The 112,136-nt window shown below is 34.6% G+C and overlaps 18 protein-coding genes across 34 annotated transcripts; 11 read left to right on the plus strand and 7 right to left on the minus strand.

The window, feature by feature from the left end:
• The first annotated feature begins 6,694 nt into the window (after positions 1-6,694).
• On the plus strand, positions 6,695-10,507 carry LOC111015636 (low affinity inorganic phosphate transporter 1). 2 transcript variants are annotated; one of them, XM_022290723.2, is made up of 2 exons: positions 6,695-6,826; positions 8,789-10,507. In XM_022290723.2, the coding sequence occupies exon 2, from the start codon at positions 8,822-8,824 to the stop codon at positions 10,382-10,384; it is 1,563 nt and encodes a 520-aa protein (XP_022146415.1). In that variant the 5' UTR covers positions 6,695-6,826; positions 8,789-8,821; the 3' UTR covers positions 10,385-10,507. The 2 variants fall into 2 exon arrangements, with proteins under 2 accessions (XP_022146415.1, XP_087980737.1); XM_088124611.1 differs by lacking the exon at positions 6,695-6,826 and adding an exon at positions 7,155-7,262.
• A 1,977-nt stretch (positions 10,508-12,484) lies between these two features.
• On the minus strand, positions 12,485-14,344 carry LOC111015644 (phosphoenolpyruvate carboxylase kinase 1). 2 transcript variants are annotated; one of them, XM_088123648.1, is made up of 3 exons: positions 13,230-14,344; positions 12,857-12,937; positions 12,485-12,758 (listed from the first exon to the last, which is right to left on the minus strand). In XM_088123648.1, the coding sequence occupies exons 1-2, from the start codon at positions 14,014-14,016 to the stop codon at positions 12,882-12,884; spliced, it is 843 nt and encodes a 280-aa protein (XP_087979774.1). In that variant the 5' UTR covers positions 14,017-14,344; the 3' UTR covers positions 12,485-12,758; positions 12,857-12,881. The 2 variants fall into 2 exon arrangements, with proteins under 2 accessions (XP_087979774.1, XP_022146428.1); XM_022290736.2 differs by having other exon boundaries at positions 12,539-12,937; positions 13,230-14,341.
• Positions 14,345-15,149: 805 nt separating this feature from the next.
• Positions 15,150-19,764, minus strand: LOC111015653 (actin-depolymerizing factor). Its single transcript, XM_088123893.1, is given in 5 exon segments — positions 15,150-15,550; positions 17,013-17,975; positions 17,977-18,091; positions 19,027-19,277; positions 19,720-19,764. Coding segments are annotated over 4 exon segments (447 nt in total). The 3' UTR covers positions 15,150-15,550; positions 17,013-17,939.
• Positions 19,765-29,266: 9,502 nt separating this feature from the next.
• Positions 29,267-30,908, plus strand: LOC111019490 (transcription factor MYB30-like). Its single transcript, XM_022295899.2, has 3 exons — positions 29,267-29,775; positions 29,905-30,034; positions 30,125-30,908. The coding sequence occupies exons 1-3, from the start codon at positions 29,643-29,645 to the stop codon at positions 30,651-30,653; spliced, it is 792 nt and encodes a 263-aa protein (XP_022151591.1). The 5' UTR covers positions 29,267-29,642; the 3' UTR covers positions 30,654-30,908.
• Positions 30,909-32,153: 1,245 nt separating this feature from the next.
• Positions 32,154-34,555, minus strand: LOC111019043 (cotton fiber protein). Of its 3 annotated transcripts, none has more exons than XR_015790714.1 (2): positions 33,744-34,555; positions 32,154-32,801 (listed from the first exon to the last, which is right to left on the minus strand). XR_015790714.1 is itself a non-coding variant. In XM_088123689.1 (1 exon), the coding sequence occupies exon 1, from the start codon at positions 34,382-34,384 to the stop codon at positions 33,800-33,802; it is 585 nt and encodes a 194-aa protein (XP_087979815.1). In that variant the 5' UTR covers positions 34,385-34,553; the 3' UTR covers positions 33,358-33,799. The 3 variants fall into 3 exon arrangements, 1 of the variants encoding a protein (XP_087979815.1); XR_015790713.1 differs by lacking the exon at positions 32,154-32,801 and adding an exon at positions 32,849-33,251 and having other exon boundaries at positions 33,744-34,554; XM_088123689.1 differs by lacking the exon at positions 32,154-32,801 and having other exon boundaries at positions 33,358-34,553.
• Positions 34,556-37,695: 3,140 nt separating this feature from the next.
• On the plus strand, positions 37,696-42,865 carry LOC111018163 (putative E3 ubiquitin-protein ligase XBAT35). Of its 3 annotated transcripts, none has more exons than XM_022294142.2 (10): positions 37,696-37,841; positions 38,090-38,337; positions 38,421-38,535; positions 38,762-38,842; positions 38,977-39,065; positions 39,175-39,266; positions 39,502-39,583; positions 40,838-40,940; positions 41,509-41,594; positions 42,065-42,865. In XM_022294142.2, the coding sequence occupies exons 2-10, from the start codon at positions 38,236-38,238 to the stop codon at positions 42,707-42,709; spliced, it is 1,395 nt and encodes a 464-aa protein (XP_022149834.1). In that variant the 5' UTR covers positions 37,696-37,841; positions 38,090-38,235; the 3' UTR covers positions 42,710-42,865. The 3 variants fall into 3 exon arrangements, with proteins under 3 accessions (XP_022149834.1, XP_022149842.1, XP_022149826.1); XM_022294150.2 differs by having other exon boundaries at positions 37,713-37,845; XM_022294134.2 differs by having other exon boundaries at positions 37,739-37,947.
• Positions 42,866-45,848: 2,983 nt separating this feature from the next.
• Positions 45,849-48,255, plus strand: LOC111014320 (Splicing factor 3B subunit 5/RDS3 complex subunit 10). 3 transcript variants are annotated; one of them, XM_022289007.2, is made up of 4 exons: positions 45,849-46,007; positions 46,539-46,624; positions 46,713-46,836; positions 47,926-48,255. In XM_022289007.2, exons 1-4 carry the CDS (start codon positions 46,002-46,004, stop codon positions 47,971-47,973), a joined length of 264 nt encoding a protein of 87 aa, XP_022144699.1. In that variant the 5' UTR covers positions 45,849-46,001; the 3' UTR covers positions 47,974-48,255. The 3 variants fall into 3 exon arrangements, with proteins under 3 accessions (XP_022144699.1, XP_022144707.2, XP_087980608.1); XM_022289015.2 differs by having other exon boundaries at positions 45,899-46,022; XM_088124482.1 differs by lacking the exon at positions 45,849-46,007 and adding an exon at positions 46,398-46,424.
• Positions 48,256-48,448: 193 nt separating this feature from the next.
• Positions 48,449-58,244, plus strand: LOC111020713 (casein kinase 1-like protein 10). Of its 6 annotated transcripts, none has more exons than XM_088124480.1 (15): positions 48,449-48,729; positions 52,340-52,689; positions 52,782-52,822; positions 53,420-53,489; positions 53,600-53,748; positions 53,828-53,923; positions 54,893-54,963; positions 55,469-55,530; positions 55,613-55,676; positions 55,766-55,850; positions 56,045-56,171; positions 56,303-56,376; positions 56,474-56,534; positions 57,291-57,424; positions 57,584-58,244. In XM_088124480.1, exons 2-15 carry the CDS (start codon positions 52,614-52,616, stop codon positions 57,863-57,865), a joined length of 1,392 nt encoding a protein of 463 aa, XP_087980606.1. In that variant the 5' UTR covers positions 48,449-48,729; positions 52,340-52,613; the 3' UTR covers positions 57,866-58,244. The 6 variants fall into 6 exon arrangements, with proteins under 6 accessions (XP_087980606.1, XP_022153155.1, XP_022153162.1 ...); XM_022297463.2 differs by lacking the exon at positions 48,449-48,729 and adding an exon at positions 51,864-52,242; XM_022297470.2 differs by lacking the exon at positions 48,449-48,729 and adding an exon at positions 51,864-52,033.
• Positions 58,245-62,182: 3,938 nt separating this feature from the next.
• On the plus strand, positions 62,183-63,804 carry LOC111020734 (ENTH/VHS family protein). Its single transcript, XM_022297491.2, has 4 exons — positions 62,183-62,465; positions 62,763-62,885; positions 63,004-63,165; positions 63,264-63,804. Exons 1-4 carry the CDS (start codon positions 62,368-62,370, stop codon positions 63,802-63,804), a joined length of 924 nt encoding a protein of 307 aa, XP_022153183.1. The 5' UTR covers positions 62,183-62,367.
• A 317-nt stretch (positions 63,805-64,121) lies between these two features.
• On the minus strand, positions 64,122-65,947 carry LOC111020745 (large ribosomal subunit protein eL14y). The gene is made up of 5 exons (XM_022297499.2): positions 65,802-65,947; positions 65,619-65,720; positions 64,831-64,960; positions 64,621-64,733; positions 64,122-64,400 (listed from the first exon to the last, which is right to left on the minus strand). The coding sequence occupies exons 1-5, from the start codon at positions 65,802-65,804 to the stop codon at positions 64,347-64,349; spliced, it is 402 nt and encodes a 133-aa protein (XP_022153191.1). The 5' UTR covers positions 65,805-65,947; the 3' UTR covers positions 64,122-64,346.
• Positions 65,948-67,322: 1,375 nt separating this feature from the next.
• Positions 67,323-69,363, minus strand: LOC111013430 (large ribosomal subunit protein eL14y). Its single transcript, XM_022287871.2, has 5 exons — positions 69,206-69,363; positions 68,975-69,076; positions 68,035-68,164; positions 67,805-67,917; positions 67,323-67,630 (listed from the first exon to the last, which is right to left on the minus strand). The coding sequence occupies exons 1-5, from the start codon at positions 69,206-69,208 to the stop codon at positions 67,577-67,579; spliced, it is 402 nt and encodes a 133-aa protein (XP_022143563.1). The 5' UTR covers positions 69,209-69,363; the 3' UTR covers positions 67,323-67,576.
• Positions 69,364-72,679: 3,316 nt separating this feature from the next.
• On the plus strand, positions 72,680-73,498 carry LOC111019587 (uncharacterized). The gene is made up of 2 exons (XM_022295983.2): positions 72,680-72,910; positions 73,060-73,498. The coding sequence occupies exons 1-2, from the start codon at positions 72,791-72,793 to the stop codon at positions 73,276-73,278; spliced, it is 339 nt and encodes a 112-aa protein (XP_022151675.1). The 5' UTR covers positions 72,680-72,790; the 3' UTR covers positions 73,279-73,498.
• Positions 73,499-76,843: 3,345 nt separating this feature from the next.
• On the plus strand, positions 76,844-80,705 carry GLTP1 (glycolipid transfer protein 1). Of its 2 annotated transcripts, none has more exons than XM_022291182.2 (7): positions 76,844-77,046; positions 77,469-77,598; positions 77,932-77,987; positions 78,487-78,617; positions 79,196-79,331; positions 79,836-79,967; positions 80,395-80,705. In XM_022291182.2, the coding sequence occupies exons 2-7, from the start codon at positions 77,481-77,483 to the stop codon at positions 80,428-80,430; spliced, it is 609 nt and encodes a 202-aa protein (XP_022146874.2). In that variant the 5' UTR covers positions 76,844-77,046; positions 77,469-77,480; the 3' UTR covers positions 80,431-80,705. The 2 variants fall into 2 exon arrangements, with proteins under 2 accessions (XP_022146874.2, XP_022146866.2); XM_022291174.2 differs by having other exon boundaries at positions 76,845-77,046; positions 77,472-77,598.
• A 661-nt stretch (positions 80,706-81,366) lies between these two features.
• On the plus strand, positions 81,367-83,429 carry LOC111015951 (uncharacterized). The gene is made up of 5 exons (XM_022291163.2): positions 81,367-81,771; positions 81,871-82,038; positions 82,127-82,236; positions 82,346-82,445; positions 82,824-83,429. The coding sequence occupies exons 2-5, from the start codon at positions 81,981-81,983 to the stop codon at positions 83,198-83,200; spliced, it is 645 nt and encodes a 214-aa protein (XP_022146855.1). The 5' UTR covers positions 81,367-81,771; positions 81,871-81,980; the 3' UTR covers positions 83,201-83,429.
• A 277-nt stretch (positions 83,430-83,706) lies between these two features.
• FIB4 (Plastid-lipid associated protein PAP / fibrillin family protein) lies at positions 83,707-85,819 on the minus strand. The gene is made up of 4 exons (XM_022291150.2): positions 85,338-85,819; positions 84,675-84,911; positions 84,386-84,512; positions 83,707-84,271 (listed from the first exon to the last, which is right to left on the minus strand). Exons 1-4 carry the CDS (start codon positions 85,632-85,634, stop codon positions 84,057-84,059), a joined length of 876 nt encoding a protein of 291 aa, XP_022146842.1. The 5' UTR covers positions 85,635-85,819; the 3' UTR covers positions 83,707-84,056.
• A 1,520-nt stretch (positions 85,820-87,339) lies between these two features.
• Positions 87,340-91,378, plus strand: LOC111018848 (Transducin/WD40 repeat-like superfamily protein). Of its 2 annotated transcripts, XM_088123558.1 has the most exons (4): positions 87,340-89,248; positions 89,481-90,094; positions 90,363-90,900; positions 91,078-91,378. In XM_088123558.1, exons 1-3 carry the CDS (start codon positions 87,509-87,511, stop codon positions 90,898-90,900), a joined length of 2,892 nt encoding a protein of 963 aa, XP_087979684.1. In that variant the 5' UTR covers positions 87,340-87,508; the 3' UTR covers positions 91,078-91,378. The 2 variants fall into 2 exon arrangements, with proteins under 2 accessions (XP_087979684.1, XP_022150788.1); XM_022295096.2 differs by lacking the exon at positions 91,078-91,378 and having other exon boundaries at positions 90,363-91,061.
• Positions 91,379-94,761: 3,383 nt separating this feature from the next.
• On the plus strand, positions 94,762-99,880 carry FAO3 (fatty alcohol oxidase 3). 2 transcript variants are annotated; one of them, XM_022292937.2, is made up of 3 exons: positions 94,762-95,018; positions 95,152-95,424; positions 98,041-99,880. In XM_022292937.2, the coding sequence occupies exons 1-3, from the start codon at positions 94,791-94,793 to the stop codon at positions 99,763-99,765; spliced, it is 2,226 nt and encodes a 741-aa protein (XP_022148629.1). In that variant the 5' UTR covers positions 94,762-94,790; the 3' UTR covers positions 99,766-99,880. The 2 variants fall into 2 exon arrangements, with proteins under 2 accessions (XP_022148629.1, XP_087980107.1); XM_088123981.1 differs by having other exon boundaries at positions 94,881-95,018; positions 95,122-95,424.
• Positions 99,881-100,204: 324 nt separating this feature from the next.
• Positions 100,205-106,624, minus strand: PHO1 (phosphate 1). Its single transcript, XM_022288217.2, has 14 exons — positions 106,223-106,624; positions 105,443-105,517; positions 105,123-105,345; positions 103,318-103,694; positions 102,976-103,047; positions 102,587-102,716; positions 102,249-102,369; positions 101,899-102,148; positions 101,699-101,803; positions 101,559-101,603; positions 101,316-101,468; positions 100,933-101,211; positions 100,675-100,820; positions 100,205-100,545 (listed from the first exon to the last, which is right to left on the minus strand). Exons 1-14 carry the CDS (start codon positions 106,427-106,429, stop codon positions 100,455-100,457), a joined length of 2,274 nt encoding a protein of 757 aa, XP_022143909.2. The 5' UTR covers positions 106,430-106,624; the 3' UTR covers positions 100,205-100,454.
• Between the last annotated feature and the right edge of the window lie 5,512 nt (positions 106,625-112,136).

Raw genomic sequence — 112,136 nt, forward strand, 5'->3', positions numbered from 1 at the left:
CCCTATTTAGTTAAAATAAATGAGCTCTGTTGACCAATACCTTGATTATTTAACTTTTTAAAGTTGTAAGTTCGAATATTAACCCCTTTTTTGGACTAAAAAAGAAAAGGTTAAAACAAATATTGAAAGATATGATCAATAATTCAAACAAAATGTTCTAAAATATTAGATTTTAAAACAAAGTAAATAAATTTATGCTTTGAGAATTGGGTTTGGGAGTTGAGATGGGATGGCCTATGAGCCGATCCATTTTACGTTTACTGGGCCAGGCCCACAAACGAATTTATAGGAAAATTTACAAATAACCTTTTTTTTTTCCTATGGATACCAAATAACCCTTTTACTTTACGTGATCTCACTCTCAAATTTACAAAATTAAATTAAATATTGCAAAATATAAATCAATATGTTTCTGATTGATCTTGAATAGACAAAGATTGGGTAGAAAAACTAGTATTCTTAATTCACATATATATTTTTAGTTCAAACAACATGTTGGGGTGAAGATTGAAACCGCTAACCTTTTGACCATATCATAACTCATAACTCGAATTATGTTTAAAATAATCTAATTCATATCGTATGTCAATTTCATATACGATCACGGCAGAGATCAAACTAAAAAAAATAAAAAACAAAGATTGATATCGATTCTTATACTTTCAAGTATACCTCAAGCCATCCCTTCACACTGTTTTTATTCGTTGGTAGTTAATAAGTCGTCATCTGCAACAATGTTTTTGTTTTTGTTTTTGTTTTTTAATAATTGACCTTATTTATTGGTCAATAAAGTGGTTGGTTTTCAAATAAAAAATGAGAAGACGTGGGGAAGGAGAGTAGACTTTTGATGGATTAGGATTGCATTGGATGGACGGGAACTCTTCGATACAGCTGGTTCTTCCTCCGATTTCAACTCATTGACCATTTACACCCTCTCCCCTTTTCCAATACCTTTCCTATTTATTGTTATTGTTGGATTGTTTTTCGTATTTATAGTGAATCTCTATCACCAGAGTTCCTTCTCGTTCTCTAGGTTAAGCAATATTATGATGAACCTAAGGCTCAAATTTCACAAACTCAAATTCAAAGTAGGTTGTACACCAAAGTTTTCGTATTTACCCCTTAATTTTATAACCCCTAAACATTTTTTTTATTAACAATTAATGATGTGACACAAAAAAAAGTAGGACAATCGGACAAAATATAGGTGAGTGAGCCAAAAAAAAATAAAATTAGACCTAACAAAAACTAGTATACCTATATGGTTTATATCACTTTTTAAGTTACTCTTATTTTATCTTGTTGTCTACTCTCTTGTACCACTTGTTACGAGACTATCACTTTTCATGCTACCAATATATCACATCAACATTTAAATATCTAAATAATTAAAATTTAATGTTGAGTGATATAATTAAAAAAAAATTAGTTTAATGATTAAATATGGTTTATGGACTAACTTTCTAATTTAACTTTATATATTTCACTAATATATATTGTAATTTCTATGAGTTGGTTTATACTCATAAATTTTATCCTATGTTTCGTTTCCTGATCTATACTTAAGCCTTAATAAGTCAATAGAAAATGATATATTCTTGCAATTTTACCTACTGTTGGTATAATTTTGAATACTTCGAAGAAAACATGTTTTAAATTGATAATAAACACAAACGTATATTCATTATTGATATCTCACCAACCAAAATTTGATTTATTTATGGAATATTTTGTTATGAACTTTTAGTTGGAAAGTTTGAAATTCTATTATCTATGTTTTAATTATGCAAGATGAATCAGATTCAATTCGTTGTTGCCAAATTCTGATCACTCGAATTAAAAAGGGAGTTAATACAAGTGAGACATACAACAGAGAGGTAAATACTCTGACATTCAAGTTAGTTTCAATCCGATCTATTTGTTTGAAGATGAGCAATCAGATTCACATACCTGAATATAAAGTTTACCTCTGTATTTATAGATGTAAGCTTCTGAGTCATACTAATCGATTAATTTACATGACATGTGAGGTGAATGAGTCATATTCTACCTTTATAAGAAGATATAGGCCGGATTAATTGTCGCGAGATACGATACCTCCACTATCAAAAACTCCTTCTCCTCTTGCCACGTGATAGGTTATTTTACACCCTCAACAAAATTAAAAAATATATATATAAATCTAATTTTGTAGTTGTAAGGTTTGAAAGGTAGGTGTTAGAAGCATGCCTTTGTAGGATTAGTAAATTTGTAGTATGAGATGGTTAATTCTATATATCATTTGTATATTTATTTCACATCTTTAACCTATATTGATTTTAACAAAGAGCCAAATGCCTCGTCAAATTTGTAATAATTAAAATTCGAATCTTCCATTTCTAAAAACAATGTAAGACATGGAACACATGTCTTGTTTTATATATGATTTCAAACTCATTTTTATAGTCAATGCCCATTTGATTCAATTATTTGAAAAACATGCACTTTTCTATTGTGGTATCTAATTACATGGGGACTATTTGCAATTGTATCAAATTATAAGGATATATTTTGCAAAAGAAAAGGTAGCATGTGACCTTTCACTTTCTTATGGGTGGTGAGGGAAAAAAATGAGAGATATTTTGTAAGAAATTTTTATTGTTAAGGCCCCATTTGATTACTCCATTTTTAGTTTCTTGTCTCTAAAAATTATGATTGATTTTTTACCATTTTTTTATATGTTTTTCAACCCCTTTAAAGCATGCCTTTGATTTCTTAGTCAAATTTTAAATAATAAAAATAAGATTTTTTTTTTTAAATTACTTCTGTAGTTTTTAAAAATTGGCTTAAATTTTAAAAACTGTTTTTAAAAAGTAGATATTAAACAAAGAAATGCATGAGTGTATTTTTAAGCTTAATTCTTAAAAATAAAAAATAAAAAATAAAAAGTTATTAAAGGGTGTCTAAGCTAATAACTATATCTATTTATTTTAATTATTATATAAATTTCGATTCAAGTAAGATATCTACCTAACATAACTCAAGTTATCTATTTCCAACTAAAAGGTCATAAATTCAAAATTTCATCTATTGGTTGTACTAAAGAAATTTAATATCGTGGATTTGCCTAAAAAGTGAGTGCATTAACATCTTGATGTGACGTTATGTCCCAATTTTCTTTCGAGGAAAACAAGTTGAAAATTGTAAACGTTATTGCTAACATGAGCACAACTCAGTAATTGACACCTATTGATTTTTTTTAGAGGGTCGGGATTCAAACTTTTGTAACCCAATTTGTGTTAGTTTTCTTAAAATTTAGTAGTTATGGAAGGAAAAATTTTGGTTTCCGTAATTTCCAACTCATGTTCAATTGAATTTATTTGAAAATCCGAGAGCCATCTCCGAAAGGACAGATTTTAATCACTAGTCAACATTATCCGTGTTCGGTCTCCCCTTCATTTTTTTCTAGTCTCCCTTTGTTTTTTTCTCCACAACCTCTTAATAAATGTGGGGACAGAATGCTTCCCCATTAACTCTTTTCTTATAACTCAACTTGCCTAACTATTTTTGTTTTCTCCTACAAAAAATAATATATCACTTCATATTATTTTGAGGTGTGAGAATATTATTTCAAAGTTTGAAGTCACATGTAAATTACCGGGTCCCTACAAGCTAGGTTTTATTTTTAATCATTGAGAGCTAATGAACGAAATAACAATGTACAAGTAACGTCAAAGCTAAGCAATCTACCAAGAGTTTGACTCATCATACTGCTCTCTCTCGTCTGCTCGATGTAGGAGGATGGGTGTACATTTGAACCGACATCTGATCACGACGAGGTGTGGGTGGTAATGACAATTAGCTCCGTGTAGGATCTTTTGTGGGTTTGAACGCTTGATAGTTCCCCAACTCTCTACTAATTCGCTTATCTTACAGCACTTCCGCATTGTTGATCCCACCCTCCCGAAGGGTCTCGCTTGGACCTCGGCACCGTAGAGCGGACACGACAGGGTGGTGGGCAGAATTGTTGGACTGTTAGCTATAATTTTAAAACAACTTCTAAATAGTCTTTCTATAACACAGAAAACAAATTAAAACTAAATTGTTGTCAAATATGTGCTAAAATTTGGAAACTTGTACAACATTCCATTCTTCTGGTTGTTGTTTGTAGTTTGTTATTTGTTTGCTTATGTTATATATTATAGTTGATAAGTATATTTGAATTACAATATTATATTTTTATTAAATAAAAAATAAATTACATTAAAAATAAGTGGAGGGAAAGTGGAGTTCTTTTTCACTCGTGTGAAATCAAGGTTTTATTCTTCTTCAAAATTCAATGGACTTAGAAACTCGAATCATTAGGTCCACATTTGATTGAGATTGCGTTGTAAACTTGTTTTGGATTATGTTTGAAGTTTGAGATAATATTTTTAAAAATTCATTTGAATTAAATGAATCAATTGGTAATTAAATTTTATTTATTCTCTAATCATGAAAAGAAAAATTTTTTACTTATTATAATTCAAAATTTTATATCATATAATATTTTCATAGTTTTTATTCATATACCTATCTACCCGCATAAAATTTTAACACTTTGTAAGTTTGTTTAATCTATATATTGGTAATTTTATAAATTTCTTTCTGTTATTTTCATTATTCCATGCAAAAACATACTAAAATGTCAGGGGTGAAATGTGTGATTTTAGTACTTTTTTGAATAATACTTACCTAATCACTACCCTTAAAATTTTGGTAATTATTTGTTTTTTTTTTTAACAAAATCAGATAATTTCTCTTTTCCTGAGATATTCTTTTCGTCTCTTTCCCTCCGATTTATAACTCTTCACGCGCAGCAATGTATTGACTTTTTGACTGTTGACTTATTTTCCTATCTTGTGGGCCCAAGCGGTCGACTTTTACTGCACTGGGCCCACATTGAGGCATGTCACCGGTACGAAGTTCTTCTTTAATCTGCCGTCCAGATTTTCCCAACGTTATTTTAATCCAAAATAATCATATCTTCGTATCTAACTTAATTCAATAATAATTATCATATACTTTCAAGTTTCAATTAAGAGATCGTGAGCTCGATCTCCACATTAACATATTGTAAAAAAAAAATTCTTATCTCCATATCTATTCTATTGTACATAAATTACCTCCACAACTATAGTTGAATTATTTAATCTCTAACACTCACTTTTTGTTGTACTGCAGAAAGAAAATATTTTAATTAATGAGACTTTAGTACCTATTTTTAATGATGTCATTTACTTTTCCATATCTATAAATGTAATGTTTTGAAAAGGAGTCACAATATTAAAAAAATAAATTATTCATTTCCCTAACAGGATAATGTCCATTACTTTCTTGTTGAGCAGTTTGGGTCAAGTTTTTTCTATTTTAGATTAAAAAGTCAAAACATCTTATAATACAGTTTAATTGTGGATTACGCTTATTTGAGAATTTTTATGCACAATGTTTATAATTTAGAAAATGGCAGTAAGTGGGGTTTTTTTTTTCTCTCTCTCATTTTTTCTTTATTTTAGTAAAGTCATGCCATCTCTTACATCAAACAAAAATGAGATTCAATAATTTATTTATGAAAAGATACTGTTGTCATAATCTGATGGATTAACCAGCGGTCTTTTTTTTTTTTTTCATAAGTCAAAGAAGCTACGTGTGGTGGTCAATTTTTGTAGTAATAATTGTTTATTTATTATTATTTCAATTAAAATTTTGACACTTGCTCCGCGTTAAAATTTTAAAATATATTCAACCACATATTTACTTTTATTTATATTATTTATGATATAAGACTTGTTTCTGGTCGATACCATAGATAACAAATTTCTTATTTGCGTTCTTGAAGAAATTATCTAAATTTATTGAAAAATAAAAGCTCATATATATATAAAATAAAAGCCTTAGTAAATTACGTGGGGTGAGATTCGAACTGTCAACCTCTAGATATATATGTCTTAACCCGCGGAGCTATATTTTGGTTAGTCATTTATATATATTTTTAGTGCTTTATAGGTTACATATATTTTAATCGGTGAAAATTAAAAACAAAACACGAACTTCCATTCTAATTATATGATAAATAACCACTAAATTAATTCTCAAACAAAAAAAACCACTAAACCAAATAATTTAAATTTGTGGGTGATGACATATAATAAAAACAAAATCTTTTTTTTCATATATGCTTGTATAGAATTTTAAAACTGGATGGAATTCAATTAATTTTTCAATTTGAGCATAGTTCGAACTGGTTCATCGTTTTATTTTATTTTTTTTATACACATATAGGTACATTCTCTTTAAAACTTATGAGGTTTGGAAAAAAGACAAAATTAATAGTGGGGTGAAAAATGTAATTGAAAAAGAAGGTAAAATTAAGCAAATAAAGTAAGTTATTAATAAATCTTTTACTGCTTTATAAGTTATAACCAAAGTAGGTGCGTGAAAACAAAGCAGTAGTGGCTGTTGCAAAGTTGACATGGTCATGGGTAAAATTAAAATGAAAGGGTAAGAAAATGGTGTGTAAAAGAACAAATTCCTCACTCCACTGTTGAAACCAAAAGAAAAAAAAAAACGGTAAGCGGCAAGCGAGGCGGGAAAAAGTGGGAGATGGATGGAATATTCGGAGCTAAACCCCACAAGATTCCTCGCACGTGACACGGATCGTGTGGCCGCTTCTTAAATACCCCTCCCCCCATTTTCTCCATCGCCACTGCTTCTCTTTGATCTCTTCTTCTCCTTCAATTTAATTCCCATTCTTAATTCTTAATTTCTCCGGCGATTCCGATTGCTTCCTCATTCCGTCGACGGCGAGGTAGCCTTCTCCTTTTTCCTGCTCTGTTATTCTAATAGCTGCCATTGCTCCAATTGCTCTACTGTGCTTTATTCTTTGATTTTGCCGCTCTTGTTTCCAATTTAACCTAATCAATTCAAACAGAGATGAATTTTGTTTTTCTTCCATGGACGATTCAGTTACTACTTTTCTTGCGCTTTTTTTCCTTTTCTTTCTCTATGGAAAATTTTGGAAAAGTAATATAATATAAATCCTGAATTGAATTGATCTTTTAATCGTTAATTCTAATTTCGGCCTAAATTATCTTCTCCAAGTTTGAGTGGCTCTGCCAACTTTCCAACTTCTCTTTCATGTCGGCTCCAGGGCGTACAAATCTTTAGAAACTAAAATTTTTTCTGGAAGTGGGTCCCTTCCCCTCAGTGGTGGCGAACGGATTTCCCCCGTACTCATGGAAAAGGTTTAATTCATAACTTTTTCAGATTTCGCTTTATTGAATTGAAAGTATTAATTAATAAAGAATTAAAACCCAACTATTTACTGAATTAACTGTTAAACTAATCAAATTGATATGATATGAATAATGAACCTTTTCTTTTTTTTTTTTTTTGTTCCCTGTTCCTATCCGTCTTCTAGGGCTGTACAGAATTATTGTTGAAAAAATATATATATCTAGTCTTAAGTTTCAATTTGTAGCCATTGGATTTCTTCTAAAAATTAATAGCCGTCTTGAATTTTGAAGGCTTAATCAATTTTGAGACGAATTCCTAATCTCTTCTCTTTCTATTTGTCAAGAGTTTGAATAAAATATTACAACTCTTTTGTCCATTTTCTCGCTGATTTTGTAGTGGGAAATTGATTTAATAATGGCTTTGGTCGATTCCTTTATTGACTGACTATGCATGGGGTTTGATTTCTTTTAATTGGATCTATCTTCTGCTGTCGTCATTTATTTATTTCTAAGATTAGGTCCACAGTTTTAGAAGTCCAGAGTTCAGATTTCACACGAAACCCCCAACCACTGAAGGAAATTTCGCGCCTCCTTCTATCGTCTTCTTCTCAGTTTTAATTTCTATGTTCACAAATAAAATCAACAAAAGATTTGACGGGAAAACAACTTGAAAATCGTGTCTTAAAGATCAATTTGGTTACTCTAGTTTGATCGAAGTAACGATAATTTAGTTCTAAACTTAATAGTTAATAATTTAGTTTTTGTAGTTTAAAATTTGTCACGATTCAGTACATGTAAAAATAGACACTTAATTTTGATTAAATTTATACCCTCAATATAAGTTTATCATACCATACCGTTGCAAACAATTATAGTCGAGTTGAATTTTTTATTTCCATATTTGGGTTAATGAATTAAATATATCATCATTCTTTTCGTTAAAATTAGGAAAACACAGCTTAATTTTTTACTATGTCGAATCCTGAATTAAGTTGTTGTTGTTGTGTTTAGGAAGTTCATATTAATTCATTAGATATATAGATTGTTAGTAAAATTTATATATTTTTCTTAAAGAACAAAAACTTTGGAAGAAAATTCTTTGCTCGGCATTAATAATGATTTTGACGTGTTTATTTTTATTTCTTTTTTTGCATCTTTCTTATCTGTCAAAATCTAAGAAATTTCTGAAAGGTTTTATCTTTTTCAAAATTCGTAACTAGATGTGATGTCAGCAATTTTATGGATAGTTATTGGCAGATACTATTACGTGATTGTGGTTGGGCATTGTTTGTCAGATTTTGGTTTTTTTTTTTTTAATACTCATTACTATACCTCTCTATTCCAGCCTTTTAGATATAGTAGTGTTGTCCATTTTAATGTAATATTGAACATTTTCACAAGAAGTTTAACACTATTTTTCTGAAATTGATTTAAGTTTTAAGATAAGTGGAGTTTTGTCTTAAAATGACCCAATAACTTTCACTACATGATATCAAATCCATATAGTGATGTGTGTACTATTTGTTTGGATTCAGGGGAAATATTTGTGTAAAAAGAGTAAGATCAGAATGGCAGGCGAGACACTGCAAGTGCTGAATGCACTTGATGTTGCGAAAACCCAATGGTACCATTTCACAGCAATAGTAATTGCTGGAATGGGCTTTTTCACCGACGCCTACGATCTCTTCTGCGTCTCTCTTGTCACCAAACTATTGGGCCGGATTTACTACCACCAACAAGGCTCCAACAAGCCCGGCGAATTGCCTTCAAACGTCGCCGCCGCCGTCAACGGCGTCGCTTTCTGCGGAACCCTCTCCGGCCAGCTCTTCTTCGGCTGGCTCGGCGACAAGATGGGCCGCAAGCGCGTCTACGGCATGACCCTCATGCTCATGGTCATTTGCTCTGTAGCTTCCGGCCTTTCTTTCAGCAGCACCCCGACTTCTGTCATCGCCACTCTCTGTTTCTTCCGATTCTGGCTCGGATTCGGCATCGGCGGCGACTACCCACTCTCCGCCACCATCATGTCGGAATATGCTAACAAGAAAACACGCGGCGCATTCATCGCCGCCGTGTTCGCGATGCAGGGGTTTGGGATTCTGGCCGGTGGGGTGGTGGCTATAATCGTCTCCGCCGCTTTCAACGCCAAATTCCCTGCTCCGGCGTACGAGGAAAACGCCGCCGCGTCCACCGTCCCGCAGGCGGATTACGTCTGGCGAATAATTGTGATCTTCGGCGCCTTCCCTGCTCTGCTCACTTACTACTGGCGGATGAAAATGCCCGAAACCGCTCGCTACACCGCCTTGGTCGCCAAGAACGCGAAACAGGCGGCGGCCGACATGTCGAAAGTGCTGCAGGTTGATTTGGAAGCGGATCGGGAAAGAATCGAGGAGGGGAAATCGAAGACCGAATTTGGATTGTTCTCGATGGGATTCCTCCGTCGCCACGGGCTCCACTTGCTCGGGACGACCTCCACTTGGTTCTTGCTGGACATTGCGTTTTACAGTCAGAATCTGTTTCAGAAGGACATTTTCACGGCCATCGGGTGGCTCCCTCCGGCGAAAACCATGAACGCCATTGACGAGGTTTTCAGAATCGCCAGAGCTCAGACTCTGATTGCGCTGTGCAGCACGGTTCCTGGGTATTGGTTCACGGTGGCGTTGATCGACGTAATGGGGCGATTCGCGATCCAATTGATGGGGTTTTTCTTCATGACGGTGTTTATGTTCGCGTTGGCCATTCCCTACAAGCACTGGACTCTGGAAGCCAACAGAATCGGATTTGTGGTGATGTATTCGCTGACATTCTTCTTCGCGAATTTCGGGCCCAACGCCACGACGTTTGTGGTTCCGGCGGAGATATTCCCGGCGCGGCTGAGGTCGACCTGCCATGGAATTTCGGCGGCCTCTGGAAAAGCTGGCGCCATCATTGGGGCTTTTGGATTTCAGTATACAGAAAAAGCAATTGGGGTTAAAAAGACGCTTATAATTCTGGGAGTAGTGAATGGTTTGGGAATGTTGTTCACTCTATTGGTTCCTGAATCGAAGGGAAAGTCTTTGGAAGAAATGTCGGGTGAAGCTGGAGAAGAGCCCGAAACCAGGCATGAATCTGATCACAGAACTATCCCTGTTTGAATTCCTTTTCCTTTTCCTTTTCTTTTGGGTAATATTTTGCCAAAAAAAATAAACACACTTCTGATATTTGCATTGCATATTTGGCAAATAAAGAGACGGCCCTCCTCTCGTGATTAGTGATCATTCTCTTGGGTTTATATAGGCCCATATACGGGCTATTGGGCCAGCAAGCTAACACAGCCCATTACAAAGGAAAATAAAAGAATTCAAATTTGGAAATGGGGGATGGAAGAATTCTTGGACGCTTTATTTTACAAGTCTTTAGGATGGAATTTACACGTTTAATTCACCTTACTCTTTATTCCACTGTTCAACCAAAGTAACGACTGAATTCCAAACTCTCATTTTCCATTTTTAAGGTACAAATACATTAATAGTTGCTAACTATTATAGTTTAATGCGCTTGTTCCTTTAAATGTGTTCAAATCTTTGTCCCTATTTTTTTCGTTTGGTTGTACTAAAAATAGTGCCTTAACAATTTAGTTATATTTTGATTAACTATTTTTATTTTCAATTAATAAAATATTATTTACTCGATAAAAGTTTCTTTCTAGACTTTCTACCATAAACAGAGTTGTCAATTTTTATTTTATTTTTTTTTTAACAACCAAAGTTGTCAATTTAAGAGAGAGGAACACCTTCTTGACGTAGACCCTCTCACAGTCTCACCAAATAAATTCAGTTTCTTAAATCGAGGGAAAAAAACAATTAAACTGCGTATTTTTCTAATTACATTTACTTTTTTTTTTGGACAATATTTGTAATTACATTTTTTTATATAAACATTTGTAATTACATTTACAGTTAGAGTCTGCAGACAAATTAATTCTAATATCACAATAGAATAATACCTTTTTAATTCTATAATTTTATGTTATTATAGTCTCTTCAATACGATATTGTTGTTTATTCTTTGTTTACGTTTTTGTTATTATTTTCGTGATGCTTCCTCACCTAGTTTTATAAACATTCGCAAAAGTTATAAAGTTTATTCAATAGAGTATTTAGCTTCATTTATCTCGTTCTTTTAATATTTTCACCAATTCATTTGAAGTTTAACAATAAAATTGAACAATTTCTATCCGTTTGTTTTAAAATTAAAAAATAATTAAACCGTTAAAACTAAATATAGGAAAATTGATGGAAATTACGGAATAGTACGGAATACGGCACCGTTCTTATCAATAAGAAGAAAGAACGGCGGGACTCGCTGCTGAAATCCCGTTATTGTGATTGCCGTCTGCGGGCTGCTTTTCTATATCACATTTTCCTCAATTATTGGGTTAACACTTTTTATTTTTTAAACACTATATCTTGCTTTACTTTTGTGATTTCTTTTTCTTTTCTTTTTGGACACAGCTTTACTTTAGTGATTAAACTTTGGATATTAAACAAAGAAGTAAATCCAACTTCGAACAATTTTAATTATGTTGTTAGATTTTGGATTGTATTTTTTATTTTATTATTTTTTTTTAGACAAGAAATAAGATACCAACCATTCATGTTTACTACAACTAAAATGACAATTCCAACCCTCTTAAATTTCAAGTTTTCAAATTCTCACTCTAAGTTTAATTATAAATTTAGTTATGAAATTTTAAAAGTTGCGCACAATATATCCGACCAAAAGGTCGATAGTTCGAATCCCAACCTCATATGTATATACATATTAATGAATCTTAATAAATGGACCATTGAAAATTCATGAATTTATAAAACCCTTAAATTTCAAATATCTATTAGATTTTTTTTTGTAAACGATCTATTGAATAGAATAACACTATAGTAGATTAAATTTCAACGTTAATGACTCCTATACCAAATTCAACTAATAAATGCATTAATTTCATGACATCAAAACTTAAACCAATTTTGACTGAGTTGAATAGAGATAAAAATCTTAATATTTCACAAAAAAAAAAAAAATTGCAGATATATTTTTCCGTCATTTGGATGGATTATAATTATAATTTTCCATCCCGAGTCCCACCATATTTATTGTTCTAAAGAAATAAATATAAACCCGTAAATCAAGTATGAATTAAATTTTGTAGTTTATCAAAAAGTAAAATAACCAGCCAAAAAAAAAAGAAAGATAAATAAGATAAAATTTGTTGATGCGTAATTTGATAGCATATGATTTTTGAATATCAATTATGGGATGCCAAAGATTTTCTTTCTATTATTGAAAGAAGAATTTAAAGCGTCGAGATCAGTAGCAGAAAATAGATGGTTCAAAGAACTGTGGCGTGGCCAGCCATTGCACAGAAATTTACAGAAAGGTTTAAAGAGATTATACGAACTCTTTCAGTAACTGGTTTATATGCTCTGCTCTGGCTTCATTTGGTTCCGCCATCTCTATGATACGCAAACCCTTTGTACAAAAACAAAAACAAAACAAAAGAACGAAGAACAAGATCAGTGCCATCTATCTATACGACTCTGCTTTCTACTTTTTTTTTTTTTTTTTACTTTTAATTTGTGCAAAAGTTCAGGTTCAGGCTAGCTCCGTCGCCGGCCTGGCTCCTCCGCAGCTCGTTATCCACGGGTGTCCTGCTTCCGCCAAATCAAACAAAAATTACAAAAAGGAAGAAGACGAATACTGTAAAATAAGTTTAATTAAGCCATGGATTTGTCGGTATTGTGTTCGAATCAATTGATAAGATCTTAAAGATTCAGGAAATTGTACGAAATTAATTTAAGTTTTAGGGCATAATAAGGCGTAAGAAAATTAAATTGTCGAAACGAATCATAACAACGTTCGCCAAAAGATTGATTAGAGAGTAGAGACCGACGGGAAAGAAAAATTAAGAGCAAATTTCAGGTATGTATGGAAGGAACTTACTGAGGACTTGTTCAGCGGAGAATCTTCTGAAAACGTCTTTACAGAGCATTTTTCGGAGCAAGTCTTTCGCGGCGGGAGATACGGAGTGGAACACTCTGGAGGGAAATCTCAAATTTGCTCTCAACACCGCGTGGAAGATCTCAGCCACCGATTCACCGTGGAACGGCGGAAAACCGGCCAACATAACGTACAACACAACGCCGGCACTCCACACATCAACCTTCTCGCCGTAATCCTTCCCTGCCAGCACTTCCGGCGCCACGTAGTACGGCGTTCCGACGACGCCGTTCATGGACTCTTCGCCCTGCCTGAACATCTCCGCCGATCCGAAATCCGCAAGTTTCACCGAGTCCCATTCGTCGAAGAGAATGTTGTCCGGCTTGATATCGCGGTGTGCGACTCCGAGACGGTGACAATGAGCCAGGGCCTGCATAAGCTGCGACATAATCGAAGCAGCCTGAGCCTCGGAGAACACCTGGAGAGTGATTCGAGTGTGGAGATCGGAAGAAGAACAGAGATCGAGGACCATATGGAGGTGAAATTCGTCCTCGTAGAGATCGTGGAGCGCGAGAATGTGAGGGTGAGAGTAGAGAAGATGCAGGATCTTGGTCTCGTTAACGAGGCATTCGGCATCAAGTGAATCACCGGCGGAGATTCGCCGCCTGTCGATGGTTTTGACGGCGTAGAATTCACCGGAGGCTCTGGAAGTGCATCGGAAAACAGTACCGAATCGTCCCCGGCCGATCTCTTCGATTACCTGATAGTCTCTCTTCAATGCGTCGCTCATTACTGTGTTCTCTCTCTCTCTCTCTTTCTTTTTTGTTTCACTGTAAAACGTACGGAATCTATCTAATTGGAGAGCGTTCGGTTCGCTTTTTATTGAACGAAGTAAAAACGTTGAGTGAAAGGAAATTCAATTGTTCTCGGAATGTTAGGAGGAATATTCGGTGTGGTCAGCGGCCAATGAGAGATCGCCACGTTGGTCAACCACAAAACCGTACTCATACATAGCCGTTCGATAGGAAACAGACTTCTAGAATCTCCAAATTACAAGATTGCCCTCTCTCTCTCTCTCCGTTCTCCGTTGGCGTTACCGTATCCTCCAAGGAAGCTTAATACGTACGGTCGTTTTAAATTGACATTTGTAATTCCAAAAAAAATAATAAAATTTCTATTTTACTTCCGAACTCTTTTTCTTTTTTTGGTAATAGATATTTTCATTCCGAACCTTTATACTAATTTTGCTTTATAGATTTCAAACAATTATGCGAATTTACATAAAAATCTAACGTGAACATAATTTAATGGTCAGTATCTTACCTCTTTTAACATTTATTGTACTAAAAAATAATTGACATAATTTTTTTTAATAATTTAATAATAATCTACCCAATGTCCAATTTGATAATTATTTTATTTGGTTCTATTTTTTAAAATTAAATTTATAACACTATTTTAATTATATATATCTTTTGTTTTATAATTTGCTTTTAAAAATATTTTCAAAATTTATGCGATTTTTAAGAACTAAAAAGTAGTTTTCAAATTTTTATTTTTATTTTTTAAATTTGATTAAGAAATTAAATACATTTTTAAGATGGAAATGCATAAAAGAAATTAGAAAGAAACAAGCTCAGTTTTTAAAAAATAAAAATAAAAAGTAAAAAAACAAAATCATTATCTAATTTAATCAATTATATTTAACTTCAAGTAGTTATTTGTGTATATATATATTCGATTTCTATTAAAAGTTCAATGACAATAAAATATATATATATATATATATATATATATATATATATATAAAAAAAGGTGTATAGAATAAGACAAAAAATTTGTTAAAATAAATTATTTAATATATATTTTTATTTGTTTTGTAAAAGTATGTTTTCATTTGTTGTTACCAAATATTTACTCAAATAGCATAACATAAATATATATTTTCAAATATAGCAAGTGAGTTTGAGTTCTATTTGAATCGTACAATTTTTAAAAATAAAGATTTATTTTTACACTTATGCTCCTATAAAATAGGCTAAAAGAAATTACATTTATATTATATTTTTTTAAATTGAAACTTGTGATATTTTTCGAAACATATATTAAATTTATGGCATGCAGGAAGTGGCGTGATTGGGTTGAAATGAAAAAATGGTCCATTGATTCGAGACGACGCGTAGTTTCCAACTTCCTGTACAGAACGTTGTCGTTTAGGAAGCACGGAGATTGCTAGCAAAACCTGAACGCGTGTTGCTCATGCCGGTCGACCCAGCGTTCCATCATCAACGTGTTCCGCTCTTTCTGGAAGCCCGTTACAGTTCCTGAGAATTCAAATTTTTGAAAAATAGAGAGCTAAAGTGTAAATATACAGAGTTCTTTACCAAAGAGAAGACACATTTATTTATGAATAGACAGCTCCTTTATTGAAGTTGTCGAATACAAAATCTGATCTGACAACGATGACAACAAATGGAAGCAAATTTTTCCTTTCTTTAATCAACAAAAATATGATTGAGAGGCATAAATTAAGGAATAAAGTGGAGAAATATTAAATTAAGTTATAACTTTTGAACCAACCACCTAAATTAAATTATTATTATTATGACCCCCTGTCGTTTTGGTCAGATAATAAGCCAAGACTTCCCCACCCAGAGTCTGGTCAACCAGTAGAATATTCAAATAATTTCACGAACCATCACTTTACCCTATTATATTTAGTTGTCAAAATATCTAGTAGGATATTAAATTTTAGGTAAATGAATGTCATAGATTGAACTCATCCTCTGAGCATTTTAATACTTATATGGTCCTTATTTAGCTTACATTTTCAAGAAATTTTAATACTTTTTACTTTTTTCCTATCAGTATACAATATACCTTTCTTTTTCTTTCGCTCTCACTCCATTTATTTTTCTCTTTCTCTCAAATTTTGTCATTCTGGTGTTGACCTGCAGGAGATATTATAGTTGGCCGTAATCCATTTAGGCAGAAGGTACCCACGGGTACGTATTCGCTTTATATTTATTGCACATGCACGCCAACTGATCAAAGTGTTTGATAAATTAGCCTGACTGCATTTCAGCCGCAGATCCAAGATTTTTCCTCCCCCATCGGCCGGAAAATGGAAGCCCACAACAAACAGCTTCTGGGTCCACCAGATTTTCGGAAACGAGAGGCTGGAGTTTTTGAAGCTTTTCTTTTTCACTAGTATTGGCTTTTGGAGAAACCAAAGGGCTAACCCAAATTATAAGGTAATTCCTTACTAGATAAACGGATACTAGTGGGACAAGGTGAGATACATGACAGCCATTAACTCAAAACTGATCTATGCAAATTGTCAGTTATTTGTTTGTTCGTTCGTTTGTTTTTTCTTTTTTTCTTTTTTTTTTTTTGGGGGGGGGGGGGGGGGGGGGGGTCTTTCTTTCTTTTCTTCATGGGACCATTTGACAGTTTTTTGCTTTTTATTGCTTCACGGAGAGGTATCAGAAAACTTCTGATGTTGCTATCAGAAGGTGTATCTGATAACCATTTGTTCGTTTATGGTGGCCCTGATCGATAAGTGGTTGTTCTCCTTTGCTCTAAAAGCCCTTCTATTATCATTAGTTTCTTATCCGACCTTCGCCTTCCATGTTATCATTAGTTTCTTATCCGTCCTTCACCTTCCCTATTATCAATTTAATGTATTTTCTCATTCTAATTTTTATTTTTAAAGAATTGACGTGACATTAATCTCTAGATCTTTAAAACATAGACATCAAATGAGTAAGGAGAAGAGAGAATTACTTGAATGGAAGAATTGAGAATCGAACAGCAATGAAGTCACATCCAGGATCATCTCCCAACCAATGGAGCAAGTTTATTGACCTCCGCTCATCATAATTGAAAAAGATGCACCTTGTAGCAATAACCGCCTTCTTTTAATCAAATAAAATAGCTAGTTTATTGGCCATAAAAGTTCTGTGCAAATGTCAAGGAGAAAGTGCAGTAAAAGATTCTGAGTTCTTTACAGTTTGCACCAAACTGTTATGTCTAGAAGTTAAGCTGGAGACTTTTTAATGTTAGAAAGCAATTGAATAAAAAGAAAGGAGCAAGAAATATAAAGAGAAGACCTGACTGGTGGTCATGTTTTAGATTGAGAAAGTACTTCAAGACAAGTTTACAACATCACCTTAGAAGCATCGTGGCAGTAAGGAAGAAGCTCCAGTTATCCTGCTGGCGGCAGTGGCTATCAAAATCACAAGCCCCTAATCAGCCTTCACAGGTGGCCATTAACGACTCAGATATATATAGGAACATTTTTAGTTTTAGGAATTAATAAGGCACAGTCATGATGTCGTATAATAGATCTCTAAGTATTCCTTAATGGGGATTCGTTTAAATTCGAGTGTAGTGCTGATGGACCTCCCATCACAAAGGTATATGTGAGGAGGAAGGGGAGGGTGAGAGAGTAAGTGCAAACCGTTCTCTTGTTGGCCCAGGGAGGAAAATGTTATACGTGGCAGAGGGGTCTAAAGTTAGTTAGAGGAGAGAATTTCTGGATTATTCCTTGAGGTTAGTATATGTACTTTTCTGCTTCTTGAGGGGATTATCTTTTTGCACTTGAGTCCATAGAAGGATAGGAAGGAGAGGTACGGGAGCTCTCTAAATCTCCCTTGATATTGTAATCTGTCTCTCATATATAAATAATAGAAGCAGAGTTCTATCAAGTGCTTAGTTTGCACGGTCTCTAAGGACTTCAATATCCATCTTCAGTTGGGTCAGTTGCCTGAATCTCGTAATGGATTCCCTCCAATTCCCTTCTAAACCTGTCCTTTGATGTTGCATAAAGCATCTTGGAACGGATCCTTGATACAGATGGAGACCTGCAAAGATAGTAATCGTCAAAAAATCACAAGAGCTGGAGTAGATCATCTTGAGCAAGAGTGCATCAAACAGTCACTCAGTCAGCATAACCACCGCACCACTTTATTTCTACGCCGGCACAACTATAATAACAGTATCAAAACATTGAATATGTCTGCTAGTGTACAGAAAATGTAAGAAATCAGGTATGGAACTACAGACTGGATGCGTCCCCCTAGAGGAAAGAGTGTCAAAGATTGGCAGGTAATTGCCAATGCCTTGTAGAACCAGACTGCAGGTCAAAAATATTACAATAAGAATAGTTATGAATGAACGGTTTCTTGGTACAACAGCAAAGCAATAGCAAGAGGGCGGGAACTAAAACAACTGATTATGTTATTACAACAACAGGGCAAACTCATGGAGCAATTTAACAACCAAGTGGAATTACTAATCTCAGATAATATAAGTAGAAAACCACCCTCGTATATAAATTTCCTAAATCCCTGTTGTTAAAGGCAGAGTGACATATATAACGCTTAACTATACAACAAGACAATAATTTCATGAAACAATATCGGAAAGAAAGTTGATCAAATACGTTAGGTATTTGACGGCTCCCCAAAATTTTCACCGTTCATCCATACCACAAGGCATTTGTGTTTTTAATTCATGCCAGCTAAGCTAGAAATATCACCTGATCTTTAGGTTTAACACAAAGAAAAATACTTGATATAATGAGATGGTTAAAGAACATGAAAGTAAGCAGAATCTTGCAGATACAGTAATGAAAGTTCCAAGAAGTAAATGCAATACTCCTTTAATACTAGAGGTACCAATAGTTGGAGGTTGAACCTGATAACAAACATAAAAGGAACAAGAAGAAAACTAAACAATAAGTCAAATTACTGAACTAACCCGGGAAATACTTTTAAAATGAATTAAAATAACTAACCATGAAATGAAAAAGATTTTGCTCTTTTGGTAGTTCTCAGAAGTCACAAAATCAAAGTCAAAAACTGCATATCTATAGTCATTCTCAGGCAACGAAGCAGTGAAATCATCAAAGCTCTCAGCTGGGCTCCCAGTCTTTTCCACCACCACCTCTTTTTTCTTTTCATCAATCATAAAAATCACATACCGGTGAACCTTCTTTCGCTGAAGTTCCAGGTATGTGCTTTTGCTATGCTCAGTGTCACAACCATACTAGTAGAGAGTAGGTTGTGACGCCCACGTAGTGTGCAAGTGTCAGCGACAAGCATATGTCGCCCATCGGGCCATGTCAAGGGCCGAGAGTGAAGTGCCGTGATGCGACCAAGGAGGATGGTGCATCACCTATCACACCATATGGATGTGCTCAAGAATGCCTAGAGAAGGCATATGCAGAATGCAAAGCGAAGGCGACGTCAGTGGTGTCGGTGACAAGCTCAACGGGGGCCAGTTGGGGCCCCGGGCCACGACCCTAGAAGTTGGGGTTCTGTCAAGAGTTTGGACGAGCGGCTTTAACGTTAGATGCATATTAGTGAGATATGTAAGCACGCCAAGTTTCGTGTCAATCGGAGTTCAAACGTGCACTCTACGTTGGCGAGTGACTCCTCGCCACTTTCGACGTTCATGCCTGCCAAGTCAAGTTTGCCTTAGAATGTACCTTAGGGGGAGGCATGGTGTTGGCTCTCCACCACCCCTGGGCCATGTCAGGGCCTAAGTGAGCCACCCCATGGCACATGCGTGTGTCATGGCGAGGGCGAGCGTCTACAAGACGAGTGTCTTGGGCGACTTTCGTCGAGGATAGAAAACTCGAGGACAGTGTCGGGCGGCACGGGTGTGCCGGCATTGCGCCTCGGTCCATGTGTCGGAGGTTGCACCACGAGGGTCCCTATGCAGTACGGTATGCTCAAACGACACGGCACGAGCGCAAGAGTCGTCGTGCCACGATAGTGTCCGGATGGCTGGATGTCCGGAAGGTCCCGATCATTAAGACAAGCACATGGGTCGGTTCTCGGTATGCGTGCCCAAGTGAGCAGTGAAGCCCGATGACATCCCGACGCTCGGGGTGACATCCTAAAGTACCAGTGGGCACCCGGTAAGTGAGAAAAAGCTAGTCTTGGCCCGGTAAGCGGCAAGACTCATCCCGGTTGCCAAGTTTAGTCATTCCTTGTCCGGAAGTCGGCAGGAATCATCCCAGCAGTACCCGGTAAGGCCGTTTAGCCCGTTATTGACTAGTTTCTCGGCAGGAATGGTCTTAGAGGCGTCTGATGGGCCCGATAAGCTAGTTCTGACATAGTTAAGCGGCGGATGTCCCGGTTGTACCCGGTTGGCGTTTTAAGCTCGTTCTGGCCTCGTTATAGGTCAGAACTCATCCCGGTAAGGTCCTGGCTCATCGTAGGAGCAGGACGATCGAGTGACCGAGAACCAAGATGGTTGAAAACAAGTTGCGACGTCGCGTTCAGAAGACCTTGGCCTAGAGTAGAGGCAAGGTAGAGCCGTGGGACTTGGCCTAGTGTAGAGGCAAGCCGGCTAGAGTCGCGTTAGAGTTTAAATGCACGTACGGGCGACGTGCATTGCCGAGTCAAGGGAGAATTCCGCTGTAAGTGAAGCTCGGTCGAGGAAGAAAGAACCTCGCCTAAGGTCCGACGAAGCCACGAAGGGGCGTGAAAAGTGGATTGGAGCTAGAGTTCCTCGTAAGGCTGGCCATGGTCTAGCTTAGATCATGGCGCCGCACGGTTGAAAAATGTACGACCGTGACATTTGGTATCAGAGCCAAAAGTTGGCTCCGTGAGTAAAGACAAGGCCCAAGTCGACTTAGTTCAGACCCATCCTTTGTGCGTTTAGTCGGATAGTTTGACAAAGCCAAGTTCAGATTGAAGACTCCGCAAGTGTGTCAAGAGTGCCAGTTTGGCAGGACAGTTGCGTCAGTCAGTATCAGAGGCAGAAAGTAAGAGTTGAAGCCGGACTTCTTGAGACTCAAACAATGTCGTCAATAGGCATTCGATTGGGGGAAGTCCATCCCATTAGAAAGCAAGACCCAAGTCCCTTGCCTAAGGCTTGGCGGTTCCGTTGTGAGCGGAAGCGATCAAGAAGGCAGCGTTTAATGATGCTCCCATAAGTCGTGGAGCTATCTTGAAGCCAAGTGCGGAGTAAGCCGCAAGAAGAAAGAAACGCATGTCAGTGGTCATAAAGTAGGCCAAGACTGAGTGCGCAAGAGCAAGCATGAAAGAAACTGAAGACGAACCAGGTAGGGTGTCTTCGAAAGAGCCATTACCATCAGAGGGATAGTGTCAATGGCTGCAAGCAAACAAGCCGAGGGTCAGTGCGACATGCGCCGGTCAAGTACAAGAGAAGCATCAAGTAAGTTCACAGTTGGTGGACAATGTGGCTAAAGCAAAGAGCCAGTTCAAGAAAGGGAAGTGGCCCGAGACAATGGGTCGCTTGCCCCAAGTTGTGCTTAAGAAGTGAGCACGCGTGTCCCTTAAGTTGAAACACTCTTTAGTACGGGCTTGCAGGTGCGCCCAAGAGAATGGGCCAAGTTGCATGACGAGTTTAGAGTGAACGACTTCGCAGAAAAGTTCAAGAGGCCAGTAGTTGCTCAAGAAGGAGCGTTAGTCTGGTGCGATTATGTTCGTAGGAAGCTGCAGGCAGCGAAGAGTCGTGCAGCGTATTTGCCACACGAAGGTGGCATAAAGGCAGCCGTCGGTGTTGTCCGTTTGTCGCAAGAGGCGGCATGAGAACGTTACCCTGGAGGGTGGCGTAATAGAAGCCTTGTGCAGTTTGCTTACTTACCACAGCAAGTGGTCTGAGAAAAAGGCTTGTTGCAGTTGTGCGTGCCACGACAGGTGTCCTGTTGAAGACGTTGGCGAAGGGTAGGGCCAACTTGAAGTGAGCCTCAGAGTAAAGTGTTAGCTGCCTCAGTAAAGTGTCAGTGGTTCAGAGAACTTGAGAGTTGAAGTCAAGTGGGCTTGAAGCAAGGGCCAAAGTGTGCCCAAGTTTAGTACTCTGTTTCTGAATCATGTCTTGGGCCAAGTCCGAAAGCAGGGCGCGAGAAGGTCCGCGAAAGGAGACTTTTTCATGAGCATTGTACCAAGTTGATGTTCTGCTGCAACGCTGAGAAAGAGCCGAGTCAGTTAGCCAGTCTGAAGAAGACGTCATCGAGAGCGATGATGAGTTTAAGTGGGGGAGAGTGTTACAATCCTAACTCTTATCTTTGGATTGTACCCCACGAGTAGGTCATCGAGGACGATGACAGTTTAAGTGGGGGAGAATGTCACAACCATACTAGTAGAGAGTAGGTTGTGACGCCCACGTAGTGTGCAAGTGTCAGCGACAAGCATATGTCGCCCATCGAGCCATGTCAAGGGCCGAGAGTGAAGTGTCGTGATGCGACCAAGGAGGATGGTGCATCACCTATCACACCATATGGATGTGCTCAAGAATGCCTAGAGAAGGCATATGCAGAATGCAAAGCGAAGGCGACGTCAGTGGTGTCGGTGACAAGCTCAACGGGGGCCAGTTGGGGCCCCGGGCCACGACCCTAGAAGTTGGGGTTCTGTCAAGAGTTTGGACGAGCGGCTTTAAAGTTAGATGCATATTAGTGAGATATGTAAGCACGCCAAGTTTCGTGTCAATCGGAGTTCAAACGTGCACTCTACGTTGGCGAGTGACTCCTCGCCACTTTCGACGTTCATGCCTGCCAAGTCAAGTTTGCCTTAGAATGTACCTTAGGGGGAGGCATGGTGTTGGCTCTCCACCACCCCTGGGCCATGTCAGGGCCTAAGTGAGCCACCCCATGGCACATGCGTGTGTCATGGCGAGGGCGAGCGTCTACAAGACGAGTGTCACGGTCGTACATTTTTCAACCGTGCGGCGCCATGATCTAAGCTAGACCATGGCCAGCCTTACGAGGAACTCTAGCTCCAATCCACTTTTCACGCCCAAGACACTCGTCTTGTAGACGCTCGCCCTCGCCATGACACACGCATGTGCCATGGGGTGGCTCACTTAGGCCCTGACATGGCCCAGGGGTGGTGGAGAGCCAACACCATGCCTCCCCCTAAGGTACATTCTAAGGCAAACTTGACTTGGCAGGCATGAACGTCGAAAGTGGCGAGGAGTCACTCGCCAACGTAGAGTGCACGTTTGAACTCCGATTGACACGAAACTTGGCGTGCTTACATATCTCACTAATATGCATTTAACTTTAAAGCCGCTCGTCCAAACTCTTGACAGAACCCCAACTTCTAGGGTCGTGGCCCGGGGCCCCAACTGGCCCCCGTTGAGCTTGTCACCGACACCACTGACGTCGCCTTCGCTTTGCATTCTGCATATGCCTTCTCTAGGCATTCTTGAGCACATCCATATGGTGTGATAGGTGATGCACCATCCTCCTTGGTCGCATCACGGCACTTCACTCTCGGCCCTTGACATGGCCCGATGGGCGACATATGCTTGTCGCTGACACTTGCACACTACGTGGGCGTCACAACCTACTCTCTACTAGTATGGTTGTGACATTCTCCCCCACTTAAACTGTCATCGTCCTCGATGACCTACTCGTGGGGTACAATCCAAAGATAAGAGTTAGGATTGTAACACTCAGCAACACCCATTCCAGACGAAGCATTAGTCTGAATTTCAGACAACTTACTCAAAGCATTAGTTTTCCTCTAACAGCAGCCGTGATTCTGTGAACTACTTACTAATTAACAGATTACAATTTCATGTAGTCTCTATTAAAATATTGATAAAAGATTAAATCTACTATATCCATCGGTTGAAGTGCTTTTTGGTTCAATAGTAGTTTAATATTCCACATCTCAAATCACTGTCCATAAAGAACAAACTCCAAATATTTTAAATATAAGGCTAATGCAACATTACGAGCACCGGACTTGTTTTTAACCAATAATCCATTCCTAGAGTTTAATTATTTCATTGTATCTTATACACCCCAAATTAATATCGTCTACGGTGTTTTCATGATTAATAAATTATACTCTCACTTTTTTCCTTTTATCATTTTCCTTTTCTGGTTGAATTTGCATCGAGCAACAGCATGATAAACATCAAGACCAAAATGCTTATTCATAGAGCAGCTTCAATATTGCATGCGCTAAAAATGGGGCTGCAATCCAGTATCCAACAAAATCAAATAAGAGAACATTTGCAATTATGATCCAGCTATTGGAAAATATATTCCGAAAGAAATCACAGTAAGCTATTCTTCAAGCAGCATTATAAATAACCAAATGAAATCCAAGAGATTCAAACCTAAAAAGTTAACCGAAGGTTCGGTTCACTATTAGAGCCGAAAATCGGATGATGATCAAAAGCCTAGTCTCCGAGTAGCTCCGATCAAGAGAATTCGTAATGAAAAGAAAAATGTCAGCAACATGGAGATTAAAAAAAAAATTACAATTATACTCGAACATATGGCATGACCACAGAAATGACTCCAAATAAATAATCAAGCTACATAATCTAAACAAAGTAAGAGATCTAGGAGAAATGAATTAGTTATCGATCTAAGCGTGTGGAATCTTACCCCTCTGGAAGCCATTGCTGCGGAAAATGCTCAAAGCTGGAGATACTGGTAGTGAACGACTTGGAGGAACAGAGACATAGGAAGAAGGAATCTACGGATGAAGAAAAAATAGCTTGAAAAGGCCACTGAGGAATAAGAAGCTTCGAATTTGCCTCTCTTTCGAAGCTCCAAGTTCTGTGGTCCGTCGAGAGTGAAGAACTGGAGGGCCAAAAGCAAAGCAAGAAAGCGATGACTCACACTCACCAATATCTTCCGAATACATTTCTGTTTTTTGTCAAAATTGTTTTTTATTTAGTTACGATTTTATAATTTATAAAATCCATAGTTTTTTTTTTTTCCAACAAGACATAGATCCCATTCATAACCTCTTAGAGATAAATATATGTTAATTATTATGTCCGTTTTAACCTCAGTTGATTAAAGATGAGATATTAAGAGCATATTTAGTATGCAATTAGATTGTGTTTATTATTTTCATATTCATTTTAAATCACTAAGTTCTGTGGATATCTGTGAGCAGTTTTTTTGGATTAATTTAAATAGTGAAAATCTTGGATACATCTTTTCCTTTTTTTTTTCTTAATTGAAACTTTAAAATATAAAAGTATATTGAAAATGATAAAAATTTTGATATATATATTATTCCATGTTATAAAAATTCTTCATTTTTGTTAAAATTAATTAATAATATTTTAAATTGAATTAAATATTGAGTTGGTAATCATCACTAGTTTACAAATGTATTATTAAATATCTTAAACAATTATTTTAATTGATATTCAATTTTCCTAAGCTACCAAATACATATTAAAAATTCTAAAACCATAGAATACAATTCTATTTTTTTAATCAAATTTCTTGTTTTCAGATTTTATATTTAGAGACGACTAATCAAACGAAGCATAAATTTTCAATATACATATTTTTTCATGACAATTAATATGTTCGTATATTAACGTGGGCCAAAAAAAAATGAAAGTGATATAAAAGATATTTGACTAGGGAATATGTTATTTATATTCTATTGTACACAATATTATTAATATGAATATAATATTAACCATACGAATTTAAAACTTAAAATGAGCAAAACAGTTTAGTCAATTTTTATGGTATTTTTGACTCTTTTTAGATATCAATTAACATAGTTATTTGGTTGATATTTTTACAAAATTGGGAGTTAAAAAAAATTAAACAAATTATATGTATTAACATTTGAAACCTTACCCAAACATCATTTCAAATTATTTGAGAAAAAAAAAGGATAATATTTTATTTATCTAACTCTATTAATTATTCTTCACTCCCTACTTCTAATCGAATTAACCATTTCAAACACGAAAATTCTCTTATTCTTCTTTTTCTTTTTAACAACGATGCAAGTTCAATAAAAATATATATATATTTTTTATAGAATATATAAGAGTAGGGATCGAACACACAACCTCATAGTTAGAGATATATGTCAATCATCGTTGAACTATGCTTGTATTGACATATATTTATAATATTTAGTGGTTCAAGGATAACATTAATGCATTTTTTTCGCATTTGTGTGAAGGTTCATGACATCATGTAACTATGTAAGTGACTTTTATCTTTATTAATAGAATATATACAAATATTTGTTTTTCTTTTTTGTTAACTATTCAACTATCACTAACTGATTATTGCATGAAAATTAATTTCAAATTATTAATTTATTCTTCGGCTAACAAACGCATTAGACCTTTTAAATTTTGACATGTCAACTGTTTATGATCGTCGTAGGAAAATTGATCATTTTGACTTTATTAAAGTAGCATTAATCATTAATCGCTAATTGGGCAATTTATTTAAGGGTTAATTACAAGAGATCCCGAATTTTAGACTTAATCCACATAATTAAAGATATATAAATTGAAATTGCTAATCATATAATTTTACATAGTAGTAGATGGCTTTCTTTGTTAAGATAAGTAAAAATTTTTGTTGTCTGGTCAATAGAAGAGTATTATTATTATTTTTTTATAATCCAAGGAGTCGGCGACCCTTTGGTCTTTATGTTCCTATATTTGGAGGTATGTGCACCGTCTCCATACTCGTTATATATCGCTTGACCCTCATGATAATCTTAAAAACTTTTGTTGCCTAGTCAATAGAAGAGTATTATTAATCATATAAAATAGCTTCGACGAAATGAAAACCATCATAGATAGGTTCATTGACCGCTTGACCCTGTTACATTTTCTTTTCTTGTCTTTGATCTACAACATTTGATTACCCAGAAAAATACATACAAAAATTAATTACCTTGCTACACAATTAGTACCATGGTCGAATATTAATGCAGGAGTAGACATTAAAAGAATACTAATTTTTTAAAGATTTTTTTTCCCTAAAAATCAATAGTTTTCTAAACTGATTATTAATCAATAGTTAACTAATTTAAGATTATAGTCACACAACTATTTGACTTGACTAATTAAATATTTTTAACGCGAGTTAAAGACTATTTTTTTTAGACGCGACCCACGTTTTTATTATCATTCAATACATGTGCAATAATTTACCTTTGATGTTCATTGTTTTAAATATAGTTGATGTTTTTAGAATATAAAATGAAATAAGACGATATACATCGTGTTATAAAGATATCAAGTGGTACTAAGAATGGTTTTTCTAAATCTTGGTGAGTGTGAACATATAGCATGTAAGCCGCTAAGTTTTGACCTTTAATAAATTAATTTGAACCATTTTCATAAAGTCGTAGCCTTATTCATGAGTTTTATTTACCTAATTAATTTATAATTTTTTACATCCTATTGTGGACTTAATAAAGCGTGTATATTGAATTGACCATCACCATCTTCATGAGAACAAACAAAATAACTACTCTTAAAGTTAACATTTTTTTTTCAAAATTTAGAATATACAATAAAATTTGTTAAATTGATATATATCGATTTTTTTAAGTACATATAGTATGTATTAGTTAAGGCGTGTTGATCTCATCACCAAAATAATCAATTGCAAATGTTATGTCATGTGGTATTTTAAGATTAAAACAAAAAAACTAAAAAAAAAAGGTCAAATTAATTGAAAATCATATGATTAGGTTCAACGAGCACATTCTTAATAAAGTAGCTTTAGTTACTCTTGCTTATTTATTCAATATACTAATTTGCAAAATAATTGGCCTCGATATATTCTACAAGATATATTAGTTTTTTTAGATAATATATTAGTTATTATTTTACTATTTTTTTAATAGCAAGTAATTGTATTAGAAAAAGGAGATGTCCTTTATTTGAGAAAATATTCATCTCAATTAGGCCCAAAAAGTAGGAGAGCAGTGATTCTAAATTGCTTTGTGATGATTAGAAGAGGAACTAGAAGAGATTTACTGACGGCTGATTCAATAATTATAGACTTCATCTTCCCAGAAAACTTAGCCGAATGAGTTTTTATAAGAAATTTAACTCGAAAACTCGTCTCTCGACATAAGCCTTCTGCGTCACACTCCACATCTTCAAAAGTTCCCATAGCATTTTCAAGTCATATCGTCGTTATTTAATGAATAGAGAGATAGCTGTAGATAGTTTTGAAATTACTTGCATTCAATTATAATTTATATAATTATGTTGATATTAGTATTGTTACTATAATCAATTGGCATTAGACTTGTTTGGGCTCGAAACTGCCAAGTCCGGATAAGTACTAGATCGGCCGCTGTTCCACACCTTCCCAGACTACTCACGAAACCTGCATAACAAAGTTAGCACTTCGACGAACAAGTTAGTTCTAGTCCGAACTAACTCGCCGAGTTTATCTAGGATTGGGTACCTTGCATTTAAAGCAAGAGTTTCTATTTATAGAAACTGGGCCCGACAGGAATTCTGACACACCCTAAAAACGCGGCGTGTTGTCGGGTTCGGAAGAGACCACGTTACAGACTTTGTCATAGGTCGGTTCGGTGTCCTAGCTCATACTCCGCCAGCCGACCTAAGTGTTTTGGAGTCAATTTTCATATTTTGTGTGCGCGTTGGTTCTATTCGCCTTTTCGAATATGACAAGACTGGTAAAAAATGGTGGGAGTCACTAGGCACGAACTTTAGATCTTCATCAATGGCTCGAGTCGAAAGGGTTGGTGGTAGAGAAAATGGATCTAAAGTAGGAGATGAAGATATTGTATTTCCTTTTCATTTTCTGTCTGACACCGACACCGAACCAAATTAGTAATGCTAGTAATCTGATTACAAAAAAATTCTTTTTGAAATCATTTGGTCTTACGATCGCCCCATTTAAACAATTTTTCACATACTATACTAATTATCAAATTTTTGTCTAAACGAACGTACCTCAGCGATGATTAGCATATATATCCAATTAAGAGATTATGAATTCCACCCTCGGTTAACTTACAAAATCCATTATTGTCATTAAAAAATAAACTTCACTTTTGTTTTTAGATCTTATAAAAAGAACATATTAAAATATAAAACACACACAACCATCATCAATTAAAATTGACTTACAACTTTGGTCACAAATTATATATAATTTAATCATACCTCTTTTTATTATTTATTTAACCACCTCGTGAGCTTTTACTAGTCATACATTTACTATTTCCCTTTTCACTTTGAATTTAATTACAAATTATTTGTTATTATTAATTCAATTGTGGTCTAGTCTAAAGGGAGGGGTTAATTTTGTTTATTTTTTTCTCATATACTTGCTCTTTCTTGCTTCCTTTTTCCTTGTAATTTCCAAAAGTTTGATCAAATACAATTTTAATATGGACAAGGGAGCTTGTTTTGTTCTTTTAGTTGGACTATTCAAGCTCGCAAGACTTTTTCCTTTTGAAAAGATTAAAAAAAAAACTTGAACTTTGTCATCTTCATCCTGAAGTATATATATACATATCCATGCTTGTAAGCTAAGTTCCACAAGAAAAGGGTCTTGTGTCTTGTGGAAGAGGGAAAGAAGAAGAAGAAGAACCCACAGAGAAGCAGCAAGAGTGACGCTTTTGAGATAACAAAAAAAAAAAAATGGTGAGAGCTCCTTGCTGTGAGAAAATGGGACTGAAGAAGGGGCCATGGACAGCTGAAGAAGATCAGATTTTGATCTCTTATATCAATGAACATGGCCATAGCAACTGGCGTGCCCTTCCCAAGCTTGCTGGTGAGTTCCTGCAAGATTTTGATTCGGGTTGGAACCAAGTTAAACTAAAAAACTTGGTTCATTAACTAAATGCATACTTAAAAATGGAAACCTTTTGATATAATCTCTTTCTGCATTTTCTTTCTTTAGGCCTTCTGCGATGCGGGAAGAGTTGCAGACTCCGTTGGATAAACTACCTGAGGCCTGATATCAAGAGAGGAAACTTCACCCAAGAGGAACAGGAAATGGTTCTTCAGCTCCATGAAAAGCTTGGCAATAGGTACCAAGTAGTGAAAATGTCATTAAAATTAAGACCAAAAAAGTGATGGTTTTGTTTACAGAAGTGATTAATGGCGGTTGATACCTGCAGGTGGTCAGCCATTGCCGCGAATCTGCCTGGTCGAACGGATAACGAAATTAAAAACTTCTGGCACACCCATTTGAAGAAACGGCTCGTAAATAAACAGAGCCATGTTTCTGAAAGAAAGAAGTCTGATTCCGCCGTTATTACAGGCAAACCCAAACCCCAGAAGCTGGATTGCTCTACCTATACCTACCATGAATTACCATCTTCTTCCCTCGATCTTTCATCGCTGACAGATTCCCCAACCGCCGCATGGGACGGCTACAATGAAATCGGGAACAAACAGTACATCGAAGTCTCTGAGGCATTTCATCAAACAGGTGGTGGGCTTTGGCCAGAGGAGCCATTCGACGGGCCAATATTCAATTCGTCGGCGGCTAATGATGAAAAACAACTCCAATCACCGTTCAGAGACGTGGATTCAATGGAATTTGGGTGCTATTACAACAATGACACTAAAATGGACGATAGTATGGAGTTTTGGTACAGGGTGTTCGTTAAAGCCGGTGGGTCGCCAAATGACCCTGCATTCTAATTTTACAACAGCGACATGGTCTACAAATATTTGTCTTCCCTTACCGTTGAAATCGGTGAGGCAGGGAACGGATACGGAAGGATGTTGGTGTAATTTGCAAATTAGACAGGGATTGAAGGGTATAATAGCAAATGAAAAAAGGAAAAAAATAGAGAGGAATCCTATTGTCTACGGTCAATGGCCAATGATATTTAAATGGGAAAGAAACGGATATCAATTGGATAATTTGGGTGTTAATTATTTAAAAATGCCCGACAATTATTTATCACTATATCGTCATGCTTCGAGCACTAATTTCGGTCATAAATCATAATACGATTATATTTTATTGATTAAATTATAAATTAATATTTTTTTTAAATATAATTATAAAATTAATAGTTAAATTTTGATGTTCTTTTCTTTTTATTTAGTTCCTCAATTCTAAAATGGTTTCGCGTGAATTTAGTTGGTGACAAAAATAAAATTTTGAAAATAAGAGGATAAATAAATAACAAAGTTGTATTTTAGATATATATTCAATTCAAAAAGTTATTAAATAATTTATTAATATTTATGTTATAGAATTGGTAGAATTATTATTTTACAATATTATATAATCATAATATATTATAAACATGAAATAATTTATTTATAAAAAAATTATATATATTTTTTTAATGTAATTATGCATTTTGAAGTCAAGATCTCAAAACCATTAAATTTTTTCTTCTCTAGCATTCTTATTATTTAGATCACATAATGTAGAAATAATTTTAAAAAAATAAAAATGTCAAACACATATTAATTAATTCAAATCTAAAAACAACAAAAACAAAAAAAAAAACATAATCTTGAACATACCAAACCAACATTAAGTATATTATAGATTAAAACAACATGTAGGAGTGAAGATTCAACTGCTCCCTATGTGTATATCATAACCATCTACGCCAAATATTTTGATATAACGTCAACTATAAAGTTTGAAATTCCTGTTTTTCAAATAGATGGTCATCAACTCGTTATCGAAGGTGGTATTTTGCAGATTTTTCCTTTTAATTATTATTGCTTCTTTATTAACATTTGCAATGATTTGAATCAGCCTTAGGATCGAAAATTTTACAAATCTCAAATTATTGAATTTGTAAGGTGAATACAAACAAAGTCTCGCATTGGCTTGAGAAAGAGGTGATCATGAGTATATTAGGATAATTATCTCCATTGTTATGAGGTCTTTTGCGTGAAATAAAAAACAAAGTTGTGAGGGTTATGCACAGAACGGACAATATCAATATCATTAACAAGTGATATCAGAGCCATAGTCTAAAACTTAGCTTTTTCGGTGAATCCTCGAGTGCAATACAGAAGTGGTGAATCTCAGAAGAAGTAGTCATTGTAAATATCAATAAAACGTTGACGTGGGTAGATATTTTTGAAGTAAAAATTATAAAATTAAAAAATCATAATGAATGTTAAAAATGACAAATAAATATTCTACTATTTTTAAATGGTTAATATTTATTAATATTAATATTATGTCTAAATTAGTTAACATAAGTTGAAATCTCAATTTCTTATATTTGTAGCAAAATACCAACAACACTTTCACTTCAGATGAGAAGAGTCTTGCGGCCATTACCTGTTCGGCGATTTGGGGTGATCGAAACTCACTGCTCCATGGCTCCATGATTTCCTCTCCTAAAGTTAAGAGCGATTGGATTAGCACATTTTAAAATACGGATGCGGCTTGTCGAAACATGTCCACGAGCTTGGGTATGGCTATTCGGGATTCAAGAGGTTTTTTGGTGGTGGCAAAAGCTTCAAATCTTCCGCAACCTCTCCCCCCTCTTCACGCTGAAATTTGCTCGCTTGTTGAACTGCCAGCGGCTCGAGTTTGAATCAGATTTGTTGTTGGCCATCCATTTCATCCAAGGAGATTTGCAAACGAGGGGAGACGAGTTCGAGTTGGATTTTGGAAATCAGATCTCTGTTTCTTTCCCCTTTGCCCCCGTGTTTGTAATCACTGTGCCCACTCTTTGGCAAAATGGGGATCTCCGATCAACCCATGTGTGTTTGGCTTCCACTTTCTCAAATTGGCTTATGGATCTTGTTTAGGCTGACTACCCTTCAATTATTGTCCATGTCGCTTCTTCATGGAATTTTTCACTTAAGAAAAAAAAAAATTGAACGCATAAATGATAAAACACGCATAAAATTCGAATGCATAATTATATTACCCACTAAATATTTACTTAATCACTTTAATCTAAAATAATACCAATTAATTTATTAACAAATATATTATTCATTTTGTAGAATTATTGTTTTTGTAATTATTTATAATATATTATAAATTTTCATTTTTATTAACAAAAATAAAATGAATTTATAACATAAATTCATCATATATTTATCAAAATTTTTATCTTTTGCCTTCACGGATTAGAGTTCGCAATAACTCCACTGTTGCTCTCGAAAATCCCGTTGAAGATGGCCACCACTCTTTTTCGCTGTTTTTCTTTCGTATTCTTCCTTCTTTTTCTTGATTTGTGCACTATTGAACCAAAGGCAATTTTGATTCTCCTCGATATTGTGGAATGTAAGTTGATTTCAAATCTAGGAAGGATCATCGCAAGCAAAGGAAAATATTTAGATACTTGACAATCTTATTCTTATCAGCACCATTAAATGTTTGACAATCAAGATAAGAATATAAAAAATATATACGGAAGACAATATTTGATTCTCACCGATTAAAATATTTTATTCGGGTGAAATTGAAGTTCAAGGTGAAAATGGTTTTTTCCTAAAATATTTTATCAAAACATTTCTGATGTTACATCAAACTTTCGTAAATTTAAAATCGGAAAATACATCACAATATCTCCATCCAAATTAGGAGAATATTAAAAAAAAAAACAAACAGGAAACCAAAATCATTACACAGTAGAAGAAAATTAGCAGCCCCTTCAACATAATATATACACTATACACAATCAGACCACATTGTCCCCAAAGCCGAAACCACACTGTAAACACAACAAATTCCAAAAAAAAAATCGTTCAAAAATTTCCAATCACACCGTTTTTTCAATCTCATCTTTTTACCTGTAAAAAGAAAACGAAGATCCATGTATATATATAGTGGGAGGAATTGGTAAGGATCAGGCACTGCGGGCCAACATCTCTTGAAATTCGAGAAGTGATTTCTCTTTCTCAAGGATGATATCTCGCCGGAATTTCCTTATGAACTCTTCGGCTCGTTCATCCACCGGCCGGAGATGCGGCGACGAAGCCACCACTATTTTCCAAGCATCTTCAATGCTATAAATAATCGTCTCCTTTTCACTCTCCTCCTCGATTACTTCTTTTCCTCTGCTGGTCTCTGTACTCGCACCATCGCGGCTCTTCGCAATCGGCGCCGCCCGATCTGCGAAGAGCTCGTCTATGTGGATCGCCGCGAAGTTGGTTGGATCACAGTGAAACTGAAGGTGTTGATTTTGCTGGTGACGGTAATTATATGAAGAAGTGGAAGGGGAAGATTTAGAACTGAGAAGGCGAGGGCGAAATTTTGAAGGGATTAGGAGGCGGAGCGATCGGTGAACGGCGGAGGTGAGGCGGCGCGTGGCTGTCTTGACAGATTTGGAGATGTTGAGCGCGTGGAATTTTGATTGTAATGTGTTGGTTAACCTCTTCCATGCCTTCTTCGCGACGCGAAGCTTCTTCTCCAGTACTCTGCTTCGAGACATCAGAGAGAGAGAGAGAGAGAGAGAGAGAGAGAAGGAAAGAGACGGCAGTCGGCAGAGATCGCAGAATAATGGTTGGGCAATGATTTATGGATGGTTTTAATTTATACAGAGCTAAGAAATAAATTCTATTTTTCTTATGAGAAAACGTTGGTTAATTTCAAAGCACTTAATCTGGACTTGTACTTGTTTGGTAACATTTTTGGTATTTTTTTTTTGTTTCTAATATTTTATAACTAGAGCATATGTGTGTTAGATATTCATGCTTCTTGTTTAAATACAAACAAAAATTGTGTTGGATGACTATCTCCTGTTTGTTGTTTTGAATTTATGCCAACAGATCGAAGACCGATTTTGATCAATAAAGCATAATATATATATGTATATTGCATCCAAATTTTTAAAACGTCTCTCAAAATTTAGAAACAAGAAAATTACCAAACATATATCGCAAAAAATAGGAAACAAAAATGCTATCAAACATACCTGAATTATCAATTTTGTTTCTAAATTTCGATAGTTTTATCTATTGATTCTTTGATTTTTAAAAGTTTTTGTTTAAATTTTATATTTGTTTCAACTTTTCATTTATTAACCTCTACAACATAATTATTTTCGTTTTTATCTTGGGATGAGTATGTCCATTTACATGCCATGGGCACATACAAAAAAGCCACATGGGTTAGTTGAGGTAAGAAATAAAGAGCGGATTTTAAATTAACAAAAATTGAATGACCAAAATGATTATTTACATTTTAAGTATGTTTAGACCAAAATGGTTACAACTGTGGACTTTCAATCTTGTTTATATTCAAACTCATTTATATTGTTAATGTCACTATTTAAGTGTTGAAATAAAAGTGATGATTTAGGATGTCGTAGCATAAAGGTGGGTGAGCTAAAAAAAAAAATCAATAGCTTTGTAAGGTAGAATTCTTCGGACCAATATAGTTTATTCAATTAGCCTACCATCTCCAGTCACTCTATCAAGTCATTGTCCATTCATATCCAACATGTTCAATATTAAAATAATGGCGTCGATTTAAATTTTTTGTAATCAAAATAAAAAAATTAACATAATTAAAACTTTTTACTTAAAAAAATAAACATGTACCAAAATCATAATTAAATAACTAAATTTATAATCTAACCACGACACACAATTTTTTTTCAAGTACAACATGGGAAAGGGGAGATCGAACTCACAAATTTAAACCTATATACAACTAAAAAAACATGTCATTTGCAATAATAGTAGTAATAATAATAATGAGAAGAAGGAAGGAAAAAAATCAATGGCAAAATGGAAATTGTTTAGAAATATGAGGTGTATTTTCAGTGGAAATCTCACTTTCGGCTTCCACAAACTCGCAGCAAACTTGGGTCCTAAGTTTTTAGCAATGAAGAAAGTTGACGAATACCTTTACACCACGAAAAAAAAAAAAAAGAGTTGACTAGAGCTAATTCGTATTTCTCATGTGGTTTTACAAATACACTCATATACCCATATAGAAACAATTAATAACTCAATTATATGAGAGTAATTTCAATTTTCCTAGCTATGAAAATAAACGTATATGTAATTTTAAAACTGAATTACCAAAGTTACATATTCTATAAATTAAATAGATGCTTATAGTGCACATAAATTGCTTCAATTTTGTAAATACAATATTTAAAAAAAAAAAGTACGTCCTCAGAGATATTGATTTCAAATTAACCATACAAGATTTCTTCGGCATGAAAAATAGATATGGTGTTTTTATAAAAGAATAAAAATAAAAAATAATAAGGGCAAACAAATTATTGATTAGAATTAAAATGTTTCTACTTTAATTATGTCGTTTCTTTTAATGTAGAATATTGTGGTTTTTTTTTTTTTTTTTGAGAAATATGTAGAATATTATTGTTATACATTATATGTATGGATTGTATGGTGTGGCGGCAGGACAGTTCATTAAAAAGCCAAGAAAAATACCACTTTTAATAGCATAAAAGGAATGGCAATTCTCATCCTCTTTTTCTAGCTTTACAGATCATTCGGCAAAGCAAAATAACCCTTTTTATTTTATTTGGTTTTTTCTTTCCTTCCTTCTCTCTTCTCCTTTCTAGCTGGCCATTGTTCGAGTCATGAACATTGACTTTGTTCATAAAGTGCTAAAACACTACTTTCACAGTAATTGATCCCTCTTTCTTTTTAGTTTATGAGATAAACATTTGGGCTTTATATAAAATTAGAAACCCATCTTAAAAGTGAGACGCTAATCTGAATTGATTAGAGCAAGCAATTGTAATAACAGAAGATTAGTGATTAATCTTAACAACAGTTACTCTAATCAATATTGAATTTAAAACTGAGTTTAAAATGTTAAAGATCCCACACATTGATAAGGATCCTTACATAGGTTTATAATAGATATGTGTTATTCCTTACATTGTCAATTGATTTTGACATGAAATCCCATATGCATATAACTTGAACAAAACAATTAACTTAACAACGGTAATAACTCTGGTTGTAAGTTAAAAAGATTGAAATCTTTTTGCATATAACATGTGACCTATTGGTTGGAAAGATTTGAATTTCTACCTTCTACTTATAAATGTCTTAATCTATAAGCTAGATTCAAATTGACGTGTTAAGTCATGAATTGACATAAAAAAATTTCATATAAATTGTTCGGTCCAACTCAAAAGGGGGAAGGAAGAAGAGAACAAGTAAGTAGATATAAATATAAATAAATAAATATATATATGTACACTATGATGACAGATGCATTAATTGTGATGTTATCATCTAATATATCTACAATTTTTCATTAAGGTTATAGATAGTAGGATAATTCAGACCATTTAAAACTATTTCTTTAAAATTTAAAGACTAAATTAATTGATTTTCAGACTTCATAAATAATAATGTAAATAGAAACTAAATTAAAAGCTGAGGACCCATTTTTTTAAAGTAGATGTGAGGATCCATTTTTTTAAGTCCACTGAACTACATTTTAGCAAAAGTCGAGGACCGATTAATAATAATCTAAACAGAATCTAAATTCCAAGCAGAGGACGAAATTTTTAGTGGCCTAAGTTTAGTACAGAAGAAATTCAACAAAATGCAGAAATTGTGGTACATCCGTGGGCCTTCTTAGGCTTTCGCTGGCCCAACTTGATGTTCCCATTCACAATACTATCAGTTGGAACCAATCGACTTGTCGTATTGATTGATTCAGTCAACGGGATTTCGAAATGGCCAATGAAAGGGAGAAGATTAATTCCGTATGACGACATGTCGTTTACATGACTGATAATCCACTCTAGTACTGCGATATTTTCGTGTCCCTACAATCGGTCTCCGTCGCAGAAGCTTCTTTGGTTTTTGGAAAGATTCGTCAGAAATCCAGGAACGACACATCGCACGAAATTCGACGGAAATTAATTTCGCCGCTATTCTCAGGACAGGGTAGGTAAGGGGTATCATCGAGGGAGGGCCTGTAGGTCTGAATTATTTGATTTTCGCGTTTCTCCTTTGTTCAGAAATCTTATCGGTTAAGAAATTGGAAGCAATCGTAAGCATCGTTTTCTTTATTCTTTTTCATTTTTGGGCAAAAACTACGATTGGTTTTTATTAATTCTTCTTGGCCCGACGTCCTGGGATCGATTTTATCTGAAATGTTCAATTGACTTGGTTCCGACGTTCTGCTCTCTCAGGCCTGGGAGTTTTGAGTTGCTCCCATTGATGCAAAGGGTTCTGAATTGAAGTTTCCAGGGAGATTTTAGGCGAATTCCTGGTTTTTCTTTCAGACCCGGTTATCTTTAGGAAGCTCATTCGATTATCTTTTCTGGGTTCGACTGGAATGGGGCAACAGCAATCGAAAGATGAACTGCTCTACCAGCAAGTAAGCTATGGCAACATAGAAGGGATTAAATCCCTTTGCCGAGAGGGTGCAGGCCTTGAGGTAATTATTGAATTTTACTTTTCTGCTAAAAGTAATGATTATTTGCATTTGTTATGCTGTTCTTACTTTTTTGATCTGTATAGTGGATTGATAAGGAGGCGAAGACCCCTTTGATTGTGGCCTGCATGAGTCCCGAGCTTCACAACGTCGCAAGAACTCTGATAGAACTTGGTGCTAATGTTAACGCGTATCGACCTGGTAGTTTTCTTTCTAATTTTGTTCTTTATGTTGCATTGGTAGTATATTGTACTGGTTTTATGCGTTGGTTTAATATTATACATTTTGATTATCTGGGTGTCTCGGCAACAGAACTTCAAATATGCTCTTTTTTCATTGAATTTTTGGTATTGCTTTCAGTGTTGAATTATTCTTCCCCCAACTTACCCATTCACTTGATTAGGCTAACCCTTTTAATGCATTCTAGGCCGTCATGCTGGCACTCCTTTACATCATGCAGCTAAAAGAGGTCTTGAAAATAATGTCAAGTTACTTCTTTCTCATGGAGGTTTGTCGTACTTACTTCATACCAACACGATGTTTCTTTCAATATTTGTTGAAAAATATTTTGAAAAAGTCACTTTTTAAAAAATTATCCACTGTTTTCATGATATTAATTGGCAATTCTGTCATAATTTCCAGCAAATCCATTGATCATGAATGATGATTGTCAGAGTGCTCTTGATGTTGCTAGAGCAAAAGGTCACAGCAGTGTCGTTCGTACAATCGAGGTTCATTTAACTTGTAATTCTGTTTAAATTATAACAAACCATTTTTTTTCGGTTGAATTTGTTGTTTCAAGACGATTATTAAAGCTTATGTTTCATCTTTTGTTTGTAGAGTCATATTTGTTTGTTCTCGGGTTGGTTGCGGGAGTTCTATGGACCAGGATTTTTGGAAGTATTGGCTCCTCAATTGGTCTCAAGGAAAGCGTAAGTACTCTGTTTCCGTAATCTCGAATTGAAGTTTGTTCTTTCTTTAGTTCTATGCCCATATATGCATTTTCAAATACCATGCAATAAGTTGTGTAAGCAACATGATTTGTTTGACTTGATTTTTTTGAGATAAAATTTTCATGGTTGACTATAACTTCCTTTTTTATTCGAACTTTGAGTATATTTTTCTCGTTTAATTATATACTTGTGATTGATGTAATTCCAATTGCAGTTGGGCTGTTATTTTACCATGTGGGGCGCGGAATCTTACAAAGCCTTTCAAGTTGGAGCTTGCTATATACACAAGTCTACAGGTATGTGCTGCATATTAGGATTTTATATAATATTTAAAAGCTTTTAGTATACTACTTTTTCCCCTATATATGTCCATTGCAATGCGTTTTTAGTCATCTAGTTTTGCATGAAAATGCTAGGGATGAAAAAAAATATCATCGCGTCAATTGTATATATATATATATTTTTTTTGGCTACTGCTGGATTTTAGATGATGTTGGGACAATATTCTTTTCTTGTCACTTCCGTGGCTTTCATATTGCACCACAATTTATTGTGCCCCCTTCGAGTTGGGACCACCATAACTTCTGATGCAACTTATTTGGAAAATCTTAGTTTTCTTTTGTATTGGTCATTTATGGTTATCTGAAAGTGTTGCTACTCATCCTCTCTGAATTCCCTGGTTCTTCATAGCATTTATTATATAGTAGGTTCTCACCAGGCATAAATGGATGTGATTCAAATAGTACTTTAACTGATATACGTATTTATATTTTCTGTTGTCTCTTGTTCTTGGCAACCTATCGTTTCGTCTATTTTTACAATAATGTGTTTTTTTTTAAAAGAAAGAAACAATTTTATTGATGTTGTGAAATTACAAAGAGAGGGAATCCTACAGTAAGGGAATTTCAAAAGACAATTTTCAATTGGAATTTAGAGAAGCAAAACTATAGTGATGGAACAAAGGTGATATTTGTACAATAAAGCCTCAAGTCTTACGCCTTCTTTGGACTATAAGAGGCTTACGCCTCGCATAGAAGAGGCTTACTCCTCTTTGAAAACGCACTGAGGCTTAAAGTATACGCCTCGTGTAATGATTACAAGAATACTATTAATTTTTCCAATTCTTAAAAAATATCAAGGTTTTTTTTTATGGAATCCTAAGCAGGAGTTGTAACAACTCAATCTATTACTACTTTTACTACCTAGACTTTAAAAATATTGAAGACAACAATTTATAGAATAAGTAAGTTTTATTGGTGATAATAGTAGTGATGTTATGATGTTTTTTTAGAATTTTTTTTGAGTGACAAGTAACAGGTGGATATTTTGATAATTTTATATAACTATTATGTTTGGTAATACTTGACCACACAAATTTAGGATTTGTTTAATTCTTTTAATTAAAATTGAGGCTTACGCCTCGCCTTTTCAAGAGAAAAAGCCTCGAGGCCGCCTTTAGCCTTTTAAAACATTGGTTGGATCAAATAATATTGGTCTAGGGTATCTTAGGTTATGATTTTGTTGTTGTAATCCTTGTTTGTAAACGATAGGATGCTCAACCGCGTATTGTTGTTCCATTGTGGAGGGCCAATTTGGAGGAGACAAAGCTACAGCATTCTGATCCATCAATTATGATTGTGGATAACACTGCAAGTAAGTTATGACTATCTTTGCCATCTTGGCACTGAAAGATGCATTCATTCACTTCATAGTTCTGTAATGAGCAAATTTTCTATACTATGGTGATATGGGTACTACTCCCATTCATTTTCAGCCGTATCAGCATCATTGGGATCCAACAACATTAAAGAATTATTTACAAAAGAAAATTCATTGGGATCCAACAACATTAAAGAATTATTTACAAAAGAAAATTCATAGGGTGAATGCAGGGGTAGGTACTACATAAGTAGTAGAAACATTATACTTGTTACTTGTATAATGATTGAATCTATTTATTTCTCCCAATGATCTATTCCATGGTAAATGCTATTAAGAGACTTTTGGATATCAGAGTCTCCTTCAAATTCAAAGATCCATTTGTTGGTTTGGATGACTCTGATCTCGTACCATGTCTGTTGCCTTGGCCTTCAATAATACTCACCTACATCCGAGGAACAACTAATTTCATTTTTTCTATAACCAAGGAGCTCCATCCTGGACTTAATGTTTATTTCTTGTTTTGAACTCTGTTATAATTTTTATTTGTTTGTTTTTGCAGAAACTCGCTTGAAACTTGCATCTGGGAATGAAAATGACAAAGAACAACTTCACTGGTTTTGCAATGCATGCAAAGGAATTCCTTCGGTAATATGTTCATTCTCTTCTGATCTTGGCCCGTGGTCAAGATAGACAATAGATTTATATAGGTTTTTTTTTTTTTTTTTTTTCATGTTTAGTGGATAGTTCTGCCTTTTAGTCTGAACTACTTCAGAAAATTGAATTTTGTAAACTAGTGTTTGCTTTCCCTGGCTTATAGTTGATACTAATATTAGAATTAGAATTTTTTTAAACGACTGTTGCTCTCCATGGCTTATGGTTGATCTTAAAATCGGAATTTGGAATCAGAAATCATTAATTTCATTTTTTTTTTAATTTCCTGCCCAAGCGAGCTTGAATTTAGACTAAGCAAGCTCTTGAAATATTTTTTTTCCCAATATTTCCATAACAAAGAAGGGAAATGGGTCGGTTTACGGGTTAGTTTCCCTGATACTAGGTAGCCTACATTACATTGTAGTAGGAATTTCGATAACCTTGACGTTTTTGTAATATTTCAGATGATGCACCCTGCATTTATGCATGGTAACCAGGGTTCGGGTGCTTCGGCAACTGCACCACCAGCCACAGAAGATGTTGAACTAGCCATGGCGATTAATGCTTCCATCCAGTCAGCTAACCAAGGGAGACCACCCTTTCCTGATCTCAATCCAAGTTCTGGAGGAAGTACCTCCAATGCAATAACGAGCAGCCATATCGGTACAGTTGCACCAACAACACATTCTATAAAATTAGGCACAAATGTGTCGGAAGTGCATGAAGCTGGCCAGAGCAGCAATTCAAACGAACATCCTGAAATCCAGGCGAACAGCATCCCTCCAGATGCAGTACCTTCAGCTCCATCGGCAGCTGCAGATGAGATTCTGGATGATGGTGCAATTCACTATCCTTCGATTGATTCAAGCCCAATCGACTTGTCATCTACAGCTGCTCAGAACGTTCAGTCCGGAGCGGGTGAAGGAAAAGAGGAAGCGAGTTCTTCATCATGTGTTATATGTTTGGATGCTCCCGTTGAAGGAGCCTGCATTCCCTGTGGACATATGGCCGGGTGCATGAACTGTTTGACCGAGATCAAATCCAAGAAATGGGGCTGCCCAGTTTGTCGTGCTAAAATCGACCAGGTTGTCAGATTGTATGCTGTATGAGTCCACGGAACGGCGAGTTAATACTGTGAGTAAACTCTTTAAATGTACAGTTCCTGTTTATATATTTTGCAACATATATAGACCAATGTTTTCTATCTGATTGTGTGGACAGTAGAGGTAATTTATTTTTAATACAATTTATCACATTATCCATTAGTTTTTTCATCAGACAATCATGCTCATACCTGGAATGGAAGTTTGGTTCTGAGAGGCAATGTTCTTTTATTACATATTATTACTAACCATTAGCTTATCATAGATATTCTTGAGGCCCCAGTCGGCAAATTTTGGCAAGTTAGAGGCTCTAAATCTAAAAACTGTTTCATCAAGGATTTAACTGAAAAAAGAGAGACAGTATCCTATTTTTTACTTTGACCTGATTAGGAATTAAAGAGAAATAGAGAGAATAATGATTTTTACATATTATTCTAGTTTAATTCTAACGAAAAGTAGAACTCTTTATTTTAGAGAGTACCCCAAATAGCTCTTACTTTTTTAGATTTTAAAATTTGAAGTAAAAAGGCAATTATTGTCAACAACTTTGTCTCTTCTTTTTTTGCTTCATTTTCAGGTTTTACGTTACATACTATGTTGGGTAAACTTTAAAAAACAATTATGAAATAAAATTGTAAATTTGATTGCTTTAGAAAATAAAGATTCCTAGGAAACATGTTATACGTTTGAATAAGCGATTCATTAAAAAAGAAAAAGATAGCTAAATGCACACTTCCCTTTTCTTGCCTAAACAAATATAAAAAAAGTATTAAATAAGAAATAGAGAATGAAAATCTTTGAAGGGTTATCAAACAGAAACAGGAAAAAGAAAAAAGAAAAAAAAATCGACTTGGTAACCATGAGTTACCAAGATTTTGACAGAATCAATGGGGCACGTTCAATGAGTATTTAAAAAAAAATATATTGAAGGATAGAAATTAGTATATAAAATAATTAAAATTAAAAAATAAATAAAAATACAAAATGAAGAAACAAATGTTGGTTTTTCTATTTTTCTCTTTTGTAATAAATTAAAATAGAACTGTAATGGGGTGACTGTTTCTTATTTTTTGTTTTTTAATTTTTTAATAAAACATAAATCGAAGCATATTTCGTGATTATTTATTGTTTTTCGTTTTAAAAATTTTTAAATTAAAAAGTTGAAGTTTTATTTGAAATTTAATTATTATAGTTTTATATTATATTTATTTTATAATATTTATTATATATTTAAATCAGCAATAATAAAATAATGTTTTGATTTATATTTTGGAACAAATTGAAAACATAAATAAAAACAACAAATTTGATTTTATTATTTACAATATCCTTATGCAATTTCAAAACCGTTTCTTAAATATAAAAACGAGAAATTGGAACAATTGTTTCTAAAAATTTAGAAACAAAAAAAAGGAGAATTCCACGCGCTTCAGTCACATGCTAGATTTTAGCTAGCATGCACCATATTTCAAGTTGGGTCCCACAGTCTCTGTCGCGTGGACCTTGCACAGTGCAGCCCCATCATTCAGGTCGATCATGCAGGTATTGTCGGGATCATTTTTTATATTACGTGAGTACCCTACTCCATTTAATTTACTGTTTGTCACATCAACAATGTATTAAAAATGATTTGGGATCAATTTTTTCTATTTATTATGTAAATGGAATAGAGTATGGTACTCCAATAGTTTAGTTACTCGGCTCTTGTGCATGTTATGACGTCCTCATATATTTCCACGTGGCAGATCCTTGACCGTCCAAGTCACATCATCCCTCGATTTAGACGTTACAAAAACAAAACCCTTGTCGTGTCGGAGAGCTTTTTCAGTTACCGTTTTTGGACTTTTTTCCCCCACCGTCTCTCTCTGGCTTTCGGTTTCTTTGGGCCCATAACAGGACCGGAATGTTGTCACATCTCAAAACGATGTTTTGGTATTGGGTCCATCTTAAGGCCCAATATTCCAATGGGTAAGATTAGAGTTTTAGCAAAGGTATGTTTAAAATTTCCGAAGGTTTTTTTTTTTTTTTTTTAATTTAGTTCTTGTTATTTAAAAGAATGTAATTTTGTTAATTCTAAAAGAGTAAAGAAAATAGAGAAAATAACAAATATAATTTCATTGAACTGAATTATTTCGAATGGAAATCTAATAATCTATTTATACTAATATAATCTTTTTAGTACAACAAATAGGGGTCTCGATGTTTTAAAAAATAAAATAAGATTGGGAGTATGAGGTTTGAATGTTTAAAATGAGAATATGTTAATTACCGTTGAGCTATGTTCATGTTGACTATTTATATTAATATAATTCATTGTCATAATTCAAATAGAAAATCTAATTCTAAAGTATATCCTAATCAAAATCTAATAATAATTCAAATAACATTATCTAATAATATAATTTTACAAATTTAATTCAATACGTTTTAACATTTTTCATTTTAACCTCTCAACATTGATAAATATTAAAATCGATTAATGATAAACTTTCGTGGTATAATAGTCTGTGAATTTGTAAAAACTTAGATTCGGAATTACTACTCATTTTTTAAAAATTTAATTTCTTAGCCGAATTTTTTCCTCCTCTAAAATTATGTCAATTCACTTATGTCATATAAATTTATCATCAACCAATTTTAACGTTTATCACTAAAGCTTCATAAATAATATAGGCTAAATCAAAAAAATACCAAAAGACAAAGAGTAAACACAAAGATGTTAGCTTAAGTTTTTTACTAAAAGTATTAATATTAATTTATAGATTTGATAAAACGTATTATTTGCTTCGAAATAGTAATCATTAGTTAAAAGTTTAAAAAGTATACCATTTTGTAAATATTAAAACCAATTGACATTCCCTAAATGATAGTATGATTTCGACAATTCGAAGGAAAAATTGTTAAAATCAAAAGGTAAATAGTCGTAACCATTCCTAATAGTACAACTAAGAGTGGCTTTTTTTTAATCTTTTTTTTTCCCTAAAGAAAAATCCATAAAAATAAAAATTCACCCCGGAAGTTTTCCTAACAGTTCACACATGATTAAATTTTCTAGGGCCAGGACCAAAAAATGAAAAAAAGTAAAAATAATAAAAATAAATAAATAAATAAATAAAACAAAAAAGAAAGAGGGAAAAAAAAAGGCGAAAGCCGAAGTCAGGGACGACTTGTCGTTTTATTGGACGGCATCAATGAGTATAAGTTTCCTCATTACGATTTGACCGCGCCAGAGGCCAGACCTTGAGCTCGCGCCATTTCTCTTGTTCGTCGCTTCTGTTACGTCTGTCCCAAATCGAACATGCAGGTTAGCACTGCAACCGTAAATCTCTTATTTGCTCTCTCCTCTACTTTTGTACTGTTATATTTTATTGTTTTTCATTCATCACAGCACTAATTCCAAAACCCTAGAACTGATTGCAAGATGAAAATATAAGTTTGTTTGTACTTAATACTCGACCGTTCCATTTAGTTGATCGGAGGTTTCTTGATCGCGTTTCTTCCTGGAATTAAATCAGCCATTTAGCACATGAAGAAATGAAAAGAGATGTATCTTATTGGGTTTAAATTTATTTATTTAGTTGCCATGGTGAATCGGAGTTATTTTACTTTGATGCAAATTACCTCTGCTTGAATTGAACGACCAAGGATGGGAATGATAATATATTGAGTAGACAATCTGAGTTCTTAGTTTATTTAACCCTGCCACTCGATGGTTTTTAATGTGTGGACTCGAAACCTCTCTTCAGTCATCCAGTTTTTAAAATATTTGGCTTCTTGGCTTTGCTTGAGGTTGCTTTAGATGGGCGCTAATTTTGGTTTCTGATGTTCAATGCAGGCTAGTGATAGATTTAACATCAATTCTCAGCTTGAGCACCTTCAGGCTAAATATGTGGGAACTGGGCATGCTGATTTAAGTAGATTGTTAGTTTTCTTATTCCTCTGGATTTTTGATCTTATATTGCTTTGCATAGTAGTTTTCAAATCTCAGTTCACATCTCAATGCGTACAGTGAATGGGCCGTGAACATTCAGCGTGATAGCTATGCATCTTATGTTGGACATTACCCCATTCTAGCATACTTCGCCATAGCAGAAAATGAATCTATTGGAAGGGAACGCTACAATTTTATGCAGGTCGGTGTATTGTCTTTCTCTTTTCCCTGCCAAGCTTCCCCTTCTTAGTTTTTTCCCCCAAAATATTTATTTTGGTTTGAAGAACCATTCCAGGTGTACAGCGAATATTTATTTTTTCTTTTATTGTTTTAAATCGCCAATGTCCATGCTTGTCATGTTCGGGTTAAGTAATTCTTCTACGTTTGTCTTTACTTTCCTGTTTACAGGCTTATGGGTGACCCTTCCTCCCAACCCCAAACAAACGAAAATAGAAATAAAGCGAGAGAGAAAGAGAGAAAGAGAGAAAGAGAGAGAGAGAAAATATAGGTTCCAATAAATTTTGTTGGCAATAGCCAGTTTTTCTTTTTCTTTTTCTGAGCCAACCATTTCTGAGGTTTCTGCCTACATTCATTATACTTCGAGTTTTTCCATTATTACCTTCACTTGCCGTCCAACAATATAATGTGCTTTTTGAGGTTCAAGTCCTAGTAATTTGACTATTGGGTGAATTATTCCTTCCGATTTTTTAATTTTTAGTTTTCCAGTACCACTTATGAATTTTGGTTAAATCATAAGTTTGGTCCTTGACAGTTTAAGGGTTATGTCTAATAGGTCGTCAAACTATTAATTAATGTTGTGTCTAATAGATCATTGAATTTATAGGTTTCTAAAATTTCAATTTTGTGTATAATAGTTCTCCGACTTATGAGACATTTTTTAAGTTCAAGAATCCGTTGACACAAAATTGGAAGTACAAGGGTTTATTAGACAATTATTAAAGTTTAGGGATGTATTACACACCCCTCTTAAATTTCGATATCAATTTTGTAATTTACACAACTCTCAAATTGAGGGATCAAAATTGTAACTTAACCATGGATTTTTAACTTCGCTTGAGCAGTATTCCAAGTAATTTCATTCTTCATGCTGTGAGTTGTCATGAATAATGGGTCATTCTGCATTCGAAATGTGGGGTTGTGCCCCATCATGTAACTAAATTTCTTTCTTAACGAGGGATGGCAAATTTCATCATAGTTCCTCCTTGATTCCGTTTCAACTTAATAAGATGCAGAATGTTAAGATTTTTTTGTTTTGTTTTTGTTTTTGCAGAAAATGCTGTTACCTTGCGGCCTTCCTCCAGAAAGGGAAGATGATTGAGATTCTTATTGGGTTGTTATTAGAAATTGTAAAACTCTGGACCTATGTTGGGTTGACGAATCTCCTTTTGTAATCGAACTCTATGTTTTGCTAAGGAGAGATGAACGGGAAGTATGAATTATTTTCTCATGTAATGCTCCAGCCTGAGTAAGAATTAGTTTCTGTATCTACAACTAAAGACTCTGTGCTCTGTCGTAACCATGAATTGATTTTATTTGACAAGACCATGAATTTAATTTGAGAGCTATAGATGCTGGATTTGGCCCAGTCAGTTTATAATCATGATCAGTCGATTTAACTATTTCAGGAATTAATGTGTACCTACTGAGATTACTTGACCGCAACGAAATTATGTGACAGGTGTTGTGTGCTAATTAATACAAGTGGGCTCCATTGTCCATTTGATTCTTGATGATGAAAATTTTCCATGTGCAGCATGGCATTGATGAACAAAGGCGTAGAGCCATCAAGCAACTTGCTAATGGAACTGCCTCCAACTTAAACTTGATGAAGATATTGGGTGTCTCTCCTAATCTCAGGCTCTTGCCCATCTGTTCTCTGGTGTGACTCTACAAAAAGGAAGCAGTGTCCAGCCAAAGGAAGGGTCAATGAGAGGACATGTGGGTCCAGCATTGAGTCCGTGACAATTTGATCATCATCAAATGTCCCATTGGTTTCATAGTTTCCCCTTCACCAACAAAAGCTACGGTTCATGCTCTGGAAAATGCAAGTACACATGCTCCCAGTCAGAAAAAGGTACGCTTCAGATTTCTTTGAGGCTCTTCGTATTTAATTTATCATGTCAGGAAATTGCAATAACTCGAGGATATTGGATAATAGAAGTATAGAATCTTGTAGGCTCCTAGAAATTAACTTATTGTTTGATTCTCTTAAAGTTGGAGAGGATCTGATTCTATCCTTAATTTGAGACTTCACGAGAGGTTTTTGATCAATTAAAGTGAGCTAAATACCCTTGTCCATCCTAGTTTTCATCACTATCAAACTGGCTGAGAATATACCCCAAACCATCCTTAGGAATAATATAATAAAATGAAAATTTGTTACTGCAACAGATATTTCCATGCTTACTATGCAAGTTGTTAGAATGTTTTGGACTGTTAATGCACTACTAAACCGAAAAGTACTAACCACATATATGAGCAAATTTTGTCGGCATGGCTATCCACACCACAGTTGGACCAAAATTTTGGCCGATATCACTCGCATGTTCCTTTCAACTCAAACATATCTATCATAGATTCATAGACAACCTTTTAGGCTAAAGCCACAGATGTATACTCGACATATGCCACTCAATAGACTTTCCTCAACTCATAATTTTATCATTATGAATCTATCTTATTTCGAACTTTTCTATTAGAATTTCATTTCAATCGTGATTCTTGTATCAAATTGACTCTTAGGACTCTCAACTTGATAAGAAATCTTACTTACAAGTTCATTTAGCAATAATTGAACACTTATTCGACTCATCGTTGTTATCAACATCTAATTGAGTGTTGGAGACACCTCAATGAACACTATATCGATGTTAGTTATAACTCTTGAGTGTTTCTTTTTTCCTCTTGTTGCATAGGTTATTGGATGACTAACCATTAATTTCGAAATCCATACTATAGTCTATAGGTTACGGTGACAAATGTTCAACACTCATTTTCATGTAAATAAAATTTTGAGATCAATAGCGATTTATCTAGAGCAGGTTCAACGTAAGTTACATAAAGGCAGTTTGCCTTCTTCTCCCTCTATGATTGATATCAAAATTTCCTCTGTGTTTTGTTTTTTTTGTTTTTTTTTTTTTGGTTCTTACATTCATATTTCTGTTGTGAAAATTGAGAATGCTTTTTTTGTCTGTCATAAGGTTTTGATAGGGGTGTAGTGTATTATAGCATTTCTTAGGATTCTGCTGCGAGGGAGGGACCAACACTCTCCGGCCCCTTAACTTTCACATGCTGCCTTTGACTCCTGCATCATCACTGCATATGCAACTTTCTTGGTTTTTAGTTTCAAACCATTCATAATATCTACCATAAGTCCAAGTTTAGGTATTCTGGCTCTATGGATTCCATTTTTCAAATTCTAAACTTCAGGCTCCGTTTGGTAACATTCTCGTTTCTTCTTGATCTCAACACTCTTAGATTCAAAAATGATAAAACAAAATTTTTACTCATGTTAGAACAACTTGGAAACAAGAAAAAGAAACAAGAAATTTGTTTTTGTTGTTTCTAAATGTATACTGACTTGTTTAAATTTTTTTCCTTTTTTTTCTTCCCTTGCTTTTTAGTTCAATCATCCCTTAACCTCCGTTTTTATATTAAAATATGGTTTGATGGAGAAACACTGTTCATTTTCCTTTAAAAGATATCAATTTTAATTTGAATGACAATTATTTACTATGGCATGATATAGTTTTGTCTTACCGTAAAAGGATACTAATTTTCAATCTCTCCATTGTCGAAAATAATCAAAATCAGATATATATAAACAAAATAAAATGGAGTGTTTTTTCATTTTTTTTGTATCGATGTCTTAATCATTCAATCAAATCACTTTTTTTATCTTCTTTTTAATAAAATAATCATAAAGTCAAAGATAAATTAAAAAAAAAAAATCTGATCATCTGGCAATTATTTAAATTGAATTATCCGCGCCAGTAATGATCTCTTATCTAATAATTATTTATAGGCTTCTATCTAACATGAGTCCAAGTAAATTGGTTAAGATGGTGGATTGACTCTTTCATACATTCCTTTAAAATAGGAAAAGCATATGCTTTCCTTTCAACCACTGTCCTTTTAATTCAATTTTTCTCTCATTTCCTTTTTATATCATTAAGCTTATGCAATATTAATCATTTCATTTTTCAAATCATTACAATTTATTTATTGATGCTCTAACAACATAGTACACAACCTCTGACCACTCCCTATTATTTACACTTAAAAGGCAGCAAATATTAATTTCCAATTTAAATTTCAACGCAGGTTAATATGTTCATGTTTTTATTTCTTTACAATTATAATTTACTTTCTTTTATTTCAAATTGAAACTTCAGTCTATGAACTTTGAAAGGTGATATTAATAACTTAACTATTAAGTTGTAGTTGTGATAAGGTTACACAATTTGAAATTTTAAATTAGAGAGACATCAACCTTTTATTAGTTGTAAATAAAAAAATAAAATTTTTATTACTACCTTTTAAAATTTTTTAACATAATTTTATTTTTCAGTAAATCAAAATAAAAACACACATTACTACACAGACATGATTGTCGAAGATAAAAAAAAAACTGTAATCAAAATAAATAATTTATGACAAATTTGAATTGCTATGCTTGTATATCCGTATTTTTAAGATTGAGATCAATTATTTTTTTTCAGTCAAATTATTACCGTCCAAGTAAAATAGCTTATTTTTCTATTAAAAAAAATAAAAGGAAAGTAAAAGTACTTTATTTTAATTTTTCTGATCCATTCTCTATGAACTAGGCTACCGTTGTGTTCTTTGAAAAGAAAGAAAAAAAAAAAAACAGGCTACCGTTGAAAATAGTATTTTATAGTTTCTTTCTAGGCAATTAATGGAAAAGAAAAAAAGAAGTAATTAATAAAAATTTACACGCGTATAAATCGACCTTACAACTTTTTTTTTGTTTAACGGAGAATTACATTTCAACTAATTACAAAAAATTATAAATTTTAAAATTTGATTTAGCGGTCGTGGTCAGTAGAGTGGACACGTGGCTTCTCCTGGAGCGATTATGGGGGAGTGTAGGGTACAACAATACATGCAGCCACACCGGATCGGCACTTAAATTATAATAAAACATAAATAGTGTTTAAAATGAATTAGCGAAAATTAATTAAAACAATATCACCTCGCGTTCCCTTCCTCAATCATCCAACTTTCTCATCCATTTTCCTTCATTTTCTCGCTTCCTTTTCCTCACTACGTCAAATCCACCAAATCTTCTCCCCCCCCTCTAATTTCCGAAGAAACTTGATCCCTGTCCCAAACTCAGATCCGAAGATCTCATCCCAGTATATATTCTGAACCTTGTTTACTTTTCATCTTCTTCTTCCCTTTCTTTTTGTTGTTGTCTTCGTTCACATTGACGTGAACATCTTTGGCATTAGATTATTTTGCGACTGCAAGTTCCATTCCGTTCCATTCTTGTTTTCATCTACGAATTCTCAAGGACGATGTCCTTTTCCTCCTCCCTTTTGATCTCCAATTCGTTTTTCCAGATGTAATTGCATTTTTTCCCCTACCTTATTACATGCGCTTTAATCGGTTTTTGATGTGCGGAGATTCGTAAACTTTCATTTGTATGTATATTTGAGTAGGGAATGTATATTGTAAGCTTTTTGGCTACGGAAGATGTTCGTATTTGCGCGTGATTTGTAGCTTGAATGGAATTTTCGATCATTACCATCGGGCTGGAAGCTGTGGATCAGAGGCTCTATTTGAAGATTTGATTCCTGAGAAGAATTGAAGCGGCGCCTGGATTAGGAAAGGAATTATCCGACGGGGAAGCACTTGTGTCATTTTGTATGGTGGACTAAATTTTGAGCTGATACATATATAAAGGGCGAGCTTGGTGGATTAGTAAATTAGGTCATGGAGCATATTATAGGTGGGAAGTTTAAGCTCGGAAGGAAGATCGGCAGCGGATCATTTGGCGAACTTTATTTGGGTATGCGGCTCATGTGCCTTTTATTCGTTTGGTTTTGCAATTCACGTGCTTGTATGAGCGGACATTGATGGTGTTTCGATTGGTTTATACAGGTACAAATGTACAAACTGGAGAGGAAGTGGCTGTAAAGCTGGTAAGTGGGTCATTCAATTGCTTCCATTTCTATTTACTAGGAAATTAGGAGACTTTGTTTTTATCCTTTGCGCTGATATCGCGATCTAACCAATTCTGAAATCTCGAGCCCAAGACTAGAAATGATTTTGTTTTTTTTACTTTAGAAAAGATCGTCCTCTAATATCTTGAGTTTTGATTTTGATTTTGGGCTTTTATAAAATTTTGTTGTGAACACTACGAATTATTAACAGTTGGGCAATATGGCCGGAAACTTTAGTAACTAAATTAGCATCTCGACTGTTGTTGTCTCCAGAAGTTAAGGGCAGGATGAAAGCCATTATTTTTGGTTGCCTATCGAATTTCTTCTCTTTAGGACAATGCTATTTACACGTTTTAGATATTTCCATCTTACTGTTCACTGCCTAGAGTGGGGGAGAGGGAAGAGAAGACATTAAGATCTTGCTGTCTTTCTGAATTCCGATGCTTTGTGTTTACTATGGGTTGGTACTTAAGTCATTCATCGTGGCATAATAACTTTATACACCATTGATATATATTCTACATTGATAAAATTTTAGATTTTGGCGATTCATTTATGAGCTTCTTGTTTCCTCAGGAATCCGGAAAGACCAAGCACCCTCAGCTTCACTATGAGTCAAAATTGTACATGCTTCTTCAAGGAGGAAGTAGGATTTCTTTATAGTTCATTTATGCTGAGTGATGTTAATGAAACTCTTTGAGAACTACATCCAGTTTATGTTAGTTTTTCTCTAATATACTTTGTTTATATATGAAGCGGGGATCCCCCATCTCAAATGGTTTGGAGCTGAGGGTGATTACAATATAATGGTTATTGATCTCCTTGGGCCAAGCCTGGAAGACTTGTTCAACTACTGCAATCGGAAACTGTCTTTGAAGACAGTTTTGATGCTTGCAGATCAGTTGGTAAATTTGCCAATCCTTTTTCAAGTAGTATCTTACTGAATAATTTTGCTCTGCTCATTCTTTTATGTCTCTCCTGTAGATAAACAGAGTTGAGTATATGCATTCACGGGGGTTCCTCCATCGTGACATAAAGCCAGACAACTTTCTAATGGGCTTGGGGCGAAAGGCTAATCAGGTATAATGCATTAAACAGAATTTCTTATTTTTTAAATATGTCCTTTGAGTTTTTTCCTTTTTCGTCCCTATTACATTGAAGATTTCCATTTCCAAGTTGGAAAAAACTGTGGTCCACTCAACAAAAATATATTGAATAGGTCAGCCACCAATTTATTTATCAAAAGAGTACAAGCCATGGGGTTACCGTGGCCCTTCATGTATGATGTAACTAACAAAATACTTTTCTTTTTTATTTATTTATTTAATTTTATGAAAAACTAAGCTTTCATTAAGATAAATAAAAGTAAGACAGGAGGGCATATAACAAACAACCCAACAAAAAGAGAAACTAAAACAACGGGCACTAATCAAGCAAGATCTGACCTAAGGAGTAATTAAAAAAACTTTGGGCATGAAAGCCCAAAGAGATACATGATATCTGACCAGATCCCAAACCACCTCCCAGAAACTCTCAACCCTTCTAAAAGTCCTGTTATTCCTTGCATGCTTATGCACATACACTTTGGTAATTTGGGTCTACGATATATGCAAGGACTTGAGAGAGTTGGTGTAAATTTTGATATTTGAGAATGTCAATGATGTCATCTAAAATGTCATTTCTTATTAGTTCTTTCTTCATTTGTTGGTACTTATGTTTAGTCCATGAGGGTGGCCGATATTATCTGGATCCCATTCCCACCTAAAGTTAGTGATTTCTGCTGTCTAAAGGTCATAATGTAAAGGCAATAAAGAAAATGACTTCAATTTAAGTTCTTGCACGTTGGATATTTTTCTAGTTGTCATGAAAAACTTCGTACGTTTCTGAACTTGTGTTTATCAAGTTAAAGTAAATAACGCGTCTGTATGTGTTTTATAGGGACATGGGGGTTGCTGATTGGAAGTTAGTTACTTTTCTTATAAAAATTAAGAAAGTTAGTTACTTTAGCTTATACCTTAATAAATCAAACTACCCTGTTTTTGTGGACAGGTGTACATCATTGACTATGGTCTTGCTAAAAAGTATAGGGATCTTCAGACACACAAGCATATACCATACAGGTATCATCTATTACCTTTTTGTGACTCTGGCATGTCTTTTATCCGCATTTCCCCTTGACCAATCTTGACACTCCTAGCTGTTGTATTGGGTCCTGAAGTTTCAGTTTTCAGTCCACTAAACGTGCCTAGCTAAGAACAACCATGGCAGAGTAGGTGGATGTATGTCAGCAAATGATTTATCATTTCAGATGCCTTATAAAACCTTATTGTATCCTTCAGAGAACTAAGATTCTCCATGACGTCTCATTGTTATAAAAAACAATGATGAATCTAGTGATAAAGTGACTAGATCATTCTAACAAATGTTTCATGAGTTTGGAATCCGTGTTCTTTTGGATTTTTCTTAGCACAATCTTGAATAGGATCTGAACGCTCCTCTTTTGATCTAATTTTGCATCTATGAGATAATTTTCCCCTCTTATATTATGGTGAAGTTTTGAACTGATCTTCATGCTTAGTTTGCTTTATTAACCTTGGTGGGTTCTCTCACTTGCTTTTGTGACAGAGAAAATAAAAATCTCACTGGAACAGCTCGCTATGCAAGTGTCAATACTCATCTTGGAGTTGGTGAGAAAATATTTTGTCATTTGATGTCTTTTTTACTGTTAACTTGATTCATTTAATACAAAACTACTTGGTTTGTCTGCAGAGCAAAGCAGGAGGGACGATTTAGAATCGCTGGGCTATGTACTAATGTACTTTCTTAGAGGAAGGTTGCACATAATACTTAATGCTTGCTTTTCATACTCATATCTCTTTGACACATCAGATTTTGACCTGTATTCATAAATCTTTATGTCAGCCTTCCTTGGCAAGGACTGAAGGCAGGAACTAAAAAGCAAAAATATGATAAGATCAGTGAGAAGAAGATGCTTACTCCAGTAGAGGTATTATTACTCGCTCCCTGTGGCACATTAACCGATTAACTTTTACAAGAATATAAATGTGACAGTCACAAGCGATGAGTACAAGTGATTGTATCAACCAGTGTGCTTGCCATATGCCAGTTTGTTCCTCAAATTATAAATAAATTTGTTTTAAGGTTTTCTGTGGACGTATTTGACATGGTAAAATTTTCTAGGTCCTCTGCAAGTCATATCCATCAGAATTTACGTCCTATTTTCACTATTGTCGATCACTGAGGTTTGAAGATAAACCTGACTATTCATATCTGAAGAGATTATTCCGAGACCTTTTCATCCGTGAAGGTTTGTACAAAATTATTCTCCTTGTACTATTAAATTCCATACACACAAGGTGCATGTCTGTGCATGTCAAAATCCTTCTAGTACTCTATCTGGGGGTTTAACTAACGGCATCACTCTGGTCATTGTTGCAGGATATCAATTTGACTATGTATTTGACTGGACTATATTGAAATACCCACAGATTGGCTCCAGTTCAAAACCACGAGTCTGTATTTAAATTTTTTGGATGCTTATGTTGACCAAAGATGGGAAATAAAATTGTATTGCTTCTAATATGCTTCTTCATTGTTGCTTCTTAACAGCCCAGTGGAAAACCAGGTCTCACCCCAGGACCATCTGCTGAAAGAGTGGAAAAGCATCCAGGTCCGTTCCTTTTCCCAGGAAGGATAGGATAAACTATAAATTGCTGAAATTGGCTGTATATTACCTCCTATAGCTAATCTATGCTTTGGAGAGATCGTTTCTTACGTCAAACTTCATTTCCCCCAGCTCAGTTAGAACATGTTTTTATATTAATGATCTGCATGCATACAAGGGATGTAGCTTTGGTTGTGCACAATAGGAAGGGGGGAGAGAGAGAGAGAGAGAGTTCTGCGTTGTTTCGGTTATCCTCGATTGGAGAGCCTTTTTGTATTAGTTCTTTCAGGTGGGGTGATCTCTACCCCCGACCTTTAGGCTGTTTCCTTCCCTTTTCTTTTTTATGAAATTGATTCTTATCTGACAACAACAAAGTTCAACAGGAAAAATGTAAAACAAAAAATGGTAAACAGCATTAATTATGTAGCATCAATACCCCCACAACTAGAACCAAACCAGAAAAGTACCTGGTCAAGAGACAGGAACAGCAAGACAGCCCAACAGACTAACAAGGAAACCAAACCTGGCAATAGAGATGCTAATTGGTGTAGTTCATTGCTGTTTACTGCAAACATTATTTTGAGAAACAATTTTGTTCTTTGAACTGCTATGAGATATATATACTTTTTCTGTTGGAAGAAATATGTTTGGAGCATTGGGGTTTGAGAGCTCTCGCTTCATGTTATCAATTTATGCTTCAAATTGAGTTGAAGAAACGGTAGACTTTTAACAAATCAAATATACCATTTGCTTGTCATCTAGTAGGCCAAGATATTCGAGATAGATTCTCTGGTGCAGCTGAGGCATTTGGAAGAAGGAACGCAGGTGGGCATGGTTTGCATGGCGATCATTCCAGACACAGATCATCCGATGATGTACCATCTTCCAAGGACGTGGTACTGCTGCATGCGATAATCTTCAATTTTCGTTTCTCTTAGTAAACTTGGATTTTGCTTACTTCTCTAAGAATTTGGTTCCTATTACTCTGCTGCTCCGTTTTCTTTATTCTTCTTTTACTAAGATGACATGTTTTCTTACCCCTTCGCCCTCTACAGCAACCTGATTCAGAAAGGGGTCGAAGTAGTTACAGGAATGGAAGCATTTCGAAGAGGCCTGTCTTATCAAGCAGTCGACCAAGCTCCTCTGGGGAGCCTAGTGAAATCCGATCAAGCCGGCTGGTGTCAGCAAGTAGTCGACTGTCTGCAGGCCAGCGGGTTCAACCTGGTTTCGAGTCCAAAACGACAACTTTTACCCGTTCTGCAACCACAAAAGGCGCTCGTGATGAGACACTCCGGAGCTTTGAGCTGTTGTCTATTGGAACTGGCAAGAGGAAATGAAAAAGGAAGGAAAAAGAAAAAAAAAAGAGAGAAAAAACAGATCAATCTGGGTAACTAGTGACTTTTATGGTCAACACTCCACTCCCTATGTATCTTCTGTAAAATTCCCCAGCTCTACGGTATTTTATATCAATTGAACATGTATATCTGTATCGATCATTAGTCGGCGCGGTTCATCCACACTAAAAAATTTAATGAAATTTCTTCTGAAAACATTGTTCGAAACAAAACCTCCATAGACTTTCTTGATTACAATGGTGCCTGTTTCATTCTAGGAAGTTGTTAATACATTTGAGACAGTTGTAATTGTATCTTCCAGGTGAGGAGCCCTGATGAAACTCTAAGATGGCTTTTCCTGTCTATTCATTTGTTTTGACCATTCCTTTTTTATGTTTATACAGTAAACCAAATCTAATATTACCTTTCAGGCTGAGAACAGTTCTGTTGCTTGTTGAAATTGTTACAAATATCAAAGATTGCTTGAGAAGAATGCTTTTTCTGAGGATATTAGGAAATTCACTTCACTGGTTGGTTTGGTAGTAATCCAGCCATATGTATATGCTGTTCTAATCTTAAATTTTGTTTTTTTCATTGTTTTATAGGGAAGAAAAAAAATATTTTGTATTTTATCATATACTATTATAAGTTAAAGTGATGCACTTTTGAACGTGAAATTGATCAAGCTCGGAATCTGTGAAGCCCGACTGAAGTGTTACGAAATTCGAAGTATCTATAAGACAAGATTAGCACTCCAACGGTTATGTCAGTACTAAGACTGATCTATTACTCACAAAGAAGAATAGTTTTGCCTACCTTACGTGGAAGGTGGGGATCTCTATTTATAGAGATGAACTCCGATAGAACTTCTGATAACACTCTAACGACTCTCCAACATCTTGAGAAATGTGGCGTGTTGTCGGAAAACATCCTCGTTGCCTTCGTGCATGTGAACTTCTGATAACACTCTAACGACTCTCCAACATCCTGAGAAATGTGGCGCGTTGTCGGAAAACATCCTCGTTGCCTTCGCGCCTGTGGATGTTCTTTTAGGTCGGCTTGTACCAAGAGTAGGTTGGCCGATAAACAACTTATAGACCAGCTTGGCAACATTTGCATCGATCCAAAAGATGCTATTGAGTTTTTTTATTATTCTTGTAGAAGATTATCAACGATGTCGACATGTGGTAGGTGATGGCGGCGATAAATAGTCTCCAACAACCCGTAAATGAATATAGTGAGCTTATAAAGTTTGCAAGAACTATTATAAGCTAGTTTTTTAGTGTAGTTGTGAGGCAAACTTATTTTAAGGTGTCGATGCAAGAGAGACGATCATAGAGCCATGAATATCAAGGGATTGACTTCGACTACGTTGGAGCATTAACTTTTAAGTGACATGAAATAAGCGAGCCCAATTTATCAGGTTACTCTCCTCCAATTATGCAATTAATTGAAACTAGGCTTCCCCCATTCCCCGATGCCTCTATAAATTGCAATCCTCAGTTCTCACAATCTCAAAAACCTGCCATAAAATCATCTCCATTGCCATATTCTGCCATGGCCCTTCTGCTTCAACCTTCTCTCTCTGCTCTGTTTTTTCTCATCATGGCCTTCTCTCCTGCTCTGTCTTTCCCTTGGAATTCCTCCCATTTTGACAAATCCGGCTGGAACCCATCATACGAGGAGCTGTTGCCGACCTCCGGCGAGACTTCCGGCCGGCGGTATCGCCGGAAGAACACAATTTTCGGAGCCCCTTGTGGGCTCTGCGGCCAAGTGATTTTTGGCTCGGAGGCTCTAACTCACCATTATAATTACCATTTCTTGCAGAATCAACTTGCTTCTTCTGGTAGATCTCCGTCTCAGCCCTCAACTTCTCGGCTCCGGCCGCCGCCGTGGACCAGTTATTTCCATGGCCAATCCTCTGCTTCTCGGCAACCCCAAATGACCCTTAACGATTATTTGGCGCAGACGCGACAGCCGCCGTCTCTGAGAAGATATTCCGGCGCCGCAGTTGACATGGCCCACGCCCACCAACTGCCGCTTCACCCATTGTTGGCCCAACAGCCGCCGCGGACCGCCTCCGCCAACGGTATTAACGGTCAACAGAATCAGTTTGCGGCGGGGCAGTTGGGACAGCGGATGGGGACCCCAACGGCGGAGCAGCAGCCACCGCAGGATGTGATTGATGTTAATAGCGAGGAGCATGAGTGTAATTCTGATGGCTCAGAGGACTTGGATTTGACATTGAGTCTCTAACAACTAAGAAGGCTTTCAGTTTTTTTTTTTTCTTTTCTTTTCTTTTCTTTTTCTTCTGCCTTATGGAAGAAATAGAAATGATAAGGATTATCAACTATCATGTTTGTCTTCCATTAAATAAAAGTTTTTTTTTTTCCATAAACCATTCTTAATTGAAAGAAATTTACTTTGGAGTTAAAAGTTGTTCAAATAAAATACTAATAAGATGGGTTTTTTAGTCTCAATATGAATCTCTTAAGAAGTAAGATGTTTAATTGTTAAGTTATGTTAATGTTATCCTAGTCAAGATCGACTTATTTAATTAATTACTATACAAACAAATAGTATAAATAGAATAAAACTAGCATAAAAGTAAGTAAAAGTTTTTCCCCTGTCAATGTGTTCAGTTGTGTTTTATTAATTTTCAATATATATGCATGCAGGTTTAAAATATTATTAAATGAATTTTTTGAATTAAAAGTACAACTAACTGCTCAATCTATTTGTCTTATAGAAAAATAATGAATAGGTAAATAATTCTACATATGGATAGTATTTATAACCTCATGAAATTAGTTCAGTGGTAATTTACAATAGTCCGAGTTTTATTCGTTTTGTAAGATACTCGTTAGTCCTTTCTTTTGTATTTTTTTATTATATTACACATTCAAAATATAAATTTTCGATATAGTTTTGTTATCTCCTTTCTTTGTAATAAGACACGGAAAAATATACAAACCAACTAAAAGAAATTTTACATTTTTCATGCTCATTTAATAGTTATTTTATGTAATTTTTTGTTACTTAATTTCCTTCGATGGCCACTTTTGGAAAGGATGAAGAATTGAACGTTCAACTCCTAGAGAAGGAGTAAGGGACCTTGATATCACACATCTTCTAGTCGAATTTGGGTCCAATATTGATAAAATAAACATAAATTTGCATAAATGACATGCATATAGTTTAGTAATAGCAAAATTTTTTTAATTAAACTACACATGTACTATGAAACTATTCAGTAGCTCGTTTTAAAGTTGTGCACGAAATTAACAAGTAACATGCACAACTCATATTCAAGTGAGATTCTCATTCTGAACCTAATGTTTAATAACATGCCAAAATAATAAAACAATGATATTAAAGAAAATATTGTTTCTAAATTTCATATCGACCAAAATTTCACTTCCCTGAATTATATTTTTTATTGTAGATTTACATTTCCTTATAAGGATAATAGAATTTAAAAAACGTAAAGTTGCATGTACGAGAAATAGTAAAATAATACATAAAATTTGGTGCATGTCATAAATATACATTTCTTCAAATTTATTAATTGTAAATTCTTTAAAACTATGAATAGTTTTTTCAGTGCAAAGGAACTTTTGCAGTAGAGATCTCTTGTGATAAACTAGTCATTCATTAATTTTGAAACTTTGACCCGTTAAATTAAGCATATTTCATGGTTAAGACACCTATCTCCCATTCCACCATTTATTATTTTGGAAAAAAAAATAAAAATATATGTATGAAAATATCATTTGATAAATATAAACCAATGAATCCGAGCATAGCTCAACATTTAAGTTACTATATAATTAACTTCTTTAGAGTCGGAAAAATTCAATCCCTTACATTTTCCATTTGTTATATTTAAAAAAGTCCTATAATCCTGGACTAAAGAGATTATAAATATCATTTCCGCTGAATCAATAATCTTTAAAGTCACCTATTAATGTAATGTGAGTTTCAATAAATCTTCTTGCTTAATTTTTGCTTAATTTTTTGAAGTGTCAGAGGGTACCTCCAACCTCAAGAATGGTAACAAGATCTTTAACCACTGCTCGAATTGATTCGACTTTGGAATCTATAAAATAACATCTATGCCATTGTGTATTCTAATTAGTAGATTTATTAAAAAAATGAAAGGTAAAGTTATGGCTAAAATACTTGGGAGGCTCTTACGATATGTTTAGATATTTTTACCAATAAGAACTAAATTGTAGAAGTTCACTTCAATTTGGATGGTCTCTCTTTTTCACCTAAATATAGATAGAGAGAGAGAGAGAGAGAGATTGGGGACTAAAACAAGTCAAAATTCTATTATTAGATAATCTTTGGATCAATTTTATGACCTACAGTCAAGGGTGCCCATAGAATAATAACTCTTATATATAATCCACACATTGACATGTTTTCTTTTGCAACAACTGAGAAAGGTTTTGAAATAATAGTTTGAAGATTGGTTTCTAATTTTGGAGTTTGATTGAAGAATGTCCCTAGACCAGTTCAAGAAGCAAGCATCTTCTTTCCTGCATGAGAGATTCAAAGTTGCAAGGCTGGTCTTCACTGATGTTACCCAGGCAGAACTGTAAGCCCTTTTCTCATTCTTGTCGATACATATTTTTGACATACAAAGAAATTTATCCTCCAAAACTTTACATAAATGTTCGTTTGATTGCGTAATACCGTAACATCAAAAAAAAATCGTACATTGACTTGATCATCGACGGGACAAAAACTATCATTAATTCAAACCATAGTGACTACCACCCACCCATGAATATTTCAACATCGATGCAAAATGCATCAGGGTGATTCAAAAACCCGTAGTTGTAAAAATAATATATAATTTGAAATTAGTCCTTTTTTTGCCTCTGTTCTCAAGGTTGGCAGAGGAAGCAACAAACAAAGATCCAGGCAGCCCTGATGCTAAAACAATGACAACAATAGCTGAGGCGTCCTTTGAGGTTGATGATTATTGGAGAATTGTTGATGTCCTTCACAATAGGTAAGTTAAGTTGACACAATTAACATCAAGAGAATCATGACTTCAAGTAATACAAATTACAGAGGCTGATTAGTTAACTGTATCTTAAGATCTCACCTTTGTTGGCTGCAAACTTCAGGCTGCATAGCATTGAGTGGAAGGAATGGAAACAATCCTACAAATCAATGGTTCTTCTCGAGTTCTTGTTAACCCATGGACCAGAAGAGTTTGCAGATGAATTCAAGAGTGATTCATATATCATCCAAGAACTTGGAACTTTTAAACATATAGATGAAAGGGGGTAAAATACTTTTATTCAAATCAAAGATGCACATACTACGTCATCAGTACAAAGTACAATTTTCTTGAGCAATAATTTATTTTCTAATGATATGATAGGTTAAACTGGGGTGAAATCATGCAGAAAAAGTCACAAAAGATATTACAACTTCTGAAAGGAGGGCAGACTTTAAAAGAATCACGATTGAGGGCTCTGAAAATAACAAGAGAAATTCAAGGGTTTGGAAGTAGTTCATCACCTTCATCGTCATCATCAACGTTATCACCCAACTATTCGCCCAACTTTTCACCCAACTTTTCATTTGGAACATCAAGAACTTCATCATTCGGTTCATACTCTACCATGAGTCCCACATGGAGTGATTTACAAGAGGAAAACAAATTCGAAAAATCACCATTACCAAATGACAGCCATAAGTGGGAAGGAGTGGGGAATGAGATCAACTCTCCTGTAGACAAAAAGTCCCACCTTTGGGACCGCCCCACAATTGAAGAGGATGATTGTCTACTTGAACCTGTGGATGATGAAGAGAAACCAGCAAGTTTTCTAAGTGGAGTTTGCTCAAAGCTCGTGGCTTTGAGCCCTACCCGTCCAGAGAGAGCAGGATTTAGAAAAGCTTCTGATAAAAGTGAGGAATGACCGAATGAAGATAAAAAGTGTTTGTTACTGCATTAAGATTTGGTTGGCAACCATATATTCTAAAACAAGGAATCCTTTGTAGGGGATACTTCTGTTAGAAAAGGTTAAAGCAAATGAAGCTGGCTAAGCCACAACGCCATGCTTGAATCATTACTTAGGAGTACCAATGATAAACAATATTGTATTCTGTAGCACAGCAACTGTTTCTAATACTTCATCAATGCATTGGCACTCGAGGGATGCCAGACTTAAAATTCAGAAAAACAAATAGGAAACAAAAACCATATCCAGTGGCACAGAAATCTAAGTTTGACAGATGAGCAGAGAAACATCAGCACTCGGCAGATTCAGATAAATACTTAATTTGAGTAATGTGGGCAGATCGTGAAAATTCAAGTAAAAACTCACTACAATCCACGTCCAGAATTCCATACACTTCAAAACATTCCCAAACTCCAAATGGCTTGGGAAATAAAGGGATAACGATCCAAAACTGATTACTTAAATTGATAACAAAATTAGAGGCTAAAGAAATGCACTTCCTAAGATTCACTCTTTTTAAGCTTCGCAAGCTCTTGCCTCACCAATCCAGCTTTCTGCCAAAATTTTAAAAAAATATAAATAAATAAAAACTCGGTCCATAAGCAGTTAGTTGTTAAGTATCAAGCATGCAAAAGAAACAATAGAACGTTTCTTATAAATTGTAAAGTAAAATGAACCTTCTTTGGGAACTCTTAAGTCTTATCCGCATGGATGCATAAGAAAAAGGTCAAAAACATATGAGTAACGAGAGAAAGTACATATTGTATCACTGACCTTTATCTTAGCCAACATTAGCTTGAACCTATCAAAATCATTAAGTGCTGCCCTTCTTTTCTTAACGAGTAGTTTTCTCCCCCAAGAGCTATCCTCCCACTTTTTCTGAACATCTGACGGTAAAACAACAGGTTCAAGCAAAAAATAGAACAGCAGAGGGTGGGAGCGGGGATAGGTATTTGAAAGTGAAAATTAAGTTAAAAAGCGTACCAGCAGCCTTCATAGCTTCAATGAGTTCCTTCTTCCTGGGGACCCTCTTAATGTCAATTTTAAAGTCAGTAAGAGAAAGTCTCTTAAAGTTCATTTGAGATCTGACCATATCAGGAGCATCCACCAAAGCCTGTATATGGTAGCATTAAAAAAATAAAATGAGCAACTAATCAGGTCCCAAAGAAACTAAAACTAAGACGCTAGCATATGAAAACAAATATATATATATATATATATATATATATATATACACACACAAAATTAACAACAAACTCTGAACACAGAAAAAAAAAAAAAGGATATTGTAGAATCGCATTCGATTGGGTAAAAAAGAAAAGCATAGTTCCATGAGACTGCAAGAATCAACGTCTCACAAATATCCGGTGTGACATTTATATATATATCAGCATTTGGAAATTCATGGAAAGTACTAGATACAGTTAAAATCATGTGATCTCACAAGACCACAACCACAAATCTGAACTATCCCCCGAACATTCCTTTTGGCCGGGGAGGATCAGTCAAAGAAAAATAGTTGAAGCTAACAATTTATCAAGTACAACTTGCATCCTCCATGAACGAGCATGAGCTACTCCATGAACGCGAAGCTTTATATCATGACTCAAACATCAAATTCAGTATAAACGAGTCCCTGAAAACTAGGATTGAGGAAGCAGAGAGCTCCATTTTCCGTGGCTTTCAGATGACCAAGAGGATTGGAACGACGTAAAACTGAAAACTAGTCGTCGTCGTCGTTAAAAATAACAAGATGGATCAAAAAAACATACTCTGTTCTGGTCAATAACATCCACAATGACGACAAGCTTTCCGTAGTCTTCGCCATAGTTGACGAGAGCGACCCTGCCGATCTCAACGTACCTTTTGAACGGCTACAGAACAAATAAAAGAACACATAATTTCAGAAACAACCATAATCTGCAGATATGTGGTGAGGAAGAGAGAATGCTCACCATCTTCAGAGGGGCGAGACGAAGAAAGAAGATTATACAGTGCGAATGTGTATACTATTACTAGGGTTTTTCTTTTTATTCTCTTGTAGATCCAAATAATCCTTTAGATGACAAAACCCAACTGTTTATAACTTCTAAAATTACGATTTTAGGCCCCGGCCCCCGTCCGCACTCTCCACTTTAGTTTCGAGTTTGACTACTGATTCATCCCTTTTATTTTACAATTTAAAAACCTCTTAATTATTCTTATATATAATTCTGTTAAATAAAATTTTGTTCTTTAGTTCATTTCTTGAATAATTTAAGTTCAAGTTTATATTTCAAAAAATAATTTAAGTTCATATTTTCGTTGCAATTTTTTTATTTAAAAATTCATACAAATTTTTTATATTTGTTATTAATTAAATATATTTTATGTTTAACAGACCATATAATACTAGTATACTATTTATTTATATAGATTACAATGTAAAAAAATCAAATAAAACCTTCTAAAATAATGGTTAAGTTACAAGATTTTTTTAGTACAAATGGGAGGGATTTGAACTCGTGACGATTTTTTGTGCCTTTATTTAAATTTTAAAGAATGTCTAATAGGTCATTTCCATATTTTATGTCTAATAAGTCCTAGAATTTTAAAAGTAACTAATAAATCATAAATTTTCAATTTTGTATTAAGGACCTATTCAATATTTTTAAAATTAAGGGATGTATTTAGACATAAATTTATTTATTTATTTATTATAACCCTAAACTTTCAATTTTGTGTCATAGTTCTGTGAATTTAAAAAATATCAAATATCTATCGAGCACTTATCTCAAATTGAAACTTAGTTCACCCATTGGCACTTATCTCAAATTGAAAGTTAAAATCCACTACCTTACACAATGCTATATATATAAAAGTAATTGTCTATCAATTTCATCTCTTTCATTTTCATTTGTATGCCTGCAAATAATTTATTTTGATTTCTAAACATTGTAAGAATTTGTTTCAACTCTTTTTGTCATTGTATCTATAGGGAATTAAAGAGAAATCTTACATCATACGAATTAGATTTGCATTTTCAATAACATGTACAAGTAAATATAAGATTCCTGTTGAATAAATTATAAAAGTTTAACCATAAAGAAGAAATCATTATCCACAAATGAAGGAATAGTAAGGAGAACGACATTTCTGCAAGCAATGTTAAACATCAAATGAGGACTGCCCCCCAGTTGAACATGATGATTGCCATCTTGATCCTGAGGCTAAAGAAGATAAACCAGCAAATTTTCTAACTGGAGTTCGCTCAAAGCTCGTGGCTTTGAGTCCTACCCGTCAACAGAGAGCAAGATTTAGAAGGGAAGAAAAGCTTCAAATAGAAGTGAGGAATGAAGATTGTAAGTGTTTGATATTGCACCAAGATCTGGTAAGCAATCATATATTTCCGAACAAGGTATCAATTGTAGAGGGTATTTTACTTAGCAAATAATAGTTAAGTAAACGAAGCAGACATTCCGAAAAGCATATCCAGAGGCACAAAAATCTGATTTAACATTTAAGCGGAGAAACATCAGCAGATTCAGGTATATACTTTAATTCCACTAATGTTGATGCATTGTGAAAAAGTCAGACACGGTAAAAACTCGCTACACTTGATGTCCAAAATTCCATGCACTCCAGAAAAAATCCCCAACTCCCAAGGGCTCGAGAAGCTGAAGGGATAACAATCCACAGCAGATAAATAAAATTCTGTAACAAAATTTGAAGCTAAAGAAATGGGCTTCTCCTAAGATTCACTCTTTTTCAGTTTCGCAAGCTCTTGCCTCACCAATCCAGCTCTCTGCAAAAAGATAATGCCATGAGTTGCCATGAATCAAGCACGCGAGAGAAACAATAGAATATTTCTGTCAAATGATAAAGTAAAATGAAATTTGAATTGGACATTCATAAGGGTTTGGAACTCTATCAAGTGATAGCTCAAGAGAAAGACAGACTGCAGCACATCATCACTGACCTTTATCTTGGCCAACATTAGCTTGAACCTATCAAAATCATTAAGTGATGCTCTTCTTTTCTTCACGAGCAGTTTTCTCCCCCAAGAGCTATCCTCCCACTTTTTCTGGACATCTGACACGATCAAAACAATGGTTAAGCTTGAAGAAAACAGAAACAATACCGAGGAGGGGAAAGTAGAAAGGAATTGGGTGTTTGAAAGTGGAAATTGGAATGAGCTAAAAAGTCTACCAGCAGCGCTCATAGCTTCAATGAGTTCCTTCTTCCTAGGGACCCTCTTAATGTCAATTTTAATGTCAGTAAGAGAAAGTCTCTTAAAGTTCATTTGTGATCTGACCATATCAGGAGCATCCACCAAAGCCTGCACAGCGCAATACGGTAACATTGATGAAAAAGATTAAGTGACCAACGAATCAAGTATTGAAGAAACCAAAGTCACTGGGAAATGACAATAACAAAAAAATATAAGATTAAAAACAAACTTATGCACGCAGAATAATTCCATTCAGATCCCCTTCTCAGTTTTAGAATCGCATTCAGTTGGGAAGAAAAATAGAATACTTCCCATGAGACAAGCATCAACACCTCGCAAACATCCAACGGGACATATATCCACATTGTAGATTCATGGTAATTGGGAAGTACAAAAAAACAATTAATATCATGTGAGCTCCTTTTTTTGATAAAGATATCATGTGAGCTCCAAACAACCATAAACTTGAACTATCCACGGAACGTCCCTTTTGGTAGGTTGAGGATTAGTCAAAGAAAAATAGTTCAAGCAGACCATCTATAGGCTATAATTTGCATCCTCAACCCCACAAACGATCAATTACAGCTAATCAATAACCTACTCAATGAACGTGAAATTAAATAAGATATGCCGTAGATTACCTCAACAATATCACTTGAAACTTTAAGCTAAGAAGTAATTTTCATAGATGACAAATAGCGAAAATTTATGAGATGTATATGTTTAGACCATGAAGCAAATATCAAATTAATAAGAAATTGATCTATAGTGATGGCGGCATGCATGAAACGAGGAGTAGGGAGATAGAAAAAGCTTCTGCTTTCCGTGGCTCGCTAATATCCAAGAGGATTGAAACAACTTCAAACTAAAATTTAATACTCATCGATAAGAATCACAAGTAATAGCGAGGAGGCATACTCTGTTATGGTCAATGACATCGACAATGACGACGAGCTTTCCGTAGTCTTCGCCGTAGTTGACGAGAGCGACCCTCCCGATCTCAACGTACCTCTTGAACGGCTACAAAACCAATTAAAAAAACACAGAAATCAGGAACAATTCGAAGAACAGAGACTAGAGAAGAAAATTGTACAACCCGCTGTAGATTCGTGGTTGTTAGAAGAAAAAACGAAGGACGGGAATGCTCACCATCTTCAGGCTGTAGGGTTTCTCAGAGAGGGGCGACGAGCCTAGGGTTTTCTCTTCTTCTTTGTAGCGGGTCCAAATAATCCTTCGCTTCCTTCTAAATATTGTTACTTTCTGAAATTACGATTTTAGTCCCTCAATAGTTTTGCTTTTATTCCAGTATTATTTTGTTGATATTTGTACTTGTAATTTAAAACGTTATGGTTTGTGGCCTTCGATTTCCTTTTTTTTTCTTAATTCAATATTACATTATAAATAAAAGAGAAAACAAAGCCAAATTAGTTATACGAATGATATTTCAAATCATACGAGGTATATTATGATTTGGAGTTTTATTTTCATTAATACTGTATTGGACTTTTATTTTCTTTTACTTGGATTGAGCCTCTAAATTTTGTTATTTTTACAAAATTGAAAAGTAGATTTTATATAATATTTTCATGTTGATTGAACTTTTAGTACTTTTACAAATTCTCGTAAAAAAAGGTTTTGCTATTTCTGCAAGTGCCCCTTCATAAGAGAATATATATCATACGCTATTTATTATAATAGAAATGAACGACGACTTCAATGCATAATTCATGGTAGCACATTTTTCACGGTATCTAGATGGGGTTTATGACTTTATGTAGTGAATTATTTATATTTCATTATGGCATAAAGAATAAATTCTCTAATCTAAGATTCTCTCCAGAAAAAAAAATTCTCTATTTTATGTTTGTGAAATGAATTCGGATAGAATCAACATATAACTCTAGCTATTGAGAAGAAAATTTGAATACTATCTTGCTCAAATATGCTGGATAGTAGCCAATTTAGACCATGACACTTAAATATTAAATAGCAAAGCATCACATACTCCGGTATTAGCCCTCTCTTTGTTCCTCTTTATATCTTTGTTCATAAAGGTCCAACATTTTTAAAGTAGGTCGATTTTAAGAACTTTCCCAAAAGAATCAATGATAATATTTAATAACAAAAGAATTATCTAAAACAATCACAACAGTGATTCTAGAGGCTAAATGAAAGGAAAAAACAGTACATAAAATAATGTAATATTCTCCACTCAATTAAGCAATATTATCTGAGTTGAAACTTTAAATATAATTTGTAGGCAAATGCCCTACTTTACCTTTGTTATTGAAATTGGAAAATATTTTTAGAAAGAGGTTCGATACCCATTTAGGACTTTAAAGGAGAAATCCTATATATATTTTTTTTTTGGGAATCGGCGGGAGGAACCTATTGAAAAATGAAAAATGAAATGTTAGTTGTGTATATATAAATTCATAGTATAAATAAAAATACACTATTCCATAAATATTAAAATACATGCTTGGGCGATAGTAATGTTGCATTGTAAAAGACACCTTCTAAACTTAATTTGATGGTAATTAATATTTATCATTAAATAAATCAGAGGGATTGAGTTCAAAACTCTAATCTTAAGGGTTATACTAACAAAACTGTAAAAAACAGTTAGTTGCTGATCTCATTCCCTACAAAATAGGATTTATTTATAAATATTGAGAAAAATTCTAAAAATGTTAGCAATTTGAAGATTCATCCTAACCTAACTTTGAAAATATAAACATGGGATTTGCACACTTTAATTTAGATCTCTTGAATAATGTATCGATGAACCTAAATTCTCTAACCCGACTTGACCCAATTCATCTTGTGTGCACCACTAATTTCACCATTTCAATGTTTTGGGAAACGTCTTAATTAATATAGTAGGTTTTTTGTTGTCAAAACGAGCATAACAATAATTAATATATATCTCCAACCAATAAATTGTAAGTTCGATCTCCTGTTGTTCTAAAAGAGAAAGTACAACTTTTTGTTTAAGTGAGTCCGATCTAGAGATGAAGTAGATGCATTCTATTTTATCAAGGCAAATTTGAAAATGGTGGAATCAGACCACACGCATCCAGCTTTTTTAATATTATTCATTGTGTTCACCTTATTTACCTCTTATTTTTCCTTTTTTTGCAATATATTTTTCAAAAGATATTTTTGAAACAAAGACACAAGTAAAATAATTTAAAAATAGTAGTTTTTTTTCTAAGTGGTATCGAATTCACACCCTCTAAATTAGAAATACATATCAATAAACTAGGCTCGTCTTGACTTCTGCATTATATTTAGTTATAATCTATAGTATATATAAAATGTGGGATGAGGAAAAACTTCTATATACCATTTTTGCCCTCTCATTATAACTCTCTTCACTTCTCTTTTGATGACAATTATGTCATTTAAATACAAATTTTCTCTTTCTCAATTTATCCCTTCTCTCTATCACGTTCTCATCCCTCTAAATTCCCCTATTTTCTCTTACTAATCTTCTCTCTCTTAATTATTCTTTCGTTAACTTTATTTTTCTCATTGATTTTTTTTAACTCCTTTCATCTACCACATACCCTCCCCCAATCATTTCATCTTCCTAACCCCCTTCCAATTATCATTTCATCTTCCTAATCCCCTTTCAATCCATATATAAATATGTGTCCTCTCTTTCTCATGCCAACCAATAATCAAGAGGTGGTGGATGAAACAAAGTGGAAAATTTTCCAAGTGGTGAGAAGGTATGAAAATTACTCTCTTGCTTTAGCAACGACAACAACAATGCATATATGGGTGATCGAGAGGAGAATTGATAGTGAAGAGAAATCAAATTAAAGCTGAGTTGATGACATCAGTTCACCTTCCCCAAATATATCATTGTTCAGATTGAAAGAAATTCTAGAGTACGATGTGTCGAGATAGTGGTCGATGGAATCGGGATAAAGCAAAATTCGATTATTCTCATAATTTGGATAATAAGAATGCTTATGAGTTTGATTTTTATTTATTTACTTTTTAAACTGATTCTTTTGATTTATATATGTGAAATGTTGTAATTATCTTTACAAAGTTAGGGCAAACAAACAAGTTTTATCCCTCTCAATATCATCAGGTTGGACCTTTTAAGGTTTACTCTTTCTCTCACTCTTACCTTTCTTTTTCATTCTAGACAAACTCAATGATTTAACGTCACACAATTTAACAAAGATAAAATGTAAGATAATAATTTATAATCAAGAAAATTATAGGTAAATTAAAAACGTTCATTCATTAAAAAAAAAACTTGCACGTTGGTGCTTTTTCATCTTTCTTACACTTCAAATTTGTACTTACTTTTCATGCTAATCTTTCATCATCTTCTTGTATTACAACAATAGCATACCTTGAATTTATATTTATATATAATCACTTTCTTTCTTTAAAATGATAATATTATAAACTTAAAAAACACTATTTATTTTAATTTAATTTAGAACTACAAAATTCTACGTGCGCACGAGTTTCTTACTAGTATATATAAAAGCATTAGAAATAGAATATTGATAATGGAGGAATCTCATGTCATTTGATTTCCCACTTGTTATTTCGCTTTTTTCTTCTCATGTCGTCCAAATAAACCTGAATTTACTAATTAATAGACACATTGCCATTTTTCTTCCTATAAAGCCAAGAGCTTCCCTTTCTCCCAATGCCCATATACGATTACAAACTTTATTGTGAATTGAAGCAGCAGCAGCCATGGGAGGGAGCGAGCAGCTGGACATTAGCCTCAAGGACCTGTCTTTGAAGCTCCACGAGTTCGCCAAGGCCAGGAATTGGGAGAAGTATCACAGCCCTAGAAACCTTCTCCTTGCTATGGTAACTCTTTCCATTCCACGTTACAAATTTAACCTTACATAATCATATTTACCCAAACAACCAAGATGGTTGTCACGTACGTGAGATTAATTAGTCGAAGTGTGCAAAAATGAACTTGACGAGGGTGTTATGAATTAATGATTATGTAGGTAGGAGAAGTAGGGGAGCTATCAGAAATATTCCAATGGAGAGGGGAGGTGGAGAAAGGGCTGCCAGATTGGGAGGAATCAGAAAAGGAGCATCTTGGGGAAGAACTTTCTGATGTGTTACTCTATCTTATCAGATTGGCTGATATTTGTGGAATCAACTTATCTGATGCTGCTGCCAAGAAGCTTGTTAAGAACTCCATCAAATACCCACCCCAATAACTCCTTTAATTTTACACCATTCCATGAATATTTAAGTGTTTACCTGTGTGCGCTATCTTTTCTAAAAGAAAAATGCAAAAGAAAGATATATATTTTTTATATTTTTCAAAAGATTGAAAATATCAAATTTTTATGAGTGATAAGCACAAAGATAGTTGCTAAACGGTAAATTGAGTTTTGTATTTGAGCTTTGAAATAACACTTCCAATTTCTAAGTCCACATCTTTGGTCTGATCATTGTTTTCTTTTCCTTTCTACATGTATTTGATACAACTTTTAGATCATTCGTATTTTTTAGTAGAGTAAAATTACTTCTTAATAATAATTTCTAGGGAATATATAGCCTTGATTATAAATTCTTTTCGGATGAGTTGTAACTTAGTCGTTTTTGTTATATCTCTCGACAGTTATAGTTGACTCTTTCATATCGTCAAAAAATAATTTTCAAAAGTATTTTAAAGTACTTTTGAAAGGATTCTTTAATTATCACGATATGTCTAATATATAAACTTGGTTAATATTATCAACCTTTCGTTTAGAATCATATGATTCTTCTTAAGTTGCATACCAAACAAAAATGTGCAACATGGATATATAGTGTGCGCAGAATATGATGCCTGCAGAAAGTAATCACAGGTAAGAAAAATAAAAGAAAAAAGAGAGAAGATCTTTTTCACACAATTCTTAGATAGTTGTCTAAAAAAATAATAATAATAATCTGATTTTAGTTTTTTTCAATGCATGAAACTAATTATTTAATATATATATATATATATATATGTTGAACATTTCATCTAATAGGGGTGGAGATTCAAATTTGCTATAGAGATAAAAAAATATGGTAGGTGATATAAAAAAAAAAGATAGATAATTTTCTTTTAGTTGATTAAGTGAGAATGAGATTTCGAATCACCAATTTTGTGGGTGATGATACATATCTTCTAGTTTATTTTCTCTTTAATAAATCTGTTGGCCAAAGTGAGTATATTTGTAATTGACATATATTTACAATCAGAAGGTTGTAAAGTTCAATCTCCACCCATCCACACACCCACCCATATGTTGTACTCAAATAAATAAAAAAAGGAAATGAAATATTTTTATTCTTATTCTCGATTAAAGAAGAATCGTTTTTTCTGTCATAAGCTACACTGGTTCCTAACTTTTGTATTCTTAGGAATATAATTCTCAATCCCTTATTTCCATCTCCCCACCATTCAAAATTTTTGTTTTCTTTTTCACTTTATTTCATAACTACTTTTCTTATTGGAAAACAATACTATCTACTTTAATTTCTTGTGGTCCTCTCCAAATACAGTTTGATTCCAACTTGAGTTGGCCCAAATTATGTGTGCACTGTATAAATTTACTTTAATCATGGTCAAGTCATCTTGTTTTATCGGAAATTCGATCCTTCAACTCCATATTTGTTGTACTAAAAAAAGTTTAAATATACTTTTAAAGTTGACAATAATTCAAATCACAACGTTTGGAAAGGAAGATATTAAGATTGCAAAGAAAATTTCACATCGACTAAGAAAATAAGAGATCTATAAGTATAGTAAACTTTTTAAGTGAAACAAAAAATAAAGTCACAAGAATTATTACTAAAGTGGACAATAGTTTAAAACTAAGACTTGAGACTTGAGTGAAGACACCAAAAAGATAAAACAAAATTGTGGATGAATTTCTAAATCCGCTAAAAAGCACTTCAAATAAAGTTTCATATAATTTACTTGGTTAAGATATATATGAATATTCAACCAACCAGCAGCACCCCTATGTTGTACAATAGAGAAAATATATTTAATCTCACTCTCTTATGTTAAATATATTCATTAATAACTTAGATTTAAATTTTTTAGAAGTGAGAGATCGAACTAACCATTTCTTGGTTGGAGATATATGTTAATTATCATCCAACTTAGATCGGCTTAAATTTTTTTTTTTTTTAAACACGTTTATTGAATAAAATACTACAACCAGGCGAGGGAGTAATGATTTTATTCGACGTAATTAAAATGAAAATTTAGTCGGTTTGTCGGTCGGTCAAGTCTCGAGAGAGAGAGATGCAACGTAATGTAACGCGTAGTGGGCATAACGTTGCGTACTTACCGGGCGGGCCAACGCATGACTGATGGACCCACTGGCCACTTCTTCATAACTTCCCAAGCTAGTGTAACCGGCTCTACCCGTTGCCGTCGCATTAGTTTTACTCTCACCTTTTCTATTAATTCGAGGATGTAAAGAGGATAGAATTATTTGGTTCGTAGAGTTTTCGTTTTCTTGTTTCTCCTTTTTTTAATTGAAAAAGGGGTAAAATTACATAGTTTCAATATTTATGGATTCAATAATTTTAAAATTATATTTTTATTTATATTTTAAAATAAAAACGAGAATAAAAAAAATTTATTTTCATTATTTTCAAAATAGTTATACAATTTTGATAATATTTCTAAAAAAACGAAAAATAAATAACATAAATAATTGCAAGTGCTCATGCTTATTTATTAAAATTTGAAATGGGCGTAAATCAAATTTTCACCTTTATATTTTGACCTTAATTTTAAATTTAGTCTTTTAATATTCCTTAAAAATTTATAAAAACTTTTTATTGGGATATTTATCCACCAATTAATATTTTGTTGTTATGATATTAATCTATACCAACCTGAGTGCTCAAGGTAATTACTATTTTGAGATTTAGACGTATAATTGAATTTATATGAATTAGCTTGCCTATCAACTATTAAGACAATTTATAAATAACATAGTAAACTATTGTGTAAATGCTAAAATAATGGAGCTTAGATATAAAATATTAAACATAAAATTAAAAATCTAATGTTCAATATAATTTTAAAATTAGATAAATTTTGCAGTTGGAATTGACATATACCTCCAAATTGTGAATTCGATCTTTCATCTCCATATATCGTATTCAAAATTAAAAGAGAGAGAGAGATAAATTTTACTATATATATATATTTTAAATATAACATAAATTTGACTTTTCTTAATATGTTTTATGTTCCATTTTGTAGGATAGATGTATATTACTAATAGTCATTGATATCACTGTATAAATGTTTATCAATGTCTATTGATATATCACTAGACATGCGAACTTGCATCAAATTTGCTATACTTTGGGACAATTATTGATATGAGTTCAAACGTGAATTTATTTATTGTTCAACGATTATAATTATACAAAAGTGGATATAGTTCAGTGGTGATTAGTATATACCTCAAACCAAGAGATTGGTCTTTTATCCAATAGCATAAACTCGTATTTGGTGAATTTTAACATCCATTTAAATTATGATATTTTTATAAAAATTGAATTTTTTGATATATTATAAAATACATATTTATTTTATGCTATTTAATATAGGATTTAGTAGACACAAACCAGATATTTCACGACCATTTGTTTGCCCTTAGGAATGACGAAACTTGTAATTTAATATTCAAAAATAAAAACTTAATTTGCCATTTTACTTCTATACATTTTTATTCGAAGAATAATAAGAAGAAAAAGAAGAAGGAAAAAAAAAAAAAAGTAGAGATTCTAGTCTCGCGTCGTAAACACCACCCCTAAAATTAGAAGAGAGAGATTCCCAAAACTTCTGTTACTACTCGAATCCCACAATTTCAGATATCTTCCCCTCTCTCCCGTCTTGATCTTTACAATTAAGCTCTCATTTCTTCGATCAGAACTCTCAACGCCGCACAAAACCACAACACAAAGGAGCTTCTCTCACTGTAAGTTCAGATTTCTCTACTTCATCTGTCGAGTTCTTCGTTGCACTTGCTTCTGTGCGGCTGTACGCTGTGATCTGATTAAATTCTCTATTGATCTCATTTCCTCCCTATGTTCTTCTGTTTATTTTCGTTTCCGACAAAAGGTTAAATTAATTGAAGGAAGTTCATATCGTATGAGCAAATGGACTTTCAGCTTAACTCAAGTAGACTGCCTTGATGCCGATGAACAGCATTTCTATTTATTTATTTATATTATTATTGATATTACTCTGCGCATTACGGCCATGTTGAATTCCTTCTGTTTTTTCGGTCTTGATGAGAAGAGCGATTTTTCTGTCCATCTGAATAAGGAATCGTTTGGAAATTAATAATTTCGAAGTGTTTGATCTCTGTGAGGGATTCACGAACTTGTTTGGATGCAGCAGAACCGACAAATGGAGGCCACTGTGTTCTCCCCTGTCTTGGAAGGAATTCAGCATGTCAAATCTGAAGGAGGGGACATTTTGACCAAGCCTTTCTTGGATGTGTGCAAACATATTTTGCCTGTTATCGGTGCACCTCTCGATCCCTTTTGCTTTTTAACCTTCTAAGTTCTATATAACATTAAGAGACGGTGTTGCTACTATTGTCTAGTTTCCTGGCGTCTGGCGCTTTATCATTGCCTTTTTGGAGTTAGTAGGCTAATATTCCTATGTTGGTGGACTAGTAATTAGATTCGTCTTTTTAAGGTTTCTGCAACCATTGAAGTCATTTGTTTCCATCCTGAATTTGGATCCCTACTGAAACTCAGCATCAATAACTGCAATCTCACACTCAGTTACCACAAACTGATCAGTTTTACAACTTGACATCTTAAAACTAATGTCTCAATTATTTATATTGCAGATAAGTTTGGAGCCGCTATGGCACTTGTTAAAACTGACATTGGAGGTAACATTGTGGTAAGATGCACACATCATAGTCTTTTCACATTCATTGGCGGTTTGAAATAAGTTTGTAAAATATCAATGTCTATGAGGCCCGTTTATGGTAGTCTGTTGTTTGGAAACATTGAATCTTATATGCATTTGCTTACTTAATTTTATGTCTATCTTGTTTTATTTGGTACGCAACTCATCACTATAATTGGACATAGGGCTAGCTAAATTTCTTTTCTTTTTATGAATTTGCCAAATAAGATTCTGAGAGACATAGCTGGAAAAGTAGTGAAAGGAAAAATATATTATATCTAAAAAGATAAAGCATACATCCAGCTTGTGTACATACGTGTGTTTTCTTTTTAGAAAGCCTCAAGTGTTTTCTGCATGCCCAAAAGAGAGACAAAATGCATACCTTTGCTGTCCTCATGTTTATAATATCATATCATGCTTCTGTTTTTGTTATAGTCCATTTAATTCTGTGGGGATTACGTTTTCTTCACCTTATTGTATGTATCTATAGAGATTGGAGGCCAAGTATTCTTCCAACCCATCTGGATTCCTTTACTTGTATAGCTTGGTGAAGCCTGAGATTGAAACTAAAACTGCAAAAGCATCATCCAGTTGCACGAATGGTCTTCTTTGGTTGACAAGGTTTGACAATATCTGTTGTGAATTTGTTGTCTCCTTTGGATTCTGGTGCATCTAGAGATCTACATGTTCAATGTTAATCAAGGAAGTTTTTAGCATAAGTATGTGAAAATTTAAATATGTTCCATGTTCGTCACTAAAGGTTACAGGACTAAAACCTAATTGGTGATGGAAGCCTCTCCATCTTCCATGAGATTCTTTAAAGGAATTATCAAAATGATGCAAAATAATTTGCTATTCACTGAAATAAATGAATGAACTACAGTTTTCCCCAGTCCCCCTCTGGATGTGTATCCTTGCACTTTCTTGGTTATTGCATTGCACCTGTGAGTTAGCATCTTGATCTGATAACTTGTCATTGTGACTCCCTGTACTTATTAATTCAAGCATTGCGTTTTTACTTGCAGCTGGAGTGTAAATCACTGAACCAAATTGCTCTTTTGTCTTTTTCAGAAAAGAATGCATAAATATTTCATTTTAACAACAGAAATATAGTCATCTAAGATAACCCTTCAAATGATTTTGGATCAATTTGATAGACACTTAATTCAATCCTACTTGCATATTATGATCCTGTTCAGAGCATTGGATTTCTTGGTACAACTTTTTTGCAATTTACTGGAGCATCAGGATTGGACAATGGCTCATGCCTGTACAGAATCCTATAGCAAGACCTTGAAGAAATGGCATGGCTGGCTGGCAAGTTCAAGTTTCAGTGTAATACTCTGATGCCCCCATTGATCTATATTTGAAATTCATTGGTATAAGAGATGATTTTTGCTCCAATTTGTTTGTTGCAGCATTTATTTTCACGTTCTTCATTTTCCTTTCACTTAGGCTTTTAATAATTCGATAGTAGAGCTTAAAGATGCACTAGAGTATTCAGTTGAACCCCCATAAGCCTATTCCTACAGTATTATTTCTGGAGTCCGATGGCAATTTCTCGATCTGCCAGCATCTTTTGGGTCTAAAACTCTTTCATCCCTCATGAGCAAGGTGTGATGTATGATTCAACATTGGAAAGTTCACGTCACTTTCAAAAAACAAAATCATGTAGCAAAATATACGAGCTACAGAATCATGGCCTACCGCTTCAAATACATCTATAATGTTTGAACTTTGAACCAACTGAATGTTATTTTATATCGTTAAGCTCAATCCCGGGACTTGGGTTATGAGAAAGTATATGTATGCTATTCTAATTGGATACGGCCATTACAGGTCGCGATGAAGCTTGCTCCGGATCGTAAGAAGTTCATGGATATTATAGCAGGCACCGGCAATGCCGAAGTTGACATAGAGAAGTTTTGTACAAATCTTGCACCTCTCCTCGCGGAGAATCACAAGTTTCTGGTAAGATTCCCCAAATTCCTGAAGTGCTAATTTAAACTTTCAAACTTGATACAACTAGCTTAGTCTTGCTATGTATTAAGCCATGAGAGTAAATAAAATCTGCACACTCATTAATGAATATCAGTCTAATAAATAGACTTAGATCATATTACAGTTACAAATAGAAGTTGAATTATAACAGATCAACCAACTAACTAATATAGGTCTAATAGTATGAGGCTATGCTTTTGTTAACTGAGATTTCTGAGCTTACGGGGATCTTAAATTTAGTTTCGGATTGAATCTCCGAGTCCATGCATTATTTTCCTTGTTCACATCGAATTTTATATGTCATTAGCAATAAACCGATAGATTAAAATGTCTCTGAACTGTCTTAATTTGGTTTGGAAAATGTCTCCGAAATCTGATGAAATACTCTGTTTCACAGGCTAGTGTTGGCATGGACGATCTCAAGGCTTCGTGAGAGGCTGAAAATAGTGTGGCCGTCTCGTTTTATTGTTACTTCCTCCATCCGTTTGTTTGAAATCGCTTTTAAATCCTTCAGTTCAGACATATCTATTAGACATTAATTCTATTTTCTTTGCTTTGATAATCTTATTTTTCAATTTTGCACGTGCCTACGTGTGTCGAATCACAACAAGCTTATCAACATTAATGTCTTAACGGGAATTCTAATCTTGTAAAATCCTCTTGAAATACTTTTGACATTTCTTTATTGGAAAACTTTCTTTATTATCATTCGGGCTGTCTTAATTATTGTCCATATATTCTTTATCGTTGTAATTTTAATAAATACTCTACTTTTCTATGATTAATTATTATTTTGATTACTATGAGAAGCAAGAACTGTGGTAGGATTTGGTTTATGATTTTATAGGAGATCAAGCTTGTTTGTGTTTCTTGGTCTGTTTTTCATATTTTTATAAACGTTTTGAATCATTGGTTAAATCTGAAAAAGAAAAATAGAAATATAATTTGACAATGCTTTTGTCTTTTATTTTTTTACTTTTCTAAATTAAACTAGTGATAACTACTTTTTTTTTATCATCTAACTCATCCAACATGGCTTTAATTTTTAAGTCCTGGTTAAAATTAAACAAAAAGAAGAAAAAGTGTTGTTAAAGCTAATCACAGAGCAAAGAAAATTATTAGTAAATAAGCATGCATATTAAAATTAGAAAAAAGGAATTACTAAATGAGTATCAATTTCTAAAATTTCGTAAGAGTTTTAAAAAATAGATTAAAAAAGAAAAGAACAGAAAAGAGAGATCCATGAATAAACAAGTTTATGTTAAAAATAAGTTTTTTTTTTTTGTTTTTACTGTTTTGGGAAAATCACATTAAAAATAGTTATCTCAATTAAAAATATTTAAAAAGAAGTGTCTGGATCAGAAAGCTCCATCTGGTTTCTGAAGAGCAACGAGCAGAGACCAGGGTGAAGAACCAAAAAAGAATGATAATTAATTAAAAGAAAAAAAAAAGTTGTGACCAAAAATTACAAGAGAAAATATTGCGAAACTGGGTGGCCGTACAGTGTCCTCCCAACCGCTGTTCCCGCGCTTTCACAAAACAGGCATTGAAAACCTCCACTAAGATTAGCTCATGGATCTGCCTTCTCCATTCGGATTTCTACTCACTCCCTCTCTGTAAATTCATCCTGATTATTCGCTTTAGCAATCAGGTTTTGATTGACTGGTCTCCGGCACCGATCTCCCCTCTCCTCTCCGGCCCCCGTCGATCAAAACCTGCTTCTCCCACCTCCTCAATTTCACTTACTTGTAGCTTTCAGAATCATACGGTGAAGGTATTTCTAATTCTCTCTCTTCTTTCTTCAATTGCAATTGTGCGTGCGATATTCAGGTGGTGGAATTATGGAATAATTTTGGGTCATTTTCTCGTGCAGCTTTTCTCTGCATTTGAAGCGCAGGTGTAGGACCATCGATTTTTGCGGTTGGAGTTTTTTTTCTCGAGATCGGGTAGTTAAGTTTTGAGTTTATACTAGCTAATTGAAAAATGGGCACCTCTGTAAAGGGCCTCTTAAAAGGACTAAGATACATTTCACAGATTTTTGGTACGTGTTGTCTGCTTCCTTCTTTTCCCCAATTTATTTCGAGTTCCTCCGCGAGGACATTGATCGATTGGTTGAGAAAAATGTGCAGATGAAAAAGAACCAGAAATGCAGATTGGCCTTCCAACTGACGTTAAGCATGTTGCTCACATTGGATGGGACGGTCCATCTGCTGGTGGTAATCAAAATACACCTAGCTGGGTAAGAATTAACCATAGGGCTGATCCATTTTTCTTTTTCTTTTTAAAATTTTATCTTCTTTTTTGAACATCGATTTGGATTGCGTGGCTGGTCGCAAAATTTTGCACAGATGAACGAGTTCAAATCTTCGCCACGAGCCCAAAACTCAAGCGATTTGGTTAATTCTATTGGGGAACTTGATCTTTCTTCTGCCAATATCCCCGCCCAAGGTATGATTCATCATTTTGAAACTTGTGCATAAATAGACTCTTTCTTTTTTTGCCACGTAATGTCAATCGAGCGTTGTATGGATTCAATATTTTATAGGCACCATTCATTGGTGGCAAACTGTTATAAGTTGACCATTTTACCTTGTTCATGAGTATATAAGGACTATTTACATTCATGTCATAATTATAAATGTTGTTTGGTTCATTGCATTTTGATGACTAAGCAAGATTAACGGGTCGATAACAGGAAAATTTATATTAATAGATGTACTGAATATTTCCGGTTGGTGACTGAGATTTGGTACAAAATGTTAGGTGTTTTTGTATCTTTTAAAACTTGGCAATAGAAGTTGGTAATAGAAGTCATATTTTGTGCAGAGTCTGAAGAGCAAGATGTCCAAAAGGCAGGTCGAGCTCCAAAGTCAAAACGCCAAACTTCAACAGAATCTTCATCCTTAGACTCTTCTTCTACTCGGCGGAACTCTGAGAAGGGTGCCAGACGACAACGCTCATCGTGCCCTCCAGGCGACGCCACTCCCCAGGAAGGTAGTTCTCGAAGTTCAAGGCGTCGTCGTGGTTCAACTGAATCAGGCTCGGAAAATCCCATCCCAAAACACTCGAATCGGAGGAAATCTAAGGGGTCATCTGACGGTGGTGAATCAACAAGATCAACTAAATCATCAAGATCAAGAGACCATTCTCTAACAGACATACCTCTCCCAGCTTTGGAAGCAGTTGACGAAGAGAGGGGATGAGCAGAATTCCAGACAAGGAACGAATATGGCATTCTAGTTGGGCTTGCTGCTTCAAATGATTCCTTGTCCGAATTAAGGACAAGATTTTGTTACCTTGGAGATGATATGATTTTAGCTTCAGTAATCAGTTATAATTTTATTACCAAGAAAGTTGTTTTGTTACATGTACCCAACACTCATTCTTGACAAGAATGTCCCACTTGTAATCTGAATTTTGAATTTCTACTTATTCTGCACCCCTTTTCAATACAGTGGTATGATCTGATCATCATAACTCACTGATATTGACTGAACTGTTGTAGTCACAATAACAGCACTTAGATATTCAAATTTGTTGCATATTTCTGTAGCTGCAGCACTTGGAGTTGGAACACTTCATCCCTTTGAGTAATAAAAGTCTCTTTCCACCTGAAAAAACCCTCTCTAACTCTCTCCCTTAAATCACTTTTCCACCCAAGTATGCTAACACAACAAGGATGCCTTAAAAAGTACTTTAAGCTGTCATAAGAGCCCGCAATGGATTTGGCTTTATAACATCATTAGAGTTATGTTTTGTAACTTAAAAGCTTCGATATCTGAAACGTCACGATCAAAGCGGAAAAGACGGATGGACTATTAACCACTTTACATTTCAGAATGGCTGGAAATGAAACTACTTACAGTGAACAATGTAAAAATTCGGAGACTTTCTGTTTTCCTCTTCCTAACTATGGCTACAGAACTTGATCTCTGAGTTTGAGTCGGTATCCAAGAGTCAATGAACAACGGTTGATGGTAAAACTGCGATACCGTGTATGAGATGTTTGAACTTGAGGTGGATACAGCAAAGGCAATGCACCATGACAGTAGTATAATATTATGAGATAACAAACACCCTGAGTTCTCCTCTGTCTCCTCTGGTGATCCGGGTGTCACTGTCAAGGTAAGTGACTTCAAAATCGCCACTTCCGGTGTTAGATGGAGGCCTTAACGCATCAGGAATCCGAGGTATTTCCAACGGTGGAAGCTGTGACAAGTTCCCAGTTGCTTTAACAGTCGTTTTCTCAAAAGTTATCTTAATCTTAGCAGACCCTGATCTCAGTAAAAGCAGACAGTAGAACAATGATTATGGTTTAGAAATGGTAGGTTGCATAGCAGTTGCTCCTTAATTGTAAAACCAAAAGGGAAACAACATAGAGAACCAACCTATGACTTCAAACTTGTGAGCCAATGTTGCAGTGACTTCAGCTGGGGGTAAAGGCCATGGAGCACCTAACTCAAGCTCCACTATGTTATCAAAATCTTTGCTGATGATGTCGATCCGCTGAAAAACCTAATGACGAAAATTCGAAAGTCAGCTAGAAGAAAGAAGAACATTGTTCTCAAACGTTTCCATGATTTGATATATAATTCAGTAAAAACATGAACTGTCTGATTCTCTAGAAGAGCACAATTGAGAAACAACCAAATACGATGGAATCAAGAAATACTGCACCTGACCAAGAGTAATGGGAAGTAGCCTTCCCGTGGGAGGTCCCGGTCGACTTCCGCCTAAAGTACGAGATGAGAATGCGCTGCTGTATATAAGTTTCCATCTCCCTTGCAATCTGTCAAGATCAACTGAAAGGTCCACAGGCCCTCCAACAGCTTCAATCTCTTTGGCAGCCTCATCTGCCTTCTGTAAATCATCCTCGTTTGCAGCAAGACCTCTATTTAACCCTGAAACTGCACTCTGGCATCATGAAAACGAAAGCCAAACATTAACAGAACAGAAGCAGCCATTATGATTCAAGAGATTATGACAATAGAGTTTACTCCATCAACCATAACATATAGATATGGAGGCTACCCTCCTTATTGTTTTGGATTTCCTATCTTGACGATGAGGAAGAAGTAAAGACTCAAAATTGGCCCACAATTCAATAATCTATATGGCGATGTTGCATACTTCTTTCATCTCAAGTCTGAGCAGCTTTCAAGTATTAAAGATCGAAACCTTGGACAACAAAAATTATACTGGGTTATGGTATATTCATTTTTAACCTCTTGCTTTAAATCACTCTTAACACCCGCGTCCAACCAATCAATGGGAACAGAGGATTGAGGGCAAAACCAGACAAATCTGCGAATGGAATAATATTTTGAATAAGAGACCCACCAGTAGCTTGAGCTTCAAGGATGCAAGAAGCTCAGAGTTGGCCTTGTCTTCGCCATCAATAGACGGAGAGGCCGCCGCAGGATCCGAGTAAACATTGTCGGAAGCTGACTTCAGCGAGAAGCTTCTTCTGGGTCGGCCGTCGTCGGAAAGCAGAGGCCGCCGGCGGGAACTCTTGAGCCCGATATTGGGTGCAGTCCGACGGATTCTGGATGGCGAAAAAAACCCATAAGAAGAATCAAAATGGGAGATCTGGGCTGGAGACTGAAGGAGAGAGCTCACTAGAGCAGCCATAGGCATTTTGATTGATTGGAAATGAGAGGGCCGCTGACACTGTTTGTTTCCTGGGAAAATTATGTGGGGGAGAAAAGAAAAACAGAGGAAATTTTATGATCCATCGATTGAATGGTTTGCAAGTTTTCGTAGAATGTTCTAGAAATCCGAAGGGATGAGATTTCTGAAGGCTGGAAGCAGGATCAGGATCAATGGAGGTGAGAAACGAGAGCATGAGATTCGAGATGGTGGGACAGATAGGATTCGAGTGCGACAATATGATTGGTCCGAGCGATGCCAGGTGGAACACCCTGATTGAGATCTAGATTGCATCTTGATCTTACCATTATATATAATCTTTCTTTTTAATCTTATTTTTGTAAATTTTCTTCCTTGTTTTGTTTCAGTTCTTTTTCTTCTTCTTTTCAATCAATTATGTGTAAAAAATAATTGTTGTTATTATTATAAACTTTTTGTAGATCATATCTGTCGTATACATGTTATTTTCCATTTTTTTTTATTTTTTATTATCTGACATTTGGGACAATATGTACAATGCTTTAATTAGTTGAAAAAATAACAATAATGAATAAAATAGGTTTTAATGTAAAATGTAAGTCAAGGTTATTTTTTCCTTAGAATATCAGATATGAAATTACAAATGTGGCAGTAGATTCAAAACTTTGACTCATTTTAATTTTCTTCTTTTCTAATTTAGAAAATATAAAATATTCAATTAGATTTCGATGATAATAATTATTATTTATATTTAAAACTCAACAAATTACCAGAGAGTGGTGATCAAACTTCCAAACCTTAAGAAATATAATATATGCTTTATTAAATATTTATAGCATTGGTATGACTGGTTTAACTTGAAATATAAGTGTAAGTGACATATTAGGTTATGTTATTGGGTGTAATTTATGGGACAAACAAAATTATTAGACTGGTTATATTTATTAAAAGAAACAAAATTACTATACGTCCAAATAAACAAAATTTTTAAAATGATTTTTTTTTGCAAGGATAGATGAAAAAATAAACTTTAACTTAACCTAATATCATGTCATCGTGCATAGTCATTTTATTCATGGATATCTATTTGTTAAAGTTAAATTTGTAAATGCAACTTTTTTTCGGAAGGATAACGGGGCAAAAAGCCCAAAGAAAAAACTACAAAGAGGTACAACTTTGGAATAGTTAAATTTTCAATAACATAAAATGGTTGTTAAAGGAGGCTAAATTAACTTATTTTTCTCAAAATTAAATAACACAAGCTTTCTTTTCGGGCTTCTTTTTGGATCCATCCGTAATAAAATATTACAATTTAAACAATCAAAATTTTGAAATATTCACTACTATTAATTTTCAACGATGAAAATCCTAAAATAAATAACACATAAAAATTGACCTGAATTTGTATATTGAATATCGAGTTATTTATAATTTATGTATTTTATCGACTGACTTGATAATTAAAAAAGAACCACATTCGTTTTAGACAAATTATCCCATAAGATTTGGATTAACGTGGAAAATTTTGATAATAAATAACTAATAAGATTTTTTCCCAATTATTAACAATTAATTTACTTTAGAATACTTATTATTACGTACTAAGAAAAAAAAAGCAAAAGAAAAAAAAAAAAAGGCACAAGCATGTTCTCGCTTGCAGACAAAAGCAGAGCGTTTAGCGAAAGGAAATTAAATTCAAAAGCTCAAAAAAAGATTCAATTTCCCGCCCAAAATTCACAATCGTATCCCTCTTTCACTCCACATTCCATTCCTGCACTCCAAATTGAAATCAATCGCCAACACAAATCCCTTCCCAAGCAGAATCCCATTAATTTATCCATATTTATTCCCATTCGATCCGATCGCCACCGCCACCGCCACCGATGTCGGCTCCATCGGCTCGCCGACTCCGAGATCGCAGCGGCGGATGCGCCTCCTCCAAACCCCTAACTCCCGTCTCCACTTCCAGTAGAAAATCTAGCTCCGATGCATCCTGCAGATTTTCGTCGGCGGGAAAGGAGAACCCGAGGTCCACGTCTAAGGTCCCGATGATGGCCCAGAAGCCCTCGATCCGAGCCGTGCCGCGGGTGAACAAGGCTGCGGCGATCGCTGCAAGCGATGGTGAAAGTCGTGCTCGCTGGTCTACGTCTTCCGTCCCCAGAGGTAGGAGCTCTAGTCCTTCTGAGTTTTTTCGAGGTTCCGCTGATTCCCGCAGGGATCGGAGGGTTTCGGTTGATCGAGGGAGAGGTTCCGTAGGGGGAAATGATCAAACAGTCTCCGGTGGGGGGAAGGGTTCGAGTGTTAGAGGTTCCGAGAATGATAAACAAAAAGTAGGAGTTAAGGATCTGGATGTGATGGTGGGTGGAGCGCTCACTGGATTAAGGGTTTATAGGGAACTGAAGGAAAATGTGAAGCTTCGTACCAATATGGACAATAAGATTCGGATTTCTGAGGTAAAGCAACCAGCCGATGGGGAGAAAATTGAGGGTAAATCACTTGGGTTTAAGGTTTTGGGAAGCCATAGCGGGGAAGATATTGACGAAGCTTTAAGAAGCGATGGCAATGGTAAAAGTTCAATTGTTTCCGAGAAAGTGCAAAGGGTTTTTATTGTTAGCGAAGAACAAAATGAGAAGCCTGGTCTTGTTTCTGGGTCCAGTAGCGCAGATTGTCAAGGTGTTAACTCTAGTTTAGAGTCCACGAAGAAATCCGAGCAGAAGGATTCTGAGATTGTTAACGAGAGTGGACAAATAGGCGGAGAGAGGACTGCAAGTATGGCTGGTAACAAGTATCCAAGCAAGCTCCATGAGAAACTTGCTTTTCTGGAGGGTAAGGTAAAGAGGATCGCATCAGATATTAAGAAGACGAAGGAAATGTTGGATTTGAATAATACTGCTTCATCTAAGATGATACTTTCAGATATTCATGAGAAGATTTCTGGGATTGAGAAAGCGATGGGAGATGGTACAGTTGGTTCTAGTGTTAAAGTGGGATTAATGAGTACAAACGAGAGAGATACCAAAGTGGTTTCGAAGGATGAGACTAATGAAGCAGATATTAAAGCTGTGGTTAAAGGTTTAGACACCAAGGAATTGGAGGAAAGACTATTTCCTCATCATAAATTGCTCAGGAATCGGATGTCAATGAAATCAACATCAGGTAGTTCTCAGAGCAATGAAATCCACGCAACCGGACCTAATCTTGAAGTCAAGGTTGAAGATATGCCAATTGATGAGAACCCAATTGCTCTGGAGTTTTTGGCTTCCCTGAATAAGGAGCAAACAAAAGTCACCATGAGAAGCGAACAAATAGGTTTGGAGGTCTGTGAAGTCCAAGGAATGGATGAAAATACCTCTACAGGATTGCGAGATTCATCAGCCCAATTCAAGGATAAGCAGGAAGCGGAGGTCATTCTCACAAGCGACGAGATTCTTGACGATTTTGATGATCAAGAGAATAAACAGGGAGGCCTGGTTGGAGAGGAGACGGATGATACTGGCATATACCAGATGAATGAAATAGGCATTAAAACCTCAACCGGTGGATGGTTTGTGTCGGAGGGAGAGGCTGTCCTTCTTACTCACAATGATGGTTCGTGCTCATTCTACGATATCACTAATACTGAGGTATGCATTTTAGCCTCCAATAAAGGCTTGCTCATTTCTTAATAATCTCATGATTTACTAATATTTAACGGTTCTTTGGAATGACCCTGGAAAACCAGGTTAATTCACGTGCAACTTGATGGATGACGGTCTAATAATTGATCTAAAATGGTTTTATGAGTATCCCCCTGTTGTATAGACTACTTGATGTATGCCGGAATTTATTCTTTACCTAATATGTTCATCTGTTTAGGAGAAAGCTGTATACAAGCCCCCGGCAGGAATCTCACCCAATATCTGGAGAGACTGTTGGATAATACGTGCCCCTGGAGCAGACGGCTGCTCTGGAAGATATGTGGTGGCAGCATCAGCTGGGAATACGATGGATGCAGGATTTTGTTCTTGGGATTTTTACAGCAAAAATGTACGAGCTTTCCAGATTGAGGGTGCAATGACCTCTTCAAGGACGGCACTTGCTCCCTTACCCCATAACATTGTGCAGAAGCGATATGCTCCCAGTTATATGCTGGTACCAGAAACTGAACAGTGGTGGTACAAGCCATGTGGACCTCTGATTATTTCAACTGCTACCTGTCAAAAGACAGTAAAAGTTTTTGATGTTCGTGATAGCGACGAAATTATGAACTGGGAAGTGCAAAAGCCTGTGGCAGCAATGGATTATTCTAGTCCCTTGCAGTGGAGAAACAGAGGGAAAATAGTTGTAGCAGAAACAGAAGCAATATCTCTATGGGATGTTGCTTCCACGAGTGCGCAGGCATTACTCACTGTTCATTCGCCTGGGCGCAAGGTTTCTGCTCTTCACGTTAACAACACAGATGCTGAGTTGGGGGGAGGGGTTCGGCAAAGGTGCTGTGATCCTTTTGTTGCTCTTTTTGCTGCTTAGATGGTTGCTTGGAAAAGGCCTAAAATTCCTTTGAAGATGATTTTTTGATCTAATCATATATATTTATCCATAGCCTATTACTTTTTGAAAATCAAACTTTTGCTATAAACTTGTTATATCCAGTAAAACTGTCCGTAAGTGGCTTTCACACACACCAGCCTGTTTTTCCTTCTGATAAGTTTTTCTTTTATCCCTCATTTATACTGAGAAGTTTTGATTTGAAATATGCAGAGTAAGTTCATCAGAAGCAGAAGGAAACGATGGTGTATTCTGCACCTCTGATTCGGTAAATGTTCTGGACTTCCGCAGCCCATCTGGAATAGGCCTAAAGTTGCCGAAAGTCGGTCTCGGCGCACAGTCGGTCTTCTCTCGTGGAGATTCTGTGTATGTTGGTTGCTCCAGCGTCAGGTCAGGAGGGAAAAAGCCTGCGGCTGCTTCTTCAGTGGTGCATCAGTTTTCTATTCGGAAGCAGGGCCTGTTCTGTACTTATGCACTGCCAGAGACTAATGCACACATCCATCATACAGCAGTAACTCAAGTTTGGGGGAATTCAAATATTGTCATGGCTGTCTGTGGACTGGGGCTGTTTGTATTTGATGCCTTGAATGATGAAGGCTCACAATCCTCCTCTGCTGATAGTGAAGGCACCCAAGTGGTGAGGGAAGTTGTTGGTCCAGATGATTTGTATTCGCCTTCCTTCGATTATTCGACGTCTCGAGTGCTGCTTATATCAAGGGATCGCCCTGCATCATGGAAACAATTATCATAGGTAATTATAATTTCAGTTGCTGGCCAGCCAAATGCTGTTTGGTTTGGTTTGTCTTCGAGAGTTGTTTAAGATGTGTCTTATTTTAGTGTTCTTATGTAAGATGGTAGAGCAATAGTTCTCTATTTATGGTTAATGAGATTATGTTTGAATGGTTGCTGTGATTTATCTTTCATACAGAAAAGGGATGAAGTTGTCAAGTTTCTGGAAACTTCAGCTACAAGGTAGACATAACTCCTTGGAATTAGAATAATTTCCAATAACTTGCTTTTGAATTTGTTGCAAGCCAGGTTTTACTCCAAGTTCAAGAAGATATTTGGGCTATTTGGGAGTCGAGTTTAAAAATATTAGTGAAAATATTTTTGGCTAGCATTGGTCCACATTTGTAATTTCCTGTTTTCGCGGGCCCATCCAGTGTCAACTTGACTTATTTCCATTCTTAAAGAAAATACAATATTAGCTGTTAAATAATTTCCAGCAACTTATAATAATTTCTCAAATATCATTCATTACCTAAACATCAAGATCGAAAATAAATACTTCATTCAACTACAATGTATTTCCTATCTCATGATGCTAAATAATTTATGAGTGACCATAAATTCATACAACATAGAGGGACATTTTTTCTAGAAAATAATATCTTTTCAAGTTAGGACCATTTGGTCCAAAATAATAACAACTTTTTAAATTAGTTTTAGAATTAAAGTGCTAGAGATTTTTTGTTTTTAATTTCTAAATTTTGATTGGAATGAGCCACACTGGTGTAGACACGTACAATGCACCGTCATTCAACACGTGTAATGCATAATCGAAATTTTTAATTAAAAATTATTTTTTCTGGTTATCTTTTTCTCTGAGATGAGCTGGTTAAATCAAAATATTTTCTCTTGTTTGTGCATACTTTTTTTAATCAAATAATTTGATCAGTTATTTATTTGTTTTTTACAAATTTTTTGGAGCCGTCTTCTTTCTTTTCTTTTTCTACGATCGGTAAATTCAATATATGGTAAGTAAAAAAATAAAATATTGCTTTCGAAAAAAATGACATGATCTCAATTTTGTAGAGTTTTCAATATCAAACAAATGTTTACGGAAAAAAATTGTGGCTCATAAAAAATTATTTCAATTAACAAGTATTTTATAATTCTTCAAATAAGTTAGAAATCTTATTATTACTCATTAGTGTTCATATTCCTAATTTTTATGTGTTTTTTTTTATCAATTATGGACAGTAATAATTTATGCTATATATATAGGGAATTATTAGGGAATGAAAATATAATTAATATTTTATTATTTAAGGAATTCAACCACATAACTTAACATTTGTCTTCATTAAAAAAAAACTTAGCACAACAAATTGGAGGAATGAGAATTTTTAACCTCCAAGTAGAAGAAGTTGTCGTCAATTACCTTTAACTATGTTCATGTTCGAAAAAAAAATAGGAACTAATTAATTCAATTACTTTGAAATTGAAATTGACAAATAGATGTCATATTTATAGGCGACAAACAAGTAATAAGGTTTAAAAAAAAAACTTGTATTTACCATTTATATTCATTTTAATGAAAGTCATATATGGTAATAAACACAGATGCAATTTAAATCACTACTTAAGTGCTAGCATCTAATGAAAAATGTAGCATAAACATTCAATTAAATCATAGCGTCTCTCTATTTATTAAAATTAATTATTTATGAGTGACCACATCAAAATTAATTACATTCATAAAGGTCTCTTACCGTACTATTATAAATTATAGGTTAGATATATTTCATTGTGCATAATTTTTTATTATTTTGATCCTTTAATCAAATAATTTTATCAAGGTTGCTGAGTACTATTCGAACTCAAAGCAAGCATTATAGTTCAGCGATAATCAGCATATATCTCCGACTAAGAGGTTGTGAGTTCAATTCCCCACCTCCACATATTGTACCATATGGGGATGGAGATCGAACTCACAACCTCCTCTTGATTGGAGATATATACCAATTACGCTAAGCTATGCTCGCTTTGGCAAAAAGTATCCTACATTCTTAAATAATAATGTAACGTTTTATATAATTAATTGAATTGTTTAAATATTAAAGGTTCGAAAGTAAAAGTAAAATTATTATTTTTCCAATGTCATTGTCTAGAATGTAAATATATAAATATAAGATGAGAATGAACAATTTAAACTTAAAATTGGCACACTCCGCTAAGTACATGAGTAAAAAATATTTAAATTTTTTCAAAAAATAAATTATATTATTTTTCCATGTTTACCCAAATAAAAAACATTCTAGATTTAAACTTTAATAAGCAACTATAAATTTCATTAACATATAAAAAACAAAATATCTTATGAACAAAAAAAAGTAAAACATATATAGAGATGACAATAGACCGAAAGTGGCACACAGATGCAATCCCATTCTGGAGAAAAAATTTTCATACCTAATTAAATCAAGAAATTCTCGCCCTATTCAAGACAGGTCCCCACAAAGAAAACTTTATATATGGTAGATAATATGTAATCACAGATTATATGAATCACATCGAAGGAAAGAAAAAGTGGTTGAATTGCTCTCATTGATTATATATCCATATTTTTCACGAGCCAAAAGAAAAGTAGAGCATCGAAGAACAATCTAATGAATCCCCCCTCCCCCAACATAATAGTATTTCCCACAAGCCTCTCTTAAATTCTTGAGATATCTCTCCTAATTCCTAACTACCCTCTTCTCAACTTGCGTGAGTTCTATAGCTTTAATTTTAGAAGGATATGTATAGTCTTTTCTAGGGATTTCTTAAACAAAATTTTTCTCCCTTTAAATGTTTACTACTTCAATATATATTTTCTAAAGTTTTTTTTGGTAGGAACACTTAATATTTTCCATTCCAAAACCTATATATATATATTAAAAGAGATCTAACAATGGTTCCTCTCGTTGTCAATTGGCTTTGAGATGGAACCCCATGAATATTGATATGATATTAGAACCCAAAAGCTCAAACGAGCATTCGGTCCAAAAATGAGATCTAACCAAGATTGATGAGCCAGAAAGAACCACGATCTTGAGGGGGCATGTTTAAAGATCCCACGTTGACAAGAAAATGGACTTAACAATGGTTTATAATAGTTATGGGCTACTTCTCTCATTACCAATTAGTTTTGAGATAGAACCCATGAATATTAATATATTATAATAAATTATCAGCTGGGATACATCAATGTTTGCTTTTTTACTAAAATAAAATAGGAAGTGTATACGGCTAATTTTTTATTATTTTTTTAATTTAGATCATGTCAAATTACAATGTCTAAAGTTAAACTAGAAGGAAGAATAATCAAATTTTTTTTTAATGACGTTGATGGAGGCTGCTTGTAATTTCCTGCTTCCTAGTATGCAAGAAGAAGCTAAACTTTATATTCTTTCTTTATTTATTTAATTTTTTCTTCCTAGATAGAAATAACAAAGTATAGTATTTATTATTTAACGCGTAAACCTAAAAGGAAATATGCAGCAGTGCAGTACCAGTAGCAAAACAGTGCGTAAGTTCTACTCTATGGTTAAAATCTAAAAGAGTACTAATTATTAGTATTTATTAAAGGGTTTAGGGTTTAGGGTTTAGAAATATGATTGAAAAAAAGAGAAACAAAACAGTGAAAAAACTAATTCTGTAATTTTACTTCTCATGTGCGAAACGTGAGAGGGCAAAAGCGTCAAAAGGCTAATTCATGCCGTATGACGGACGTGGCCCGAGCGAGCCTATGATGAGCGAATGAATCGACAACAGAAAGTAAAGGAAAATGACCAACTAGCCCTTCGATCCCAAACCGTCTCTATATATAGAGGGGTCAGGTTTTCCGGCGGAGGCATTCAGTTATCTGCAGATCAGATGAGGAGATCGCGGCAGTGTCATCCTCTGTTGAGAGGAAAGAGGAGCGGCAAGTTCAGCCATGGCTTCTCTCCGGCGGAGATGCAATCGTTGACCAGCATCTGCGAGACGGTCCTCCCTCCTCTGCCATTCGATGATTCCGACGCCGGAGAAATCGATACTGCCGAGGCCGCCGCCGTCAAGGCGTTTTACGGGGTGTCCGGCTCGCAATCTCCGATTCCGGACGAGGTCAGTTTGATTAACGGAGGCGAATTCTTCTTCTTGTTCTTCTTCGATTTTTAATTAAATGATCGGTTTTGTTGTGTTGCGTTGCTGATGCTGATGGATGAAGTGTTTGTGTTTTGCGGATTGAAATTAAAAGGTTGCGGAGACGCTGGGGAAGAGAGGATTGATTGAAATCGTGATATTGGTGAGGGCGATGCTGTGGCTTCTGGCGACGAGGCTGGGGACGTTGTTGATTTGCGGATCGCTCTGTTTCTGCGAGAAATGGCCTTTCGTCTGCAACTTCTCGGCCATGCCATTGGAGAAGAGAGAGGAAGCTCTGCAGAGATGGTTTAAGCATAGGGTTTTCACGCCCATTCGAGTCGCTTTTGCTTCTCTCAGACTTCTTTGCCTCTATATCTTCTTTTCTCGGGTAATTCCTTTCTTCAATCTATATGGGCCTTTTTTTTTTATTTTTTTTTTTAAAAATACTATTGTGTTGGTCTTGTACTTCCTAAGTCTATACCTGAAAAAAGTTCATTTTAGTCCGTTGGTCCATGTATTTAGATAATCATTTTAGTCTCTCGATTTTTAAATCAGAACCAAACTAGTATTTAAAAAAAAAAATCATTTTTTTTTCAAATTTTAAAATTTACCAATTTCACGTCTTAATTTTTTTATTTTGGTTCTTCAGGTACATTTTGATTCTTAGATTTTTAGTTTTAAAAATTATCATGTTCCACAAATTTTAAAAGGTATATTTTTGTCTATCTAAACATAATTTAATTAGCCATGTCAGTATCTTTTTTTTACTTTTTTTATCAAAAGTTTGAATCTCCACCTATCAAAACAAATTTTAATATACAAAAACCTCAATCATCTCTGATTTTATACTATTTATTAATTTTTATAATTTATAAATTTGAATAGACTATTTTCTAAAATTTATATATATATATATATATATATATATATATATATACCCCGACTTCCACACCTGAACTTTATAAACCCAATTAATAAAGTTACCAACCAAGCATACTTCAGATAAATTCAAAGTAAAACCCTACTATCTAAGCACTTAATATTACATTAAAGACCTCTTTAATTAATATCAATTTTTATTTTTATTGTCAACTTTTCAGAAATGTTGTTGTAATCTTCATCAAATTATTTGTATTCTTTGAAATAAAATCTATAATTTGTTAATTTTAGAAAAAGCAATAAAGAAGGACAGAGACGTCAACTAAATACCTACTTATTAAAGTATTGATTTATGACCTAACTTGTGAGTGAAGCTGCTGGACTGATAGACATATAAAGTAGGTTCATTAAATGCATAACCACAAAGAGGGCAGCAAGGTAAATAAATGGAGCTTCAATTTCACTGTTATTTTTAATGCATCTTTTGAAACAAAATAATGCATATTTTATTGACAATAATCAAATAATTTATTTATTATGTGTAAATTATTTATCCAAAACTATCTTTTTCTTAATGCTATTTTTATGGTAAAATATATTCTTTAAGGAACTATTTATCTACAATTATCTATCTTATAATCTTATGAAAGATGGTCGTTTGCCATAAGTTTAGGATTGTTTGAAAACCAACCATTTAATAATATATATATTTTGAGAAAAACCATTTTAAAAGGTTTTTTTTTATACAAAAAGATTATTTTGTTATGTACAAAAAGATTCACGAGATTCCAAAGAGATTCCAAAATGAAAATCAAAGTCAAATTTCAAACGATTTGGTGTAGGACCCATGCCCAACAGAAAAGTCGTAGCCAGAGCACGTGCCTGTTTGAACTTTGTCTATTTTGTTATTTGGTAAGAGAAAAAAAAGGACAATTTTTGTGAATTTCACTATTATTGAAATATAATAGAAAAGTGACAAAAATGTTTTGATATATTTTTGAAAAGTTAAATTAATTATTCATATATTTTGATTAAATGTTAAACTAATGTTATCAAAAATATAAAATTGATTATATTGATTAAGGTGACTTTGAGATGGTTTTTTGGGTGGCTGAAATGTATATTAATCCTACTAAAACTATTTTCCAAAATTGTCGTAGTATTTGGTTGAGATAATAAAAAGTCATCATAAAGTTTCTAAAAGCACTTTTTAATCATACCATGAAAGATTTTATTTTTTTATTTTTAAATCCAACACATGGAAGGTGGGAATAACTTTCTTATCTTCCAAGCTATAATTGGATTAACATAAGATTGTACTTATAAAATACTCTAATAAATTTACCTCAAAATTCTTTTTTGAGTTCAATAATTCTCGGATTAGGAATTTATCTTAAAAAAATTTCATCTAGCTAGTAACATCATTTCTTTAGCATTGTATGATATGTATAAAGGAAAGATACTTCAAATTTATAATTCAAGAGAAAGACATGAATATCGAACCACTTCACTAATATTCAACACACTGATGCTAACGAAAATTTAGGGAACAGATGAATTTGTTAGACTAACCTAAACCTAATTCAATAGATTAAGGAATCTATGTCCAATCAGAATATCTTGAGTTCAAATCCTCCCACTTTTAGTGTTGTACTTTGACAAAAGGAATTTATTAGGCATTAAAAGTGACCCATAAAGTATATGTCCACCAAATTACGAGAATAGCCTTTGGATTTTTCTTTGTTGGTTTACTGTAGAAAGTTACGTAGGAAGTACGGTGTGGGAATAAAACGTCAGATTTCCTTTTCCTTTTTTGTGAAAAAAACCTACAAAGTGTTTGGTTTTCAAAGTTGGTCGTTTATTACAATTCAATTTGTTTGCTGTATTAAGGCAGGCATCCAATCTTTATCTGCATATAATATCTCTCCCTTTACATAATCAAATTTTACTTCTCTCTTCCTTTTTTCTTCTCAATTATTGCTGTTCAACTAGTTTCTTCCGTTAAAAAAAAAAAAAAAACTGAACAGACTTGAGGATTTCAAATTCAAATGAAAATAGAGGATTAAGAAGGATTTTACATATCTTTAAAGAAACTGAAACTTGATATAATCGTTGCTCTAAACAGGTAGATGTTAATGGCGAAAATCCAGGATGGGAAGCCATAAAATATCAGCCGGACATTGATGAGAATATGTCGAAATCCTCCGACGAGAGGCCTCTCCAGAAGGGAATCATAGAACCCAACCACGAAACCCTATGGTCCTTTCGACAATCCCTCTTACAGAAAGGTGTTAGAGTCGCTGAAGACACCCTTACCATCGAATGCGATGTGGTGGTCGTCGGATCCGGTTGCGGTGGAGGCGTTGCGGCAGCGATTCTCGCAGGTTCCGGCCAGAAAGTGGTGGTTCTTGAGAAAGGGAACTATTTCACTGCTTCTGATTATTCATCTATCGAAGGCCCCTCCCTCAATCAGCTATACGAAGGCGGAGGGATTCTCACTACTGATGATGGGAAAATGTTAATTATGGCCGGTTCAACGGTCGGCGGTGGCTCCGCTGTTAATTGGTCGGCGAGCATCAGAACCCCGGATGCTGTTTTGCAGGAATGGGCGGAGAGCCACAAGATTCCATTCTTTGGGAGCTCTGAATATCAAATTGCCATGGACGCTGTGTGCCGTAGAATTGAGGTTTCAGAGGACTGTGAAGAAGAAGGATTTCAGAATCAAGTACTTCGAAAAGGGTGTGAAAATTTGGGGCTTAAAGTTGAAAAAGTACCAAGAAATTCTCCGAACAATCATTATTGTGGATCCTGTGGTTATGGCTGTAGAAGAGGTGAGAAACGAGGGACTGATCGTACTTGGCTGGTTGATGCTGTGAATCATGGAGCAGTGATCATAACAAATTGTAAAGCCGAGAGATTCATTTTGGAAAAAAACAGAACTGGGAGTATGAGAAAAAGCAAGTGTTTGGGAGTCGTTGCAAAAGTTTTGAGTGAGAACATTACCAAGAAGCTTCAAATTAAGGCCAAAGCAACTATCTCAGCATGTGGGGCTCTTTTGACACCACCATTAATGATAAGAAGTGGATTGAGGAATCGACATATTGGGAGAAATCTACATATGCACCCTGTTTTGATGACTTGGGGATACTTTCCGGAGTCAAGTTCAGGGTTGAAGGGCAAATCCTATGAGGGTGGAATAATCACATCAGTCCACAAGGTTGTATCTGAAGGATCCAAATCAAGTCCTAAAACCATCATTGAGACTCCTTTATTGGGACCAGGGTCATTCTCTGTTTTGTGTCCTTCGGTATCTGGACTCGACTATAAGAAAAGAATGCTCAAGTATTCGAGAATTGCCCATTTTATAACGATAGTCCGAGATTCGGGATCTGGGGTAGTAAGGTCAGAGGGAAGAGTGAACTATAACTTGAGTGGAGAAGACAGAGAAAACCTCAAGGTGGGATTGAGACAGTCATTGAGGATTTTGGTTGCTGCTGGAGCTACTGAAGTTGGTACACATAGGAGCGATGGACAGAGAATCGAATGTAAAGGAATTGGGAAGGAGGAATTGGAAGAGTTTCTGGATATGGTGTGTCCAGAGGGAGGGCCATTGTCAATGACAGAAAATTGGAATGTCTATACTTCAGCTCATCAGATGGGGAGCTGTAAAATGGGAGTTTCTGAAAAAGATGGCGCTGTCGATGAAAATGGAGAGAGCTGGGAAGCTGAAGGTCTCTTTGTTTGTGATGCTAGTGTTCTTCCAACAGCTGTTGGTGTCAATCCTATGATTACTATCCAATCCACTGCTTATTGTATTTCAAACAGATTAGCAGCATTGTTAAGAAAATAGGTGCTTGAAATATTTAATGCCTGCATGCTCGGTCGTAGTCTTTATAACCTTATACAAGAGTGTTGATGTATTTACAAATCAATTGAAGAATAGAGGATCAAGATATGCAGTTAAATATGGCTTATCCATTTATTGTAATTTTTTTCAGTATCTTTCTTCTCTTCCCTCATCAATATTGCTATGAGTGAAGGAGAGAGAACAAAAGGAAAGGTGAGGAAAGACACTATTCCTTTAAATTTTGTGTTCTTGTTTTCAATTTCAATCTTCAAGCTACATGACTTCTGTTGTTAAGGATATAGCAATTTTACAGCTAGCTCTCTAACCAGGTTCTGGAGTTATCACGAGCACGTACACTTTAAACACACATGACAGATTTTGGCATAGTTTCGTCTGCTTGAGTAGCTGATTCTTTGCTAGGGACGAGCATTATTACTTACGGTTCGAGATAATAGAATTACATTACATTATACCAATCAAATTACAATGTGTCGAGGTGCCGAGCGAGAATGTTGTCGCTTGGGACCATGCGTCGGAAATTACACTTTGTACCTTCACAAGTGTAGATTAGAACAATTGGATGAATGAGACAGATCTCAAATTATACTTCAGTATAATATGATTGACTACCATCATCCTCTCCATGCGAGCTTTGTTAGGGACCAGCCCCATACATTCAAGAATGATCAGCCTTAGCCATCGGAGTCAGCATCACGGAATGGTAGGGGAACTGTCTTTACAGCTCTGTATTTTCCGACATTGTTTAACTGTTCATTCTCCAATCTGCGAAATGGTAGAGGATTAGAATGGTGAGATGTGTGGTTCAAGTCATTATCAAGCAAAACATGAAAGATTAAGTCCATAGCTTAAAATCTGCAGACTGTTGTTTCTATGGCTTTGAGCTTCACTGACCTGTAGAAATTCCAATGCCCGCGTCGAATAACCTCCAATGAAGCCAACAGAAAGTCTAGTAGTTTCGACTCGACACTTCTAATGTGCAATTTGTGCAATTGTAAGACGGTCTCCACCCAAGCAACTCTTAGGATCACATTCAGTACCTGCAAGTAAATTTACTAATAACTTTCAATGCTCCTTCGGCTTGTATGGATTTGATTGATCGTAGTAGTGTACTAAAGAAAATTTCGAATCTTATTTGCAGATAAAACTCACAATTGAGAGGTAGTAGACGCCTTTGTTCTTCAAGATGAGTTCGTCTCGGAGCCATGGATTTCGGGATTTCGGATTGAGAATTCCCCAATCCTTTGCAAAATCCCAGTACAACTGATAGACTGTGGCTACAAAGGAAGTGACCAAGACGACTATGAACCAGAAGCGGGTGTCTTGCTGAGAATATGTAAGCCTGGCACCGGCCGCCACCATGGCTGACACATACTTGCCCATGTTAGCCAAATGGTCCAAGTCATTGTCGTCAAACCATCTTCTTGCACACTTGAATGTACGAAAAATCAGTGTCAGTTCAAGAAAATATCTATAAGAGTCGTTGCTTTTGGCCATATTCAAAAAGGAAACCTATAGAAGTTTGGAGATGTCACCTGCATTGCACGCCAATAGTAAGGCAAAAATGAGATAAGGTAAGCCAACTCCCAGTATAATCTCCCAGATTTACAGATTTCGCTTCGATGCGTGCCAAAGGTTCCCGCAAAGAAATAGCAGATGGCGGATTCCATGAGCCTCAGCAGAGTGATCTTTCAACATAAACAAGTAAAAGTGATTAAGAAGCTGCAGCAAAGTCACCAAGAGTAAGTTTTCACTCAATGTGTATATATATCATATACCTGGCTTGTTAGTTGGTCTGCCAGGAAAGAGTCAACTAACAGAACCTGCAAAATATAAACATTTAAAAGGCTGATGTCCTGTTCTCTTCTCTAGCATTGTAAATGTAAAACCGCAACTTACAAGGCAATGTCGCGGTTACCTTGTAAAAAGGAGAGAAAATTATGTTACGAAACACCCGGATGAAATAGTAGCGTGTCGGGCGGTAGAATATGTCAAATGGGCATACGAGAAGGACAACAAAAATCTGTAGAAGAAGAAGAAAGTTAAAGTGATCATCAGAGGCTTATCTGCCAGTAACTGATGTGTCGTGAATTAAAGGGGATCGATCGAAGAACTAACGAGAAGAAGAAGTCCAGGAATGGAGTCAACTTGGGCAGGTGAGAAGCCAGTGAGTCCTAAAATCAAATGAACGACCAGAGCTCCAACCACAGCAGTCATGATGGTGGTGCATATAAGAAAAGCATCACGGTACTTGAGGGCAGTATTGGAGTGAAACTCGAAAATGAAGTTGTAATTGATCCTCGCATGTTTCCACGTGAACAAATTGCAACCGTACATGAACATGTGCAAGCTTAGGAGTGCAAACATGCTGCAAAAGAGGTAAAACAGGTGAAGACAGAAAGAAGAAAGGTAAGTTTTTGTCGGGAAAATGGAGAAGGGAATTGGGATAAATGTAAATTTAGAGGCACCTGAAAACAGGATAGACAGCATCCATATAAGAAACTTCATTTGGACGAGAAAAGACACCAGACAAATGAGCCAATGTTGCGTACACAATAAACAATGACACGAAGCAACCTGTAAACAGACCTGAAACCAACAAAATCACACTTTAATTTGCTTTCAAATTTCTTTACCAAATTTCTGTAGGAAGCAAAAAACAAAAACAAAAACACTTTTGACCATGGTGGGCCTTGCGTATGTTTATAGCTGTTGACCATCAATTTATTAAAAAGATAGATGTTGAAATTTCTCCTATATATTGTGTGTATGTATGTGAGAAGGAGATTGAATAAAATAAAATTACCAACAAAGAAGGTGACGAAGTGGGAATCTTTAGGCTGCTGAGGCCTCAAATATTTCATTGCCTTTTTCCTGTCATTGCTGGCGAAGTGCTGTGTGAATATGGATTCCACTTCGTCCATCAGTCTTACCACCTTCAAAATTTTATGAATTCCACCATTAATTTCCCAATAATAAGATTAATTAATCAAATTTCCATTCTTTGACCAAAAAGTTACAAACCCACCACTCGTACTAATCTCATTTTCTTCGGACATCTATAAAATTAAACCTTTTAATATAATATTCTATGTTGCATGCCAGACAGGAAATCACTATTTTCAATTTTAAAAAACTATAATATTTGAATTAATAACAACGTGGGTTGTCTTAGAAATTAAATTAAAGGCGTACCTTATCGGAGCTCATAAAGGGTGATCTCTTCACCTCTTGAAGATACCTTGGCGACGCCTTCTGGTTCGCCACCTGTCCCAGTTACGTTCCACTCTTTAATTAATTTACTCAAATATTAGCAAAATTAAATCCTAATTTGTCACGTTGACATAAAGCTTATAATTGATATTTCATATATTTAATTCAGATCAAGATTGATGAGTTCAAACTAACATTCCACTTAAAAGTTTGAGGGTGATGAATTTGATAAATTTAATTTATAATATAAATTCTTACCCAAGATAAATATTAATGGGGTAATTAAATAAAATGTATAATTTTGTTTTTTGTTATTTTTGGTACCTTGTCGAATTTCTTGAGAATCTTTACAAATGCCTTCATGTTGAGGGAAGTGAAAGTTTTGAGGAGGGCGAGGCCTTTGTATAGCTCAACGAAGGCGCCGCGGATCATCTTCTCGGCCCACTGGATCTTCTTCCGGTTGATGGAGTCGCCGGCCGCGTCCTTTTTGGGGTTGTTTATAAGATCCTCCCACAGCATCCCCATCACCGCTGAGATCGTCCGCGTCGGCGTCGTCGCCGGAATCTCCAACCGCAGCGCCATCTTCGGCTTCCCCTTCTTCGTCTTCCCTCTCACGCCGCCGTTTACGAACGTCACCCCGTGCCTTTCCAGCGCCGCGATCGCTTCCTCCGTCTCCGTTACTTCTCCTGACTCTGTGTTCTCTGCATCCCCATCCACGCAATTTCCTTTTTTAATTTTTGCAAAATTTCTTAATTCCTTAATTAATCCATGGCCTTTTAGTTTTCTCTAATTTATCCTATTAAATATCACAAATTGTTCTTGTCAATGTCAGTTTTTTGTTTGCACAACCGATTTCTTATTTACCCAAAAATTTATACGTTTCTTTTACCCAATTCTATATAATGTTAATTTAATGAATCTTTATGAGATTTCACTAAAATATTTAGTCAGTCTATATAATGTTAATTTAATGGATCTTTGTGAGATTTAACTAAATTACAAAAGTTACGTTTAGAATTTAAAAACTATATGACCCAAAGTAAAATAAACTTTTAGATTAAAATTAAATATAAAAAGGATTTATAGATTCCACATCGAATTTAATTGAATTTTGGAGCCACCCTCGTTACTTGAACCCACTTTACCATCGAACAAAAAATGGCGGTAGATTTAGATTCGACCTAGGAAGCCGATAAAGACTGGCAAATCAAGATGACAAGATCCGAACTTAAGATATTAAAGTAATAATTTGTTTAAGTATTAAGTGAGATATTTTAAGGAGAAAAAAAAACATCATAATTTTTGTTTCAAAGAATAAAAGTAGAATGAACAAAAGAAGGAAGATTCAACGGTATAAATCTCGATATATCTCATATTCATATCTCCTATTTTTGTTTCTCCTCTACAGTTTCTTACCTTTTTCTTTTTCTGGCTTCTGTCATGCCTCACCATTTTTTTTTATCTAGTTTTATATTTTCATTTCAAAAATCACAAATACCTCTTTTATTTATTGTCTTTTTTATTTTTTTCAATTTAATATATCTTTTTGTATTTAAAAAATACGAGGAAAAAAGATAAATGAAATGACAAATATTATTTTTAAAGTTCAAAAAAAATATTTTTAAATGTATTGAAAAGCATAGTAAAAAAAGATACAATAAATTATAAAATATATATATATATAGTAAATTTGAATTAAAAAGTGCCATAAGATTTAAAAAAAATTGAAGGTGAATCATTGCATAAGAAAGAAAAATGGAAGAGATAGAGATGTGATTGGGAGAGATAAAAATAGGAATGGATGAGATATCGAAAGTTAATAAATAATAAAAGAAAAACCAACATTTATTTAATTATATACTATTAGAGATATAGTGAACGTAGTTCAATTCATATATATCTTCAATCAAAAAGTCGAAAATTATAGGTGAGACCCGTAACAAGGTAAGTTTTTTTCGAATGAATATTCAATTGATTTATAGTTAAAAATTAATGAGACCAATGATGAGACGCCACGTGTGGAGCATAAAAGGTAGAAATAATTGGCGGGAAAATGCAAGTGTGGAGTGACGTAATTAACTTAGCTAATCAAAACGACCCTGAAAAAGGAAAGAGTTATAGGACGTTACCGGAAAAATTGGAGTGACGGGGAGAGAAGGAGGAGGAACGGGAGAAAGTTCCCGGCGGCGAAGTTTTACGGCGGCGATCCTCATGAATCCGCTTGAATTCCAGCAGAATTCCGAGCTGCTCCTTCAGACTGTCCCCTCTCTCCACAAACTCATTCTCTCTATTTCCGTAAAACTCGTTCACTTTATCCAATTCTTCATCCAACGTCTCAAAAAATATCTTCACCTATCAAATTCAATTCAATTCAATTCAATTACTCACAAAATCATTATTTTTTTTTCTTTTTTGCCGCAAATAACAATCCAACAGTAAATTAATTTACTTCATCTTCTTCGGAGAACAACTGAGAAAGTTCAGCTTCGCGATCTCCATTCGCATCATCGTTACTCTTCTTCACCTGAAAATTAATTAATTAAATTTGTCAAAAAAAAAAGGGCAAAATGGAAAAGAACATTTATTGGGATGGCTAAGGCTTTCTTTATGATGTGTTAGAGTAAGCGTCTTTTTCAAAAGGGTATCTGTTTTTGGGTTTTCTTTCCCATGAATCACGATGGTTTCGTGGACATGCATTGGAGACCAAGATGAGGGTTTCATTTTCTTAGCGTTTCCATGACGGAAAATCAATTTCTAGGGAAACAAACAACTGCCCAAATTCATGATAAAAATTTCATCTTTTTTTTTTTTTTGAGATTTTTTGAAAGTGGGTTATTGAGTAGGCGACACGTAGCTAGAGTTTCTCTCAGATTACTTCACCCAAACTCCCTAAGACGCCAAAAGCATGGGAGCCCAATGCCCAACAGCATCAACAAAATAAAAAAGTTTCAATTTTTGAACAAACCACCCAACTAGATTGTTCAACACAAAACTTCTTTTTCTGCATATTTATTCTCCACTACTATTATCTTCATTGGTAAATAAATTTGAAGTGCTGCTCCACTAGATCCCACCCCATTATTCAGGGGCTCGAATTGATTACTTTGATTGCAATTAATTAAAAAAGAAGAGAAGTGAGGGAAAGGGAAACGGAGAAAGCGGAGGAAATCAGGGAATTGGGTATTGAAGAATATTGGGCATGGAAACGAGAGAGGGGCCGGGGGCGTACCTGAAGGAGGTCGGGGTTGTGGCGGCGGCGGCGGAAGGCGGCGGAGAGAGTGGTGGAGAGATGAGAGATTGGTGGAGAGGGATCAGATTTAGGGGTACGGGAGAGTTTGATTCTCTTGACTTGCTTTTTGAGTTGCCAGTAATTTACGAAGGCGTGTTTCCATTCTGGAATCAGTTGGGCTTCCAGTTCCTTTGAGAATTTTACCATTTTCCGATCTCTTCTCTCTTCTTCAACTCAAAAGCAAAAGCAAAAGCAAAATCAAAATGAAAATCAGAGAGAGAAATTTAAAGAAAAGAGAGAGAGAGAGAGTGAGAGGGAAATTGGCAGTAGCAGCTAATTCCAATGCGCGCAAATGGAGAGGCTTTCCATATATAGTGTACGAGAAAGTTAGAAACAGAGAGAGAGAGAGAATGTGAATGTTATCCAGCCGTGCAAGATTCAAATAAGTAATAACCAAAATTCAAGCTTTTGCCTTTTCGTTAATTTTTCAATAATGGCAACATTGTTTCTTCAATTGCCTATATTCACTCTTTTCTACTTCTAAAAGCTAAAAGCTAAACAAATTTCAATGCATTAGGATCTTTATTAAAGTACAACGACTAAATCAATCTAATAAAACTTCTATTCGGGGTGAATTTGAATGGAATAAATGTCTTAACAGTTAACTACAACCAATGGTATCCCAGTAGCCATCAACTTAGTTTTTGATTTCACTCAAAATGTCTCATGCTAATCACTCTCGTTTGCATTCTTTTACAAATCCAACAATTCTCACTTCCAACAAAGTACCATTGAGCCTTCCCATTATTTGTCTCCAAGCACAACTTGATAGAGTACAACCACGGATCACACCATGATTACACTATCTGAAACTCATCACTTGATCTTTGTTCGGCACCTGAGGATTTTATCGACATAACCAGGATTAAACCATGGTTTTGGTACCACTTGTTAAGGAAAACGGTACCCTAAGTACCCCAAGTATCTCTGCGATGTATGATTGCTTTAGGTATATTCCTTAGGATTTTGTTTTGGTTTTACCCAAAAAGCATTATACTAATACAGATAATTGTCCTCATCGATCACTCATTTTCCTAGTCAATGTAAAACTTTATTTGCACTCTTTTACAAATCCAACATTAACTACTTTCGTCGGTACATTTGGCAACATCTCTTATGACTTTTCCCAGATATCCGTATAACGGTTATGGGTATTTTCACACATTATTGCATATTAATTTTTTTTTTTCGTTTTTCTCATAAAAGCATGAGTTATGAATTAAATGCAATATATTTCATGAGAATTAACCTTAACCAGTGATTCCATCAAAGTTCTTGAAAATAGTTTCTTTTTTTTTTTTTTTTTTTAAAGTACATCTTGAAAATAGTTATGAATATAAAGAAAAGTTGTTCTGAAAACAAATTCTCAAACAAACTCTGACTATTTCAAAAGTTTAATTTTTGTTCTTTTTAAATATGCTCAGAGTATAATTTTATAAATATATAAATAAATAAAGTTTTTCCTTTCAAATTTACATATTTATAAATAGTGATTCAAATATTGCATGTACATTTTAATATACTAAAATATTGCTTTCGTTTTATGAAATTATTTCACCTATTGTAAAATTTGGCATAGATTTTTTTGAGATCTAAATGTTCATGAATGTGCTATAATTAGAATTTTAATGAAAATATAACATAGCATTGTTCATTGTCAAAGCCTATTCATATCAATACAATAAAAACCTATCATATCCTAATCATTAATTTTAATATCTACTAAGTCAATGCGGCTAATACAATTAATTAACAAACTCTAATAATATAACGTCGTAATTATTTTACTATGGCATTTGAGGTTAATAAAGGCAAAGAACTATGATATAATATAGTTTTAAAAGAATTATAATTATGCAGTGCGTGTATTAAGTGGATGTAACTTTTTCTTTTTTATAAGTATGTTCAATAAGGAACTTCTTACATAGGGGGTTGGTTAACCTTTTAAAAAATTTCTAGAGTAATTATTCAAAGTCTCACATATCCTCATTTATATCCCTAGTTTGAAAAAATAGTGATGTACTTGGAAGGTAATAAGACATATTTCTTAGGGGTGTACATTGAAGGAGGGAAAACCGATTCGATTAACCGAAACCGACGTTGGGTAAGTTAGTTTCACCATCCCATTGTGGTCGGTGGTCAATTTGAGCAATCCCGTTGGTCGGTTGGTGGGGAAATAAACCTCCAAATCGGCCGACCGATATTCCTATATTTAAAATATATATATATATATATATACCTCTTCCATGTCTCTTTCTCCCTCAATCACCACTCGACAATATATGTCCCTTACTCATGGTTGTTTGTCGCCGATTCTCCGCCCTCAACCATAGCGGAAGCATTTGGTAGCCCCGCCCCATGCCCTCGGTCCCTCATCTCCAGTCGTCCATCACTCTCAGGCGAGTCCTATTTTTCTTTCTCTTTGGCATAAATATATTAATTATCAACTAGAACATAATTCAAATAATCAAAAAGCTTCCAATAAAATGTTAGAGGTCGTTGCCGACCCCACATACTATTGATCTAAAAAAACTCATGTCACACACAACCAAGTGTCAGTAGCATAACTCAAATAATTAAGACATATATTATCGACTAAAAAAATCCTAAGCCAAATATTTTATTATTAGTGAATTGTGCATCCTATCTAATTAAATAAATTAAATTATAGATTAATTACATTGTAAATACTACCCCAATATAACAATTTGAATTTTTCTGGATAGAGATTAAATTATTATAATGTGGAAACAAATTATAAGTTTTAAAAAATAGGGATTATCATGATAAAGATTACATCTCAAGTCGACAACTATTGAGATAACGTAAACCACTTTAGACTTAATTATACACCAAAACTAGCCTTGCACCTTAAACAACTTAATGATTCTTGCGACCATTAATAATGGCTCCCTTAATTTCTTTGAGAATGAGTATATAATATATATTATTATATTATTATGATATAAACATGAGTGTACACACATATCTTGATAACATGGAATCTAAGACACTACAATAGTTATTAAACAACCATTTGCGACGAATTTAATTTAACAACTTATATTACATATATTAAAAGCATTAGACAAACGTTTTACAATTAATTAAACATTTTTTTGAGAATGGATGGGAGGAGAGAGAGAGAGAAGAGGGGGCTTTTTGGGGTTTGGTGGGATGAGAGAGAGAGAGTATATGTTAGCACTGTACAGTGAAAGGGACAACGACAAAGGACAAATTAAAGGACACAAGTTTTTTGTTTGTTTTGGATTTTTAAAAAATGAAAAAGTGGAAAAAAGATTTGAAGGTTGATCGAGAGAGGGTGTGTATATACAAAGTCCCGCGTTGGACAGAAAAAGATATGAACTATTATTTTCACTGTCAATTAATTTTGCGATAGAATTTCATGAATATTGATATAGTATCAAGAATCTAAAAAATTCAAACGAATATCCGATCAAACTATGAGATCCAGTCAAGATCGATGAACAAAAAATCATGATCTTGAAAGCATACGTTAAGGATCGTTGACAAGAAAAAGATATGAACTACTCTTCTTATTGTCAGTTTTATTTTAAGATGGAATCTCGTACATTAATATTGACACCGTTAAATAATGTAATTGTGGTGCTAATTTATCCATAACTTTTTGGCTCTGGTTCTTAGTGTGGATGACGTTGGAACAATGCTCCCTTTTTGTGTTCACCCACTAACACTCCAAAGACAATTTTTTTTTTTTTTTTGAATTTCTATTCAAATGGGCTTTCCATTTTATTCTTTCCTCTCAAAATTAAGATTGCAGAACATGGGTTTCTTGCAACTGAGGATAAAATTTTAATGCTTTTTAGTTTTTAGGTGGAGTCTAAAACCATACCCATAAAAACTTAAGTTCAAATATATAATTTTTCTAACAACCATTTGGATTGGTGTATTCGATCAAAAGTGAAAGTTAGGGATTTGGATTTGTTGTTCTAACAATGAAGTGACCATTGCAATACTAAACGTAGGCAAACAGAGTTGCATCTAATCGAAAATTTGGAAACTATTTTGGCTTGATAGTCAAAATTATATCGTAATTAGGAAAATTTAATATCATTGAAATATTAAATCACTCCAAAATATAAATGCATTCTATCGTGAATTTGAAAACTACCCCACCATAATCTGAGTTTGTAAGGATGGAAGATTGAAAAATGATAACAGATATCTTTTATTACTTTTTTAGAATTTAAAAACTGTCCTACGATAATTTGAGCATTTTGAATATCCTATGTCAAAAGTGCAAGTCAAATATTGTAAGGTAAAATAATAATTAAATAAACTTTATCGAGATACGTGTAAATTAGTCGATATAGGCATGATTATTAAAAGGGAAATGGGGTACCAAGTTGGTGCAAAGTAACCCTTAAAATGAAGGGATAATGCAGAGAAGAGGTAGGTTTTTTGTAGGGTAAAAAAAAGAGAGGTGGGTTTTGGGTGGAAATGGATGAGAATCTTAAAGGGGAATCATCCAGATCCACTGTTATGGGCAAATTGATGTTCACAGAATCATGAATCACAAATCACAACCAACAACCTCCAATTATACTCTTTCAACTTGGGTCTCCATCTTCATGCTTTTTTCTTTCTTTCTTTTTTTTTTTTTTTTTTGGTAAGGTGACTCAAAACATTGTCACCAGACACAAAAAACTTATGTGGGTTCCAACTATTTATGATAGTGAAGGGATGTGGTACAAAATATGGCCTTTTTGATTAAATATTTGGTTGAGTATACCATATTTATATATGTGTCACTTCTCAATTTCCTTCTTCCATTTGAATAGTGAAATGGTAACATGACATTTAAAATTCGATAGGATGTTTTTTGGAAAGGTAACTTATGTGGTGTATTTGGTTGGAAAGAAACATAGATTAGATCATATTTGGAATGTGGTCTTTTAAATTGACTTTTATTTTTATATGTTTCTCACGTACCTTCTTTTGAATTGTATCTTTTTCAAGAACAAAAAAACCGACCTTTTATAGTTATGATATATATCCAATCATCTCTTAAACTAGAGTATCTTTACTTAGCCTCCTTTTATACATTTGTCACGTACTTTTTTTAATGGGATGGTGTGATGTTTTCTTTAAAAAAAAATGAAAGATAGGATCTTAAAAGATTTTAAATATAAAGAATAATCTAAGAATTGAAAAACTTTCAAAACATTGGACACCAAATTGAAAATGAATTGATACATACTTCAAATCAAATGGAAAATTTGACCTAAAAGGTTCCTTTATGCATAGTTTTATATGAAAGGAAATCAGAAATGAAGAAATTTGAGGTGAAGAATTAATTTGAAGGGGGGAAAAAATCCTCCCAACCCCAATTTGCAAATAAGTTGTTGGTGTATGAAAATAGTTTAAGAAAAAGAAAAAAAAAAAGAAGGGTAGAGGAAGTCTTTTTTCTATGTCACCTTTCCATTTGAAATCTACTTTTAGAGTAACCAATGAAAAATATAATGCATCCTCCACTAATTCTACACTTAAGCTTTGTTTGGTTTAACTTTAAATTTATCAGAATGGGGATTAGTTTAATTTAGAGAAGGGTTACCCACTGTTTGCTGAAACAATGGTGTTTTCCACTATCTACATTTATATTTTGTTATCCACAAAAAAGCTGCAATTGTATTGGTTAGTGGGTGTCAAATTTCCTCTCTCTCTCTCTCTCTCTTTTTTTTTTTTTGGTCATTATATTCAATTTCATTACCTTCCCCAAAATTGCAACCTTCAAAGGCATGGCTTCTTTAATTAATTTTTTTTTACTTTTGTCACAAGGGCATTGATTCTTGTTTGCTCAAATGTACATAAT

Source organism: Momordica charantia (assembly GCF_013281855.1).
Source record: "Momordica charantia cultivar OHB3-1 chromosome 5 unlocalized genomic scaffold, Mcharantia_2.0 BLBB01000005.1, whole genome shotgun sequence".
NCBI classification, from domain to species: Eukaryota; Viridiplantae; Streptophyta; class Magnoliopsida; order Cucurbitales; family Cucurbitaceae; genus Momordica; species Momordica charantia.

Bases quoted from the DNA above. Each gene is read 5' to 3' on its own strand.
- FIB4 (XM_022291150.2), bottom strand. From the start codon at position 85,634: ATGCCTATGGCTGCTCTAGTGAGCTCTCTCCTTCAGTCTCCAGCCCAG. The intron at 84,912-85,337 runs GTGGGTCTCTTA...TCATGATGCCAG, and splicing joins CCTTGAAGCTCAAGCTACTG to AGTGCAGTTTCAGGGTTAAA. The intron at 84,272-84,385 runs GTTGGTTCTCTA...TACTGAGATCAG, and splicing joins TCACAAGTTTGAAGTCATAG to GGTCTGCTAAGATTAAGATA.
- LOC111013430 (XM_022287871.2), bottom strand. The intron at 67,918-68,034 runs GTAGACTTTTTA...TGATCGTGTCAG, and splicing joins TGAAGCTATGAGCGCTGCTG to ATGTCCAGAAAAAGTGGGAG. The intron at 67,631-67,804 runs GTCAGTGATGAT...ATCTTTTTGCAG, and splicing joins TAATGTTGGCCAAGATAAAG to AGAGCTGGATTGGTGAGGCA.
- FAO3 (XM_022292937.2), top strand. From the start codon at position 94,791: ATGAGGAGATCGCGGCAGTGTCATCCTCTGTTGAGAGGAAAGAGGAGC. The intron at 95,019-95,151 runs GTCAGTTTGATT...TGAAATTAAAAG, and splicing joins AATCTCCGATTCCGGACGAG to GTTGCGGAGACGCTGGGGAA. The intron at 95,425-98,040 runs GTAATTCCTTTC...TGCTCTAAACAG, and splicing joins TCTATATCTTCTTTTCTCGG to GTAGATGTTAATGGCGAAAA.
- LOC111018163 (XM_022294142.2), top strand. From the start codon at position 38,236: ATGGGGCAACAGCAATCGAAAGATGAACTGCTCTACCAGCAAGTAAGC. The intron at 39,066-39,174 runs GTTCATTTAACT...TTTTGTTTGTAG, and splicing joins GTGTCGTTCGTACAATCGAG to AGTCATATTTGTTTGTTCTC. The intron at 40,941-41,508 runs GTAAGTTATGAC...TTGTTTTTGCAG, and splicing joins GATTGTGGATAACACTGCAA to AAACTCGCTTGAAACTTGCA.
- LOC111020713 (XM_088124480.1), top strand. From the start codon at position 52,614: ATGGAGCATATTATAGGTGGGAAGTTTAAGCTCGGAAGGAAGATCGGC. The intron at 53,924-54,892 runs GTATAATGCATT...TTTTGTGGACAG, and splicing joins TGGGGCGAAAGGCTAATCAG to GTGTACATCATTGACTATGG. The intron at 56,377-56,473 runs GTCTGTATTTAA...GCTTCTTAACAG, and splicing joins GCTCCAGTTCAAAACCACGA to CCCAGTGGAAAACCAGGTCT.
- LOC111018848 (XM_088123558.1), top strand. From the start codon at position 87,509: ATGTCGGCTCCATCGGCTCGCCGACTCCGAGATCGCAGCGGCGGATGC. The intron at 89,249-89,480 runs GTATGCATTTTA...TCATCTGTTTAG, and splicing joins ACGATATCACTAATACTGAG to GAGAAAGCTGTATACAAGCC. The intron at 90,095-90,362 runs GTGCTGTGATCC...TGAAATATGCAG, and splicing joins GGGGGAGGGGTTCGGCAAAG to AGTAAGTTCATCAGAAGCAG.
- LOC111015951 (XM_022291163.2), top strand. From the start codon at position 81,981: ATGGGCACCTCTGTAAAGGGCCTCTTAAAAGGACTAAGATACATTTCA. The intron at 82,039-82,126 runs GTACGTGTTGTC...AAAAATGTGCAG, and splicing joins ATACATTTCACAGATTTTTG to ATGAAAAAGAACCAGAAATG. The intron at 82,446-82,823 runs GTATGATTCATC...TATTTTGTGCAG, and splicing joins TGCCAATATCCCCGCCCAAG to AGTCTGAAGAGCAAGATGTC.
- LOC111020745 (XM_022297499.2), bottom strand. The intron at 64,961-65,618 runs GTATGTTTTTTT...TACCATATACAG, and splicing joins ATGTTATTGACCAGAACAGA to GCTTTGGTGGATGCTCCTGA. The intron at 64,734-64,830 runs GTACGCTTTTTA...TTTTACCGTCAG, and splicing joins TGAAGCTATGAAGGCTGCTG to ATGTTCAGAAAAAGTGGGAG.
- LOC111019587 (XM_022295983.2), top strand. From the start codon at position 72,791: ATGGGAGGGAGCGAGCAGCTGGACATTAGCCTCAAGGACCTGTCTTTG. The intron at 72,911-73,059 runs GTAACTCTTTCC...ATGATTATGTAG, and splicing joins GAAACCTTCTCCTTGCTATG to GTAGGAGAAGTAGGGGAGCT.
- GLTP1 (XM_022291182.2), top strand. From the start codon at position 77,481: ATGGAGGCCACTGTGTTCTCCCCTGTCTTGGAAGGAATTCAGCATGTC. The intron at 77,599-77,931 runs GTGCACCTCTCG...TTTATATTGCAG, and splicing joins ACATATTTTGCCTGTTATCG to ATAAGTTTGGAGCCGCTATG. The intron at 79,968-80,394 runs GTAAGATTCCCC...TCTGTTTCACAG, and splicing joins CGGAGAATCACAAGTTTCTG to GCTAGTGTTGGCATGGACGA.
- LOC111020734 (XM_022297491.2), top strand. From the start codon at position 62,368: ATGTCCCTAGACCAGTTCAAGAAGCAAGCATCTTCTTTCCTGCATGAG. The intron at 62,466-62,762 runs GTAAGCCCTTTT...TCTGTTCTCAAG, and splicing joins GATGTTACCCAGGCAGAACT to GTTGGCAGAGGAAGCAACAA. The intron at 62,886-63,003 runs GTAAGTTAAGTT...TGCAAACTTCAG, and splicing joins GTTGATGTCCTTCACAATAG to GCTGCATAGCATTGAGTGGA.
- LOC111015644 (XM_088123648.1), bottom strand. From the start codon at position 14,016: ATGAGCGACGCATTGAAGAGAGACTATCAGGTAATCGAAGAGATCGGC. The intron at 12,938-13,229 runs GTAAGTTCCTTC...TGGCGGAAGCAG, and splicing joins CTCCGCTGAACAAGTCCTCA to GACACCCGTGGATAACGAGC.
- PHO1 (XM_022288217.2), bottom strand. From the start codon at position 106,429: ATGGTAAAATTCTCAAAGGAACTGGAAGCCCAACTGATTCCAGAATGG. The intron at 101,212-101,315 runs GTGACATCTCCA...CGTACATTCAAG, and splicing joins ACTATTGGCGTGCAATGCAG to TGTGCAAGAAGATGGTTTGA. The intron at 100,821-100,932 runs GTGAGTTTTATC...ATTTACTTGCAG, and splicing joins GCGTCTACTACCTCTCAATT to GTACTGAATGTGATCCTAAG.
- LOC111019490 (XM_022295899.2), top strand. From the start codon at position 29,643: ATGGTGAGAGCTCCTTGCTGTGAGAAAATGGGACTGAAGAAGGGGCCA. The intron at 29,776-29,904 runs GTGAGTTCCTGC...TTCTTTCTTTAG, and splicing joins TGCCCTTCCCAAGCTTGCTG to GCCTTCTGCGATGCGGGAAG. The intron at 30,035-30,124 runs GTACCAAGTAGT...TGATACCTGCAG, and splicing joins CATGAAAAGCTTGGCAATAG to GTGGTCAGCCATTGCCGCGA.
- LOC111019043 (XM_088123689.1), bottom strand. From the start codon at position 34,384: ATGTCTCGAAGCAGAGTACTGGAGAAGAAGCTTCGCGTCGCGAAGAAG.
- LOC111014320 (XM_022289015.2), top strand. From the start codon at position 46,002: ATGCAGGTTAGCACTGCAACC. The intron at 46,023-46,538 runs GTAAATCTCTTA...TGTTCAATGCAG, and splicing joins TGCAGGTTAGCACTGCAACC to GCTAGTGATAGATTTAACAT. The intron at 46,625-46,712 runs GTTAGTTTTCTT...CAATGCGTACAG, and splicing joins CATGCTGATTTAAGTAGATT to TGAATGGGCCGTGAACATTC.